This window comes from Astatotilapia calliptera, chromosome 1 (assembly GCF_964374335.1).
Source record: "Astatotilapia calliptera chromosome 1, fAstCal68.1, whole genome shotgun sequence".
Classification (NCBI taxonomy): Eukaryota; Metazoa; Chordata; class Actinopteri; order Cichliformes; family Cichlidae; genus Astatotilapia; species Astatotilapia calliptera.
In genome coordinates this window covers 37,303,247-37,431,172 of record NC_137422.1, presented here as the reverse complement: position 1 = coordinate 37,431,172, position 127,926 = coordinate 37,303,247, and the positions used below count along the sequence as shown (strand labels likewise).

The 127,926-nt window shown below is 39.0% G+C and overlaps 4 protein-coding genes, 1 long non-coding RNA gene and 1 pseudogene across 5 annotated transcripts; 5 read left to right on the top strand and 1 right to left on the bottom strand.

Annotated features, from left to right (window-relative positions):
• Positions 1–14,668: 14,668 nt before the first annotated feature.
• LOC145429819 (uncharacterized) lies at positions 14,669–19,369 on the top strand. The gene is made up of 4 exons (XR_013910151.1): positions 14,669–14,814; positions 18,305–18,374; positions 18,591–18,732; positions 19,250–19,369. It is a non-coding gene; the product is annotated as an uncharacterized LOC145429819 (long non-coding RNA).
• Positions 19,370–20,119: 750 nt separating this feature from the next.
• Positions 20,120–33,540, top strand: LOC113026698 (adhesion G-protein coupled receptor G2-like). The gene is made up of 10 exons (XM_080300536.1): positions 20,120–21,011; positions 25,513–25,638; positions 25,781–25,826; positions 25,994–26,088; positions 28,099–28,214; positions 28,526–28,794; positions 28,942–29,032; positions 29,305–29,434; positions 31,895–32,051; positions 32,810–33,540. The coding sequence occupies exons 1-10, from the start codon at positions 20,856–20,858 to the stop codon at positions 32,890–32,892; spliced, it is 1,269 nt and encodes a 422-aa protein (XP_080156662.1). The 5' UTR covers positions 20,120–20,855; the 3' UTR covers positions 32,893–33,540.
• Positions 33,541–52,903: 19,363 nt separating this feature from the next.
• LOC113013167 (adhesion G-protein coupled receptor G2-like) lies at positions 52,904–73,219 on the top strand. Its single transcript, XM_080300532.1, has 14 exons — positions 52,904–53,005; positions 58,896–59,029; positions 59,157–59,220; positions 60,016–60,160; positions 60,645–60,764; positions 62,191–62,298; positions 62,442–62,487; positions 62,660–62,754; positions 64,243–64,385; positions 64,655–64,923; positions 65,001–65,097; positions 65,627–65,756; positions 66,641–66,797; positions 72,618–73,219. The coding sequence occupies exons 1-14, from the start codon at positions 52,998–53,000 to the stop codon at positions 72,710–72,712; spliced, it is 1,611 nt and encodes a 536-aa protein (XP_080156658.1). The 5' UTR covers positions 52,904–52,997; the 3' UTR covers positions 72,713–73,219.
• A 7,898-nt stretch (positions 73,220–81,117) lies between these two features.
• Positions 81,118–98,074, top strand: LOC113025130 (adhesion G-protein coupled receptor G1-like). Its single transcript, XM_026172619.2, has 14 exons — positions 81,118–81,237; positions 82,480–82,598; positions 84,699–84,774; positions 84,934–85,075; positions 85,781–85,900; positions 86,591–86,716; positions 86,839–86,884; positions 89,313–89,407; positions 92,115–92,233; positions 92,458–92,726; positions 92,815–92,902; positions 93,192–93,321; positions 93,479–93,635; positions 96,703–98,074. The coding sequence occupies exons 1-14, from the start codon at positions 81,230–81,232 to the stop codon at positions 96,795–96,797; spliced, it is 1,590 nt and encodes a 529-aa protein (XP_026028404.2). The 5' UTR covers positions 81,118–81,229; the 3' UTR covers positions 96,798–98,074.
• A 5,352-nt stretch (positions 98,075–103,426) lies between these two features.
• LOC113028040 (5S ribosomal RNA) lies at positions 103,427–103,541 on the bottom strand (annotated as a pseudogene).
• Positions 103,542–106,648: 3,107 nt separating this feature from the next.
• On the top strand, positions 106,649–121,777 carry LOC113025067 (adhesion G-protein coupled receptor G2-like). The gene is made up of 14 exons (XM_026172494.2): positions 106,649–106,701; positions 107,129–107,247; positions 111,696–111,771; positions 111,921–112,062; positions 112,331–112,450; positions 113,201–113,326; positions 113,448–113,493; positions 113,826–113,920; positions 116,132–116,250; positions 116,592–116,860; positions 116,937–117,033; positions 117,311–117,437; positions 117,609–117,765; positions 120,439–121,777. Exons 1-14 carry the CDS (start codon positions 106,694–106,696, stop codon positions 120,531–120,533), a joined length of 1,596 nt encoding a protein of 531 aa, XP_026028279.2. The 5' UTR covers positions 106,649–106,693; the 3' UTR covers positions 120,534–121,777.
• Positions 121,778–127,926: the final 6,149 nt, after the last annotated feature.

Sequence of the window (127,926 nt, the reverse complement as noted above, 5' to 3'; positions counted from 1 at the left end):
GATCAAAGTTCAGGAGGTCAGGGTTCCTGCGAGGATCAGTGTCAGAAAGGTAGGCTGCTTTCATTTTGTCCGAAGGCTGTTGTTTCCATGCTTCAGGGTGAAATGTCGCACCTACACCTTTGTTCTTCTGTAACACAAGTAAATCAGAATGTACCAAAGTTTTCAGGTGGAAATGTGACAGATTCTGTAGGACTCAATCAACTTGAATTTAGTGAAAATGTGCATATATTTTAATTCTTTTATTTTACAGATGATTCCTGTTGCTGTATGAACCATGTAGACAACATTCTTAAAAAGGGAAGCCTTGATGACGCTATCAAGTAAACTCATTCGTTCCAAATCATAGCATCGTTTTTTTGATTGTTTTTACCCTTTTGGAGTTTAATACTTTTGAAAACTCTTTGATCAAATATGTATGTAAGAGTGAACGACAGAGAGTTGAGATTTTAAGGTATTTAAGACTGTTTGTGGTATGAAAATAATGAAAGTCTTTACAACAACCTAATATTTTCTTGTCCTTTTTCACAAGAGCAATTATGCAGCTGGAAGAGTTTCCACTAGAAGATCAAATAAAAGGAACTGTTTCATCAATGAGTTCTGACAATGTTGTTACCCTCGTGTATAAACCCAGTGGTTCCTTTGAAGGCCTCGACATTTATGCCAGCTATAATGAGGTATTTTTAAAAAATATGATTTCAGAGTAATTCAGAATTACTGTGACACTGATATTTTAACTTGCTAATCATTTTTAAGAAGCAGAACTGGAAATATCAGTTTTGTATACCATTTTGGTCCAGACTGAAATGTCTTGGCAACTACTGGATTGTCATGAATGTGGCTGTGTGCAGACAGGAAAAGGATCCAAATGCAGACTGAAAGGCAGGACGTGAATTCAAAAATCACAGCTTTATTGCTGGATGCAAAACAATACAAAACTAAACTGGAAAAATCTAATAATAATTTACACAGGGGAACACATAGAGAGGTACACAGCAATAAGGGAGTTCCTCATGGAACTGAGGAAGACACTGGAAGACACTGACATAAATACACAGAGGGATAACCAGGAAGTGAGAACACATGGGGAACACACCTGACACAAATAACCATAACGAGATGCGGGAAGCAAGACCGAACAGAATGAACATGGAAACACGAGACCTTCACAATAAGACAGGAAACAGAGGAACATGATGCAGAAGTGGAGGAGAGGCAGACGAGAGGGAGCGAGGGAACACGGGGGAGAGAGAGCCAAAATGACGGGCCGGGGAAACATAAACCCAGATGCACAGAGGGAGACAGAGGGCAACCACACAAGGAGGAATCTAAATCACAAAAGCTAAACAGAATATAAACTTTAAGAATAACAAGTGGACTTAAACATAATACAAAATGACAAAAAACACAAGAAAACTGAAAACACTGGGTCAAAAGACCATGACACTGGATGACTTGCTTTAAAATGACATCCATAGATTTGGTTAAAAAATGATGACATTTTTATTCTATCACTGTTAAGAAAACAAGATGGATTGTTAATGTACATGTATTTTGATTACCTTTGCTCTGATTTTCCCTAATCAACGCAAAATGTTGTATATTACTTACTCAACATTCCTTGTTTCCTTGTTTTAACCACAACATTTATGCATTAAAGTTGATGCTGTTTGACATTTAGGAATCTAAGAATCTTGATAACTTGTCATCTAATTCCACAAATTTGACATCGTTTTGATTAAAATGTCTAAACAGCAGTAATGGATTCCCATGTAATTCCCCAATAAATCTGCAGCTGTGGTTTGGAAAGGACCCATCCTGCCCTCTGTGTACAGTCCCAGCAACACTCAAGCACATCTTGGTTGGTTATAGGACTAGCCTTACTCAGGGCAGATACACATGGAGACACAACCAGGTCTGTCAGTTTTCATCAGCATTTGTCCGGGAAGGGGACAAGCTGAGGACTAGCTCTTCAACCCTGGAACTGGGCCCGCTGAAGGTTGCCAGGGATTGGCAGATGCAAGTGGACTTGGATCAGAGGCTAATTTTTCCCACAGAGATCATAACGACTACTCTGCGACTAGACCTTGTCCTTTGGGCTAACTCCCAAAAACTTGCATACATCACTGAGCTGACGGTACCATGGGATGATGCAATTGAGGAAGCATTTGAGCGTAAGAAGCTGCAGTATGCCAACTTAGCAGCTGAGGCAGAGGACAGAGGCTGGAAGATCAAGATGCGCTCGGTGGAAGTGGGGTCCAGGGGCTTTGTTGCCAGTACAACAGTGAAACTGCTTAGAGAGATTGGGATCAGAGGACAGGCACTATGGCAGGCTATAAGAGAATTAGCTAACAATGCTGAGAGGACCAGTCACTGGCTATGGATAAAAAGGGCTGACATCAACTGGGCAGCTAAGGCCGTTAACTAACCCAGAGATACACACACAGGATTGATCAACCTGTGGTGGGCTTGCCTCACCTGGCCCGGCTCTGGTGTATCACCAGCACTGGTGGCTGACTTCTGGCATGGTAAGTGGTATGTCATCCAGATTTGGGCCAGGTCTGGCATAGATGGCACTGTTTATGTGATGGCATGCTACATCTGGCCAGATTGTGGTTTGGTTTATGTGGCCCTGACTCATAGAAAACAGGTCTGGGCCAGATCCGGCATCAAGCCACTTCTGGCTGACTGGTGTCATGGCAGGGTGTATGTCAACCAGATGTAGGCCAGGTCTGGCAATGATGGCACTGTTTATGTTCCTATTTTCCTATTTTAGTTAGACGTATAGAGGGGGAAGAGGAAGGATGATATGACAGTACCCCGAGGCACCCCTGTGCTGCTCAGGATGTTATCCGAGCTCTTCAGCTGGACATGCTATGTTCTGCCATCTGCTCTCACTCAATGTTCATTGGTTCATTAACTTGTGCCCATATTAAATGTTCCATTTTAATCTACATCTGGTCTTTACATCGCTCGTGTTGCTCACTTGAAAATTTTTTACTCTTTTTTGATTTAAAGTTTCTGCTGCCAAAGATCAGCTGATGATCTGTAAAAAATATTAAACATGGAAAAACTGGAATATTTGACCAGTGCAGTGTTTCCTCAATCACCTGTCTGTCTCCTGCTTATTATGGTCTATTAAACTGGACTTTGCCATGCACTTCCTTTTTTGTTTTTAATTTAAACCACCGTTAATGGAAATGCTGCAAAATAAAATGAAAGTGTATTTTCTCCACAGGTGCCTGTTTCTGGCTCTGACACAAATGGCACTGAGTCCTTCTTCTCTACAGACCAGAAGATTTTAACATACATTTCTCTGATTGGCTGCAGTCGCTCTCTTTTTGCCCTCATCATCACTGTTTTGCTCTTCATCACAAATAGGTAATTATTATTATTTTTTGCTTGATGACATTCTTTAAACTTTAACCCTCCTTTCCTCCACATTTTTAGTAGCATCCTCCTGTCCTGGTCCCATGATTTCTCCAGCATCTGCTTCTGATGTTTTATCAGTTAATTATCCTTTTTTCCTTATCCCATCGTCTCTTTTCATCTTGCAAGAAATTTCAGATTTTCTTCTATATTTATATTATACATTCTTTCTTCTCTGACTGGATTTTGACCAAACAGGATATGACCAAATAATCTATGTGAAAGTTGTGACTTACCATGAATCACATCTCCTGTATTTGCCAGAAAAGTCAGAGAACGTGTCTCTATGAAGGTCCACATGGCTCTTGCTCTTCACTACTCCCTGCTGGCCACTTTCAGCTGGATGGCTTTGGAGGGATTCCACCTCTACCTTTACTTTGTCCAAATCTTTTACATCAGTGTCAGCAGATACCTGCTCAAACTCAGCGTGGTGGAATGGGGTGGAGTCGAGTACTCCAAACAGGAAGTTCTCTTTATCAGATTATCGTCTTTATCAGGCAGACCAATGAAAATGCAATGCAAGGAATGAATTTGCCAGCATGTAAAAACTCGTGAAATATTTTACATTCAGTTTTTGGCAGTATCTCCAGCTTCCATGAAACTGCAATCTAAGAAACAAATTTGGATGCAAAATCTTAACTAATTTTTATTTATTAACTTTTTTGTATGTGCATCAGAATTTCTGTTTACTTGCATTGTTAGAAGAAAAAAGAATACAATTTGTTTTGGTTGATACACTGACTCACCTACATATTTGTAACAGAATGCCTTAATTGCTTTTCAATGTGTAACATTTTTATCATCATCTATTTCCTTTCTTTGTAGGTGCTATATTACCCAAGGCATAGTGAAAATGGTGACTACAGTGGGACCGTTCGTCATTGTGTTTCTCTTTAACATGATTAAGTTTGCGGTGACAATCAGATGTGTTTTCACTGTTGGCCAAAGCAGAGAGGTAATTTTTTTCATCTTTTTAAAACGATCTTGAAGATAAGTCCGATATTATCAAGATGGTGTAGGAGTGAAGGCAGCCTTTAACCCATAATTTCCTTAGGGATTAATAACGTTCAATCAATCAATCAATCAATCAAGATCATTCACCTTTTTTAAATTTCTATCCTCTTTTTACTTGATAAAAATACTCTACAATGGGTTGTCTAATTTGGCTTTTTTAAATAAAATTTTATGTACTTGTAATATTTTACCATCACGACTTAAAATTTCGTTTCCATTACACACACACTGTATGAGTAAACAGCCGTCTGTTAAGAGAACGAAATTTCAAACAAACTGAAAGTTTTCTTTTCAAGGACTCTGCAGGTCATCTATAGCCTGCTGTATTATGTTTCTTTCTATATTTGTTAAATCATTTTTGGACAGACTGAATGCAATAGAGCCATGCACAGCATGTGTCCCCTTCTGGGAGTAGGCATTCTGCTTAACCTTCCCTGGGGCCTGGTCTCCTTCTCATTTGGACAGCTGTCCACTGCTGGCCTGTACCTCTTCTGCATCCTGAACTCACTGCAAGGTCTGTACAGTCTGCCACTATGTGTGTTTCTGTTGAAGGGACTTATGAGGATTAGCCTTTCAACAAAGTTAAGGTAAACTTCTGATCATATGCAACATGGGCAAACCATAATTTGCCCAAAAAGTCACTAGTTAACGTGCGCATGTTACACCCCTGAAAACAGGGGGAAAAGAATTACAAGAGTGATTTTGACATGCTTCTCTCATGCAGTTGTTTATTGCAATCAAAATGAACATAAATATTTCACATTCTGTACTGCTTAATGTCACATGGTGGAAGGAAAAGCTAAATAATAAACCAAAATGATAAAGTGCTTTCTATACATATACCTGAACAGGTTTCCTGACAAAATGGTTGTAGCTCCTGCCGTTAGCTTAATGGCCATTATACTGTATAAAACTGAGGCACAAAACTGCCGTGTCTATGTGCACAAAACAACTGTAATATAATGCTTCTAAAGCTTACAAAACAGTGAAGGGTTACCTATTACCTTCTACATGCATTTCTAAATCCTTTGCTAATTCATAAAAACTGCATAAAACCTAAAAAATTTGCTTTGTTTGTTGTTCAGATGTAATAATATTCCTGTTAACACAACTAGTTTAGAGCAGACTGATGCTAAAGTTAAAACAGTCATTATGCTGCCCCCATAAAGAATGTTTGTTTAAAAGAAATACCTCCCACGGACCACGCAGAATCACCTCTGTATTTTAAACATGGGGGGGCTATCCCAGCTACCATAGAGCGAGAGGTCAGGTACACCCTGGACAGGTCACCATCCTGACACAGGGCTTGAAGTAACAAACAAACAGTCAGTAAATCTATGGTTGGTCTATACATCTACATCTGATTTGACACAGTGGCTTGAATTCAAGTTTATATGATAACAGGCTCATACGAGGCTCATATATCTCACATATCTGTCTGTGTCTTGTTATTATTCATCATTTACAATGTAAAAAATAAAATAAAACAAAATATTTTTTCATACTTATCTTAAGAAAATCACAATACACACAAAACTGGAAATTTCATAGTTTATGTTCAGTTTGGTTTTTTGGCTGTTTTAGGAGGGGTGTGGGTCGCAGCAGTGAAATACAACACTTGGCCTCTTATGACAAATTGGTTCAAATTAAATCAAATTAAAATTATCATCTAAAAAGAAAACTTAGTGTTGAATGTTTCTAAAGAATGTAAATACAGTGTCCAGTACTAAGTGCAATTTGAAGTGCAAGTTTCACTAATTTAATGTAAGCCTGTATTTGCTCGACACTGCTGCATCTGTGGAAGAAGAGATGAATATATTTTTAGTTTTCTGTCAGCTGATGCTTCCTCTTTTTTATTCTAAAAGTAATTTACATGAAATGTCAGCAAGATCCAAACAATCTTTTCAGAGTTACTCATTTGTTTTTTCTCTGCTGGCACATCAGCTCTGCTCCTGATTCTGCTCAGATAAAACGGACTCTGCAACATGCAAAGGTAGGCTATGCTTTGGCTGTCTTTATGTTACAGATCTAATTCAGGTTTTCGTCCTTTTCTTGCAGAAAAAATTGGTAATATGAAGACATATAAATGTAAATACTGTAGCTCAGGAGGTAGAGGAGGCCATCTGCTAAGTTTGGTTGGTGGTTCAATCCCTGGCTGCTACGTCTGCATACTAAGTGTCCTTGGGCAAGATACTAATGCCATGTTGCTTTCTGAGGAATCCATCAGAGTTTGATTGTTCAATAGACAACACGCAGGCATATAAAAAGGGCTTGCATGAATGAGGCATGTTGTGTGTTTTCAGTGCTTTGTGAGAGTAGAAAAGTGTTATATAAGAACCAGTCCATTTATTGTGTTAATGTTTAACATCAGGTATTCCATTAATTAATATTCTAATCTTTAGTAGTGGTAGTGTAAGAGATGTAGCACAAGTGGACACAGTCTATAAAATTTGGCTTTTTTTAGGCCTTACTTTGAAGGTTAGCTTCCTGAGATGTCTTGTTGTAGTTGTATTTCCTGCTGTATCTATTCTTTGGAACTAATATTTCTTCATGTGTTTCCACTAAGACAAGAACTCTCGACCCTATTACTATTTAGAAATGTTTTTTGAATGATTATTAACAGCAATGAGGTCGATATTATAGAGAGGCAGGTCTGCTGATTCCCATAATGCTCTTTCTAGGAACATTATGCAAATAATATGTAAATAACATATAACATCCTGTTGTGTGTCACCCATGGTTGACTCACAGCAGGTTGTTTGTGCATGTGCTTGGATGTGACCATGGAAGAATGTCCCCAGTTAATGTGGGAATTATTATAAATTTACTCCAATAATAAAACAAATAAATTAATTTAGTATAAACAGTGGGCATATAGGATTCTTTGTCTGTTGTCACTGTATGAGGTCAGATTCTAAAAGCTGAAAAGCTGAAATAAAGTCTAGACTTTAATTTTTTTTAATGGAGAGATGCAAAGATCACATAAAATTTGTTAGGTTACCAGTTTTGGTTCAGTCATGATGAATCATGGACGATGAAGCATATGGAGATAATATCAGCAGTGCTCTGATCAGCTGCTTCAGCATTCAACAACATATTAAGGCTTCATATTATTTCTTTCAAATGATGTAAAATGTGCAGACTTGTGTAAGCAATTTTGTGACCCAAAACTCATTCAGAATAATTCAAACTTCTTTTTAACCCAGCTATTTGACACAAACTCTCAGTTAGAAAATATATAAACTAGAGATGGCACGATACCACTTTTTTATGTCCGATACCGATATCATAAATTTGGATATCTGCCGATACCAATATGAATCCGATATAGTGTGTTTTGTAATCAATAAAAATGTTTTTTATAAATATCTTGCTGCATTTTATATAAGTTCATACTCCAGTTTTAAAAAACAAAACACTAAAGCTACTTTGTTATACCTGTATGCAAAAAATACCCTACACCCAAAATATTTTATAGTTCAGCAACACTGATCAATCTAATAAACTTAAACCTGCACCATCCTCCCTATTCTGGTATTTTAAAGAGTACTTAGCAGAAATATTAAGCAACCTAACTAATAAGGTTGCCAACTCCCAGCAGAAATATTAGGGAACCACCCCCCACCCTCACGATGCTTAACGTAATCAACTTTAATTTAATGCACGTGTAAAACTAATGCCCAGAAATCAATTATTTTTCTACAATAATTAAATAGACTCTCTATTCAACAGAATTGCAGACTGTACAGATGGTGCCTTCCCAAAGGAAAAAGTAGTATAGCTTACTGGGTTATATGTTAGACTTCATAGTTACCAGATACAATAATGGATTTCTATACATTTAGTCAGATGACCACTTTAGTTGTAAGATTCAGATAACTATTAAAAGTTAGTCATTTTAAATGAAATAACAAAGTAAAGTATTTTTTGTGCCCCCCCTTTCTCTGCTAATGCCCTGCGTGGCCCCCTGGCAACACTTTGCTAGACCCGCCCCTGCACAGTTACCAGCTGTCAGCTACTTAAAAAAGGATCCTGGTGTTATTTGTCTCTCAGAAACAGTTCACAACTTCCCTTCAACTCACTCATGTCACCTAAAAGGTAAACCTGTTTCTCCATCACCTGTTCAGCTCTGATGATTCAGTAAGGACATCTCCTGGTTTCATCTTCATGTTTCCCTCTCACCACATATCCAAACCGATATCATGACCAGCAGCTTTTACAGCTGTGGCTCCAACAAACATCAACTGCTACTAGAAAGTAATATTAAATCAATTCTAACAACAGCTGATCAAGCTTAAACGTGCTGCTGTTGTTTATCCGCTGGTCTCCTCTTTCTAGTATTGATGTGTCGGTCGCGAACGAAACTGCTCTTAGAGCCGACTCTTTCAAATCAAATCAAATCAAATCAAAATTTATTTATATAGCACATATTAAAACAACAGTGTTGACCATAGTGCTTCACAGTCAATAAAAACATGAGACAGTTAAAACAAACAATAAAAGGACAACAAACAATAGGTAACAACGCAACAAGCTAAAACAGCCAACTAGACAGAATCAAAAGCCAAAGTAAAAAAATAAGTTTTAAGACGTAATTTAAAAGACTGGATAGACTCAGCAGTGTGAATATGAACAGGGAGGTTATTCCAGAGTCTGGGTGCCACGGATGCAAAGGCCCGGTCGCCTCTCGACTTCATTCGAGTCCTAGGTTGTGCTAGGAGCCTGTGGTTGGACGATCTAAGTGCTCTGTTGGGATTGTATGAATGGAGTAAATCAGAAAGATAACTGGGCGCTAAATTATTCAAAATATTAAAAGTGAACAAAAGAATTTTAAAATCTATATGATATTTAACAGGGAGCCAATGTAATTTGGCTAAAACTCTCTTTGAAGTGAACAATGCGAGCCGTGGGGGGGGAGGGGCGGTAGTTACACTCGCAGTAGCATAGGAACAGAGCAGGAGGGAGAGAGAGAGAGAGAGAGAGAGAGAAAGAGAGCCAGGGACAACAACGTCACATTAGAAAGGTATAGTAATCATCCACAACTATTTTCAGTTGCGGTGTTGTGTGGCGGCTGTGTGCAGACAGGAATAGGACCCAAGGTGTAGACTCCAGAGACAAACGTAAACTGAAATAGCTTTAATGCTGAACTCAAACGTAACATAACATAACTGGAAGAAATCAAAATAAACTTAAACCAGAGGACTGACAGAACACACACAGCTAAATAAACGGTAGATCACGACACAGACACAGAGAAACACAGGGCTTAAATACACAGAGGGAGCAATCAGGGAATGGGTAACAGGAGGGAAACACAGCTGGGGCAAATCAGGCCTAACGAGACAAGGGGAAGCGAAACATGGACAGACATCAGACATGGACTTTCAAAGTAAAACAGGAAACCCATAACACAGACTGAACAAAAGACACAGACTCACATGCAGGCACTACAACAGAGGGAACAGAGACGTGGGACCAGGGCAGACACAGACACTGACTGGACACGGGGATATAGCAACTAAGGATACACAGAGACGTGAACTAGACAAGGGGATACAGCTGACAGGGGAGACAGAGCAACTAGAGAAGACAGAGACATAAACCATAAGACAGAACCAAGAAACCAAAGACTGGAAATAATAAATAATATAATAAACTCAAAAACCCTGGGTCAACGACCCAGGCATCCTAACATGTGGTTGTTAAAGGATTTAGAAAGTTTATTCATGCAGGCCCATATGACAGAGAATGTGCATTTTTCATATTTCTATTTAATTGTGTTGTGGTTTGCAGTGTTTAGTGTTGTTTCACTTTAAATTTGTTTAAAAGGAAAAAGCAAAAAATGTAAATAGTTAAAAGTTGAATGTAAATAGTTGGTTTTTGTATTATATGATTTATTTTATGTGGAGTGAATAAATAAAAATATATATACGGTGGCCCCTAGAGAGAAAGCACGTACAAACTCCAAAACATGTACGAACTCCAAAACACGTACAAACGGTTTGCTTATATTTGTGGCACTTATATTTGTGCCACAAAACCAACCAATCACAGGCTTGGATGCAAAAAATTTTGATTGGCTGTTTTGGTCTCCAGTCAGCTCGAAATGACGAAATTCAATATCCCAGAATGAATTTCGTCCAAAACTCAAACGAGGCAGTGTTGGAGGAACGCAGAGTGGCGGAGTTTGAAATATTACTCTTTTTGGATCACAAAATAAACTTTTAAGATATTTTCAGGCGAGAATGGTGCTGTGTAAACTTCAAATATCTGCTCGATTAATCAAGACATCACATATTTGCAAAAGTGCTCTAACGTTCTTGGAGATGCCTGTTACCCACCAGCTGACCGGGTGGTGAAAGCGCGGCTCCCGGCACATCGTTTTCAAACCCCCGTGGTCTTTCACTACTCGGGTTAAACATATAATATATAAGCCACTCAGATCAGCGGTCCCCAACCTTTTTGCGCCACAGAACGGTTTAATGTCAGACAATATTTTCACAGAACGGCCTTAACGTTCCGCGGATTAATACAACAAAATAGAATGATACGGCCGAAACAAAAACTAATTCAATAATTTTTTAATATTTTATGGTTTAGTTTCAGTATCCTGGTACTATAGCTTTCATATACTGCAACAGTGCGCCACATGTGAAATCAGACTTCTGCACTGTGTGTTAGTGGAGGCCCTCAGTTTACACACTATGTCTTGTAGACTATAGTGATACTCAGCATGAGTGTCATGGGTTTAAGCCTGTGACACACTCTGAATAAATGTTTGTGTTTTTTTTTTAAGCTACAAAACAGACTTTTGTGGTTTATTTCAACTACAATAGAGACATGTGTAGTCCTGACTACCAGTGTGAGAGGGAGACAGGTGTAACAGTGAAGATGAGGTAGTGAAGGTAATACCTTCAACCTTTCAAAGCAATGGACAATTCACTACAGAGGTGAAAAAGAGACTGTACCTGTGATGGAGTAGGAAGAGCTGAGGGTCATGGTGATATGTTCCAGAAAGATAAATTCAAATTCAAATTCAAATTTTATTTGTCACACACACACAACCATACACAGTATGACATGGGGGTGAAATGCTTGTAGCTGTACAATGCCCGACCATTAAATGACAGAAGTAAAGTTCTACAATATTTACAATTTACTACAAAAATTTACAAATTAACTTAGGAATTTACAGTAAAGAATGTGCAAATAGCAGAAGAGATTATAAAGATAAGGATTATAAATTATAGGAATTATAGGATTATAGGAAATGTGTGGTGGTGCGTGTGGTGACGTGTGTGAGAGTCCAGTCTTATAGTGACGTGTTTGGGAGAGTCCAGTCCTACACCTGGTTCAGGCCCCGAATAGCCTGGGGGAAGAAGCTCCTCTTCATTCTCTCTGTTTTGGCCTTAAGGGAGCGGAAGCGCTTCCCAGACCTCAACAGTGAGAAGAGTCCATTGTTGGGATGGGAGAGGTCCATCATAATCTTCCTAGCTTTGGACTTGCACCGCTTGGTGTAGATGGACAGCAGGTCAGGGAGCTCTGATTGAATGATGCGTTCTGCCGAGCGCACCACCCTTTGCAGATCTCGTCTGTCCTGCTTGGTGCTGTTCCCAAACCAGGTGCAGATGTTTGCCGTCAGGACGCTCTCGATGGTGCAGGAGTAGAAGTTCTTGAGCACCTTCAGTGGCAGATGGAAGTCTCTAAGTCTTCTGAGGAAGAAGAGACGCTGACGGGCTTTCTTAACCAGGGTGTTGATGTGACAGGACCATGACAGGTCCTGAGTGATGTGGACACCCAGGTATCGGAAACTGTCCACTCTCTCCACTGGCGTGCCACTGATGATGAGGGGTTTGTAATTCCTCGCCTGCTTTGTAGTGAAGTCCACGATCAGCTCCTTAGTCTTGCTGATGTTTAGGAGGAGGTTATTCTCCTGGCACCAGGTCTCCAGGTTCCTAATCTCCTCCAGGTAGGCCGTCTCGATGTTGTCGGAGATCAGGCCCACAACAGCAGTGTCGTCAGCAAACTTGACAATGGAGGTGGTGTCGGATGTGGCTACACAGTCATAAGTGTACAGTGAGTACAGCAGGGGGCTTAAAACACAGCCCTGAGGCACTCCAGTGCTGAGTGAGATGGAGGGGGAGACTTGTTTTCCCACCCTCACTGATTGGGGTCTGTCTGTGAGGAAGTTGAGGATCCACTGACACAGTGATGAGCTGAGTCCTAGATCCGTCAACTTGGTGAAAAGCTTAGAGGGAATTATTGTGTTGAATGCTGAACTGTAGTCCACGAACAGCATCCTAACATAATTCCCTCTGCCAGTGTCCAGGTGACTCAGGGATGTGTGGAGCAGGTGAGATATGGCATCGTCTGTGGAACGATTAGTCCGGTAAGCAAACTGAAGTGAGTCGATGGTGGGAGGAAGTGAAGAAGTGATGTGATCTCTCATCAGTCTTTCAAAACACTTCATCACAATTGAAGTCAGTGCTACTGGACGGTAGTCATTGTGGCAAGCGGGCTGTTGTTTCTTTGGAACAGGGACAATAATGGACCGTTTGAAGCACGTGGGAACCACAGCTTGGGCCAGGGAGAGGTTGAAGATCTCCGTGAACACCGGTGCTAGTTGATCAGCGCAGGCTCTAAGGACCCGGCCAGGGATTGCATCTGGTCCTGCTGCCTTCCTGGTGTTCACCCTCCTGAAGGTGTTCCTCACGGCATGCTCTGTGATGATGAATGCATTTTCTTCACTGGTGCACTCCGAGCGCGCGCAGCCGTTTGTTGTTTTAATTGCTGCGGCGTCGAAGCGAGCATAAAACGTGTTCAGCTCATCAGCCAGTGAAGCATCGGCATTCATCATTGAAGAAGCTGGTCGTTTATAGTCCGTTATAGTCCGCAGTCCTTTCCACAGGCTCCTAGAGTCGCACTGTCGTAGCTGTGACTCTAGTTTTTCCCCGTAGCTCCGCTTTGCCTTTCGGACCGCGCTGCGCACGTTGTAGGACGCAGCCTTGTATAGGTCCATATTACCGGAGACAAGCCCTTCATTGTAGGCAGCGGTGCGTGATCTCAGAGCGTCGCGGATGTTTTTATCCACCCACGGCTTCTGGTTGGGAAACGTTCGGATGATAGTTCTTTCTGCTGTGTCGTCCGCTAGTTTCCCGATAAATCCCACAACCGCTTCCGTAAACATGTTGATGTCATCAGAGCTGCGCTGAAACATGTCCCAGTCTGCGTCATCCAGTGCGTCCTGCAGCGCGGCCACCGATTGGTCCGTCCAGCGAGCGACCTCCCTCCTGATTGGTGGTTGCTGCTTTAGCCTTTGTTTGTAAGCAGGTATGAGGAAGATGGCGGAATGGTCCGATTTTCCAAATGCCGGCAGGGGTTGAGCCTTGTAACAGTTCTTGAACGGGGTGGGGAGATGTTTGTGCTGTCGCACCATCTGTTGTTCACCATCAAACACACTCCACCACCTCTTTTCTTCCCCGACTCCATTGTCCTGTCCATGCGGTAAACCGAAAAGAACCCCGTCGGCTGCACAGCGTGGTCTGGTATCGCTGGGTTCAGCCAAGTCTCGGTGAAGCAGAGGAGGTTGCAGTCCCGAATGTCTCTCTGGAACTTGATTCTGGCTCTGGGGTCATCAAGCTTGTTCTCGATGGATTGAACATTGGCTAGCAGGATACTGGGCATGTGTGCGCGGTGTGCGCGAGCCCGTAGCCTGTTCCTGATGCCGGCTCTTTTACCTCGAGGCCGTCGCTTAGGGTCGCGTCCTTTGTTCTCTCTCAGATGGTAGTATAAGGGAAGATTTACAAGACGGTAGTATGGTATGCAGATTGTTAGTATGACAAAGGAGGATGCTACAGATTGGGTGAGCTAAAGGAAGATGATCCACTGTGGTGACCCTCAAAGGGAGCAGCTGACAGAAAAAGAGTTATTTATCGATTATTTTTGTTGGTGTTGCCACATCAGTATTGATGAGGATAAAGAGTTTTTTCCTCAAAGAAAGTCTACCGGTATTAGTATCTGCATCCTTCATAGACTTAAAAGCTCTAAGAACCCACAGACTTCAGACAAATTTCACTCTTGAATCCAAAAGTCTTATGTTCCACTATATCTTAATAAAAGTTATAAAAATTCAAAGTTGCTTTGATGAAGGGTGAACTTCTTCCATGACATAGCTTATGATTGGTTGTAAAGCACAGATACTTTCAAATGAATTCTCTCTACTTCACAGGATGAAGTGGTGGCTTCTCTGGTCGCTGGTGTTTTTTCTGTCACAACAAACTTCTACGCATTCTCCTCCAAAAACACCCTGCAACACAGCGCAATATGAAAATTCATTAGGTCAGGGTTCCTGCAAGGATCGGTGTCACAATATAGGTAGGATGTTTTAATCAATATCAATATCATTTATATTTCTGCGGCACATTTAAAAGCAACAAAATTGACCAAAGTGCTTCACAATTAGTGAAGAACAATAGAAAAACATATACAGAAAAAGACAATATATTTAACATAAGAAAAAACAAACAAATATAAAAATATAAAACAAGTTTGATGGTACTCAAACTTAAATTGAATTAAAAGCCAACATAAAAAAGTGAGTTTTAAGACGGGATCTGAAAGGCTGTATAGACTCTGAATATGAATATTGACTGGAAACTTAATCCAGAGTCTAAATGCTGCACCTACGAAGGCCCGATCTCCTCTATGATTCAGTCGAGACATCAGCTGTACTAAGAGCATCTGGATAGATGATCTCAGTGCTCTTTTGGGGTTATATATGTTGAGGAGTTTGCTTAAATAACTGCGTGCCATGCCATTTAAATGTTTAAAAGAATCTTAAAATCAATACGAATACAGAGAAGGAGCCAGTGTCAAGTTGCTCACTGGAGCAATGTGTTCATACAATCTAACAACTGTTAAAAGACATGCAGCAGCATTTTGGAATAACTGCAAGCAATGGACAGGTGAGTGTTGAAGACCCAAATAGAGAGAACTGCAGTAATCCAGTCTAGAGGTGATGAAGGCATGAATAGGGTCCTTAGGAGAAAGATAAGGCTTCGCTTGGCAATTTCACGTAACTTGTAAAAACTGTTTTCCACAACTGTGGACACTTGCTTCTCTAATTTAAAAGAGCCATCTAAAAACACTCTGAGATTTCTTACAGTGTGAGAATGATGGACCAAGAGGACCAAGGGTATCAGTTAACTTATCCAAAGGGACATAACTTCCAAAAACAATAACTGCTGTCTTATTGTTTTACTGTGTTTTCGATCACTGAAAATGGAGATTTTTAAAAACTCCTCCCATGGTGGAGATTTGCGAAAACTCAGTTTTTGTGTTTAGGTGAGAGATTTGGGCTGTGTCTCAATTCAAGGGCTGCCTCCTTTGGAGGCTGGATTTGAAGGCCGATTATGTCACAGCGATGCAACGAAGGCTGTCCCAATTCAAAGGCTTCTCCAAATGCGACAACAAATGCGTCCTTCATTTCCCCAAATTTGAAGGATGCGTCGGGTGTATCCTTCGTGGCCCAAATTATTCCAGAATTCATAGCGCAGCCCAGCCAATTCCACTTTCTACAATGGCAGCAGCTACTTAGTTGTAATATTACTGGTATTACCCTTTTCAATAATTTATTATTTAAACTATTATTTATAATATTTGGACAATAATATAAAAATACTTTTCAAATGCGGCAATAGCGGAGGAGCGCAACTAAAAAGTTTGAAATATTACTCTTTCTGGGTCACAAAATAAACTTTGAACATCAGGCGAGAATGTAGCTGTGTAAACTTCAAATATCTGCTCTGTTTATCAAGACATCATATATTTGCAAAAGTACCCTGACGATTTTGGAGACATCTGTTACCCACCAGCTCGATAGCTGACCGGGAGGTCAAGGCTCACTAGAGTAGGCAAGAACCCCAGACTCCCGGCACATTGTTTTCAGACTACTCGCTACTCAGGTTAAACATGATATATAAGTCACTTAGATAACTTAAAAATGTTATTGTTTAGCTTTTTTCAGTATTTTATTTGTTCCTGAATAAACTGGTTTGGCTGAGATTAAAGTTATAGTTTTCAAACAGTTGAATAAACGTCAAACAGAAAACTGATTAAACAGAAGTGTGAGATGGTAGAGAATTTACTCCAGTGTCCTGTTATAGTTTACATAGCAAGGAGTAGATGGCTGAGTTTATTAAATTCTGCTGAGACAGCGGTGACGTAAATCTGAAGGCTACACTGTCCAATTTCACAGATTCGCACTTACGGCCTTGTTGGTCTTTGGAGGACCTGGCCCACGTGAAGACCACGAAGGCCAGGTCCTCTAAAGGATGCAGCCCCTGATTTGAGACACCGCTTTAGTCACGCAACATCAAAGGTGTTTGCCTTTTTTGACGTTATGCTGTGCGCCAGGTTATTGTTTACATGAGATTAATTTCTACAATGGCGGATATAGACAAATTGCTGTTGCTGTTAATCTAGTTTTTACATGCTTACATATACAAACACAGTAACTGTCCCTCCATTTAAAAAGACAGAGGCGTCAGAGTAAACTTCTCCATTCAACACAGACGCTCTCACAACCTAAATCTCAACGCAGATGTCGGATTTGAATAAATTACATTTTTTAAATTAAATTTATGTCTGCTGTATGCATTTTTTTTTTATTCCTGAGTTGTGAGTCTACGCAGCAGCCAAAATACTGTCTTTGATTATTAACACTTGAAATCATCAAGGTACTTGAAAAGTAACACAAAATTAGCTGCCTTTCTAGAAAAACACCAAAACTTTCAGAAGTAGCCTACTTGAGGTTTGTCTGTGAAGGTTCTCAGTCATCCAGGTCATTGTAGTCTGAGGAGCTTGGAAAGAAAAGCATCTGGAGCTTCTTCAATTCTAAGGTTAAATGGTGGAGAGTCCCATAGGGCTTTAATCTGGAACTCTCCACCATTTGACCTTAGAATTGAAGAAGCTTCTCGGATGTCATTTGAAACGTCTTCAAGCAACTTAAAGAAGTCCAGATGCTTTTCTTTCCAAGCTCCTTAGACTACTTGAGGTTTACTCTCTCGTTGTGCGTGTCGACAGTTAAAAGAAGATCATTAAAAATTCTTAAAAGTGCAATTTCAGTACTGTGATGAGAACCAGATTGGAACCCTTCCCAAATGCCATGATCATCTAAAAAGGTCTGAAGTTGCTAAAAAACTACCTTTTCCAAAATTCTGGACATAAAAGAGAGTTTAGAAACTGGCCTGTAGTTAAAAAAGAACATTTGGATTATGATTTTTCTTCTTAATAATGGGTTGCACAACAGCATGTTGAAAGCAGCTGGTACACAACCTAATGACAAGGAATTTAATAAGAGTAAAACATTAGGCCCAATAATGTGAAGAGCTTCCTCGAAAAGGCGAGAAGGAAGAATATCCTGAGGGGTATTAGAAGGTCTTAAATGATCAATTACTTCCGTTAAGACAGAAAAAGTCACAGGCTCAAACTGATGAAAATGAGCTGAGTGCTTAGAGAGAAGATCTAGGTCAAACACTGCCTGTGAATGTGGAGACCGTAAAGCGGATATTCTTTTAATAAAGTGCAGAGGAAGTCTCCATGGGAACAGTGGCACAGGGGTTAATCACAGAATTAAACATTTTAAAAAGAACTCGGGGCTTGTGACTGACCTGTGACTAAGATGCTTGTTTCTATGCTTTAGGTTTGAAGTGTCTCTCCCACGCATCTTTGTTCTTGGGTAATACAGTAAATAAAAATGTACCAGAGTTTACAGGTGAAAATGTGAGAACTCCTGTAGGACTTTTAGATATTAAATTAATATATTGAATGTAGTAAAAATGTGAAAATTGATGTTATTTTACAGATGATTCCTGCTGCTGTATGAACTATGTAGACAACATTTTGGAAACTGGAAGCATGGATGACACTATCAAGTAAACACTCTCATTCCAAATCACAGCACACTTTTTTATTTCAATTGTTTGGAGTTTTATGTACGTAGGAGTACAACACAGAGTTAAGATTTTAAGGTATATAGTATGTATATACCTTAAGTATATACCTTAAGTATACCTTATGTATGTAGTATAAGAATTAATGAGAGACAGCAAAATGAGTCACGCTAATATTTTCTTGTCCTTTTCCACAAGCGCAATTGAGGAACTAGAAGATTTCATAGCGAAAGGAAAAATAAACGGGAACCATTTATCAATGACTTCTGACCATGTTGTTGCTCTCCAGTATGAACCCAATGACATGTTCAACGGCTTCGATATTCATGCGAGTGATAAGGTATTTAAAAAAAAATCTGATTTCATATTAATTTAAAAATGATTGTGACAGTAACTAACTTGCTTTAAAAGGATGTGCATACATACATTCATTTTCTGGTTATGATTTTTTTTTTTTATATGAAAATATTTATTATCACTGTAAAGAAAAAAAGATGGAATGTTTGACATTGGGAAATCAATAGGATACAAACAGTGTACATGTATATTGCTTACATTTTTCATAAGCAACAAAACAGGTTGTATATTATTATTTTTGCTATGTAGCACCTCAACATTTACTTTATAGATTAAAATTTGGTGCTGCTTCAAAGAGTATGAATCTTAATGATGTGTTATGTAGTTCCATATTAGATGCTTAAATATATTTAATTATTTTCCTAATATTCATTGTCAGAACATTATTTTAGTTTTTTTGCAACAAAGAAATCATACCCATCAGTCTTAGTTGAGAGTTTCATTGTGTTATTACAGGCATTCACATGAATGAATGTTTCTCTTCTTGTTTGATAATATAGGAAATATCATATGATCATCTTCCAAGCAGAACAGTGAGCGTTCAGCTGCCGAAAGAACTGAATCCTGGACTGAACAACACGATTGTGTTCCTCAAGCTCAAGTGGCCTGAAAAGAAACAGGTCAGGGAGATGATTTTGTGTTATAAAATTTACATTTTGTGTATGTGCATAGATTTCACAATGCTAACTCAACTTCTTTGTTTGCAGACCATATGAACTAGACATATGCACCAGAAATGCTGACTTTGAGTGCACATTATCCTCAACATTACATTTTTATTTTACAATTTTCATGGGTCATGCTATACAACTATCTTAAATGCTGAACCACTAATAAAATAATTAAAGTAAAATTGCACTGCAGTAACTTATTGTCCACAAGTTTTCCATTACCACACAACATGAATCACAATAACTTACAGTTGAAATGTATCAGCTGAGGAGGCGCAGTGACTTTAATGTGTGGGCTTAGACCCCCAAGTGTCATGGTCTTGGGTCATGTGACCCAGTGTTTCTGAGTTTCATGTTATTTTGTTATTTCATCTGTATTCGAGTTTCTTTTCAGTTATCTAGTTATTCAGTCATACGTAGTTTGCAGTTTAGTTCATGGTTTATCAGGTTCCCCATGTGTCATGTTTACGTCTCCATGTTTCCTGTTCTATTTTGAAAGACTCCAGTGTTCTTTGTTCATTGTATTTAGTTTCACTTCCGCTGTCCTGTCATTGGGTTCATGTGTTTCAGCTGTGCTCCCATGTGTGGCCACTTCCCTTGATCATCCCTTGTGTGTATTTAGTCTTTGTTTTTCTTTCAGTCAGGGTTGAGTCATCTATTTAACTTCCCCATGTTATGTCAGGTTTCAGGACTCCGTGCTGGTCATGTTGCTTTCGTGTATATGTTTCATAGTTGTTTCATGTTCCAGCACAGAGTCCTGTTTATAGCTGACTCAGTCATATTCATTATTGTCACCTTGTCTTAGCCTTCCCTGTGTCAGTTTTTAGTTTTCCCATTTCAGCTTTTAGTTTTGTTTTGCCTGCTTTCTGTTGTTTGCCACGTTAATCAGCCAAAATCAAGGCTCACTTTTCATTTCAAGTTCAGTACTGTCTCCTCGTCTGTGTCTGCACCTGGATCCTCACACTCCCACGCCAGGCCCGCCTCCCGCAGACCGTGATAGTACGACTCGACCATGTCAGTTCCAGTAGACATTCCAAAGGAGGTCGGCGAGGAGCTGGGGAGGCTCCGCCACATCATGGATTCCATCTGCGGGTCCAGGGATGCTATGGCAGTGAGCATTGGATTGGTGGCTGCGGACGCCACCTCTCTAAAAGAGCCGCGCCTCAGCCAGATGACGCAACTTGTGGAAACTTTTGATTCTCTGGCCCCGCTAAAAGAGGGGCTCCGCGCCCACGTGCTAGCTTAAGCTGTCAGGGTCGCTGCCTTGACTCAGCGCTCAGCATCACTGCCTCACGGCCCCAAGGGGATTTGGGTCGACTTGCTGAGGCTACACTCCAACCCGGAGTCCTCTGAATCCACGTCTCCGCCAGGGGCCAGCCACTGGCCCTCACTGTCTCGGTCTGACCACCTGTCGCCTGCCTCGTTTCTGGCAAGGATGTGTTCAGATGCTGAGGACTCAGCCATCACTTCACCATCAGCTGCTGTGTCATCAGCTCCCCTTGAGCCCACTGCTAGGAGAAGGCGGCGTCTGCGCCGCAAACGCTGCCCGCCACGGTTAGAGTCACCATCTTCCCCGCAGCAACTGGCAGAGGTGAGTCAGAGTGGTGCTTGTTTTGCTCCCTCTGGGCAGGGAGGATTAAAGACAATCAATTTAGAAGGAACAGACTCATGCACTATGGACTGCAAAGCATTTTTGCCAGGTGCCTCTGAGCGAAGAATTGAAACTGCCGAAGCTGTGAAATCCAGCTCTAAGGAGTTTAAGACTGCTTTCATCTCTGTGCTCCCCGGACGGGAGATTGAGCGCTTGGCTCCCAAACTAACCGGGGACCCACAGGTTTTCTTCTGCTTTCCCTTTGAACGAAGAGACTGTTATTCCTTCTGTGGCCTGTAACTATCTTGATTTAGCTTGTGTTCCTAAAAATGATCAATACAATCCTGGTGAGTGCAAGAGAGGCAGTTTAGATTTACGTTTTTCTACACCTGTGTTAAATGTATTAAAGACCGAGGATAATGACTCTGAACACACCTGTGTGGTTGAAGTCAAAACTCTACATTCAGTGATCAATAATTTGGACTCAGGAGGAAACACCCCTCAGTCACATAACTGCCAGATTAATGTTTCCATGTCGGGAACTCACTTTGAGTGTAAAGGAAGCGAATATGTGTTCGGACCATGTGAATCTAATGACTGTTTTCCTCAGGGATACTTATTCTAAAGTTGTGGTACAAAAGACTGTTTTTCGTTAGCTCTTCCTGAACCTAGGATTTCTTCCTCACAGATTATTTTTCCAGAGGCTGAGTGTTTTAGCTCAATCATTTTTAAGAACTGTGTCACCACTCGTAAGTAAAATTTATTTATAGCACAATTCACAGATAAAAATCGCAAAGTGTTTCACAATAAAACCAAAAAATACAAATAAAATAATATAAAACAGTGAAAAAATTAATGTCTGGCTGCCTGTCTGGCCTCGACAGACACTCAACCCCTGGAGGCTTGGGGGCCAGTACAGTTTGTTCACCCTTTAGCGCAGTCCTTAGCACAGTTGCCAGCTCAGCCAGCAGTTTAGATCCTGTCACTAGTTCAGCCACATATTTTCTCACCAGCTCAGGCATCAATTCAGTCTCCAGTTCTGTTATCCTCACAGTTCCCTGTTCAACCACCACCTTTATCGCCTGAGAGCTCTACTGAATTCTCTCAGCCCACCTCAGCTGCTTCCTCTGGGAGCTCTGCTGGGCTGTCTCGTGCGTGCTTTCCCCACAGTCTGCAGCAACTTTCACCGAGGGCTCAGGCAAGCCCATCCAGCCCACAATAGACTATGTGTTGCTGGAGCCTGAAAGGCAACCCGAGCTGGCTGTCCGTTTCACAGAGATCCAGCTGACTTCGCCTCAGCCAGAGGTTTCCACACCGTCTGGCCTTGCATCTGCTCCAGCCAGAGAACCCAGCCAGCATCAGGTCAAGTCAGCTGGAGGTTCCAAGGGGCCTGTCCAGCCATCTGCCAATGCTGGAGGGTCTGTGGGGCTCGTTCAGCCCTCAGTGCCACCATCAACACCACCTGATCCGTCGCCATCTGGCCCACGTCCAGCACCGCACGGTTGGCGGCTGCGTACAAGCAACGCATGGTCGGTGGCAACTTTTCAGGCCATCTGTGGTGTCATAGACAGCCTCCTGAGCCTCCGTCGCCGCTGCTTTCTGCGCAGCCAGCCTCAGGAGCAGTTTTGCTTTGGACTCTTGTGTTGTCAGCCGTCGGGTCGACCTTTGGAATGGAAGCTTCATGGACTCTTGTCTTGCTGACCTCTGGGTCAACCTCCAGAACCATCTTGTTTTGAACTTTGTACCTTGGACCTTCAAAGTTATGCTTTCTTGACCTCTTTCTTTTTTTCTTTTTCTTTTTTTTTTGTCTCTAAAATTTTGTAAATCATGCAGATAGAGGACCCTCATGACATAATAAGTTTGTTTTCAACAACATACCTTATGACTCAATGAGCTAATGTTTAAGTAAACTGTGGTGAAAACATGGAATATGTCAATGTTTTCACCACAGGAACATTAATTTAATGTTTAATTTAGTGATATAATAGTGCAGTCATTTATTTATTTAAAAAATGCTGATAATGTGAGTAACAGTGCATTAGTTTGTAAACTTTTCTAATGCTGAGCTTTTAAATTTAAAGACCCCTTTGGGAGCTGCTCCAATTTTAGTGATAAGAAGAAACATACAACAGGGCCAGTGGCTGTAGCTCAGGAGGCAGAGCAGGGCCCTGTGCTTCGTACGTCGCTTACTACATCCAAGATCAAATGAAACATCCAAGACCAAACCATCGCGCTAACCGTGAGCGCGCTAATCCGGTTCCCCGAACACACCTGCTGTTGACGATTAGTACAGCTGGATGAAGTAATGTGCGATCACTGGGTGCCGTAAAAGGGGATACGCATCGATAGCAGAAACAGTGATCGGCAACCCTCTGATTGGTCGGCGAAAATGTCGAAGGAGTGCGCTCGGCTCGGTATTTTTCGGCAGCAGAGCAAGAACTCCTGAGTGAGGGATTTCAGGAGTTTCAGAGTTAAATCAGAACGCAAGGGAACACTGCAAAGGCTGCAAAAGCAAGGAGAGAGGGCTGGCAGAAAGTTGCTGACAAATTAAACTCGTAAGTAATTTAATAATAATAATAATAATATATTGGATTTATATAGCGCTTTTCAAGGCACCCAAAGCGCTTTACAATGCCACTATTCAGTCACTCTCACATTCACACACTGGTGGAGGCAGCTACGGTTGTAGCCACAGCTGCCCTGGGACAGACTGACAGAAGCCAGGCTGCCATATCGCGCCATCGGCCCCTCTGGCCAACACCAGTAGGCGGTAGGGTAGATTTATTATATTACACTATATTATCCAATATTATATTACATTATATTATATTGTTATATTATATCCTCTTTCACATTAGAGCCACAACAGGACCCACTAGAACATGGGAACAAGTAAAAGTGAAATATAAGAATATTCTATAGAATGGTAATATCTATCACTTATATTGCTTTTAGTCTCTTGGAATGAGACCCTGAAATAATCTGTTTGTTTGTTCATAACAGCAACCAAGAAAAGGGCAGAGCAAAAAAAAAAGACAGGTGGTGGTCCTGCACCCCCTCGTCAACAAGCTGGTTAAGTGAATAATACCCTCACGGGAATATCGATATCTCTCTATGAGCACACTGTCGCGCTGAGCTAAAGGATCCTGTCTATCCCGCAATATACGCTGAATTCTGAGGACTCTCCTTATCAATCTTGCACCTTCCGCAATGGGTGGCTCGCGTAAACGGACAGGACATGGCTGTGACAGACTTCCCAAATCCACCTTCGCTTTTATAGCCGTGGTCTCTCATCTTGATTACACGAAGTAATTTACAATTACTACTCTGAAATATGACTTACATCTGTAATAATCACATACATGTAATAGAATGTTAATAGTACATTTCCCTTTTTTAGGAAATGACCTGTATGTATCTGTGTGACATCAATAAAAGGATCAGGTGCTGCATTATATTTAGTTACATTGATGTTATTTATTTATGGTGAAACAGTGGTGGAATATCGCTGTTGCTTTCGTATAAATGAAGCGGACATACCTGCGTGGCCGCGATCTAATCCTGTTTACATAAAGTAAACCTGCTCCCGAGCAGGTTTACGCTTACGGCTCTGTTGCTATGACAGCAAGTCCCGGATGAGCTTCGGGGAACCGAACGATCCAGGATCACGCGAAATCGTCAACAATCTAATCCAGCTAACTTACTTAGCGAGGTACGAAGAACAGGCCCCAGGTCACCTCCTAACCCATATGGAAAAGAAATAGTAAAAACATATATGATTTACTCATGAAAGTGGCCACTTTCTCATTACTTTCATATATTTTTTAGTAAGTATACAAAACATACAAGTTTCATTATATAATTTTTCAAGGGATCTTATATGTGTTTTCACTCTTGTATGCTTTTCATACAAGTTTCATACAAGACAGATTTAAAAACTTTATAAGATTTATATATATCTTTTCCATGTGGGAAGGTTGGCGGTTTGATCCCTGTCTGCTCCAGTCTGTGAGCCAAATATCGTTGGGCACATAGTAACCACAAGTTGCTCTCTGATGTATCCATCAGAGTATTAATGAGTGTAAATGAAACTGATTATTAATGAAAGTGTGAATATAAAGCACGTTGAGTATTCAGAGTAAAAAATTGCTAAATAAGAACGAATCCATTTACCATTATTTTTTACATTTTGTTTTTAAATATGGAGATATTAAGAGTTCAGCTTTCACACAGGCTGTAATATTTTACAAAACAGGATGTGGCACATTCAACCAACTGTGCAGAAATAGATGCTCTTTAGCTCTTTGCAATAATGCATAAAATGTGATTACAGTAAATACAATTTAATATGCAGGTTTATGTAAGAAGGTTTATGCCTAAGGGAAAAATCAACAACACCTTTAAATATGATGCAAATAATAGTAGATGTATTTCAGAATAGACAAAGCTTAGATTAATCTTTCTTGTGAAAACCAACTGATGAATTTGTGTTTTATTGTAGAGGATTTTAGGATCCCAATATGAAGTGTATGATCGATTACTGGTTGGCCTGAGTGTGGAGGGCAAGAACATATCAGGACTACAGCAGCGTGTCAATATCACCATCAACCTTACCAGGGAAATAAATGTAACTGCTTCTGAATTTTATCATTTACTCTATTTTGGCCTGTTAACATTATATTATTAAATACATTTTATATTCAACAAATTCACATAAATTAGGTACATGTAATAAAAACATGTTAACATGTAATATTTCTGTGACATAGGAAACCCAAAACGCCTTGTGCCACTTCTTTAACTTGTCAAGAAAAAGTGAGTAACCAAGCTTCACATTATCATTAGTGTCTAACATGAATATTTATTTTATAAACCGGAGTCATTGTTGTTTGTGGTTTTTCTCAAAATCACAAAGATGCGCTGATATGACCTGGATGTAATAGCATCTTATGCATAACTGATCTCTTTGTTTGACTTATCAGATTTCAGTCAGGATGGCTGCATTACCCTATGGACACGTGGTGAAAATCATCTCACCTGTTCCTGTGACCATCTCACATACTTTGCTGTGCTCCTGGTAGGAGTCAACATATTCATTATAAAAAGTCTAATTCAAGAATTATGTGTCTTTAGACTAAATGATACTTCATCAACAAAATATTGACAAACACCTCAGTAATAAAATGTGAAATCTCTCTTCATTTATCTTAACAACCATTTTCTGATCTTCTTCAGTTGGCAGGTGTGTTACTAATAATCCAGCACGTTCATGCTGAGTTTGATATAGTTTAACTATATGTTTCTCATGCTTCGGTAAAAAGTTGTTCTGTGTTACTTTTTCCCCAGTAGTGACACTGTGTGTGTGGAGAGGCAAACATAAAAACACAGATGTGTTTCTCTGTCTTTGTGAAGACGTCAGTGATGGGAATAACGGCATTACAAGTAACGGCGTTACTAACAGCCTAATATATACGCTTGGTTTTTTTCATCAATAGTTTTGTTACATTTACTGTCTAAGGACAGAGCTAGCAAGCACTCTCTGCTTATTACCAAAAAAAAAAAAAAAACCTGCCCTTTCGTGTTGGTGTAAAATGCACCATGTGTCGACCAATCAAAAATGATATAGGTAGAAAACAGGAGTGATATACCTGCTGCTGTCAGACCTGCAGGTATCAGGCTGTGATGTTCTCCTTTGTAGTGGACAGAAATATTTGGAGTGGCACAAATAATTTGTGTGGCATCTTATTCAATGCAGAACACCTGATTGTTATGTTAATAGTTTGAAATGGTTATAAAAAAATCAAGGTAAAAGGTAAATGGCTGCAAATAACTTTGTTGTTTGCAAAACTTGTGCATAGGATTTTAAAATTGACCATTTATATTTGCATTTAAATTTATGAAATACGATTCATTAAACATGTTTGTGGTTGTTACAGTAAAAAATTTAACTTTTTCTATTCGGATTTTGTTTTTTGTCTGATTGTAGATCAGTTGTGTTAATACAGTATGTCGAAATGAAAACATAACTTTAAATTCAGACACGTGAGGTTGTGCTGAAAAGGATGATACCAAACAAGGCAAAGTAAATAGTTTTTCAAGGCAAACTGTAACTCAGTTACTTTTTTGAAGAAGTAACTATAATTAATTACTTTTTCAAAGTAACTTGCCCAACACTGGAAGACATTCACTGAATTTAATCTGTTCCTAAGTCCTTTAATTCAAAGTTTAACCATCATAAGAAATCATGTCCTAAATTAAACTAACTTTGATTATTTTAATGATTTATAGAGCATTTACTGAAAAACTTGGAAATTCAACATTTCAACCCTGGAGTGTTTTTAACGATATTACTGTACTTTTCTTCCTTTACTTCTGTTACCCATCCTAATCTCTTTTTTCCTTTTCATTTGTATGTTGTAGATCAAGGTCACAGAACTATATGGTTTGGGACCCATAGGAAAAAACATAAATTGAAAGTTAGATTAACTTTAGGAACATGAATAGTGTATTTGCTAAAAGCTTGTTTGGAATCAGTTTGTTGGTGCAAATATATTATTCAATGCCCTTAAACCTGTGCTACTTTTGCCATTTTTCATAGGATGAACTGAAGAAATGGGAAAAAAAACCTGTTGTTTTCCAACAAACTGCTAGTAACAATGATACAAACTAGTTTAAAATAAAATTATAAGAAGAATCCTTAGAAGCTAAATACAAAGAAATGAGGGGTGACTTTCATGATACTAACATTACTGCATGCTTAAAATGATACTCTGTCAAAATAGAAAGATGCCCTTGATCTGTATCATTCCTGATACTACCACTAGATGCCAAAACAAAAATCTCCACATAGTCATCTTTTCCTGCTACAAATGCTCACTTTACAACTCATGACTGTAATCTTTATTCCTCTGTTAGTGCCATCTGTACTCATCCAATGTTCATTGTTTAATTGATTTGTCCCCATCTTATCTGTGTAATTTTTCTCTAATATACATCAGCTCTTTATACTTTGTGTGTCTTTTTGTTTTGAATTTTAACTCACAATGGAGATGCTGCAAAACAATGTGAAAGTGCATTTTCTCCACAGGTCACTGCTTCCCCATCACCTAAAGACCAGGAGATTTTAACATACATCACTCTGATTGGCTGCAGTCTGTCTCTTTTTACCCTCGTCATCACTGTTTTTCTCTTCATCACAAATAGGTAATTATCTGTTTTCTGATTGATGACATCCTTCAAAACTTAATCCTCCCTATTTCTAATAGCATCCTCCTCTCCTGCTCCCATCAACTCTTCAGCATTTTCTCACTTATTGTCAATTATCCTTTTGTCTTTTTTTTGCATTATTTTAATCTTTTTCCTCTAATCCCATCGTTTCTCATCTGTATTGTCTTTATTCTCTTTCCTTCTTTCTTCCTTACTGGATTTTCCATTTTTTTCCCAAACAAAATATGACCAAATAATCTGCTTGAAAGTTGTCACGTACCATGAATCACAACTCCTGTATTTGCCAGAAAAGTCAGAGAAGATGTTTCTATGAGGGTCCACATCAACCTCGTGATTGCACTTATCCTCCTCAACCTACACTTCCTGCCCAATCAAGCAGCGGCAGCAGTGTCCTCCTCTGGGCTCTGTTTATACATGGCTCTTGCCCTTCACTACTCTCTGCTGGCCACTTTCATCTGGATGGCCTTGGAGGGATTCCACCTCTACCTTCTCTTAGTCAAAGTCTTCAACATCTACATCAAGAGATACCTGCTCAAACTCAGTGTGGTGGGATGGGGTGAGTGGAATAATTTAGGCATGAAGCTGTTTATCATCATCATCATCAGAATAATTCAATTCAATTTTATTCATATAGCGCTAAATCACAACAACAGTCACCTCAAGATGCTTTATATTGTATAACTGTTCAGTTCTTGTGTTTCAGGTGTTCCTACAGTCATTGTGTCAGTGGTGGTGATCATTGACAGAGGCTTTTATGGCCAAGTCCCTCTGGACAGCTCCAACAAAACTGCAATGTAATTCATATTTATTCATAAAATAAATATGCATCATACTTTCTGTATCTTGGCATGTTCACACTGTAGTCCTTTGTCATAAATGTAACATAAACATTAGGCAGCAAACCCAGTTTCACCAAAATTAAAATACTGAGAAGTTTCTGGTATATTTAACCACATGTATCTAAATCATCTGCAATAACACCTCTATGAAGTACAAAATGTACTTTTTAATTTCACAGAGTAAGAGACTAAAACACGGATCACCTACACTCCCTTTTTTTTTTTAGATGCTATATAACCAATAACTATGTAAAGATGGGAACTACAGTGGGACTGTTCAGCTTGGTGTTCCTCTTTAACATGTTTATGTTTGGAGCGACAATCAGACGTGTCTTGATTCTACGCAAAAGCACAGAGGTACAGGCAGTTTTATGTTGCTATTGAAATTGATGTTTTCTATGTCAATATGTTCTGTGAAATCTCAAGACGCAACAAGAAATTAGTCTATTTAACAACAAAAATGAAGACCATCCCTCGTCACCACCATTAATTTTTATTTAATATGCATAGCTTCCTTTTAAAGGTTAGACTGTAGGATGGGCTGTCTGTTAGCGTTTAAGTCAAAGTAAATTCTATGAAAATATTGATCTGATCATTTAAGTAGGAAAGGAAATTATTAAATGTTCTTAATCAGTTTCAACTGCTTTGATACAGACGTCGACAAAATTGTTGGTACCCTTCGGACAATGAAAGAAAAACTCACAATGGTCACAGAAATAACTTTAATTTGCCAAAAGTAATTATCAATAAAAAAAAAATCTATAAATCTTAACCAATGAAAGCCAAACATTGCTTTTCAACCATGCTTCAACTGAGTTATTTAACATATAAATGCATGAAACAGGCCTGGATAAAAATGATGGTACTCCTAGGAAAGAATAAAAATGATGTGACCAAAGGGACATGTTAATCCAAGGTGTGTCCACTAATCACCATCGCAGGTGTCTACAATCTTGTAATCAGTCAGTGTGCCTATGACTCCAGGTTGTCACTGTGTTGTTTGGTGACATGGTGTGTACCACACTCAACATGGACCAGAGGAAGTAAAAGAAAGAGTTGTCTCAGGAGATTAGAAAGTAAATCATAGACAAGCATGTTAAAGGTAAAGACTATAAGACCATCTCCAAGCAGCTAGATGTTCCTGTGACTACAGTTGCCCATGTCATTCAGAAATTTAAGATCCATGCGACTGTAGCCAACCTCCCTTGACGTGGCCGCAGGAGGAAATTTTATGACAAGTCCAAGAGACGGATAACCTGAATGGTAAAAGAGCCCAGAAAGACTTCTAAAGAGAACCAAGCTGAACTTCATGCTCAAAGAACATCAGTGTCAGATCGCACTGTCGTTTGAGCCAAAGTGGGCTACATGGGAGACAACCAAGGAGGACACAATTGTTGAAAACAAATCATAAAAAAGTCAGGCTGGAATATGCCAAACTACATGTTGACAAGCCACAAAGGTTGGCTTCTGGAGATAAATGTGCTGGCCAGTGTCAGAAAGCTTGGTCTCAGTCGCAGGTCATGGGTCTTACAACGGGACAACACACACAGCTAGAAACACCCAAGGATGGCTAAGAGGGAAACTTTGGACTATTTTAAAGTGGCCTTCTATGAGCCCTGACCTCATTCCTATTGATCATCTTTGGAAGGAGCTGAAACATGCAATCTGGAAAAGGTGCCCTTCAAACTGGAAACAACTGGAGCAGTTTGCTCATGAGGAGTGGGACAAAATACCTGTTGAGAGGTGCAGAAGTCTCATTGACAGTTACAGGAATCATTTGATTGCAGTGATTGCCTCAAAAGGTTGTGGAACAAAATATAAAGTTGTGGGTACCATCATTTTTGTCCAGGCCTGTTTCATCCATTTATTTTTGAAATAACTCAGTTGAAGCATGGTTGTAAAGCAATAACTGACATTCATTGGTTAAGATTTATAGATTTTTTTAAAATTGATTATTACTTTTGGCAGATTAGTTATTTCTGTGACCATTGTGAGTTTTTCTTTCATTGACCGAAGGGTACCAACAATTTTGTCGACGTCTGTATTAATGAAATTAACAACAGGAACCCTGACTGCCATTAGGTGTACACACACACTACAGGAATGAGAGATCTCTATCTGTCGCTGAGGGACTGTCTGCTGCTTGTCAAATACATTTTATTATTAAAATGTTGACCCAATGTTGACCCTGTGCTAACTTGCATATGACAAATAAAACTGAAATCCTTGGCCCCATTGTCAACCCTAAACTGGAGCATTGGGCCCTTGGATCCTCCTGGCACATGACAATTTTGGCCTCATGTGATGAGAGTGTGCAAACAGTTACTGTCGGATGAAGGAACTGATAATATTCACTGCCCCCACACACATCTGACCTAAATTCAACAGAACACCTCTGGGACATTGTGTTTTTGGTCCATCCGATGCTGCCAATTTGCAGCTCAACTGTCCAATGAAGTTGAAATGAAATGAAGTTTCAGCAAAACTAATAAGCCTGTTGCATCATTTTTCCATTTATTGTTTGGGCTTACTGTGAATTTAGACCTGTGTAGGTTGATAATATTATTTTTATTCAAATAGCATGGCATCCTTTCGCGTCTAACACATTAACCAGTCCATTTCAGCATTGATTTTTTTCCCAATGAGATGTTCTTTTGCCATTGTTGCTGTTATGTTGTTCCTCTAATTATTTTGAGCAATGCATTATATTTGTAGTCATTTATTTACAAAGGAAAAGCAACACATACCTTGATAAGTAAAAATGTTTCTTCAAACACATTTATCTATCTGTGTGTAATTGTATATTTGGCCAATCAGTTTGGGCAGAGTAACCGTGACAGAGCAAAGAAAGACATTTGTACCCTGCTGGGAGTCATGACTCTGCTCGGCATTACCTGGGGCCTGGTCTTCTTCTCTTTTGGCTACCTGACCACTGTTGGCCTCTACCTCTTCTGTATCCTGAACTCATTTCAAGGTCCGTATAACTATTTTATGTGTTAGGCTCAGTTCTGGGCTCATATTAGTGCTATTCTACCTGCCAGGATTATGTGATAGGTTTCTCCCTCTTAAAAGGGAGTTTTCCCTTCCCACTGTTGCTAAAGTGCTTGGTCATAGGGGGATCATATGATTGGAGTTTTCTCTGTTTTCTTTCTATTACAGTATGCTAGGGTCTTTGCCTTATAATATAAAGCACTTCGAGGCAACTGTCTTTGTGATTAAAGATTGTTTAATATTAACATATGTGTAAAATATTAAATGACAAGTTAAAATTGTGTCAATAATGAGCAGCAATGTTATTAAAGTGTGTTATTATAATGTGTCATTTATGGTAATCCTGCATTTTGAACCCTACTAGTTTTACTATATAGTTCTGTTCCTGGTTATAGTCCTGGGTGCTTTCCTTCTTTAGTTTTTTTTAAGCCTCTTGTTAGTTTCTATCACCCTCTGTGTACCCTTCCTTGTGTGTCGAGCACCTTGTATTTATTTCATTCTTGTTTTTGTGGTGTTTGTTTGTTGTCATGAGTTCTTCTTCCTTTCTTGTCTGTTATGATTCTTTTCTCAGCCATGTTTTGTTCTCCCCAGCTATCTCCATTCCTCTAATCACGTCTCCATCCTGCAGATCCTGACTGAGCATTGATTTACTGCTTTTATTTTCAAATGTGCATACTCATTGTATCTCCTGTACAAAGTCTAAACATTTGCTTATCTCTCTCTCTTTCTTGTTCCATGCAGGTTTCTTCATCTTCCTGTGGTTTATGATGTCACTGAGAAAGGCTAAAACCTCAGTTACTAATACAAGCAGTGAAACAACGTAGCACCAGCACCTAGCTCACACACAACTACCAGTAACCCAAGAAGTGCCTATGTGTTTCCTTTTAAAATGTGTAAAGTAATATAAATCTAGAAACATTCTTTCTTCTTAAGTTCATGTATAAAACAATGTATCAGATAAGACAGTGACTGAGACTAAAAAATGTACATGAATGTATTAAGTGGGAAGATTTTAACAGCTCCACTTTATTTTGAAGTTTTCTTGTTATTAGAATAGACAGAGTCTTTGCGGCAAGGGGTTTAACGTTCCACCGGATCATGTAACATATGATGATAACGCATTTGAGCCTTTTTCATTTTTGGAGCACTTCTGAGAGTAAAAATTGAAATAGCGAAGCAGGAAAGAAAGGCCAGAATAAGACAGATGATAGATGAAGTGTCTCTTCTGCACCCACTTTCAGAGATCAGAGGTATAACAATAGAAAATTGCTCTTTTTATTTTTCTGTCTTAAGTCACACATTCACATTTCTATATACCAGCTCAAATCTAGGTTTTAAATGAAACTCACCTGCCATTAGTTTAGTGTTTTAGGAGGCTGTTATGTTAATTGCATGAACAGCATTCTAATGTTCTATTGTAATTGGACTGTTTCGAGGTTTATTTTATATTAAAAACATTGTGAATCACTGAAGGCTGTGGTGTCAATAATAATTGTAATAGCTGCCTTTCAAAGTTTAATCATAAAGACGTTATTGCAAACAATTTTTTTCTTGCTAACCCAGTTTATGACTGAAAAAATAGCTGTCACTCCAGGAAAAAAAGAACCTTTGGGTTGATATTTTTGTAGAATAGTTACTGGCAATCTAAAGCCCAGATCTCAGTTTTGTTCAGTATCATTATTAAATTGTATATCATAGTTCAAATAGCAAAACTGTACATGTTTCGGTTTTTAATTCTATTTAATTTCATGTCTATTACACAGAGTAAAAGATTAAATTACTGGCATCCTGTGTATCTGACAAGTAGAGAAGGGCCAGTTGGCCCTTCACTTTCAGTGGCTGTGCTGCTGCAGGCTGTGTTCCCCTGGCCTATTGCCCGCGGTTCGCCAGTTTACTCACCAGTTGGATCTCGCTGTGTCTGATATGTCAGCCGGCTAGTGAGTTCTCGAGCCTGCAGCAATGGCTCCCTGTCTGGGGTATTACCAGCATGTCGGGTTTCTGCGGCCACTGGGTTGGGCTTTCTGGCTGTTTCCAGTGTCACTGTCGCTACTTCCCTGTCTATGGACAGCACCAGATGTCACCAGAGAGGACTGTGTTGAAAAGCTTCGAGTAATGAACCGTTTTTCAATACAAGCTTCAGTGCTTCAGAAAGCTTCATTTGGCCATCACTACTAAAGGGCAATACTAATGAGCAGCTTTCTTCAGGAGATCTGCAGTGCTTAGCTGCCTAACGCTCTCAGCCACCTTGGATGGGAAAAGACTGCCAAATGCCTCCATGTGATAGTGAAGCGCAGCTGTTTCTTATAAGGCTGCTAATTATCAGCTGGGAAGGCGTTGATGTTAGTGCTGCATTTGCGGACATCACGTAAAATCCTACCCCAAAATCTACTTCACTACACACAGCATGTCTTCTATCCTGTCTTCCTTCTCTCACCCCAACCGGTCCCAGCAGATGGCCCCGCCCCTCCCTGAGCCTGGTTCTGCCGGAGGTTTCTTCCTTTTAAAAGGGAGTTTTTCCTTCCCACTGTCGCCAAAGTGCTTTCTCATTGGGGGTCATATAATTGTTGGCTTTTCCTCTGTATGTATTATTGTAGGATCTACTGTACAATATAAAGCACCTTGAGGCGACTGTTGTTGTGATTTGGCGCTATATAAATAAAATTGAATTGAAATTGAATTTGTTGATTAAATATGAAATACCTACTGTATATAGATTCACAAAGTGGTGTGAGAAGAAAATACTGCAAAAGAGTAACTTACAATAAAATGTACATAAAATAAAAGTTGTATAAAGTTATGATAGCATTTTGTATTTTTATGTTCCCTTTCTCTTGTCCCATGAAAAATAAGTTCCAGTACCCCTACAGCCCCAAGCTGAATAAGAAAATGGATAGATAAAAATTGATTTAGAAATGACCAGAAAATGTTAATAAGTAAAATTGAAGATTTTGTACATTTTAGATAACATAAAGGACATCATTTTAGTCCTACGTGTTGGTCATTAAAAATTTCAGTGAGCTGCAACACTGCTGTTAAGAGGACATTTTGAAGCTGGGATGGATCACACTGTAAAAAAGATCCGTATATTTAACAGTGAAAGACAGTAAAAATACGACAGGAAAAACCTGTTAACTATAAAACAGTTTAAAACTGTTGATTTGATGTGAAATTGCCGTAAATAAAGAAATGTAGAAAAACCGTAATATGTACATTTTTTCTCTGAAAAAAATACATAAACCTACTGTAAATCACTCTTTCATAGTTTTTTTAACAGAAGATTCCAATAAACTTTAGAACAGGCAAACACAATTTTTTTTTACATTTATTTATTGAAAAAAATACAGGTTTTAATTGCTGAATGTAAGCATGGTTGTGCTAGTAATGGATACATGCTGTAATATGACTTTGTGATTTTTGCATTAATTTCACATAATAATAATAATGGATTAGATAGCGGTTTTCAAGAAGCCCAAAGCACTTTACATTAAATCCATTCTTGATTCATTGCACATTTAATACAGCATATTCATATGTCCCAAGATCTTTGTACTAGAAATGTATTAGGGCGATTTTTGGATGTAGTTTTTGTAAAGAATATGGGATGTAGCTGTTAAATCTACATTCTGTTGAACTCAATAAACCATGAGTTTAAAATGTAAAAGCTAACAACAACTTGAGAGACCTACAGCTAATGATAGACATACTATATTATTGAGTGAATTCATATAATCCCAAAAGTGTTAAAACAATAATCTGTTGTCTGTTCTATTTATTCATAGTTAATTATCATATGAAGAAAAAAGATTTTAAAAGCACCTCCTCCCAAAACTAGGCGTTTTCCCCTGATGTTTAGAGCACCGTTTCACATCAAGGTGCCTGATTTCAAACCGGCCAATCAGCGCACTGCATCAGGCTCCACCGCAGATAACGTCTGTACAGCTCCACACAAGTTTTGCTTTGGACTACGGCAGCACGCTATCTTCATTTTCGTGGACTTGTTTCTCATTTTTTAAATTTAACGTCTGCCACAGCTCATCTTCAGTTACTACGGTAAGAAAATAATCCAACTTGGTAGTGATGGCCAAATGAAGCTTTCCGAAGCACTGAAGCTTGTATTGAAAAACGGTTCATTACTCGAAGCTTTTCAACACAGTCCTCTCCGGTGACATCTGGTGGTGAAAATTTTGAAGAGCAGCTTGAATCTGCAAAATAAAACGGACTGCTCAATTATCACTGCTCACTCAAGAGTGGAGTTCTCTCTGATATTGGGCCACCGTTCCGTTGCTTTGAACATGTAATTGGTTTTGTTTTCTCGATTGGGGGGCTGAAAAAAATGTAATGCGTATCTGTGTAATACATTTTGATCAATAAACTTTCCCTATTTAAACATGCACTATGGTGTGGCCTTTCTTTGCTCATAACTCCTTGATGTTGGTAAATACAATAAGTGAGCAATATATATAATATACATATGAGAATGCACAGCACATTATGGAGTATGCCCCTGCTGTGAAGTCCTGCCTCCATCTACTTGTCGTTTAATCACTGGACAGCTGGACAGGTTCATACAAAATATTAGATGAGGCCAATTGTCCTATACATATTTTTGACCTAGGGGTGGGATTGATTGTGAACTGGAAAGGGAAAATGCTTAGGGAGCTGAGTACGGCTGCATCGTTACTGATTTGTAGAATCATTTTTGATTCGATACAGGATCCGATTCAATTTGATTGGAATCTGGAAAGTTTTGCCTCAGTCAGAAATATTACAATTCTGATCATTTAACAGTATATATCCATAATTTCGTATCTATTAAAAGAAAGCTGACACATGTGAGACTTAATTAGAGATGTAAACAGAGAGTTATGAAACCTGCAGCTGCAGAAGCCAGCGGGAAAAAAAAGAGGCAAACACAGCGCGGACCCGACGACGCACCAAAATCTGACTCTGACGCGTCGGGTCCGCGCTCTGTGTTCACGTTTGTATGCAGAATCCGTAAACCTGCTCCCAGTTACTGTTTTAGCTGCATGGTGTTTGACGACATGTTGTGAGGTTTAACCTGAGATGCTGGCGTTTCAGGCATAATAACGTTAATTTACAAATCGACACGGGATTTTAATGAATCAATATCACTTTATTCAATTTAGCATGGATTGTAATCAGAAAGGCGATAATCAAAACCCACCCCTAATCAAGAACTTGCAAAGTAAAAACATGCTCTATGTCAGGTAGCCCTTTTGTTATTTACATTTAAAAAGAGGATTAGTGTTACTGTGCGCTGGCTGAGTCTGTTTCTTTTCTTAGAAATAGTTTCTCCTGCCCTGGAGAAAATCCACTTGCATGGAACAGAAGAGGCTGTGGAGTGCAGGAACCACACTGCAAGCTGGTAGATATGCAGGTATTCCTGGGTCCTGCAGACTATCACCTAAAAACAATAAACAAAATGATTTTCTAAACTGTAGCAATGTAATGTACGTATAGTGTCAAATACATTGTTGTAGTCTTCATTAGCTTTAATTCACATGGAAGTGTTCCTAAAGTCATATGCTGTAATGATATTTACATTATGAAAACATGATTTTGGACATTTCAAGTTTTTCACTTCGGCAGATAAAATGAATTGAGCAAAATCAACTCAAAATATTCCCACACGCCAGAATGTCCTCTCTTCCTCGCTGGCTCCATATCTGTCAGTGGAATGATCACCTCTTCGCTCTCTGTCACCATCAACACACTCCAGGAATCCCGTGGATGATTCACTTCCTTATATCCGTTTGAATCAGGTACCGAAGCAGTTACGTGCGTAATGAAGCTTCGGACGTCACTGGTCACGTGACTTTTGCCAAACGAAGCAAGCCTCGACACAGTGCTTCTGAACCAGTGTGTTGTTTTTTCGACACACGCTCCGGAGCGTCAGCTTCAAGCGGGCCATCACTACAACTTGGTTTATTTATCGACAGCATTGTGTTGCAGGCAGTGAAGGCGCAAATGATAAATTTACGTTAGCTTTAGCTAATTTCTAGCATTAGTGTTAGCTACATCAGGCTGAAAAGAGCCTTGCAAAACCAGCAGTGCGCGTTTTGAGACGTGTTTTGGAGACGGGTGTATTAATGGAAACCGTCTAATTAGTATAGCTATATTTGAATGCTTTGTCTAAATGCGGCCTGGATTTTCCCGCCTTGTTTAACATCCGGCTGAAGCTTTAAGTTAGCTAGCCTCGCAGCTGTGTCATATTGACTATGTATTTTTGCAGCATATGTGGAGAATCGGTTCAGTCCGTGAAAGCTTATGTTTTGCATTGCAGACTGCATCGTAATGAACCCCGGTGTATTTTTAAATGTGTTGAAGTAAGTTGTAAGCAGGTGTTTTCTGGATATGCTGCTTTAAAGTCTCACTTCTACCGCCACCACACTGGTACTGCAACTGTTTCTCAGAATGCTACCTTAATGGGTTTGAATTGCACTGTCTCACTTTGTGAACGCCAATGTGAGGGAACTAAAGCTTTGATTGCTCACTTAAAGGAACACATAGAAGAGGGACGGCATGTAACTTGTCCAGTGAGAGGATGCCAAAGTGTGTTCTCTGTAAAATCTACATTTACCTCCCATATGTCTAGAAAACACAAACGTTTGGAAAATGTGATTTGTGGTTTAAACAAAGATACTCAGTCAGAGAGTCCATCTACAAGTGCCACCATACAGGAAGGTGCCAGTGTATCAGATATAGAAGACCCTGGAATGGATGGGTCTAATTTCAGTGACCTGTATCTCAGAAATGTATGTATGTTTTACATTAAACTACAGGGACAACATCTTCTGCCAGCATCTACCATTCAAACCATTGTTGAAGAAATACAAAATATACATGAATTGGGACAGATGTATACACTGAATAGACTAAGGTCACTTCTAAAAGGTATGTCAGTTTCAGATGAAGACATTATAAAAATCTGTGACACAGTAAAACAATCTGACTTGTTCTCAGCTTGTCACACAGGGCCCATGAGAACTGCTTATTCAAGAGTTCAGTGCTTTAAAGATGTGTTCAAGTATGTTGAACCCAGAAAAGTGTTTTTGGGCAGGGACGAGAACAGGATGGAGAGATTTGCCTATTATGTTCCTCTGCTAAATACTTTGAAGGGTATGCTGGAATCAAGTTTTTGGCAAGGTCTCGTATCAGTGGATCCTAATAATGTTTCAAGACCAGGGCCCTATTTCAGGAAGCCGGTTTAGAAAACTCAGAGTGAAAAACGATACTCAGGGTTGAGTAACCCCGAACTGTCCAACTTGGAATATCCGGTTTCAGAATAGCTGATAACAAGTAGTTCAATCAACGCGGAGTTGCTTTAACCCCAAGTTAAGCGCGCGCACGAGGATACATAAAGCCCTGATTAGTGGAGCACAGATTAAGCGAGTCACCATGGAGACGGAGGGAAAGAAGGCGCGGTCAATGTATGTTACAGCGCTTGAGGCCGAAATTCTGATGGCAGCATATGCCGATAACATGCAAATTTTGCGGGAAAAAAGTAACACAGCCTCAGTTGCAAAAGAAAGGGAGCATGCATGGCAAAACATAGCCGACAGAGTCAATGCGTGAGTGTTAATCTAAACATTGATCTAGGGATTTCCACCCATTTAACACGTTATTTATTATATTTCATTTTTTATTTTATACATTTTATTTTGTGACGTGATGTGAGCGCAGGTGCAACCCAACAGGCCCCAAACGTTCCTGGCAGCAAGTAAAAATGAAATATAAAAATATAGTCCAAACAGGTAAGGTGTAATTGTATTATGAGCCATAGTGCTTGTTCTGTTTGTCCTATGTAAATCAATTGCAGTTAGAGGCTACATTAATTTTCTTTCTGTAAGCACTTATTGAAATTATCTGAGCACATTACAAGTAAATATTTGCTTACTCTGTATGCTCAAATGTGACCCGTTATAGCCAACAGAAAAAAAGCGGAGGCCCGAAAAACAGGTGGGAGTCCTCCACCACCACCACTCACAGAGCCTGGCCACTTGGCTTCCACATTTGTGATAATGTTGGCAGCATCACATATGATCTTCACAGTGCAGAGAACACAAATTAGCATCCATTACTATAATGAAATAATTTGTTAGTTTGAAATGCTACAGGGAACTATGTACCTGTACATTAATGCTGTGGAAAGACTTCCTGTTCACATAGTCTCCTTCATTTACTGAAGGAGCAATGATTGGAATGTGAGTGCCATCTATACAGCCAATCACGCCTGGGAACCGTGAAAATAAATGTAAAATTTAAGTAGTAGTTCAAGTATCACCACATCATGAATTGAGTTTTGTTCATCCTGATACCTGCAATTTTGTGGAATCCCTCTTTGATAAATCTTGTGGGTCTATGACCGGGGAACACCACAGACGAGTACAGGAGACGTTTCAGTGCAACTGTAACATTCCTGACTGCCCGACAGACGGTAGCCTTGGAAACGTGCTCAGCGTCATCAATATTATACAGAAAGCTCCCGTTTGCAAAAAACCGAAGTGCAATACAAATAATATGTACAGAACTGAGAGAATGTCCACGATGTGTCACATGAGCAATATTAGGCCTGAGGATGTTATTCAAATAAATTATAGATTGTGCTGAAAAACGGTAACGTTCACACAGAAAATCATCAGGAAATGATAAAATGTCCAAACGCGCTCTAATCACTCTCTCCCGGCGGAGAGCTCTGCGGAGAATTTGGGCTTCAACATCTACTGGCTCTTCAAGGAAGGGGCACGCCATGTCTGACACTTCCTACAGTCAGGTTTCTGACAAAGAGGTGGAGAACGTCAGGGTTAGTTGAAGTAAACCTGCTAGGGAGCAGGTTAGCTTCACGGAGTGTGTCGTCATAGTGACTCACTCAGGATTAATCTAAACTCGCTTTGTGAAACCGAAAACCCAGAGTTTTCGTTAACTCAGGGTATACTTAGTCAGACTTTGCACTAAACCGGCTTCCTGAAATAGGGCCCAGATGTTCTCAGCGACTGTTGTGATGGTAACGTGTTTGTGTCAAACAAATTTTTTCAGGAAAATCCACATTGCCTCAAGCTGGTTCTATACCAGGATGCATTTGAAGTAGTGAACCCACTTGGTTCTGCCAAAAAGAAGCACAAGGTTTTGGCTGTGTACTTCTCTCTACTCAACATCCACCGTCTTACTGTGTAGGGAGAAGGATTTCAAAGAATTTGGCCATGAAAATGTTTTTTCAGAACTCCTGACTGATTTGAAGGTACTGAAACTCTGATTGTGGGTGACTCTGCCGTAAAGGATGTACAAAGGATGTGCGGTAAGAACACTAAAGTCCTCTGCTTTTCTAAGGATATGGTCAACAACCTGAAGGAGAGAATTCTTCAAATTGCAGATGAATATCCAACTGTGACAAACATTGTTCTGCATACAGGGTCAAACGATGTGTCCAAACAACAGTCGGAGGTTCTGAAGCGGGACTTTACTGGATTATTAAATACTGTAAACTCTCTGAATGCAGCTGTATTCATCAGTGGACCTGTACTGCCGGTCAGAGGAGGAGACGAGAGATTCAGCAGGTTGTTTACACTGAATAAATGGCTTATATCAGCATGTGCCGACCACTCAGTGCATTTTATCGACAACTTTAATATTTTTTGGGAACGCAGGCATCTGTTTAAAGCAAATGGATTTAATTTTAACAAATCAGGGGTGAAACTGTTCACCTCCAACTTGTTTTATTCCATACGTCATCCATCTGTGCTTGGTGCCAAGGCTGAGATAAACGAGGAGTTATCTCATAAAGAGGAACAAACAGTACTCCAAGAACAGACAAAGCCCAGCAGAAACCTTGAGGAGGAGCTCCATTTGCCCCCATCCGGGAAGAGCCTCAGAAAGGAGAGACATCTAAGGCAAGAAGAGGGGTCCCTATTTGCCTCCAACTCTCTCAACAACACCAACGACCAGGACAAGGGACCAGTCCCCAAAACCCCTGACAGGCCATCACCCTCCTCCCCCTCCCTTTCTCCCTCCTCCCCACACCTGAAATTCACTGAGGAGATGATGGAGCGGGTCAATGCTGGGCTCAGATCTACCCCCCGTCCCAATCCCTTTTTGTCCCCCATAAACCCCCCACCAGAGCGGCCAAAGGTTCGCCATCGAGCCCCACCCTCAACAGAGCAATCGAAGTCACATTGCCCAGCCTCGCCCCCCTTAGTTCCTCCTTACCACCTTCATGCTCTGTCTCCGCAGTCTGATGTGTGATGTGTGAAGGGTCCGGGCTGTGAGGATTATGGCAGTGGTGACTTTTCCCAGGAGAAGCTGGGACCCTGTTTACTAGAAGGTTTTAAAATCTCTGTACTTTTAGGTGACAGAAGGAGACATGTGGCCTGGTCAAAACACAGAGAGCTGCGCTCTAAAAGATCTTTAAATATAGTAAACATACCTTGTGTGCCACAGACTGCTCCCAAACACGAGGGGACAAGTAATACCTCTAAAACACTTAAGTTGGCTTTATTAAACGTTAGATCTTTAGCTGGGAAAACATTTTTAATTAATGATTTAATCACTGAGCACAGCCTTGATTTTATGTTTTTAACTGAAACTTGGTTGGACCAAAGTAACAGTGGAGCTGTTCTCATCGAGACGACCCCTCCTAACTACAGTTTTATCAGTGAGGCCAGGGTGAGCAGGAGAGGAGGGGGGGTTGCTGTCTTATTTAATGAATCATTTCAATGTAAGCAGCTATCTCCTGGAAGTTTTCAGTCTTTTGAATATGTGGCTTTGCAGCTGAAGGCCCCATCCAAAGTTGTGTTTCTTAATGTTTACAGGCCTCCCAAATACTGCACAGACTTTTTTAATGACCTCAGTGAACTGTTGTCTGTGATCTGTGTTGATTTTGACTGTGTAATTATTGCTGGGGATTTTAACATCCATGTGGACAACCCTCAGGACAAAGGGACTAAAGACCTAAGTAACACTCTGGGCAACTTTGGGCTGACTCAGCATGTAACAGAGGCCACACATAATAGAGGACACACTCTTGACCTACTGATCTCCAAAGGCCTGAGCATTTCAAAGGTTACTGTGTCTGATGTGGGCCTGTCTGATCATTACTGTGTTTTCTTTGAAAGTAAAATCTCAGCCCACACAAATATATCAACAACAGTGATCACAAAACGGTGTATAACTGAACACAGTAGTGCAATTTTTAACCAGGTCTTCCCATTAACACCTGACCTGTCCAGAGGATCAGTCAATGAGCTCGTCAATAGCTTCAATGCTAACATGTTAAAAGTAATGGACACTATTGCTCCCATTAAGGTGAAGGTTATCTCTGGAAGGAAAAAGTCTCCATGGAGAAACTCCACACTGGTGAAAAATGAAAAAAGAGAGTGCAGGAAAGCTGAGCGCAGATGGAGAAAAACAAACCTCCAGGTTCATTATGACATCTATAAAGAGAAACTTCACAATTATAATTTACAACTGAGGAGTGCAAGGAGGTCCTACTTCTCTGACATAATCACTAAAAACAGCCATAATGCTCGGGTCTTATTTTCTACAGTTGACAGGCTAACAAACCCTCCTGTGTCAGTGGCAGCTGAACTTCATTCGACCATGGCCTGCAATGACTTTGCCAAATTCTTCACAGAAAAAATCCAAAAAATTAGACAAGCAATTGGTACATCAACAGCAGATCCAGGATATATACTGTGTCCACCAAAAAACTGCTTAAATACCATGAAACAGTTTAAACCTATTAACAGCAAAGACCTGGAGGACATCTTAGGTCAACTGAACTCCTCCTCCTGCTGTTTAGATGTCCTGCCAACAAGTTTTTTCAAAAAGGTCTCAAAGACTTTGGAGTCAGACCTGTTACAGATCGTCAACTTTTCTTTATTATCAGGTGTGTTTCCAGAATCACTAAAAACTGCTGTAATAAAACCTATACTGAAAAAGGACAATCTTGACAAGACACAAATGAACAACTACAGGCCGATCTCAAATCTCCCATTTTTAAGTAAGATCATTGAAAAAGCAGTTTCTCAACAGCTCAATTACTTCTTAAAACAGAATAATTGCTACGATGCCTTCCAGTCTGGTTTTAGACAGAACCACAGCACTGAAACCGCTCTGACCAAAGTGTTTAATGACATATGTCTGAATACAGACAGTGGAAAAATGTCAGTCTTAGTTTTACTGGATCTCAGTGCAGCATTTGATACAGTTGACCACAACATATTACTCAAACGACTGGAGAACTGGACAGGTCTTTCAGGAACTGTACTAAACTGGTTCAAAACATACTTAGAAAACAGGAAATACTTTGTATCAATAGGTAACTTCACATCTGAGCAGACAAGTATCACATGTGGAGTTCCCCAAGGTTCCATCTTGGGACCCCTTCTGTTTAACATTTACATGCTCCCACTGGCACAGATTATAAACAACAACAAAATAAACTATCACAGCTATGCAGATGACACACAAATATATATCACAATGTCACCAGGAGACCAAGGCCCTGTGCAGGCTCTTGGTAAATGCATTGAGGAAATCAATGACTGGTTGTGCCACAATTTTCTCCAGCTAAACAAAAACAAAACTGAGGTAATAGTCTTTGGCGCCAAAGAAAAACGATTACAGGTCACCAGAGAACTTCAATCTATACATCTAAAAACCACAAACCAGGCGAGAAATTTGGGTGTAGTGATGGATGCAGACCTAAACTTAGAAAAACACATTAAGACAATAACAAAGTCAGCTTACTATCACCTCAAGAATATATCAAGGATAAAAGATCTGATGTCTCAACAGGACCTGGAAAAACTAGTCCATGCATTCATCTTTAGTAGGCTTGATTACTGTAACAGCATCTTTACAGGTCTACCGAAAAAATCAGTCAGACAACTACAGCTCATTCAGAACTCTGCTGCTCGAGTCCTCACTAAGACCAAAAAAGTGGACCACATCAGTCCAGCTCTGAGGTCTTTACACTGGCTGCCTGTCCGTCAGAGGATAGACTTTAAAGTTCTGATGCTGGTCTATAAAGCTCTGAATGGTTTAGGACCAAAATACATCAATAACCTCCTGACCCAGTATGAACCTTCCAGATCCCTCAGGTCATCTGGATCCGGTCTTTTATCAGTTCCCAGAGTCAGAACCAGACACGGAGAAGCTGCATTCAGCTTTTATGCTCCTTATATCTGGAACAAACTCCCAGAAAGCCTCAGATCAGCTGAAACACTCAGTTTATTTAAATCCAGGTTGAAGACTCACCTGTTCTCAGCTGCATTTGAATAAAGCACCAAATCCACACTTTTAAGCTTAAATTTCAAAACTTACATTTAACTACTGATTTTATCTACTGTTCTGATTTTATCTGTTTTGATTTTATATACTGTTTTGTTTGTTTGTTTGTTAATTAGTTAGTTAGTTAGTTTATTTGCTTGTTTTAATCAATTTTAAATCATGCTTTTTATTTGTTTTTGTTTCTAATGTCTCTGTAAAGCACTTTGAATCACCTTGTTGTTGAATTGTGCTATACAAATAAACTTGCCTTGCCTTGCCTTGCCTAGAGGAGAATGGGATAACAATGGCAGACAAAACTGTTGTGAAAGGAGCGCTCTACTGCATTGCTGGAGACAACCTGGGCTCTCATTGTATTGGGGGTTTTACAGAAAATTTCAGTTCATCAGTGTACTTATGCAGATATTGTCTGTTAACTCGAACTGAATTTCAGGGTGCTGATCCAGCAGTGTGTGGACCTCAGCGGACCCCAGAAACATATAGATCTGCCACTGAACAACTGGAAAGAGAAGACGTGTCAGAAGTTCAGGGGATAAAGTTCAGGTCTGTATTTAATTCTTTACGTAGACATTGAGGGCTAGCAGGAGGGACTATGCGCTTACCTGCTGCTCTCTGGCAGGTAGCTCCATGCCCTTCTGGGTTTTAATTGCACCTTAGAACACACATGCATCAACACTACAATGAGCGGGTGGAGGGAGGTTTGGAGTCTTCTCTCACCCCCGTTCTCTGCGGCCTGCTGGAGCGGGGGGGCTAGGAGGAGTTGGCCGTCCGACTGCGGTCTGGGGTGTGGGGCCTCCCTGCTGCTGCGGAGTCGGGGCGGTCTGCCTCTCCCCACTGCAGGGAAAAGTGTAACACCACCTGGGTCCGGGTGCAGTTCCCCCCTCCAGGGGCAAGGGTACCTAGACCCGGTTGGTAGAGTACGCGTGGGGAGTGTGATCGTGTATACAGCGTCTCTTTATGTCTGTCTCCACGTCGGTTGAGTGTGGTGTAAGTGCATATGAGAGCATGAGGGTGGGAATGGATGTTTGTGTCTGTGTGTACCTGTATGTCTGTGTCTATATGTCAGGTTGGGTATCAGACGCCACCTCTCTGGGGACATCTCAGGCCTCCAAACCTTGGAGGGCCTATCTCCACCCACCACCACTTCCCCTGCCGGTGGCGGACTCCCTAAGGTGTCGGTGCGTTGGTGGTTCTTTGTGTCTGGGGGTGGGCGTCCGGGTACACACCGGCTCACTCCTTGGCGGCCGCTTATTGGGGCTCGCTCGGGCCATTTCGGAGGTGGGGTGCCCCCGGCCTCTCGGCCTGGGGCTCGGTCACTCAGGCACAGCTGGCTGCCGGCGGAGCTCACGGGCAGGTCACTGCAGCAACTTCAGGCAAGAGTTGAAAATGTCAAGCGACCTGACACACCAAAGGTAAAAAAACGCAAAGCAATATCAGATGACGACAACGACACAGATGAAATACCAGCTGAACAAAAAGCAAGGGTTCAAGACACATATGGCTGTATTAGCTGGGAGCCAAAGCATTTGCCACTCTCTGAGACTGTGGAGTCAGCTTGAAAAAAAAGAAGAAATGAAGAAGCTGTTTAAAAAGAATAACTACAGTACAGATGTTGTGAAAGAACTAGTCAAGTGCACCTATTACACGCAGCGTAAAGACATCAACAAAGGGGCAAGCATCCAGAAACTATGCCAGGAATGGCCCTTTCTCTTCAATGAAGTTGGTATGACCGCACATTTCCAAGAACTGACTGGTGTGAATCTGATGGAGACCTTCCTTGCCAATGTAGACAAAAAGGGTGCACGTCTGTTAAAGTTCCTCAAATATGTTGATGCACAAAAGCACAAGCAAGTCCTGAATGCTGTTCTCAAACTTCAGACTGAAAGAGGGCAGTCCAGTGGTTGCTTGCAAGAAGTCATTGAGATGATGCTTCTTTTACTGGCTCATTTTGACGAGAAGGGAGAGCTTCTGTTTCACTGCGTTGAGATGACAAGCCTTGCAGAAGATGTTCAGATGGAGAAAGTGCCACCAACACCCGTCATCATTGTTTGCGGTAAGCCGAAAGTGCAAAATTCAACTTTTTTTTTCTGTTGTAACTGCCACGTTCTTGTAGTCTTGACTTGTTTAGTTTCATGTTCTGTTGCTTCCACACTAATACACTGGATAACACAACCATATACTGTAAGTTCAACTAGTAACATAACTCATCCTATGATCCATGTAACAAGTATCTCTGTATTTGTATATATGACTGACATTAAAGCTCTTGTTATTTAAGTTTTTGATTTGTTGTTGTTGTTTTAATTCTCAGGTTCCTCCTGCTTCGCTGCTGAGACATTCATGTTGAGCATTGACAAGAAGATTGTCAACGACCGCATCACAACCTTCACCTCTGCTATCTGCCTAATGTTTGGCAGTTACTACTGCTTTAACATACACTACCCTGTGGAACTACAATCAACACTGGAGTTCCTTCAACGGTAAAATTTCTTTTATTATGGATTTATTTTTGTGCTTATCAAACTTGGCCATTTGATATCCCACCTCAGGTTGTTAATTTCCTCAATCTCTCTTGCCCTTTTTTCATGAAGGTGTTTCTTTTCCATAAATCCTGAGAGAGGCACCAAGGTTGAATCCAAGAAGAAAAAAGTGTTCTCAGTCAATCCCAGAGTCCTCACTCTCATCTCAGACATTGCTGACCATGAGTGGATCTAGTCCTACCCCTCTTGTTTGAGACGAAGTGATAAAGGTATACCATGTTACATACTCTACAGATGTTATGTTTTTGAAACGATTGTTACATTTCTGATTGTGAGTGGGAAGTTTTTAACAATGTGAAGTTTTACTAGACACAATTTGTAAAAGTACATGTTCTACTTTTGATTCACTGTTTTATATCTGAAAAATGTATCTGGTGAAAATGTGGTAAACCCGCGATTTTGTTTCTTGGATTTTAATTTCCCCAGTTTTAAAGATATTTGTATTACAATAGTGTAAAAGTATGCTGCATGTACATTGCTGGCATTTTGTAGTTATCCAAAAATTTGCAGTTGACGTTCTCAAAACAAGTGTAAAGTTTTCGTTTGTTACCTGATGCAGTTTTAAGATGTACATTTTCAGCTTTACTACTCAGTTCTGTGTGCAAAATATGTGGGTGTAAACTTGTTCCTGTAATTTCTTCAATTCAGACTTTCTTTCAATTATAGAAAAAAATTTTAATTCTCTATATTTGTATTTGGATAATTTGAAAAGTCAAGATTTTACGTGTACTGACATTTATGTAGTGAGAACAGCACCAACACACTTAATGGCGTCTGAATTGTCTGCAAAAGGTAATGTGAAGTATAATGTGTGCTCAACTTACAGCACTGGTTTTGCACAGTTTGAACAGAACTTGTAAGAATTCTGTGATTCCTCACTGTTACTGTCATGGAGATAACCAGTAACTATTTGTGATTTGTTGAGTAAAAATATAAATGTTTGATGTTCAAAGCATCAAAGATGTTAAATAAAATACTTTTTTCGAAATTTAAGGTGGACATTTTTGTGTTACATTTAGTAATTTGAATAAAATCATGGTTTGTGTATTAAACTTAAAGAGTAGAAGACTTAAAAGCACTCTAGTCTAAAAACGGTTACAGAATAAAATTGTATTTTTTCTATATTTAGATAGTTAATTTTACAGGGAAAGAATGTTGTGTTTTCTGGCACAAACTTTATTTTATATGTTATTTTCATGTTAATTCTAGGGAAAAACATTTGTTCTTCAAGTTAAAACATTTTCTTCTACGGTAAAATACTGACCCTAGCACTATTTTTAACCGTAAAATAAACAATAACAATACCTTCTTACCGTTAAAGAAGAAAATGTTCCACCCGTAATTTTACGGTAGATTTCTGGCAACCACAGCTGCCAGCGTTTTACCGTAAAATCTACAGTTTGTTTTTTTACAGTGCACCTCTGCCTCCACTTTTTGTTAATTGATTTGAATCTTGTTCAGGTGTGTTGTCAGGCAGGCTGGTTTTACTGCTTTTATGTGAGGACTGATTGATTCTGATATAGTGCTTTCCTACTCTCCCAGAGTACTCAAATTCCTCTATACAACTTGCCAAATTCACCCAGTCACACCCATTCTCAAAAGCACTTTCTCTAAACATAGAGACCACATTGACACACACATTCATACTCTGATGGATGCATTGGAGAGCAACTTGGGGTTAATATCTTGCCCAAGGATACTTGGCATGCAGACTGGAGGAGCCAGGGATCGAACCACCAACCTTCCAATTAGTAGGTAGTGTTACGTAGTGATGGGCAGATGAAGCTTCATGAAGCACTGAAGCTTTTCATCCAATTGGTTCACCCCAGCGCCAAGCTTCTTGAAGCTTCATTTGCTCTAGCAGGACACCTACTGGACGTAAAAATATTAGTTGGCAAGAATTTGAAGTGTGACCTTTTGCACACAGCCTGTAAATGTCAACAACAAAAGGAGTGTGTAAAACATGTATATTGTAGCGATGGCAGTCTACTTTGTATATTTATACTGGCAGTATGGAAAATGATTATTTGGAAATGCTTAAAATGGAAATGATCATTTACTGTGAGGTGAGGTGTGGTTGGGGTGTGGACAGTGGTTGTGCTTTTGTAACGTTGAGGTATGGACAGCTACACACTGCCTGTTCACATTTTATTCTGTAAAAACTAAATTTTCACTGCTTTTATGGCCTTTTTAGTGGGGAGAACATAGCTAGGATTTAATGATTTAACAAATCTTTTAAATCCTTTGTCCTCCACAATGCTAAATGGCTGGGAGTCCTCAATCACCATGGTAACCAGGTCTTCATCTATTTGAGATTGTTCTCCTGAGGAAAGACAATAAAGACAAAGCACAAATATAAATGTCATACACGTAACTTATTACAGTTGTATAATATTGTTATATCATTTAGTAACATTACTGCATGCTATATTATCATGGCATTTGATGGCTCACCTGGTCTTGCTCAACAATCGGTGTTCCCCTTATTCTCATGCAAAGCTCTGTAGTGCCTAAGCATGGATGAGGTGTTGTTGTTATATCCCAGCTCCCTGGCACATAGCAAACACTTCACCTTGTACAAAAGTAAAGACAGCTTAACATGAATTGTATTGCACCATCAGTATTATGAAAATACATCTTCTGTAGAAATTTACATACCTTTTTGGGAGATATAAGATCAAAATGTTCCCACACAGGGGAGGACATCCTCCTCTTCTTAGCTGGCTCCATTCTCTCCTGACTTTCTCTCCTCACTCTCATAAACCTCCAAACTCTCACTAACCGCAACTCTCCATCAAAAACCCACATTTTGAATGAAGTCTGAGGGGTTTATATCGCTGTCATATCTCGCGGCAAAGTTCGAACCACTTCATGAACATCATGATCACATCTTTACGCACCCTGTCACTTTTTTACACCATGACATATATTTGGAAACATATTTGTTCTTTTACATTTATATGTATATTTATAACTACAGTATATCTCTATATTTAACTATTTATTCTAATATTTATGAATGAATGAATATTTCTGTACCATGCACTACTGATAGGGTACACTGTTGCTGCTCCTGCTGCTGATAGTGCTGGAGTGCAGGGCTGTGTTGATCTGAAACTGTGGACATTGAAAAGTCCATGGAAGAGATGGCAGCTTATTAACCCCTTAAAGCCGGTCGGAGTGGGCACGCTCCGTTTTGCGTAACTATTTTTAAATCCCTCTAGAACCGGAACCACGTAAGCTAGCACAATATTTTTTTTGCATATGAAACCGGAGGAGTTGTACTTACATCTTATGCCATCAGCTTGTCCTAGGTCACGGTTTCCTTCCACATATAGCTTTGCGAATATTGCATAAAAAGCGCTTGCAGCAACAAAAACATAATATTCAAGAAACACGCTTTGCTGATCCGATCAGCTGTTCGTAACACTTCCCACATTGAAACACATCAGCGCCAACGATCGCATGTCCGCCATTACCTGCCCGAAACCGGAAGTGACGTCATTTTCGCAGAAATGTAGTTTTTTACTTGTAGGCCTTAAAAGTCCATACTGGTGTTTTTATAAGTGATGTTTGACTTTATGCTTTTCTGAATAGTTGCTGGGATGCTTAGAACTCAAATTGCACTGCTTAAAATAGTTTATTTTCATGCACATGCTGTTTTCTTTGCAAATTTGCATCATGCATCAAACAAAAACGATTTTCAATTCTTTTGTAGTTTATTGCACTTTTTTGCAATTTATGTCGTTACTATGGACTTAATGCATACATATTATTAAAATATGGGCTATAACAGTTGTATTGCTGTGTAGCAACTTGAAATGCTCCCAAAAATGGCACTACAGCATGTAAAGATATAAAGTAAGCTCTGGCGGCCTTGGTTCTATAGTAGGTCTTAAAGGGTTAAAGTGTTATGAGATAACAATAAAATGCAAAGATTGATGTCAGCACTTGGAAACAGATTAGGCAACAGATTAAAAAAACTGTGAGACATAAACTAGGCTCTACCTGTGACTCACTCTTTGCATCTCTTTCTCCTTCTATCTATCATTCTCCACTTGCTATCCATCTAAGAACAAGGCACAATTTGCTATTGCGTCAATCTATTATTTAATTATCCACACTTAACAACTCTTACACCTAATCCAAAATTAAATAATGATGGAAAAATGACACAGAACCAAAACATTGTGATTAATAGTTAAATGAGATAGGCAGGCACAGGCAGGACTCCTTAAAAAAACACACATAAAAAAAATGCCTCAAGAAAAGGGCACTTGGCGCATCCCAGAGAAAAGTGCTCAAGCCCCTTCTATCTGTTGGTCATAGCAGTGACATACCACAATTTAGCCTCTAATGACAAATTTCTTTAAAATTCAGGATAAACTAGTTTATAAAAGGATAACTTAGTGCTTAATGTGTGAACAGAACAGTGTCTAGAACTCAGTGTAATATTTTTCAGTAGTTTAATGTTAGCCTGTATTTGCTGTACACCCAGTGGAAGATGTTAGAGTTTGTATTGTTGATTGTTATTTATGCTTAGAAATGTTTGACCCTTTGATCAGCAACACACACACACACACACACACACACACACACACACACACACACACACACACACACACACACACACACACACACACAGGCAAGGTACTCTTTGTTTGTATGTAGACGTCGTATGTTAATGAACCTATGCATATTCATGTAACCTCAATAAAAGGACAGTGTATGGGAGGACGGACGAGAGCAAATGGGGTCAAGCGAAGGGACGGCGCTCTGTCCGGTCTCTCCCGTGCACGAGTAACATGAAGAACTTTACCTATTTGTGTCTTGCTTAGCAGTGTAATTATATTGTCTTCAACGTTCCAGCGGATGGGTTCAAGCTACAAACCTATCAGAAGAAGATATATATGTATTTTTAGGTTTATGTCAGCTTATGCTTCCTCTTTTTTATTCAAAAAATAATTTACATGTCAACAACTTCCTATAAACCTCTTCAGGGTTACTCATTTGCCTTTTTGTCACATCAGGTGGGCTCCGAATTCTCATTTCGCATAAAATCATTTTAACAGGGACTGAGCAACATGCAAAGGTAGGCTGTTTGGCTGTATTTATGTTAGAGATTTACTTCGTCTCTCTGAATAAATGCTAATATTACAGCTATAATATTGTAGATTTTTGAAACTCTGAATAAAAAATTATTATTCTAATGTGTAAAGATTTAAATTTTGTGAATGCCTATCTCTGTGGTTTTTGGAGGGGTTTAAGCCATGTGTACTTTTTTAAACAAACTGTTCCTTGTGCGTAAATGTTGTGTTATTTATTTTATTACACATATATTGCTGTAAGATAATTAGAATAATATATTTTGAACATGTAAATATAACTCAAATAAGAAGAGAAAACTGTCTACGAAATGTTTATCCTCAAAAAAGAGTAGGATGAAGTATACACTTTTTCTGTTCCTGCCCCCTTATTTCAAATTCCATTATTTACAAGTCAGTATTCAGAATTTGACATAATATAGTCGATACATCAAAATGAGGACAAGTCTTCAATAGAATACAATGAGACAGCTCAATCCCTGAGAGGAAAATTTCTTATATTCTTGCAATTTATTGTTTTTAAATATTCGTGCAAATTTTTGTATTGATGATCATTAACTTCATCTGTACAGGTGTTCCACACACTAAGTCTGTGATATTTTACATTTGTCCTTACCACTGGCTTGCTGAACATAAAGATTCCTCTTGGGTTATTAGTATTTGGCCTTATTTGGAACAAGTTCTGAATATTGTGAGGCAAAGATTTTTTTTCTGCTTTGTACATTGATTGTGCAGTTCTGAGTTTAGCCAAATTCTTAAATTTAAGAATATTACATTTAATAAAAAGTGGATTTGATAGTTTTTTTTTAAGTGGTTTTATTTAAGCGTTACTTCACATCAGGCATCCCATTGCTAATATTATCATTATTAGTGGTGTAGCAGTTGTAGTATAAGGTGTAGAATTAGTATTAATATAATTGGCCTAACGGCCTTTGCCCTAGATGGGTTCAGTCTTGGACACCCCGCCTTTTCTAATCTTTGAAGCTAATATGGCCTCGTGTGTTTCCAATAAAATTAATTTGAACTCTGTTACAATATAGAAATTTGTTTTTGATTACCAATTAATAACAGTAACTTTGATAACTCGTGTCTGCTGTTAAACATGGTCATATAGCAATATGTATATAAAGCAGCAAATAATGTAAATATAAATACAAATATAAATACAATTTAATATGTAAATATTATAACACATCTCACACCTTTGAATGTGACCCATTTCCTCGCTTTTTGTGGAAACGGGAAGTATAGATCAGTGGCGTCAAACTCATTTGATGGGTCAGACCAGTAACACTCCCTTTTCTGTCAGTGTAAGGAAGTTACATACTTAATAATTTGAAATCTGTCAGCATGACTCTACCAGAAAAAGCTCTCGCAGCTCATTGCCCAGACTGTCCCGTTTTTTTGTTGTTGTTTTCTTCCTTTTTTTCACATTCAGGCCTGAGAGATTCAGTTACAATAGAATAGAATAGCATAGAAAACCTTTATTATCCTACTAATGAGAAATTTGGGTGTTACACAGCTCTTATAGCAAGAGGAATATGAAATATAGAAGGAAGACACAAAGTGGTCCTATATACATAAACAACCATTCATGCCAGCAACAGCTGCTGGTAAGAATGACCTGCAGTAGCACTCCTTCCTACGCTGTAGGCAGTGTAGGGACTAACGCGTTATTAACGAACGCGTTACAGTAACTACATTATTATTGTGGTAACGAGCACGGTAACTAGTTATTATGCCAAAATCAGCAACGCGTTTACGCTACAATATTAAAATAAAAGTCTATTCAGCATGAAGAGTGGGTATATACGATTATTTGTCTGTTGTCACTGGGTGGTGCTGAGGTCATATTCTGGGGTCAGCTTGTGTAAAGGAAGAAATACATGAGAAGTTTAATTCTCAAAGCTGAAATAAAATCTAATCCTTCCCCTCCTGACCGGTGCTTCAGGTTCTGAAGTTCTGCTTTTACATTTTTTCAGTCAACAGTTCTGCTGATGCCTGACATGCAATATACAAAAAGACAAAGCTGTCTAGACTAACAGGTTATCCAGGATAATATTTCACCTTTGATATTCAAATCAAAATTATAAAGAAGGAGACTCCTTAAATCCAAATCATTGTAATAAAAAGTGGCAGGAAACATCTTTGGGGTGGCTGTAGCTCAGGAGGTAGAGCAGGTCAGCTGCTGGTTGGTTGGCGGTTCTATCCCTGGCTACCCCTGTTTGCATGCCAAATATCCTTGGGCAAGATACTAACCCCAACTTGCTCTCTGATGCATCCATTGGAGTATGAATGCGGATGAATGATAGTTAGAAAGCACTCACCATAAAACAGTGCTTGTGTGAATGGGTGTGTATGGGGTGAATGTGGCGTGTTGTATAGAGCACTTTGAGTACTCCGGGAGAGTAAAAAAGCGCTATACAAGAACCAGTCCAAACTAGTTCACGCATTTTTTACTTCCAGGCTGGACTACTGTTTTTCATTATTATCAGGATGTCCTAAAAACTTTCTGAAAAGCCTTCAGTTAATCCAAAATGCTGCAGCAAGAGTGCTGACAGGGACTAGAAAGAGAGAGCAGATTTCTCCTGTTTTGGCTTCCCTTCATTGGCTTCCTGTTAAATCCAGAATTGAATTCAAAATCCTGCTCCTCACATACAAGGTCTTAAATAATCAGGCCCCATCTTATCTTAATGACCTTGTAGTACCATATCACCCTATTAGAGCACTTCGCTCTCACACTGCAGGCTTACTTGTTGTTCCTTCCTGTTGAGCCTTCAGTTTTCAGGCCCCTCTTCTGTGGAACCAGCTTCCAGTTTGGATTCGGGAGACAGACACTATCTCTACTTTCAAGATTAGGCTTCAAACTTTCCTTTTTGCTAAAGCATATAGTTAGGGCTGGATCAGGTGACCCTGAATCCTCCCTTAGTCATGCTGCAATAGACGTAGGCTGCCGGGGATTCCCATGATGCATTGAGTTTTTCCTTTCCAGTCACCTTTCTCACTCACTATGTATTAACAGACCTCTCTGCATTGAATCATATCTGTTATTAACCTCTGTCTCTCTTTATCCTGTCTTCCTTCTCCGGTCCCAGCAGATGGCCCCGCCCCTCCCTGAGCCTGGTTCTGCCGGAGGTTTCTTCCTGTTAAAAGGGAGTTTTTCCTTCCCACTGTTGCCAAAGTGCTTGCTCATAGGGGGTCATATGATTGTTGGGTTTTTCTCTGTATCTATTATTATAGGACATACTGAACAATATAAAGCGCCTTGAGGCGACTTTTGTTGTGATTTGGCGCTGTATATATATTTTTTTTATTCCTATTTATTCTATTTATCCCCTTCGTATATTTTATTTATATTTGTCTCTGTATTTATATATATGTGTGTGTGTGTGTGTGTGTGTGTGTATATATATATATATATATATATATAACATTCTGTAACTGTAACTTCTGTCGGTGCAGTGCTTTTGGAAACCGAATTTCCCAGAGGAACCCACCCGAGGGATTAATAAAGTTCTATCTTATCTTATCTCTTAATCTCTATAAATAGAATTGAATTGAATTGACCATATTTGGGAAAACTTTATCAAGGGTTAATCTAACAAAGGTTAGTTTGTCAATTTTCTACTACTTTACCCATATTTTGATTTGACTAGTGTATATTTTGGTAATAATTTTTCATTTGAATTATTATGGACAGGCGAAATGTAACCCGCTCTTGAGTAAGTACACCTCACTCTAGGTTCAGTAGTCAAGTATGAGTGCATGTGATGATAACACACATGTTTTGAGTTAACTCTAAACAATCTTAATGCAACAACAGATAACAATTGCAAGACAGAAATTACAACTGAGGCCTTCACTAAAAAGAAGAGGAACAAGAGAAAACTGTTCTTAATCTCTTGAAATGATGTTTAAAGGGTATTTGGTTAGTTGCAACTCCACCTTTCACTGGTCCTGCCCACCCACTTAAGATCAATGTAAATTAAGTTTGACACCACTGCTCTCTAGCGTTTATACTCGGGAGTTAAAGTGGGCTGGAAGGAGTTCAGGTGTCCGCAAGTTTTGGTTGTGGTACTTAAGAATCTAGCTGGAGATACAGAAGAAGATTCTGTTACACAGTGTGTTGCTAGCTAAAGGTAAAGCTGCTGTATTTCATGGAGAGAGAAAAGAGTGCGAGTTTAATTCATTCAGAGATCCAGAAAGTTGTAGAAAGACAGGACAGGAGAGGGAAAAGACAGGTCAGATTTAAAGATAAGCACTGCTCAGTGACGCTTGATAAACTGCAGGTTGCTGTCAATTGTAAAGACAGTATAAACAGTATAGTGTCAGTGTATAGGGGATGGACATCAACCATGATAGCTTGTGAAACTGCTGACATCCTGCACAAAGAAAAGCTGCTGGCAGATTCTTTGTCCAGGAAAATGCTGTGTAATTATATGACAGATTTTTGGAAAGAGGTGAAAGCTCTCAATAACTGTAAACCATCTCTACCATCAACTGTTGAAGGTGTTTCGGGGGGCAGATAACATTGCAGCATTATGGAGACAGCATTACAGTGCGTTGTTTAACTGTATAAAAAGTGAACCATACGAGGACAATTTTGACATGAGTAATGACACAATAAGTGTAAGGACACATGAAGTATATGAAGCCATTCATAGGTTATCTGATAACAAAGCTTCTGATTTGGATCACATCACTGCAGAACATTTAAAACATGCTAGTTTAAGGCTAGCTCCTCTTCTAGCACTCTGTTTCACTGGGTTTATGATTCATGGCATATTACCAGACTTAATGCTGTGTATTTTACTGGTACCAGTTATGAAGGACAAAGCTGCAAAAGTGAGCTGTTTGGATAATTATAGGCCGATACTTGCCAGTATTTTATCTAAGGTGTTAGAAAGAATCTTGTTTGACAGAATTAGTGTGTTCATCTCTTCTCTGTTTAATCTGTTTGGCTTCAAACCAAAGCACGACACTGACATGTGCATATATGCACTCAAGGAAATAGTCAGTTTGTATAGGGCTAAAAATTCATCTGTCCTCATGTGTTTCATTGATGCCTCTAAGGCTTTTGATCGAGTGAACCACAGAAAACCTTTTGATAAACTGAAGAGATGGGGAGTTCCTCAATACATCGTGAGGATTCTCTCTTACTTGTACGCTCATCAGAACATGCAGGTTAAATGGGGAAGCAGTATTTCTGCCCCCTTTGGTGTCAGCAATGGTGTTAGACAGGGTGGGATTTTATCCCCAATTTATTTATTCTATATGTTGATGATTTGTCCATACAGCTGAGAGCCTGTAACACTGGGTGTATATTAGGTAAAACATTGATAAATCATCTTATGTATGCAGATGACCTGGTTGTTTTTAGTCCAAGCAGTGCTGGGTTACAGGATCTTCTCAATGTCTGTACTGAATATGGTGTGCAATATGACATAAAGTACAATGCTGTTAAAAGTGCTGTTTTGATATGTAGAACTATGTAGTACAGGAGGACATGCAGACGGTTGGTGTGAGAAAGGAGAATGCAGTGTGCCAAACCCTAAAGCAAGCAGTCAAATAATAATAATAATAATAATAATAATAATAATAATTGTTGGTGATGTTTCTCCATCAGTGCTGTTAAGTATTTTTCCAAAGAAAATTATCTGTGTCCTCGTAGACTTTAGACAGTTGTTAGAACCCACAGATTTCACAAAAATGTGTCTCTTAAATTCAAAAGTCTTATGTTTTAGTGCTTCTTAATAACACCTTAATCTCATCAGGCAGTATTTGCTTTGACGGAGGGTGAACTTCTTCCATAACCTAAGCCTATTATTGTTTGTAAAGCACAGATACTGTTTTAAATTAATTCTCTGCACTTCGCAGCATGAAGTGGTGGCTTCTCTTTTGGCTGGTGTTTTTCCTGTCACACCAACCTCCTGCATGTCGTAGTTCACCACCAGTCTGTAGAAACAGACCAGGTTCATCAGGTCAGTTTTCCTGCAGGGGCCAGTGCAACGGTAAGATGCTTTACTATTAATATTTAAGGCTCATGTTTCCATGTGAAACATTCTGTAGAACCTTTAATTAACTCAATGTTGTAAAAATGTGTATATGATTAATTAATTAATTAATTTATTATTACAGGCAGATGCTGTAAGGAAGTTTTAGCCAACATTTTTAAAACCGGAAGCTGTGATGACGCTGTCAAGTAAACACTTTCCTTCTAAATAACTTTTTTTGAGTTTTCTATTTTGAAAAACTGTTAGATTAAATATGTATATAGGAGCAAAATCAAAAGGGTTGAGATGGTAATGTGTTTCAGATGGTTTATGGCAGGGGTGTCAAACTCAATCAGACAAGGGGCCAAAACCCAAAGCACACTTTAGTTCGCAGGCAAACAGGATTTACTGAAGAGATTAAAACTGAAAGTTTTTTCTAACATAAATATGAACAAAAACAGGACAGGATACAATATTCTTTCTTAGAAAATGACTGAAATAACTAAAAAATACATCCTGTCAAATGTATAAAAATTTAAAATATGAAGGTGCTCCAAAAATGAAAATAAAAACAGGTCACTATTGTCCCGTTATACTGCCACTGTATCAGCTCCATTTGAACCTGTAAAAATGCAGTTCCGTCGTCAGCAGCAAATGGGTTGTGATGCAGCTTGAAATTTATTTTCTTTTTCTGGTTTACTTTCCAAAGCACAGTGTGCACTCATAAGTGCAGCTTTACTTGAAACTCCTTCACTGCATCAGCACATCAGTGATCATGCAAGTCTGCAATTGGCAGATTTCCTCATTCTGCTCACAAACTCTTTTCTCTGACTTAGTTTCTGCACCTTTGTAAAATACACCATGTTGCCAAACTTTAAATCTATTTTCCGGGATTTGACCTGCTGGCCTTGACTTTGACACCTTTGGTCTGTGGTGTGTAATTAATGTAAGATTTTTAATCAGAATGTGGCATTCTGATTTTTTTTCTTATCCTTTTCAACAAGTGCCATTAAGGAGCTGCAAGAGATTCTAGAGGAAGAAGAAATAAGCGGGGCCAGTTCATCAATTATTTCTGACACTGTTGTTGCCCTACAGTATAAACCCAATCGTACCTTTAGAGGCCTCGACATTTATGCCAGCGATAATCAGGTGTTTAAAAAATTATTTCATAGTGTAATGTGACAATGATATTTTAAGCTGTTCACAGTTTTTAGCAGCAAAACTGGCAATATCTGTTTTGTTTAAAGTTTTGGTCTTGAAAACTGCTGGGAATGGTTGAGATTGTTTATATCCTATTGATGTCCAAATGTGCATGTATTTTTAGTTACTTTTGTCCTTATTTTCCCTAAGCCACAAAACAGCTTGTTTGATATTGCTTTAGCTATGAAATATCTGAACATGTTCTTTATACTGTAGATTAAACTTTCCTGCTGCTTTGCATTTCGGAGTCTGTGAACCTTAATGACTTTCCTCAAGTTCCAGCAATTTGAGATCATTTGGACTAAAATGGCTGAAGAGTAGTTTTGGATTTCCATTAAATTTATAATGCATGTTTAGATATATGCTAAGTTGAGAATAATGTTACTCTTATTCACATCATCTTCCTGTTTTTGGCACGTTGATGCATATGCAGGTACAACCAGGCCAGTCTCCTCCCAGCAGCAGAGTGAGAGTTCAGCTGCCGAGTGAACTGCAAGCTGGACCAAACAACAAGATTGTGTTCTGCATGATTAAGTGGCCAGAAACATACCAGGTCAGAAATTAAACTCTGTTATACAAAATCTTGAATTTTATACAGACATAGATTTTACACTGTAAATTAAACTACAATCGTTTGTTGATTTAGCTTGTTTTAGCCAAGTATCATTACTAAAAAAAATCTTTTTACATAAGCAAACATTTGGTCCATATTTATTTTATCTTCCAGTCATTTAACATTATTTATTATTAAGAAACTTTTGTCTCACTATCTTGATAACAGACCTTCATCTGAGCACTCAAACCTGCCACCATTCAGCTCAAGTCACATTATTTAAAAACAAACAAACAAAAATATAAGCATATATACATAATTGACCCTTGACTTTAGAGAAGTAAAGCAGGAGACAAATAATAGATTTTTTACTTAGTGCAGACCTCTAGGAAACTAGAATAGCTAAAGTAACATCCACATAAAGGCCCCAAGGTCTCATAGTTTTTTGTAGTAAAACACTGCATTGTAATAAAATCAATTCTACACACATTACATGTCAATTGTTTAAAATTAGCTGCTTATACACCAAAAGTGCTTCAGCCTCAGCTTCATTTGGAAATATATGATAATTATCGGATAGAGTTGCTGGCAGAACAGTAAAGTGATTGCTTTTATGTTCATGTCAGGAAGACAGATGTGTAGATTTTATAAAGATTTATTTGGAACCTGCCGTGCCTCTGCACATCAAACTAGTGACAAAAATATAGCAATTTATTTTGAGTTAACTCGCACAGATATCTTCATGTGGAGAAACAGTTTTAAAACTGCAATGATTATTTACCCTGCTGTGTATTCAAAATACCTTTATGCCATATAATAGCATTTCTCCCAAGCTACAAATATTAATTCATATATGCAGTACATGAAAGCTCCAACACATGTAACAATGTACAAATAACTTTGTGTCCAGTACGTTATTGCCTCCATGATTTAATAAATGGATTGGATGTGTCTCATGAAGGAGCAATAAGTTTGGACTTAACATTGTTCTTTATGGTTTAATGTCTTCATATTTTAAACATAAAAGAATGTTTTGCCACAGGAACAATAAGTGAAATATTGTTAGTCATTTATTTATTTACATTAAATTAGTTTAATTTTATACATTAAAAGACAGCTATGGGAACTGCTCTAATCAGTAAGAGTTAATCAATTTGTTCAACTTTCAAACAGGAAGAGGATGAGTTATATATTTAAACGCAAATGTGCTGAAGGTCTTTAGCAATAATGCACAAAATATAAATGTGGTATATATTAAAGACACTTCTATGTATATTTTTATGTAGAAAAGTTGGTACACCAGGGAAAAATCACTACAACCTTTTAATAAAATGTAAATTACATTAAAATTATTTCATAATAGACAACAAATCTTAAATAAATATTTTCTCAAAAAACAAACTGAGGAATGTGTGTTTTATTGTAGACTGACGTTTATGACAGAAGACTGTTTGGCCTGAGTGTGCAGCGCAAGAGGATATCAGGACTACAGCAGCGTGTCAACATCACCATAAACCTAACCAAGGAAATAAATGTACTTAATGTTGTCATTTACTGCAGATGTGCCTTTTACAATATTATATTATTAAATATATTTTATCTTTTGTTTAGCAAAAGTTAATAAAAAAAAAGTTAGGCATATATAGTATTTAAACATGCAATATTTCTGTGTCACAGGACACCCAAAAACCCTCGTGTCAGTTCATTAACTTCTCACCAAACAGTGAGTAACCAAGCATCACATCTGCCAAGAATAATGTAAAACATTAATATTTTTTTAAATAACCTTCAGTCATTGTTGTTTGTGTTTTGTCTTAAGATCACAAAGCTGATCTGATCTGACTTGGATATAAAAACATCTTATGTATCACTGATCTCTATTTTTGATGTATCAGCTTTTAGTGAGGATGGATGCATTACTCTATGGACTCGTGGTCAGAATAATGTCACCTGTTCCTGTGACCATCTCACATACTTTGCTGTGCTTCTGGTAGGACGGACAATTTTTCATTCTAAAAAAGTGGAATTTCAGGACTTACATGTCTTTAGACTTGAGGGAAACTCGATCAACAAAATATAGACAAACACCTCAGTAATAAAATGGGAAATCTCTTTTAGCAGGTGTGTTGCTAACAATCCAACAAGTTCATGCTGAGTTGGACACAGTTTAGCTATCTGGTTCTGATGCTTTGGTAAAAAGTTGTTGTGTGTAATGGCCAACTTCAGCCTTAACTCACATAGTCAAACTTTCTATTGTAATTCCTTTAAGCAGTTGTCAAATTTTTGAAGAATAACTTCTTGAAGGACATTCAAAGCTCTTTTTGGATGTTGTCTGCCTCTTGCTCCACTCTCTGTCAGGATGATTGGATAATAACGCTTCAATAATGTTGTGGTTTTTTCTTCTCTTCTACTCTTTAACTGTAGTAATAGTATCTTTGGAATCATTTTAATGCTGAAACTGTCAACACATAGTATTGCATGGACAAACAAAATCTGACAGTACCTTTACTGTGTTCATAATTACATCAACTTTGATAAGATTTTCAACACCACTGTGTAAACATAACAGAGCCCCCGCTGTGTTCTACAGACAGCTGCAGACACTCACTGTTGTATCTCTCTCCTGACCTACTCCATATAAAAAAATGTGAACCAAAAAATGTCATTCCTCCATCAGGCATGTTACCAGTGATTTTCAGTACAGTTCTTATGTAATTTAATGTGCATCAGCCTTTTCTGAAGAATTAGAAGCTAAATATAAAGACATGAGGTGTGACTCAAGACTTTCATAGTACTTACTTTACAGTATGTTTAATATATGTTAAAACAAAAAAGATTCATTTATACTGTACAACGTACAACACTCATCTCTTGCCAAAATGTTTCCTCAACTATAGTGTGTTATTAAGAGTGTAGCTGCACTGGGTGTGCCCTGCCTACGTCGTGTGATTCCTGATACTATCACTAGATGCCCCAATGTGAACAAAAGTAATCTTTTTCTGTTACAAATGCTCCCTTTACACCATGACTACAATCTTCATTCTTTTGTTAGTGTCATCTGTTCTCACGCACAGTTCATTGGCTCATTGATTTGTCATTGATTATCTTATCTGTGACTTACTTTTCCTCATCTACATCTTTGTTTTACAACACCTAATTTACTGAAAACTTTCTGAAATAAAAACCGTGTTCAGGGTGTTGTGATTTTAATTTGATATAGCCAAAGACTTGAATGATGAAGAAAAGAAATACTAAAACTGGACAAACAAGACTGTATTTCCCCAATCACGTGTCTGTCTCCTGCTTATTTTATTGTATAGAACTGTACTCTTGCATACACCTCCTCTATTCCTGTTGCTTATTTTTTATTGACTTTACTGCTTCACTGTTTGCGTGTCTTATGTTTAATTTCTACTCACTGACTACTTCTCACAATCAAAATGCTGCAAAATAAAGTGAGTGTGTATTTTCTGCACAGCTGCCTGTTTCTGGCTCTGATACAAATGGCACTGGGTCCCTCTCACCTAAAGACCAGGAGATTTTAACATACATCACTCTGATTGGCTGCAGTCTCTCTCTTTTTGCCCTGGTCATCACTGTTTTGCTCTTCATCACAAATAGGTAATTAATTTAATGACATTCTTCATCCTTTCTGTCTCTGCTTTTGTTATTAGACTCCTCCTATCCCATTGACTATTCAGCATGTACTATCGCCTTCCAGTCCTGACTTTTTTAACACCACAGTCAATTAATAACCTTTTTGTCTTTTTTCTTTGTTTTAATCTTTGTTCCTTATCACATCATACATGTAGATTTGGTCTAATTGTATTCCAAACAGAATAATACTAAAAAAGATGTGACTTACCATGAATCACATCTGCATTTGCCAGAAAGGTCAGAGAAGATGTTTCTATGAAGGTCCACATCAACCTTGTGATTGCCCTGATCCTCCTCAACCTGCACTTCCTGCTAAGTTCCAGGGTGGCAGCAGTGTCCTCCACTGGGGTCTGTTTATACATGGCTCTTGCCCTTCACTACTCCCTGCTGACTACTTTCAGCTGGATGGCTTTGGAGGGATTTCATCTCTACCTTCTCTTAGTCAAAGTCTTCAACATCTACATCAAGAGATACCTGCTCAAACTCAGTGTGGTGGGATGGGGTGAGTGGAATAATTTAGGCATGAAGCTGTTTATCATCATCATCATCATCATCTAAATAACAGTTCTTGTTTTTCAGGTGTTCCTGCAGTCATTGTGTCAGTGGTGGTGATCATAGACAGAGGCTTTTACAGTCCTGTCTCTCTGGACGCATCTAAATCCAACAACACTGATATGTAAGGAAAATATCTCCAAGCATCTAAAATTGAATAAAGAAAATTTAAAATAACAATTCATATTTATTTATTAACTGTTGGTGTACGCATGTACAGTGTAGAGGGAAAAGTGTCATACAAAGGATAGGAATTAAACTCAATTTTACCAAACACTTATTTGCCTATATGGAGAAGTCTCTGGTATATTTCACCACATGCATCTAAATTATCCGTTATACCCACCCCCAAAAAAGTTAATTCTGTTCATCTGAATGTAATGTTTTCAGTAGGAGAAACGTTTCATCACTCATTCAAATGTGGGAAAGGCTGGGGAAACCTGCAGTCAGCTGAGACTGAAGAAGTCACTTGGATGAGTGACGAAAAGTTTCTTGCAATGAAAACACTACGTCCATATGAACAGAATCAAGCTTTTGGGGCGATTTCCCATCCTGGATGATTGGGCATGCATCAATACGCCTGCAATAAGATTTCTATTACAGAAAGTACTTCTTAACTGAAACATGGGTCATCTGAACTCCCTTTCTTTTAGATGCTATATAACCAATGACAAGGTCAAGATGGGGACTACACTGGGACCATTCATCTTGGTGTTCCTCTTTAACATGATCATGTTTGCGGTGACAATCAGACGAGTTTGGACTCTACGCAAAACCACAGAGGTACTGGGCAGTTTTGTGTTGCTATTGTCAACATGTCCTATGAAAGCTTACAAATAACAATAATGAATTAGTCTTATAAACAACTGGTAGTTTTATATAACAAGAAAAATAAAGGCTAACTCTAGTCATCACTATTGTTAATTTTTATTTTACATTAGTCGTTCCTTTTAAAGGATGAACTGTGGGATGGGTTGTCTGTTAGCTTTTAAGACCAAGTAAATTCTCAGAAAAAAATAAAGGAACACTTTTTATTCAGAGTGTAGCATTAAGCCAACTTGATGAAGTAAACTTCTGGGATACTGATCTGGTCAGTTAAGTAGCAGAGGGAGTGTTAATCAGCCTCAGCTGATTTGACGTTAATGAAATAAACAGCGAGAGGTATGGATGCCATTAGATATCAGGATATCCTTGATCCATTGTCAGACCCTAAATTGGATCAGTGGTTTCTTGGTTCCTCCTGGTGCATGACAATTCAAAGACTCATTTGGCAGCTCCTGAAGGAAGAAAGACCTGATACCATTAACTGCCCCCACACCTATCTGACCTAAATTCAATAGAACACCTCTGGGACATTATGTTTTGGTCCATCCGATGGTGCCAGGTTACAGCTTAACTGTCCAGAAGCTCAGTGATGCACTGGTCCAGATCTGTGAGGAGATCCTTAAAGACACCATCCAACATCTCATTTTTTTGCAATGAGATCTGTTGTGTTTTTAAAGTGTTCCTTTAAATCTTTTCAGCACTGTATTGTATTTTGTAGTCATTTATCTAAAAACAAACAAACAAAAAAAAAACATACTTTAGTATTGACTATTTAAACACATTTGTCTTACTGTGTGAGATTGTATATAATCTCCTGTGTCATTCTATATTTGGCAAATCAGTTTGGGCAGAGTAACCGTGACAGAGCCAAGAATGACATTTGTACCCTGCTGGGAGTCATGACTCTGCTCGGCATTACCTGGGGCCTGGTCTTCTTCTCTTTTGGATACCTGACCACTCCTGGCATCTACCTCTTCTGCATCCTGAACTCACTGCAAGGTCTGTATAACCATTTTTATGTTAAGGCAAGGCAAGTTTATTTATATAGCACAATTCAACAACAAGGTGATTCAAAGTGCTTTACAGAGACATTAAATATTCTTGAGGTGGTAGTAAGCTGACTTTGTTATTGTCTTAATGTGTTTTTCTAAGTTTAGGTCTGCATCCATCACTACACCTAAATTTCTTGCCTGGTTTGTGGTTTTTAGATGTATAGATTGAAGTTCTCTGGTGACCTGTAATTGTTTTTCTTTGGCACCAAAGATTATTACTTCAGTTTTATTTTTGTTTAGCTGGAGAAAATTGTGGCACAACCAGACATTAATTTCCTCAATGCATTTACCAAGAGCCTGTACAGGGCCTCGGTCTCCTGGTGACATTGTGATATATAGTTGTGTGTCATCTGCATAGCTATGATAGTTTATTTTGTTGTTCTTTATAATCTGTGCCAGTGGGAGCATGTACATGTTAAACAGAAGGGGTCCCAAGATGGAACCTTGGGGAACTCCACATGTGATACTTGTCTGCTCAGATATGAAGTTACCTATTGATACAAAGTATTTCCTGTTTTGCAAGTATATTTTGAACCAGTTTAGTACAGTCCTGAAAGACCTGCCCAGTTCTCCAGTCGTTTGAGTAATATGTTGTGGTCAACAGTATCAAATGCTGCACTGAGATCCAGCAAAACAAAGACTGACATTTTCCCACTGTCTGTATTCAGACATATGTCATTAAACACTTTGGTCAGAGCGGTTTCAGTGCTGTGGTTCTGTCTAAAACATGACTGGAAGGCATCATATCAGTTATTCTGTGTCAAGAAGTAATTGAGCTTTTGAGAAACTCCTTTTTCAATGATCTTACTTAAAAATGGGAGATTTGAGATCGGCCTGTAGTTGTTCATTCATGTCTTGTCAAGATTGTCCGTTTTCAGTTTACCTGACACCTGACATTAAAGAAAGGTGGACGAGCTGTAACAGGTCTGACTCCAAAGCCTTTGAGACCTTTTTGAAAGAAACGTGTTGGCAGGACATCTAAACAGCAAGAGGAGTTCAGTTGACCTAAGATGTCCTCCAGGTCTTTGCTGTTAATAGGGTGAAACTGTTTCATGGTGTTTAAACAGTTTTTCGGTGGGCACAGTACACATCCTGAATCTGCTGTTGATGAACCAATTGCTTGTCTAATCTTTTGGATTTTGTCTGTGAAGAATTTGGCAAGGTCATTGCAGGCCATGGTCGAATGAAATTCAGCTGCCACTCACACAGGAGGGTTTGTTGGCCTGTCAACTGTAGCAGATAAGACCCGCGCATTATGACTGTTTTTGGTAATGATGTCAGAGAAGTAAAATCAATTAAGATCAATTCTGTCATGATTTTAGAGCTATTGTATGTCACAAGTTTCTGTGTGGCCCCCGCATGGGAAATGAAGTAATGCAGGTGGCCAGGTCATTTACAATAATTAAAAAATATATTATTTCATAGTGATTCGAGGTTTTGGAAAGTCACAGAATATTTTCAAATTTTAAAAATAGACTAAAGAATTCATAGGCTTCTAAATGTCTACTGTATAATATTGTTTGCACTGCATTTCTGAGAGAAGCATATTACGTTTAAGGGAAAGCACTTTCTATTATACATGGAAAATAAATCCATTTAGCTCTCTCATGGTGAAAAACCCATGCTTCTGTTTATAGTTGCTAGTGTTGTATTCATCATGGTTATCTTGTGTCCCCTGTGTTTACTGTGTTAATTTCTGCCACCCTCTGTGTACTCATCCTTTTATTTCAGGAACCCTGTATTTAGTTTAGTCATGTTTCTGTATTTTCCATGGTTAGTTATCTCACTTCCTGTTTTATTTTAGAGTTTGTGTTCCTTGTTTGTAGTCATGAGTTTTACTTCCCTTGTGTTGTCTGATCATCCTGTTCAGCCATGTCTTGTTCTCCCCACCTCTCTTCGCTCCTCAAATCAACCTTCGGTATATATATTGTCACTGTCTACATGGATCCTTTTCAAAAAGCACCTGTTTCTGTTACTTGCTTCCCAGTGTTTTTGTTCTTCCTTTCTTTGCTCCTGCATCTCTCCTTGGCTTTATGTTCTAGTTAGTGTGTTTTTAAATCTGTAGACTTCAGTTTCCCTTTGTACTCATGTTAGTCAGCCTGTGGTGTTTTTGCATTGTACATGTACAATGACAATGAAGGTATATTCTATTCTATTCTATTCTATTCTATTCTATTCTATTCTACAACAACAACAACAACAACAATCTTTATTTATAGAGCACATTTAAAAGCCTTGGGCATACCAAAGTGCTTTACATAGAACAATAAAAAGGTTCAAACATTAATAACGAAAAAATAAAAATAACGAGTTATGTTCACAGATAAAAGCCACCAATAAGAATGACTACAGCACATGGGTAATAGCAAGATAAAAGCTGTAGCACCATAATAAAAGACACCAATAGAAAGATAGGAGGGAATAAATACATGAGGTCAATAGGTCACAGCAACCAAGCAAACAAACCAAACCAAACCAAACAAACAAACAAACCAGCAATTAAAAGGTGGAGAAGGCAAGTCTAAAAAAATATGTTTTAAGCTGTGATTTAAAAGAATGAATAGAATCAGATGCCCGGATGCCAATCGGGAGATTGTTCCACAGCACAGGTGCGACAAAAGCAAACGATCGATCACCTCTAGTCTTAAGTCGAGATCTGGGCTGAGCCAGCAGTAACTGTGACGATGACCTTAAAGCCCTAGCAGGAGCATAAGGGTTTAAAAGATCTTTAAGATAGCTGGGTGCAGTGTTGTTAGTAATTTTAAAAGTAAACAACAAAATTTTAAATTGAATACGATATTTGACAGGCAACCAGTGCAAATCGGCAAGGACAGGGGTAATGTGGGCAAACTTGCTGGTTTTAGTTAGAATGCGAGCTGCAGCATTCTGAACTGTCTGTAGTCTATGTAAAAGGGAAGAGTGGAGACCACAATAGAGTGAATTACAATAGTCTAGCCTCGACGTTACAAAGGCGTGGATGAGCTTTTCTAGATCTTTATACGGGATATAGCGCCTAGCCTTAGAGATAAGGCGAAGCTGGTAAAAGCTAGATCTGACAACAGCAGACACTTGTTTGTCAAGTGAAAAAGAGCTGTCAAAAAAGACACCCAGATTCCTGACAGTATCAGAGAGAGAGCTACTAAGAAAACCAAAGGCATCCCGGAGTTTGGCACGAAGGGCATTACTACCAAAAATCATAATCTCAGTTTTCTTATCATTAAGGATAAGAGTATTCGCCAACAACCACTTCCTGACCTCAGTCATGCAATCTCGGAGGTTATTCAGAGACAGAGCCAGATCGCCGTTTAGCTCAAAATAGCTGGATATCATCTGCATAATAGTGATAAGCAATATGGTATTTCTCAAAGATGGCACTTAAAGGAAGCATGTATAATGAGAAGAGGGTAGGGCCCAGCACAGATCCCTGGGGGACACCACAGCAAACAGGTACAGCCGAAGAAGAGGATGTAGCCAGATGTACCGTAGAGAGCCGATTGGAGAGATAGGATTTAAACCAGTCCAGGGCAGCGCCCTTAATGCCTACAGTGTGCTCTAGTCTCGCTAATAGGATATTATGATCAACCATGTCATTTATATTATTCTCATCAAGGTAGGTCTGCAGTTGGAGCAGAACCACCTTCTCAAGTATTTTAGCCAGAAAGGGAAGCTTAGAAATTGGTCTAAAATTGGCAAAATCACTAAGCTCAAGGTTACTTTTTTTTAGAACAGGTTGGATTATGGCATGCTTGAGAGCTGAAGGTACATAGCCAGAGAGCAAGGAGAAGTTCAATATGGACAATAAACAAGGTCCAATTACACTGAAACAATCCTTGACAATACGGGATGGGAGAGCATCATGTACACAGTTAGTATTGTTCAACTTATCAATTAGACGCTTCAGAGTGGAGAGGGAAACGGGTTCAAATTGATAAAAAGTGGCCGAAAAATCAGGGGTAGACATACAATCAGTCACCAGAGGAAGAGTAGATCTAAGGGATAAAACTTTATCTAAAAAATAGTTTGAGAATTTTCCACAAAGACCCGGGGAAGACAGCAGTGGCATAGAGGGACGGGGGTTCACCACAGAGTTAAAGATTTTAAATAGAATACGTGGATTATCACCATTAGTTGAAATAATTTTAGAGAGAAACGCCGCTTTAGCCGTTCTGGCAGCAGTTTGGAACTTCGAGCGGCTAATACGCAAAATATCATAAGAAGACTGAAGTCTATCACTCCTCCATTTCCTCTCATCACGCCGACATATACGTCGTAGAGCGCGAACAGAATCATTTAACCAGCATTGTGAGTAAGTACGAGGGCGTTTCATTTTGATAGGTGCAACAATGTTAAGAATCGAGGAACAGGTGTTTAAAAGAGTATTTGTAGAGTTCTCAAGTGTGAGTGGGGTAGAACAATCCAGCATACTAAGCGGGGAGTTAACAAAAGACGTAGTAAAATTGACCACAGTATCGGCATTAATAGTACGCGTAGGATAAAAAGGAGAGTTTAGGTATTGTCCAGTATCACCCAGGTCTACATCGAAGATGACCGGGGAATGATCAGAGAGACCAGTATTCCTAATTTCCTTAATGCAAATGGTATTTAGGCGGACGATAAACCACGACACACAAAGTGGTCCGAGAGCCAGTCAGTTCCAATAGCTGAACTTCAAAACTGGAATAGGTTGGAGAGGATAGCAGGCGTGCATCATGTTTATTTTTGAAAACCAAGGCTAAGCCACCACCTCTACCAGTTAGCCTAGGTGAGCTAAAGAAGGCACAGTCAGGAGGTAGAAGCTCAGAGAAGGAGATAAACTCACCCGGAGAAGTCCAGGTCTCCGTTAGGAATAGGACATCCAGTCCCGAGGTGAGAAAAAAGTCATTTAGGAGGAAGGCCTTATTTGAAAGAGACCTAACATTAAATAAGGCCAACCGAGTCCGGGGGGCCAGGACCTTAGAAGTAGCCCGTCGCAAGGAACACAGGTTCTTATGTTGAACACCGCGGCCAGACGGTGTTATCCAAGGTCGGGCAGAGTGGTAAGCCACTGGGCGAGCAGAGTAGGTTTGAGAGCCGACTGAGCAAATCCAACGGTGGGTTAGCAATCTAGCCGCAAAGCGGCTGCTGAGATAGTGGAAGAAACGGGATAGCTCACGGCTTGTAGAAGGGTAGTCCACAGCCATGGCTCTGAGATAAGCCTTAACGCGGACACGGACGCCACTCCTCCTACCCCGTTTCCTGAGGCGTTTCCTACGGAGCATGGAGAGAGGAGGATAGGTCACATAGGTAGGGAAGACAGGCATCAGGGGGATAGCGGCACCGGCGGTCCCAGGGCAGTCAGGTCGTTGAGAACAGGAAAACCGAAGATTCAGGAGCGTGTCTCTGTCATAAGTTAATAGTGTACAATCACCTAGAGAACATAAAACCAAAGATAAAACAACGAGAAGTACAACGCCAAGGCGGAGACGTGGTCGAAGACGGTCAGCCATGCACACCGGCGCCATCTTGCTTTTGATGTAATGACGTTTAATAGAATTCTATTCTATTCTATTAAACTATTCTATTAAATGAATGACTTACTTTAAGTTTCAATCAATCTGTCTCCAAGCGTCTGCGTTTTGGTCCTTCACAACTTACAATCTGCACATCCTGCAGATTCTGACACACAGATGAATTACTACTTTCATTTTCAAATGTGCGTACTCATTGCATCTCCTGTACACAGTCTAAACATTTACTTCTCTCCCTCTCTCATGCTTGTTCCATGCAGGTTTCTTCATCTTCCTGTGGTTTATGATGTCACTGAGAAAGGCTAAAACTGCAGTTACTAAGACAAGCAATGAAACACGAAGCACCAGCACCTAGCTTACACACAACTACCAATACCCCGAGAAGTTCCTTTGTGTGTGCTGTTGGAATGTTTAATGCTATATTAACTTGGAAACATTGTTGTATACATGAGTTCAAGAAGAAATTGTATCAGATAAGAGATCAGCTGACACTAAAAAAATGTATGTGAATGTATTAAGTGTGAAGATTTTAACAGCTCAAATTTAGTTTGAAGTTTTCTTTTTATTGCAATAGACAGAGTTTTTGTGGCAAGCAGTTTATCTTATTGTTAGAGGATAGATCACCTGTCTCTTTTTACACTCGCTTTCAGAGATCAGAGGCAAAACAACATAAAATTGATATTTTGTCGCATTTTCACCAGTCTGCACATTAGATCTTAGTTTTAAATGAAACTCACCTGGCATTAGTTTAGTATTTTAAGAGGCTGTTATGTTGATTTATTGCACACACAGTATTTTGCTTTATTGTAATTGAACTGGTCTGAAAATTATTTTATATTAAAGCACATTGTGAATCACTAAAGGCTGTGGTGTTAGTAATAACAGTAATAGCTGTCTTATTACCTTCACCCTATGGACATTTACGAGTTACGGGAATTCTAAAGTGAAAATCTCAGTTTTGTTCAGTATCATTATCATATGGTAACTCATAGTTTAAAAATAAAAAGTGTACTAATTTAATGTTTACAACAAAGAATGTCAGAAAAAAACAGCGGTACCCTGCATATAGGTAGAGAACCCTTTAAAAAGTGTATTTTGGGTAAACAGTGGTCATATCACCACGTGGAACCGGTGGCTGCTCAGAGACACTTACAACATGAAAGGTTTCTTATTTACCCACACTTTGATAGCGTACGGTTACTGTACGTTAGTGAAAGACTATCTCTCCACACCATCACATATTCCATATGTACGGGGTACGACTCCCCTTGGTCGTGGCACAAGGATATTTACTTAAGACACTCCGGCACGCCCGGCTACACCCCACAGCTCATGTATAAAACAGCTGTGCAGACTTGACACCGGTGATAGTTTGATCAGAGGGCGTGTTCGAGCAGCCTGACAGTGGAGAGATAGTTTCTCACTAAAAGAACCAAAGCTACACAGTAATCGTATGTTCTCTAGCATATCAAGACTATCTCTCCACACCGTTACATATGTACGGGGTAACTCTGTAAGACACCCCGCGATGAGACAGTACAACCGAACCGCCGAGAGTGAAGGGTGCAATAAACTATTGACAAAGTACCCATAAGCAGACCACCCCGGTCAGGGATTCGCCAGACGCGAAGGCCAAGCAGGGGGATTGGAGGCAGCAGTCTGCAGATGCTAGACTGGCCCGAACTGGTTGTGCAGGATGCAGGACCTCAAGTGATCAGCCGCTCAAGGTCAGCCCGGGAACCACGAGGCAGACCACCAGGGAGCGCAGCACACCGGGCTGCCAAGTACGATCCTGCAACATGCAGGCAATGCCAGACAAAGAGTTGGCGCTACAGGCTGAAGAACTCTTACTCACCACAGCGAGTGTAAGCCGCAAAGCGGGCAGCAGGCCAGGGGGGCACAGCCTATAGTAGCAGGTCAAGCTAGGGATGAGACCTGTCCATCCACAGAGCCGAAGCCGCCCAGTGCTGTTGACAGACAAGGAGGGGACCTGCTGAAGTGGAGGGCTGAGCAAGGCAATGACCCAAAGGTCCACCCCCAGCACTGTCACTACGTGCTGTCCGCAGACAGATGAGCCTCAAGAGTGAACTCGAACAAGATACTCAAGCTCAGTCACAAAGTCCCAGCTCCCTGAGTGGGCCTGTGCTGGACGGTAAGGCCGTGACACAAAGGCAATGCACCAAACAGGGAGCCAGCGTTGCAGGCTGGAGAGCTCTCACTCACTAGCTGAAGTGTCAGACACAGCGCGGTCTGACAAGCGTGTAAACCCGCAGAATCGGTTAGCATGCCAGAAAACAGGGGCGGTCGGCTAGGACAAGCCCTTGTGCACGCTCTCCAAAGGATCTCAAGCTGGAGCCTGGGGTGCCCAGGGTCCAAACCTTGAATCCCAGGAGCGCAGTGAGGAGGAAGGTAACTCACCGAGCCACTGAGTGGGGACCCTACTGGCTTCGCAACCCTGCAAGAAGCGATCAAATGCTTTCAGGAAACCAAGCACGGTCTCCCCCAGTTCCAAGCATCAGCTTCTCTAGCCAGCACAGCATGCTCTGGGTATGTGGTACTTTGTTAATAGTCTTTTATTTATTGTCTTAATTTTCCTGTTTTTATTGTAAAGCACTTTGGTGTACCGCTGATCTTTTAAACATGCTATACAAATACAGTTGTAATGTATTGTAAAGTTGTATGCCCCTTTGGACACGTCTAACCCCAACAACACTGCAATGTAAGGAAAGCATTTGCAATCATGTAAAATGTAAAATAATAATTCACATGTATTTATTAACTGTTGGTATATGAATGAGAGGTTCTCTACATTTGCATTTTTCAACTGAAAAAGTATCATAAAAGGGACAAGTAGGAAACCCCATTTCACCAAGCATCTAATTTGCTAAAATTGAGACACTGAGCAGTTTCTGGTATATTTTACTACATGTACCTTAATCATCTGCAATAACATTTCTGTTACAGAATGAACTTTTTAATTTCACAGTGTGAGAGACTGAAACATGTATTATGTGCACTCCCTTTCTTTTAGATGCTATATAACCAATAACAATGGGGACTACAGTGGGACTGTTCAGCTTGGTGTTCCTCTTTAATATGATCATGTTTGGGGTGACAATCAGACGTGTTTGGATTCTACACAAAAGTACAGAGGTACTGAGCAGTTTTGTGTTGCTATTGTCAACATGTCCTATGAAAGCTAAAAAAAACCCCCAAAAAAACCCAATAAGAAATTATTCTTATTAACAGCTGGTAGTTTTATATAACAGGAAATATTAAGACTGTCTCTAGTCACCCTTACTGTTTATTATTATTTAATATTTATAGCTTCTTTTTAAAGAAACGACTGTATGATGGGTTGTCTGTTAGCTTTTCTGACTAAATAAAGGATTAAAGGAACCCTCCTTATCACAATGTAGCATCAAGCCAACTTGATTTAAATGAACCTCTGGGATATCGAGCTGGTCAGTTAACTACTAGAGAGAGTGGTTAACCACTTTCAGCTGCTTTCATGTTAATGAAATTAACAACAAATTGACTGCTATTAGTTATCAGGATGAAATCCTAGTCTCCATTGTCAGACCCTAAACTGGATCAGTGTGTCCTGAGTTCCTTGTGGTGCATGACAATGTCTGGCATCATGTAGGGAGAAAATGCAAGCAGTACCTGAAGGATGCAGAATTTGATACCACTGACTGGCCCATACTTGTCTGACCTAAAAATTAAAGGAACAACAATCTGATGCTCCCAGGAGCTCAGTAATGCCCTGGTCAAGATCTGGGAGGAGATCCCCCCCAGGAAAGTATCCATCATCTGATTAGTATTAGGCCCCAACATTGTCAGGCATACATGCAAGCAGATGGGGGCCTAAAAACTACTAAGAACCATTTAAAGTTAGTGCAATTAAATTTTTGCAAAATGGACTACCCTCTGACATAATTTTTTTGCTTTCATCTTTGGGTTCTCTGTGAATTCAGACTTCGATAGTTTAATCATTTTAATTTCTTTCAAACTATGTCTCATGATTTCATTAATAACACATTAACCATTCCATATCAGTATTGCTTTTTTTTGCCATTGACATCTGTTGTGTTCCTTTAATTCTTTTGAGCAGTGTATTATATTGTATTGTCATTTACTAAAAGCATATACTTAAATTCATAGACAAACACATTTCTCTAACTGTGCTAGTTTGTATCTAATCATATTTGTTATTTTACATTTGACAAATCAGTTTGGGCAGAGTAACCGTGATAGAGCCAAGAAAGACATTTGTACCCTGCTGGGAGTCATGACTCTGCTCGGTATTACCTGGGGCCTGGTCTTCTTCTCTTTTGGATACCTGAGCACTGCTGGTCTCTACCTCTTCTGCATCCTGAACTCACTGCAAGGTCTGTTGGCCTCTCTGGGTTTTTATTACTGGATTTTTAGTAACACTGTTTATCTGCATCTGAAACTCAGTTTTTAAAGCCTTACGATGTAACTACAGTCCAATGGCTCATGGTTTGCCAGACACAAAATATTTGAACTGGTCAAAAAGGAATCACTCCGAGGCTAACAAACATATGAATGGGTACATGAAGGTGAAAATCATACATTTTTCATAGCAAGTAATCCAAACCATCCAGCAGTGTATTAATGACTAACCTCGTGTTTGAGACGAATCATCTCAGGTGTTCTCCTGACTAATGTTTGGTCTTTTTTCAGCATCTTGTTCCTGCCATTCGATTGTATTTGTCTTTGCCCTCTCTTAGCGTTCTCTTAGTTAGCATTCATCCTCCTGCTTCACTGTGTTTATATTATCCTAACCATAGCTCTGTAGCTAGCCATCACGTAGCACACCATGATATACCAGCTAGCTCAACTTCATTAACCCTACAAATGTTGCTGCTGTTTAGTTTCTTTCCTTCATTTATGTCCAAAGTGACATCAGAGCTGTACGTTTTAATTTTTCAGAAATCTCTCAGTCAGAACAGTCTATATCATCTTTAAATGGAAACTAGAGAGCTAACTTTCTGCTAACTTCCAACTCCATTAAACTTTATAAATCCTGTTTTTTATACACATCTCAGAGTTAAATGACATTGTTAAAACAGCCACACTTATCATTTCATTAAAGATAAATAGACAGTTTTTAACTCTCAGTGATGCTGCAGTGTTTTTTGAGTTTGGAAACTCAAAAGGAGTTTGGACCCGGAAACAGATAATAAAGATTAGATAAGATAACCTTTATTAGTCCCACACGTGGGAAATTTGTTTTGTGACACCAGGAAGTGGACAGTGCAAAAGTTATATAGCAAAAATTAGATTACAATAAAAATAAAATACTGTACACAACTGTACAGAATAGAATAAAATAAAATACTATATGCAGTAGAATAATAGAATAAAATATACAATATGATAAAAATAGAATACAAATGCTGTATACATCCATCCATTCACTTCCGCTTATCCTTTTCAGGGTCGCGGGGGGCGCTGGAGCCTATCCCAGCTGTCATAGGGCGAGAGGCAGGGTACACCCCGGACAGGTCGCCAGTCTGTCGCAGGGCCAACACATAGGGACAGACAACCATTCACACTCACATTCACTCGCACATTCACACCTAGTGACAATTTGGATTATCCAATTAACCTATCCCCACAAGCTGCATGTCTTTGGACGGTGGGAGGAAGCCGGAGTACCCGGAGAGAACCCACGCAAACACGGGGAGAACATGCAAACTCCATACAGAAAGACCCCGGCCTGATGGTGGCATTGAACTCAGGACCTTCTTGCTGTGCGGCAACAGTGCTAACCACCGTGCCACCGTGCTGTATACAACTGAGTAAAAATATAACTTTTTCAGAAAAAGAGTATTGCACTTAGTGTTATTGCACATGTGTGGATGTGTGTGTTTGATCAGTTGGAGTCTTTGTTGTGGAGTCTGACAGCAGTGAGGAGGAAAGACCTGTGAAATCTCTCTGTCCCACACCGTGGGTGCCGCAGCCACTGAAGGAGCTGCTCAGTGATGTCAGAGTCTCCTGCATGGGGTGGGAGATGTTGTCCATCAGGGATGACAGCTTCCACCATTCTCCTGTCACTCACCACCTCCACTGGGTCCAGAGGGCATCCTAGAACAGAGCTGGCCCTTCTGATCAGCCTCGAACTTAGGAGGGGGATAATATTGTTTCCAATGCATTTCTGTTTAAGGGAAAGAACTTTCTATTATACATGGTGCTTGAGTTTTTTATGAGAGAGAAAACAAATATGCTCAAATGATAAGTTTTCACAATTTATTATTAACCGGTTAGACCGGTTCAAATTAGTTTGACATGGCACCATGGAGTATGTCAAATGTTCCCCACTGTGTACCCTTCCTTCTATTTCAGGCATCTTGTATTTAGTTCATTCATATGTCTCTGTTTTCTCTAGTTAGTTATCTCACTTTCTGTGTTATTTTAGAGTTTGTGTTCCTTGTTTGTTGTCTTGATTCTTCTTCCCTCGTCAAAGTAGATGCTTCTGTTCCTCTCTTCTCAGTGTTTTTTTTGTTTGTTTGCTCCTCCCTAGTCTTGCGTCTCTCTTCAGCTTCATGCTTAGCTAGTGTGTGTTTTTAAATTCTAGATTTTTAGACTTCACTTTCCTTTTGTACTCACTCAAAAAATGACTCACTTTAGGTTTAACGCACTCTGTCTCCACATGCTTGTATTTTGGTCCTTCACAACCTACAATCTGCACATTCTGCAGATTCTGACACACAGATGAATTACTACTTTCATTTTCAAGTGTGCGTACTCATTGCATCTCCTGTATACAGTCTAAACTGTTTTTTCTCTTGCTCTTTCTTGTGCCATGCAGGTTTCTTCATCTTCCTGTGGTTTATGATGTCACTGAAAAAGGCTAAAACTGCAGTTACTAAGACAAGCAATGAAACACGAAGCACCAGCACCTAGCTTACACACAACTATGTGCTTCTGACATATTTTTTGTCCTTGTCTCAGTTCAATATCTCAATATAGGGTGGAGAGCCACCCTATCCCTAACATCACAACAACCCGCTACAAGTCCTCGTTCTCAAGCATCCATGAATCTTGTCTTCCTCTTTTCCTCTTACCTGGCAGCTTCATATTCAGCCTCTTTTTTCCAACATATCCACTACCTCTCCTCTGCACATGTCAAAACCATCTCAACCTTGCCTTTCTAACTTTGTCTCCAAACTGGTTAACCTGAGTTGTCCCTCTGATCTACTTCTTTGTTATACTCATGGTGAAGTCAGTCCACCCTGGTCACTCCCAAAATGGTAATGGTAAATGGCCTGTATTTGTATAGCGCTTTTCTAGTCCCTAAGGACCCCAAAGCGCTTTACACAACCTGTCATCCACCCATTCACACACACATTCACACACTGGTGATGGCAAGCTACATTGTAGCCACAGCCACCCTGGGGCGCACTGACAGAGGCGAGGCTGCCGAACACTGCCGCCACCGGGCCCTCTGACCACCACCAGTAGGCAACGGGTGAAGTGTCTTGCCCAAGGACACAACGACCGAGACTGTCCGAGCCGGGGCTCGAACCGGCAACCTTCCGATTACGAGGCGAACTCCCAACTCTTGAGCCACGATCGCCCCCAAAAAAATCTCCCTGTCTACTTCTGGCTACTGTCTTTTTTTCAGAGCTGCTGCATCCAAACCATACATCACAGCAGGTGTCACGACCATCTTGTAACCTTCCCTTTCACCCTTTTCACTCTTGCTGCTGTCCTTATTTCACAAATCACCTGTGACACTCTCCACCCACTTCAGCCTGCCTTCGCACTCCTCTTCAATTTTCTTGTGTGTTGTTTGTTGCTTTGGATGATTGACCAAGTTATTCAAACTCATCTAGTTTTGCTATGTCTGCTCCTTACAGCTTTACTGTAACTGTGTGGGCACATCCACTTGAGATACATGTGGGATAAGTCTGGGTTTGTGCGGCCCACACAGCTTCAGAGTTCATCTGGACCGACCCACTTTGGGCCTGCACAACCTTTTTTGATGGAACATATTATTAAATAGGAAAAGGTCACCTAACTGTGACCAGCTTGTTACTGCATCTGCTTTTAATGAGTCTTAAATGCAAAATATTTCAATGAAATTACCAGGAAACTATTTATTTTTCCTTGTCCCTAGTCATCCTATTTTTACTCTAAATAGATGAAATGACACAAACACACAGTCATTAAAGGCATGCAGAGTAGACACACTTCAGATGTGTCCACTAGCCTTTAGCACGAAGCTTTAATTTAGGGTAATGACAATGTCAAGTTTCATCACTATGACTTTGTTGTTCATGCTTTGCAATGCAAATCAAGGTTTTTATTCAAAATGCAAAACTTTAACATGAAGAGATTAGATACAGCTAGTTTCTCACAGACTTTAACTTTGAATTTCATTCTTGTAACAACGGGAGGAAAATTCCAATATACATAAATTGTTCAGCTTAATCTCTTTTTGAAATCAGAATTTGGATCAGTTTTATTACCAATTTTATACACAAATAAGGTATTTGTCACAATTTCATGGTACTTCATGGTACTTTCTGTTCAATTTGACCTGCTTTAAGGGAAGAAGTAGCTTGAAAAGAATGTGTTTTAGTGCTGAAAATGTGAACAGTGTTCAGTATTATATTTTAATAACGTCATCCTGTATTTGCTGCATGCTCAGTAGTGACAAGGAAGGGAAGACGTGTATTTTTAGCTTTCTAGCAAGTTGATACTTCCGCTTTCTTACTTAGAATGTCATTTACATTTGTTTCATCAACTTCCTTTACACCTCTTCCTATTCAGCTCTTTTCCCCCCCTGCTGTCACTTCTGCTGTGTTCTCGGTCCTGATGAACTGATTTCCACAGCAACATGCAAAGGTAGGCTACGCTTTGGTTCACTTTAAAGTACATTACACTTTTTGTGTTGATGCTAATAACAAGGATTAAAAAAATATACATTTTATTTCAATGTATTTATTAGGATTATTGGTAATATTACTAATAGTAGAAGTAGGAGGAGAAGAAGTTGTATAAGTTTTATTTCTTAATCTGTGTTTTTTTTTTTAAATAAGTTGGTCCAGTCTCTAAAACTGGACATCTTTATATAGAAAACATCTTGTGGAGTAGCACTTTGACTGACGAGTCTTCAGGGTGATGGTGTGAGAGCTTTGGTGGCTGTCTCAATATCTCTACATTGACTAAAGGTCTTACTTTGTCAAATAGACCACAATGATAATTTAGCTTTAAATATCTTTGTAGTATTTGAATTTCAAATTGTTTAACAGTATAACATTAAATCGATTAGTGTGCTACAGTACAATGAAAGATGCTATGACATGGAACCCATACCATCTCACATGTGTCCAGTTAGAGGAATTTGAACATCTGAACCTGTTACTCATTTACAATCAGTTTGCTGAATGGTTATAAACAGTGTTGATACTGATAACATGTAATAAGTTCTGGTCTGTTACATTACCACTGCATTCATTACTCATGCTGCATTCCAATCTGCAGTAATAGGTGGTTTGCCCCTGTCTTTTGAATATAAGATGTGGGAACATTCCTTGAATTATTACACCTACTTTTAGTGGAAATGCAAAAGTATTACTAATATTTAAGAATGAAAACAATAAAGAATTAAGAATAAACATGTAGTTAAGGGTATGGGATGGCCATACATCAAAGGAACATTGACTTTCAGTTTGAAACAGGAGCGAGGGCAGTTTCCAAAGGTTTGATGACCCCTCCATCCACCGAGACCTCCTCTTGTGGCTCAGTTATATGGTTATATGGCTCAGTACCAACTTAAATCCCTTTATCCAATCATACATTCTGTAAGACAGTAAAACATAACACTTTTTCATTCCCCGTACTGTACAATCAAATTACCGTTTTTAATCAATTAGAAACCTTAACTGCAGTGGGAATGATTTTCTGTCTACCTTCATCATAATGGCAACAAAATAAAAAAAGACAAATAACATAATGCTTGAATAGCTTTGTAAAATAATGCTAATCTAAATGAATCAACTAATTTAAATCTGAAAGGAACTTTGACAACATTTGACGGAAAAGCATAGATTTTATTTTTCATTCTAAATGTGAGTCTCTTCACAGGAAGAAGAGCTGGATATTCTGGTGGCTGATGTCTTTTGTGTCTTATGAAATGCTTTATGAGAATTGGGTGTCAGGACAGGGTTCCTGTGAGACTATGTGCAATATAACATCTAACATAGGTAAGTTGTTAACTGCTGTAATAAAATAATTACTTAAATCTGGGGACAGCAGACAATTCAGCTTCTAACCCAAGAAACAAGGGGTGTGAGTTATTTACTTTTCCTTTTGCCTTTTATGAGTTTATATAAACTCGGCTTGTTTTCTGTCAGTCTTTTAGCTACATGTGTTTATTTCTCTCCTACTCCTACTCCTCCTCTTCTATTCTACCACAGCCCTAAAATGTCAGACATAAAATGCTATGTCCCTTTAAATCACTTTACTACACTTTAGAAGAAAGGATTCAATCCTCATTTAAATGTTCTTTAAATTTCTTTAAGTTTAAATTTCTTTAAGTGTTTTAGTTTAATAAATAAACTAAAACACTTTCAAATCACATGAGCCAATATTTTATTCAGAACAGAACAGAAATAACACAATAGATGTTTAAAATGAGACATTTTTCAGTTTTAAGCACAAAATTAGCTCATTTTAAATTTGATGATTGCTACAGGACATGTTTACAATAGTGTAGCATCTGCTCTTCTTTTCAAAACATTTTGAAGACGTCTGGGCATCAAGGTTTTGAGTTTCTAGGGTTTTGGTGTGGGAATTTGTTTGATGTAGTTTTCATTTAATGATGCACCTCTATAGGTGAAAGATTTGGAAAGCAAGCATAGCAATTCAGCACCCAGACTCTTCTCCGATGAAGCAATGCTGTTGTAATAGTGGCAGTATGTGGTTTTGCAATTTCCTGCTGAAATACAAAAGGCCTTCCCTGAAACAGATGTACTCTGGAAGGGATCATATGTTGCTCTAAAACCTTTATGTATTTTAGTTTATAAATCTTTTTATGAGGATTTTGTTTATATACAGAAAAAAGAACATATTGCAGATGACAGTTCCAGTGTCACTGGTGATGCCCTCCACTCCCGCCACCCAACAAGTGGCTCCAAAGCTAACCCGAATAGAAGGTGGTCCAAAACCTTTCAACATTCACTGTTTCTTCCAAAACACGCAAGTTGCCCATACTGAATGCATTTATTCCAACACATATCATCAAAGATGCTGACTTTTGAATTGAAAGCTGATAACACGCTGGAATGTCTCCCACTCTTTAGGCTGGAGGATGAGACGTCTGTGATTACCAACTATGTCAAATCTGGACTCATCTGGCCATAGAAAATGTTTCCATTTTGAAACAGTACATTTCACAGATATGACGCCGCCTCTCGATCATGTTCAAACATGGCTTCCTTTTTGCATGACAGAGCTTTAGTTAGTATCTGCAGATATCATATCAGATTGTGCTCATCGACAGTGGTTTCCTGGGCCCCTTAGTAATGTCAGTGACACAATCATGCCGATGAATGATGCAGTGTTGTCTGAGGGCCCGAAGACCATGGGCATTTAATAAAAATTTTCAGCCTTGTCCTTTATGCACAGAGACTGTAGCACCTTCAGTGTAAATGGTTACAGACGCATCTCCAGTTTCTCTGAATCTTTTGATGATGTCATGCATTGCAGATGATGATGTTGAGGAACATTTGAAGTATTCCACAATCTTTTAAGGTACTCTTTCACCTACTGAAGAGCCGCTGCCCATCTTTTCTTCTGAGAGACTCTGGCTCTCTGTAAGACATCCGTTTTATAGCTTATCGTGTTACTTGCTAGATGTTCTCCCAGCTGAAACGTTTTGATCTTTCTTGCTATTTCAGCCATTGTTTGTGACCTGTATCAAGCATCAAGTTTGAAATGTAAAATTTCTCAGTTCAGACATCTATTATTTATGTTTTGTTGTAAATAAAATATTAGCTTGTGTGATTTGAAAGTCTTTTGGTTCTCATCTTTGTCAAAATTTAACGAACATCCCTACTTTTCTGGAATTCATGTTTTATATACTATAACTGGTTTTGAACAGCCATTTTTCTTACATGGTGATATTGCATTTAAAAATGAACCTTTCAACTCTGCTTCTCACATCTCCATTCCCCTATAAATGTCTTCATAACGAAATATGAAATTGTATAATGTTTTAAGATTAAACTTTCATACATTCTAGGGACATGTGGGTGGTTTAATTGTACAAGGGTAAAATGTGTGTTCTTACATTTTCTCTACAGGTCGTAATCATACAGAGTGTTGTATGGATTATACAGACAAGGTTTTGAGAACTGGAAACCGCACTGACGCTATGACGTAAACATTTTAATTATTACACAAAATTTTCAGTATTTAAAACAAGATTTCAAATTTGTGTGTTTTTTTGTGTTTATTAATTATTTTGAAAAAAAATTACATTAATTAAAGGATGTAAATCATTAATATTGTTAATATTTTCCTATCCTCCTCCCCAAGAGCCATTAGGACTCTAGAAAGTGTTCTAGAGAGAACAGAGGTGAATGTGAGCATGCAAGTGTGTGTCAAAACTTTTGTGGCGCTTCTGCACAAACCCAATGATACCTTTGGAGGCCTTAAAATTTATGCTGATGACACACAGGTAAAAAAAAAAGAACATCACATGATCCTATTGAACAATGGTTTGTAGTCAGACTCAAAGTGTAGCCAGAAATACCTACCAACTACTGAGCTGATATTTGGATCCAATTTTGAGGTTGGGTCAGATATTGGTTAGGACCTGCTTTTTTAAGGTCTGATACATTGTAATAAGTCTAATGTTCTGTTCAAGGTAATTATGGGGAACTTAATTACATCGAACAGGTAATTAACTCTTTGTAAAAAAGGAAATAATGGAAATAAACATCAAACTAGGAAAGCTTTTATTAAATTTATGACAACGTCTTGGCATTACCTTGAGTGTTTTACTCCATTTCTATTTGTCAGCTCAAATCTGTGTGCAAGGAAGTGAAGAAAAATTCAGCCCACTTTTCTTTACACATTGTTTATTTCACTGAAGTCTGTGGGCATTAGTTTATGTGCAGATTAAGGTCTGGATAGTTATCAACATTATATTTTTATATTATAATTATTATATTTCTTATAAAATATTATATTTTACATTTTATTATACTTTTTGTGAAAAAGTTGGGAAAGTGAACTTTTAAATTCAGTTCACTTTCCAAACAGCAACACCATGACATCAATGTATTTTATTTACAATGTCAGTAGCAAGGGTTGCATTATGTTACTGCTATTCACATGCAATTTTTTTCTTTCTGTTCTTGGCATGTTGATGCTGATACAGGTAACACCAGATGTGCCTCTTCTCAACAGTAAAGTCCTTGTCCAGCTGCCAAGAGAACTGGATGCTGGACCGAATAACAAGATTGTGTTCTGCATGTTTAAATGGCCTAAAATGAACGAGGTCATAAACTACATTTTCTTATATAACAATATGTAGGAAAAGGATTTGGTGAGCTATAGAACAATAGGATTTTTTTGCCAATTTTGTATTTACACATTAAATTTAAACTACCGCGAGGTTTTGCTTGTTTTAGTCTAATGAAATAACATTTGGATTTCAGGTTATATTTTTTTCTTATTTTTACCACTTGTTAGGAAATATGTATTTCTAGCTAATTTAGTAATTCTTTAGTGTTTTTGGTGATTTTAGTCTTTAGGTTTTGTTACTGTGCCTCCTTTGTCTCCCTTGTGTGTGTCTAGTCATCCTTGTTTCTATTTTTGTGTATTTCCTGGTTTATTTTGACAGTCCTGTGTCCCGGGTTAGAGTATTCTGTTTTGCTTCCTCCCCGTCTTGTTTGTCAGATTAGGTTCAACTGTTTCTCCCTTCTGTTATGTATTCCCTTTTTAGCCTCTGTATTTATTGTGTGTTGACCTTTTATTGATTAATAAAATGTAAATTAGTACACATATTTTTGAAGGAAGCTGGGTACACAAGGAAAGAAAAATCTCATTTTTAACTAAATGTAAATTATTTGAATATCAAACAGTGCATCTAGATCATTGAGTAGTGTGTTTTTTCCCCCCGAAACTAATATTAAAACTGTCTTTGCAAAATTGTTAAACCAGCTGACAAATTTGCATTTTATTGTAGAGCATTTTTGAAAGCCCACATGAAGTATATGATCAAAGACTGGTTGGTCTGAGTGTGCAGAACAAGGAGATATCAGGACTGCAGGAGCGCATCAACATCACGATGGAGTTTACCAAGAAAATCGACGTAACTATGCTTTTTTTGATCATTTATTTCATTTCTACCTCTTGTTACTTTATTGCATAATTAATTGATACATATAATATGCTGTACATTTTGTACAAACATGAAATATGTTTGTGTCATAGGAAACTCAAAAACCCTCGTGTCATTTCCTTAATTATTCAACATGCAGTAAGTAACAAGCATCACATCTGTCATGAACAGTAATGTACACTGCTCAAAAAATAAGTAAAGGAACACTTTTTAATCAGAGTACAGCATCAAGTCAGTTAAACCTATGGGCTATAGGTGTGGTCAGCTAAGTAGCAGAGGGGGTAGATAATTTGGCGTTAATAAAATTAATACCAGGTGTACTAGATGGATAATAATGAGACAAACTCCCAAAAAAGAATGGTTTTACAGTTGGTGGACACCGATATCTTTCCATCTTCATCTATTCTGTTTTTTCACTAGTTTTGCATTTGACTGGGATCATTCTCATTACTGTTAACATGAGGACATACATGAACCCTACAAAGGTTGCAGAGGCAGTCAAACTCCTTCAAGATGGCGCATCAAGACATGTCATTGCCAGAAAATCTGCTATGTCTCCCATCACACTTTGCAAGAGCATAGAAGAGATTCTAGGAGGCAGGAGGTTACTTTAAGAGAGCTGGACAAGACTGTTAAAGGTCCTTAATCCATAAGTACCACATGTGCCCTTTGTGTAAGGAAGAACAGGAAGAGCACAGATAGAGGCCTACAAAACGACTTCCAGCAGACCCGACATCCTCAAGTAGGCTCATTGATGCCTTTGTCCAAATCTGGGAGGAGATCGCCAGGGACACCATCCAGTCTCATTAGGAGCATGCCCCAGCTTTGTCAGGCAAGCACAGAAGCATGTGGGGGACATATGAACTACCAGTGATGGGAATAACGGCGTTACAAGTAACGGCGTTACTAATGGCGTTACTTTTTTCAGTAACGAGTAATCAAACTAATTACTATTCCTATCGTTACAATGCTGTTACAGTTACTAACAAGAAAATGCGGTCCGTTACTATTTTTCAACAAACAGACGGTTGAAGCTGTGTTCAGCTTACCACATCTTGTATCAGTTGCATGGAAGTAGCTGACTACATAAGTAATCTGGACGCTACAGCTTTAAGCAGCTGCGCGCGCTCCCGCGGACGGTGATCACGATCACTGTCTAGCACAACACCTGGAGCTAAGGGGGCAAAACAATCGCATGAGTGCTGCTGTTTGACTGAGGAAGAGTAAAGTAGCTGTGGTAAGCCAATCACATGACCACTTAAAGACAAAGCAACAAGGTGATTCATACCAGTTTATAAATTGCGTTGATAGGCCACATAAAACCAGAGTCATGATAAACAATAGATACGCGGTGTTTTTCCTCAATAGTTTCGCAGCGAGACCTCTGAGCAACCCCCCCCCCCCCCAAAACACCCCCCCCCCCCAAAAAAAAAAAAAAAAAAAACCAGGATAAGTTTTAGGAGTGACAGTGAGAGAGAGAGTAAGACAGCAGAAAAAGAGGGAGAGAGAGTTTTGAGATGTGAGAGAATTGTGACGTTTAGCGTCTTTGGAGTGTGTAGTTAATATGTTGTCTTGTGTAGTTAGTGTGTAGTGATGTGGATAGTTTTGTGTTGTGTGTCAGAACAATGAGGCGACTGCTGTCTCCAAATAGAAAAAGGAGTGATACACCTGCTGCTGTCAGGCCTGCAGGTATCAGGCTGTGATGTTCTCCTTTATAGTGGACATAAATTGTGTTTTTGGAGTGGAACAAATAACTTGTGTGGCATCTTATTGAATGCAGAACAGCTGGTTGTTCTGTAATTGAAATGGTTATTTAAAAAAAATCAAGGTAAAAGGTAAATTGATGAATTTGTTGTTTGCAAAACTTTTGCATAGGATTTTAAAATTGATCATTTATATTTGCATTTAAAGTTCTGAAATATGATTCATTAAACATGTTTGTGGTTGTTAAAATATAACTTTTTCTACTCTGATTTTACATTTTTTGTCTGATTTTAGATCAATTGTGTTAATACAGTATGTCAAAATGAAAAGATAACTGTAAATTCAGACACGTGAGGTTGTGCTTAAAAGGATGATACCAAACAAGGCAAAGTAAATAGTTTTTAAAGGTGAAATGTGGAGGGAAAATCAAAAGTAGTTTGAGTAGTTAAAAATGTTAACTAACTAACAGTTACTAACTTTTTTGGAGAAGTAACTAGTAACTATAATTAATTACTTTTTCAAAGTAACTTCCCCAACACTGCGAACTACTGAGTACCATTTTGAATTGGTATTCAACCCACTGTAGGTTTATATTTCCCTTTCTATCAAAAAATGTGGGATCTGTTCATTCTTAACACATTACCCAGTTGATATCATTATAGATAACCAGCGTGATTCTTTTCCCCCTCAAAATCTGATGTGTTTTTAAAGTGTTCCTTTAATCTTTTTCTGAGCAGCAAGACACCTATTTCTTTCATAAGTTGGACTCATTGGGGTTTGTGTTTTCACTCAGGGCCCCGACACTGAGTTGATGTTCAGAAATTTAATCTTTTGCATAATGGATGTTTGTTTTGTTTACCAGATTTTAGTGAGGATGGCTGCCTCACACACTGGACACGTGGTCAGACTACCATCACCTGTTCCTGTAACCACCTCACATACTTTGGCGTCCTCATAGTAAGATTGGACTCATTCATTATATAAAGAGGGATTCAGTGAACTGCAAAACAAAGTATAAATACAACATCTTGTAAAGAATTTGAGAGCTCTCTTGTCCTTCTGTCTGTCCATCTCTTCTCACCTATGTCACCAAACATTTATCTGAACTGCTTCAAACTTTGCAGCTGAATTTCTTGGGTCTCGAGTTAATGTGTTACTGAGTTGATGTTCATCAGATGAGTGGTTCTCATATAAGTCTGTTAAAAAAAAAGAAGAAGCCATTCTCCGTCAATTGGTTTTCCCCATGTATTTCTGGCACAGCATGCTTGGGAGGGGCACATTAACATATAGACATGTTTGTTTGGCTAGCTTCACAAGGACATGCCAGACCATTAATCAATCTACCTTAATTTTACCTCAAACCTTCAAACAGGCTTGTTGATCTAGCATTTAAGGCAAATTAGGGTATTTTACATCTGGCTCTGTATTTAGATTATGTAATTATCTTATATTTTATATATTTGTAATTTATATTTTATTGTGATTTTATTTGTACTGCGATTTTAATGGAAAGCACTTTGGTGTACTTCGGTCTTAAAAATGTGCTATATAAATAAATTTTGATTTGATTTGATTTGATTGTCAAGTGATGTGGGGCAAAAGACAGCAAGCTTAAAAAACCCCCCAGCAAAATTTAGTCATAGTGGTGACTGAAAGACGCACAGCTTCTCAGAAAGATAAGTGTTTTAGATTTCTTCTTTAGATCTTCGGTTTCCTCAGTTTCCTTTATCAGAAATGGTGATGAAGTATTAATAAACCCATAAACTTGCACAGCTACACACACATACAAACACCCACCCCCACACACACCCACACACACAACAATTCAGGAAATCCGCATGTGATATAAATTTATAAATTAAAGTGACTAAAACATGGGTAACTGTGCGCTCATTGTATTAGTACAACTAATGAAAGAAAAAGCCAAAAACATCTTTTATATGTTAGCAAATCTCTTTATCCGGTGTGTGAAAGTAAACAATGTAGTTTGCTCTCTGCATGCAAAGAAAAGAAACATTTTGCCATGTTACTGCACATGTATGTAATAAATGTGCAGTTTATATAACCTACACATTCATTGAATGTAAAAATTATGCATGAAAATATAGTAACAAATATGATTTGTTATAAATGTAGATACGTTAGTTGTGCATTTCCTTCTTTTCTTCTTTTCAGTTTGGTTTCATTTTTGATGGTGCCACCAGATGACACCAAACTGAAATGATTTCTTGTACAGAATGTGTTCTCCCTTCACCTGCTCTGCTCAACTTGTTTTCAATCAAATTACTATCCTGCCCTGGTCAGAGCATGGCAATGTTACATGCAACTGCTAAGGGCACAGTCTGGCTTGCGGCATAGCCCATCATTGCACCTTTATTCCTCTGACCGCACTTGAAAACACTGCAGCCAAAACTATCCACACTCACACAGAGAAAGTGTTTGCACTGTAATCACACACACAGGAAGTGTGCAGTGCTGTCTGTTATTGCATGCCGTTCCTGTATTGCTGCTATGTTGTATTGCTTTTCATGTTAATTGTTTGTGTGTGTTGCTCGTGCTTGCTTACCTATCGTTTGCCTCCGTTTGCCTCTGTTGTTATGATTGTATGTAGCATATTTATTTAATGCTTTATTTTATTTTTCAGATGTATTCAGCTGTTCTTTTAACTTTCTTTTTAGCCCTGCCCCCATTGTCTTCAAGGGACTTGTACCATTAGGAATAACAAGCATACTTATTAACTTAATGGGTTAAAGTTAAAGTTACAGTGTAAAAATAATAAGTAAGAAAGTATTTGCTTCTGGAATGTGACTAATTGTTATAATTAGGGTTGCACCGATACCCATACCGGTATCGGGTATCGGCCTCGATACCCCATTTTCTAAAGTACTCGTACTCGTTAAAAGTCCCCCGATATTGGGGACCGATACCATGGTCTGAGACCTGTCTATGTTTGAGCGGCATGTAAGGGGTTAATCACAGGCGCCGAGTAAATACCGAGTAAATACCTCTCAGCCCCATGTAGGAGTGTGGAAAGTGAAAGTCTTTGTAGCTCAGTGTCACACATTATAGATGAAAACAGAAACAGTCTGACTGAGATAATGCAGAAAAGCTACTTTTCTTAAAAAAAAAACTGCCACTCACTTATTCTCTCCATTAAGTGAGTTATCTTAGACATGATGTTAATACCTACCTCAGTTGCACTGACTGCCACAGTTCTATGTTGGTGGATGTTGTTAGTTTATTCAAATATTGTGCACTAAATAGCAAAGATGTTTATTATTGCCCCTTGTGTTGTCCAAAGCGGCAGAGTTTACAATAAACTGAAAACAATACTTGAGTTGCACTGTCACTGTTTAATTTTTTTTTCATAATTATTTATTCTGTAATATGCTGCATACAACATGCTTTTCATTTTAAATAAATGCTCTTAATTCCAAACCAGTCCCTTGTTTGTTTGTTTTTGTTTGTTTTGGTTTTTTTTGTTAAATTATAGGACTAAAGCTGTTACCTGTAAATTTAAATCATGTTTTTATTAAGTACTCTGTATCGGTATCGGCGAGTACTGAAATGCAAGTACTCGTACTCGTTTCCAAAAAGTGGTATCGGTGCATCCCTAGTTATAATACAAATAGTGAAAGATGATATAAACGTGTTTTCTCCACAGATACCTGATCCTTCCATCACAAAGAAAGACCAAGAGATTTTAACACACATTACTGTGATCGGCTGTAGTATTTCCCTTTTTGCTTTGGTCATAGCCATTTTGCTCTTTATTACAAACAGGTAATAAATTCATTTTTCATATTCTTCCCATCTTCATCAGTTCTTCCACTCGTTTTTAATACCTCCTGTAATCTCATTTGCTTCAGTTCCTGTCCTCTTTTTCTGAATCATCTCTTACAGCAAATGCTCTCTTTATTCTGTACTTATCACTTCATCTTTTCTTTCTTCTCTTTTTACGGCCTACTATTTCTCCAGTTGTGATACAGTATGTTTCTGTTTGACAGAAAACTCAGACAAGATGTCTCTATGAAGGTCCACATCAACCTTGTAATTGCTCTGATGCTCCTCAACCTGCACTTCCTGCCCAGTCAGGCAGCGGCAGCAGGGTCTTCCTCTGGACTTTGCTTATACATGGCTCTTTTACTTCATTATTCCCTGCTGGCCACTTTCAGCTGGATGGCCTTGGAAGGTTTCCACTTATATCTTCTCCTGGTCAAAGTCTTCAACATCTATGTCAAGAAATACCTGCTCAAACTCAGCGTGGTGGGATGGGGTGAGTGGAATAATTTTAATCAGGAACCTGTCATTATCAATCTGGAAATGGTATGGTGAATAATCTTTTTTTTTTTTTTTGGCTCCAGGCGTCCCTGCAGTGATTGTGTCAGTGGTGGTGATCATAGACAGAAAGTTTTATGGTCAGGTTGCTCTGGAAACATCTAACTCTACAATGTAAGATTTGCTAGCATGTAAATTCAGGAATAGTAGTTTACATTTACTTATTTACTTATTAATTGTTTTACACATGGGTTTTTGTATACATGCATGTTTATTTTTTTAAGGGAGAATCAGAAAGCTTCATTTCACCAAGCATCTAACTTGCTAAAATTGAAACATTATTTCCTTTGTAGCCCTGGGGATGCTTTTACTACATAGATCTGCATTAATGTGTCTTTTACAGAGCACATTGTTAATTTTTCAGTTTGTGAGGTTAAAACATGATCTGCTCTTTTTTTAATAGATGCTATATAACCAATTCCTACGTGAAAATATGGACTACAGTGGTACTGTTCAGCTTGGTGTTCCTTTTTAATGTAATCATGTTTGGGGTGACAATCAGACGTGTTTTGATTCTCCACCACACCAGAGAGGTAATTCTGTAGTCTTAAAAGAAATATTTAATCCATCAGTGTATCCATTTGAAACCCAAAACCAGCAATGAATGAAGTATTTTTTTTATGACAATTCAAGGTCTCAAACTTAAGATTGTGTGTAACCTGGTATGTCATTTTATATTTGGCAAATCAGTTTGGGCAGAATAACCTTGAGAAAGCAAAGAAAGACATTTGCTCCCTGGCTGGAGTCATGACTCTCCTCGGCATTACCTGGGGCCTGGTCTTTTTCTCATTTGGCCTCCTGACCACTCCTGTCCTCTACCTCTTCTGCATCTTGAACTCACTGCAAGGTCTGTAAACACACACAATCATAGTGGCAGAGTTGACAATGTGGATTGCGCCCACAGAAAAACTGTGATTAAAGTTTCTAGAAACTAGACATATTGCCATTTTCACAGTTTATTAATTCAACAAACAGGGTTCTCAGTCATATGTGCTAAATCTCGCTTTGTGGAAGTGCATGTTGGAGGATAGAGTTCTGGCCCAGACTGTGGAGATATGGGACTGCCACTGGTTGCAGAATCTCATCTCAATATCTCTGTTCCTTGACATGGATGAAACTGATGACAAGGCTTGCTTTTCTAGTAAGGGAGCTGCTGCCTCACAACATCACACTGATTTCACCAAACGCTGTCACCCATGGTGCAGCAATCAGCACATCATTCTCTGTGTTTGCTCCACACTTTCACTCCATGCCTTAGGCAGATTCAGGACACATTGCTGAACATAACATTCCTCTACATGATTACCGCCCAGTAGCACTCACCCCCCATCATCACTAAGTGCTTAGAGCGACTGGTCCTAGCACACTTCAAATCCTGTCTCCCCCCCACCCTGGACCCCCACCAATTCGCATACCGCCGGAACAGGAGCACAGAGGATGCAGTCTCCATCACAATGCACTCTGTCCTCTCACACCTGGACAACAACAACACCTACGCCAGAATGCTGTTTATAGACTTCAGTTCAGCATTCAATACAATCCACCCCTCACAACTCATCAGGAAACTGACAGACCTGGGTATCAGTTCCCTCATCTGCAAATGGTTACTGGACTTCCTGACCAACCGCCCCCAACATGTCCGGCTGGATAACCGCTGCTCATCTACCATCACAATGAACACCGGTGTACCACAAGGCTGTGTGATGAGCCCTTTCCTCTACTCCCTCTTCACCCACGACTGCAGACCTGCTGATGGTTCCAACACCATCATTAAGTTTGCAGATGACACCACGGTGATTGGCCTCATCAGTGACAACGATGAGGCCGCCTACAGGGAGGAGGTGGATCGTCTGGCTGAGTGGTGCGACAGAAACAACCTGCTGCTTAACACCGAGAAGACCAAGGAGCTCATCGTGGACTACAGGAGGAATGCTGACCCACATCCACCCATCCACATTAAGGGGACGGCTGTGGAGCGTGTGAGCAGCTTCAAGTTCCTGGGAGTCCACATCTCCGAGGATCTCACCTGGACGACCAACTGCTCCAAGCTGGTCAAGAAGGCTCACCAGCGCCTCTTCTTCTTGAGGACTCTGAGGAAGAACCACCTGTCCTCAGACATCCTGGTGAACTTCTATCGCTGCACCATCGAGAGCATCCTGACCAACTGTATAACAGTCTGGTACGGGAACTGCTCTGCCTCGGACCGGAAGGCGTTGCAGAGGGTCGTGAAAACTGCCCAGCGCATCGCCGGAGCACCACTTCCTGCCATAAAAGACATCTACAGGAAGCGGTGTCTGAAAAGGGCTGGGAAAATCATCAAAGACCCCAGTCACCCATCACATGGACTCTTCACCCTCCTGCCCTCTGGGAGGCGCCACAGGAGCCTCCGGACTAAGACCACCAGGTACCGGAACAGCTTCTTCCCCACAGCTGTCAGACTCCTGAACTCTGCCTCCTGACATCTGACCCACGTTAAACTCATGGACTGAACATACACACACCCACAATGGACAACTGTACCCTCAAACACAATAATAACATGGACTGAACCACCACTCACAACCACTAGCACTTTATATAGCCTCTGTAGAAACTATCTACACCCTCACTTATCTTAACTGCACTACTGTATAGCTCTGTGTAAATAATCATTCTGTACATTCGATAATCTTTAATCCTACAACTGTTTACAACTTGCATAGTTCCCATTTCTGTATAGCTGTATATCCCAGATTCTGTAAAGTTATTTATTTCATATTCTGTATAGTTTTTCATATTTATATCCTGTTCATAGCCTGTACATAGCTTGTACTCACTACAGCCTGTACATACTTATAGTTATAGAATATTCACAACATACTTCATACCGTGTACATTATAACATACCATAATAGACCCATTTCTGTAATATACTCACATATCTATATTATTGCTAATATATATTGTAATATATCTATATCACTAAAGCACTTCTGGATGGATGCAAACTGCATTTCGTTGCCCTGTACCTGTGCATGTGCAATGACAATAAAGTTGAATTCTATTCTATTCTATTCTATTCTATTCCAGTGCAGATGTTGCTGACACCAGCTTAAACAGGCTGGACTGTGAAGTTCAGTCATGTTAAGCCCTGTGAGTCTGGGATAGGCGGCTTTCAGCCTATTCAGGATTGTCTGAGGACAGAGTTGTCAGCCATATTGTCCTGCAAACTTTGCCTTGAAAGTCTGTCTGCAGTTCCCAAGTGCTGACAGAATGAGGACACAGTCTTTTTGTGGTGTCGTCTTCTTTGGACGCCCACTTTGTTGGTATTGACAAGTTTTTTTATGGGTGGACACACATACTCAACTCTGCTGCTTAATACACAAATGCATTTTCCTTATAGATACCATTTAAGGGGAAGTAATAGTATAAGACTTGTGAAGTTTAGGGCGCACATAGCTCAGTAGGTAGAGTGGCCGCCCCCATGATCGGAAGGGTGGGGGTTCGAATCCACTGAGGTATGCTTGCTCAGAGGTATGCATTTGACCCATACCTCTGGGCAAGGTATGGGTCAAATGGAGAGAGAGTGCTTTCCCCATGGGAATCAATAAAATCCACATTATTGTTAAATGTCTGCCGTGTAATAATAGACTGTAAATGTGATGTTACTTTCCATTATAGGGGAGACATGAACTCTCTCTTCTGCCTAATGAGGACCAATGAACTATTTAAGATTTTTGTTAAAAATCTGTTTATGTTGACTAAAAGATAGGTAAGATTTTGTGTTGGATATGGATACACAGTGACTTGACAGAGATTTGACACAGATGCATTACTAGAGCCAATTTCATGAACTCATCCTTTTCCCATCTAAACCTGAACATCTCTCTCTCTCTCTCTCTCTCTCTCTCTCTCTCTCTCCTTTGTGACTGCAGGTTTCTTCATCTTCCTTTGGTTTGTGATGTCACTGAGAAAGGCTAAAACCTCGGCTACTAAGATGAGCAGTGAAACACGCAGCACTAATAGCTAGTAGCAACACCTCCATAAGAGTCTGTGTGTGTTGGTATAATTCATATTGTGATACAGTGTCAACATGATCATTTCTTTTTTAAATCATGATGTTTATTTATAGAACAGCACAGCAGAAAAGGCAGCTGAGCAAGTGTGAACATTAATGTTATGTTTGAAGTTTTATTGATGAAATACATGGAGTAAAACATTTGTGGTAAGGAATTAATCTCTCGTAAGAGCAACTTAGAGGATGGTTTCCCTATGCATTGTAAGCTTTTCCATATTTGAGCAGTTTTCTGCCTAAAGTCAGTCATTTACATACATGCATTTATAGAATGTTTTATAATTATCTCAGTTATAATTTCTTATTATTTTAATGTATATTAAACAGCAAATTTGTATCTGAACATATATTCTTGCATACCTTGAGTGCCAGTATTAAAAGCATAATCATGTTACTGCATGCTTGTTTAGCCCTTGACAGGAAAACAATTATGGTTTACCGAGTTTATGACTAAAACTGTAGATATCAATCCACGTTAAACCAATCAGATCTGAAAAGTTCCAACTTGACTCCTTAAGAATCAACTGATATTTATTAATTTGTAGAATACAATTCTAACGTAATGCAATATGGTCAGAAAGATTTTTACGTTCATCAACTGATAAAATTTAGAGTTAAAGCCATCTAATGCCAAAATCTTGTTTTATTGTCAGTGGCTGGGTCTGTGACCCAGCATTCTCAGTTTATGTTTTTAATTTCTTTTGTTATATTTTGAGATAATGTTGAGTTCTAGGGTTATTATTAGTTTGCCTTGAGTTTTAGTCTAGGTTATGTTTCACCTAGTTCTTCTTTGTTAGTCAGTCATGTATTTCTTGTCTGCGTGTTTCATATCGTCAAACCTGTGTTATCATGTCTACGTCTCTCCATGTTTGGTTTTTTATTTTGACAGTCTTGTGTTTCCATGTTCAATGTATATGCTTATTTTTACTTTTGTCCTGTGGTGTCATTATGTTCATTCCAGTCAGCTGCTTCCCCATATGTGTATTTCCACCTCCTCTGATCACCTCCTGTGTGTATTTAGTCTGTTTTTTAATTCAGTCTTTGTCATGTCGTCTGTGTTCCTTCCTCCCATGTGACGTCAGGTTAAAGATTTCATGATTCTGTTCATGTCACTTTTTTAATAGTTAGTTTTCTCAGTCTAGGTTTCAGTTTAGCTTTTCCCTCGCTTTGCCTTTTTTTGTATTTCATGTTTAATCAGCCATAATAAACGGCGCTCCTTTTGTCTAAACTCAGGTCCGTCTCCTTCCATGTCTGCACTTGAGTCCCCCTTCTCACTTCCTCTTCTCACTTTGTCCAAAAGACAAAACTCCTAAACACAAACTTAACAATGTAGTGTATGCTGTACAGCAGGGGTGCTCAATACGTCGATCGCGATCGACCAGTCGATCGCAAAGGTAGTATTGGTAGATCGCATGGCATTAAAAAAAAATAGATGCCAGCCTATCATCCATCCCGTCCCTTGATTGATACAGGGAAGCCAGTCAGATGACATCGGATTTTTTCTGACGCTTAGGTCGCTGCGCATGCGCAAACAGCGGCGCGAAGTGTAGTAAAACTGACAAGCTAGCCAGCGAGTTAACTCCAATTTTTAGCTCTCGGTTTTTTCTCTTAAACCTAAGAAAAAGTTAAAAATGAGTGAGGGAGCTGGACCAAGTAAGAAGACAAAAACGTATCACTTTCATACGGAATGGGAGGAGGACTTTTTTTCACAATGTCATTTTCGAAGTGCGTTTGCCTCATCTGCCAGGCTGCCATCGCAATGCCAAAGAAGGGAAATGTGGAGCGCCATTTTCGAACTGTTCACGGAAAATACGACACTACATTCCCGCCGAAAAGCGAGCTAAGAAAGAAAAAGGTGAAGGAACTAAAATCCCAGTTGTCCGGACAGCAGTCATTTTTCACACAACAAACTTCAAAAGCAAAAGCCGCCACCGAAGCATCGTTCCGGGTGAGTCACATCATCGTTAAAAACAAGAAGTCTTTTCAAGATGGAGAGATGGTAAAAGAGGCATTCGTTGAAGCAGCTGACTCATTGTTCCGAGACTTTAAAAATAAGGCAGAAATAACATCTTCGATCAAAGCTCTCCAGCTGTCAAGAAGTACAGTTACACGGCGCTGTGAAGCCATGGCGGAGGATTTAACCCAGCAACTTTGGAAGGACATCGGAGATTGCCAGTGTTTCTCACTGCAGTTGGACGAATCTACGGACGTGAGTGACACAGCCCAGGTGTGCATTTTCATTCGTATGGTGTTTACTGATATCACTGCAAAAGAAGAGCTATTAACAGTCCTGCCCATGAAAGAACAGACGCGAGGAGAGGACATATTTCAGTCGTTCAAAAACTTTATCGAGAAAACCCAGCTCCCAGTGTACAAATTGGTGTCTATTACCACAGATGGAGCACCCGCAATGGTTGGCCGCGTGAATGGATTTATTGCCAAGTGCAGGCAGGACGATGCTTTCCCGGACTTCCTAAATTACCATTGCATAATCCACCAACAAGCGTTATGCGCTAAAATGCTCAACATGAAGGAGATCATGAATGTTGCAACGAAGATCGCCTGTTCTATTCGCGCCAGATCTCTTCAAAGACGGTTATTTCGTGCACATCTGGAGAAGGCTGACTGCGACCACTCTGAGTTGTTGCTACACACTGACGTGAGGTGGCTTAGTCGAGGGAAATTCCTGCAAAGATTTTGAGAGCTCTGTCCGGAGATTAAGGAGTTTTTCCGTGTAGCTGGACAAGCAGAATACATGCAACTTAATGACGGTCAGTGGCTGTTAGACTTGGCATTTTTAACTGATCTGACAAACATGTTGAATGACCTTAATCTACAGCTGCAAGGAAAAGACAAAACAGTGATCAACATGATCAGCTCAGTTAATGCTTTCAAACGAAAGATGCAACATCTCTCTTTAAAGCTGCAGCGCCATGATTTGATTAACTTTCAAAACCTGGCGTCAGAGCTGGAGATGCAAGGGATGGCCTGTTTGCAACTTGACAGTGCACGCTACACAGAGCAGATTGACAATTGTCTGTCAGAGTTTGACAAACGCTTTCAAGACTTTTCTTTGCTCGAGCCAGTCGCTACCTTCATGTGCTATCCTTTTCGGGATAGATGCTGATGTCGATTCACTCGCATCAAAAATTGCAAAACTATTTCACCTGAACTCTTCTGGAGTGGAAGATGAGATTTTGACACTACAAGCCGACATTGAGCTGAAGTCCAGAGATCATGGACAGTTCTGGAACTTACTCACAGAAGTAAAGTACCCCAACATGAGGAAATGTGCTGCCTCTTTGACTGCATTATTCAGCTCCACTTATTTATGTGAGTCTTCATTTTCCCACATGAACATCATTAAGTCCAAATACCGTTCCACCATGACTGATGAACATTTGGAAGTGTGTTTGAGGCTGGCCGTCAGCAGCTACTGTCCGGACTATGCATCCCTGGCTGATTCAATTCAGTGCAAGTCATCAGAGTAAACTCAGGTAATGACAAAAAATTTACATTGTTAATTGTGTTGTGAAATATTGGATATTGCGGTTATGCATGTATATACATTGTAGATATAAAGAATCCTCAATATATTTATAAATAAGTATATGTTTTGGATTTTTGTAGTGGGTAGATCATTTTGACTTGGTCATTTTATAAGTAGCTCACATGCGGAAAAAGTGTGAGCACCCCTGCTGTACAGTGTAGCGAGGAATGCCCAGGCCTCTACATTAGAGAGACCAAACAGCATAAATGTTTAACTATATACAAGTGTACACTCATACAATACACACATAAAACAATTTAAACCAAAACAACTGCAAGCACCCTATGGTTAAGACCCGATAAATGATAGTATAAGCTAAATGCTCAGCTTATATTATATCTGTGTGACAAATACCTTAACAGCGGCCTCCCATGGACGAACATGACAGAGCCTGCCTGAAACTAGGAGGAAAAACTGAAACGGGAGTGGCATTCAGGGAGGGAAACGTGGGTGTACGGGGCGCGGGAGCCAACCCTGATGCGCGGCCTGTGAAATGCTACCCAAGGGTACTCTGGGACACCCGGGGTCCGGAGCTGCCCCGACGGGGAGCACGAGGGTTAATACCTTACTCTTGCCTTAATCTATAAAAATGAGAACAAGGCTTCAATGTTCATGTTGTGCATTTTCCATTGTTATACCCCTCCGACTTGTCTTCCCCATGTGATGTTTGTGTAATGTATGTATGGTTGGAAGGGTAAGATGGCGCTGGCACGGCTGGCTGCCTTAACCCAATTTCCCTCGGGATGAATAAAGTATTATCAATTAATCAATCAATAGAACACAATGAGATAGTTCAATCACTGAGAGGAACATTTACTATATTCATGCAATTAATTGTTTTTAAAAAATTGTGTTAATTTTTGTATTGATGTATTTTTCTTAACTTCATCTGTAAAGGTGTTCCACTTAGGGCTGGGGATCAATTTTGATTCCTATAATCAATTTGATTCCGATTCACAAGGTCCCGATTAAATTCAATTCACTTTTGAATCAGACATTCAGAAATATTATAATTCTAATCATTTATCAGTACATGTTCATATTTTTATATCTATGTATAAAAACAAAGCTGACACTTTGATTCAAAGTAACTGAGGATAAAACACAGAAAAACATGAAGGAGACCTCGCCTGGCTTTTTATAGATGCCAGTCAGGCTTGAAAAACACCATTTTCAAGCCTGACTGGCATCGTGTTCAGTAGCATGGATTGAATCCATCGCCATCTAAGTATATTTGGTAAGGACAACAATTTAAGGATGATAATATCAATCAATCAATCAGTCTTTATTTATAAAGCACTTTTCATACAAAAAATGTAGCACAAAGTGCTTTACATAGTTAAAAGCAGCCCACCCCACCCTCCAACTCACTCCCCACACTCTCATTAACATAAATGATAAATGATGTGAATACACACATATCCCCCCTCCCCCCCACACACACACAATAAATCAAATATATAGTACAAACAAGAAAAACTTAAATTGCATTGTTGTTCAGTGTAATTCTGTGACTTCAACCTTTAGCTAATGTATAATGTTTGACATTTTATATAAATGTGACTATAAAATATAGTCAATAATATTAAAAAGGTGCTGTTACTGAGTGAAACTTCCAAAGATTTCAGGTCTGGATTTAGCCCCAGTGCTATGCTGGACATAAGCAACTGTGTTAGTGTGACGCCCTGCATATTTAAAGGATTGGAATAAACTTCTGTTCTTACTGAATCTGTAACATTGCCTTGATCTGCCTACATCATTTTTTAAATAGTTTATGTTGTTAAATGAGTTTTGTGTCACTGTGCACAGAGAAAAACTCACCTGATGTAGTGGTAATGCGTTATTCACCACTAGATGGAGACAACCTGGCACAGGTATTTTCCCTACACACTAAATTTCACACTGAAAAGCATTGGTGGGAATTTTTGTTTACATAGTAAGCAAAAGAAAAAAATGTCTTGAGGTCTTTCCAGTGTTTTCAAAATGGTGTTTTTCAGATGCACGTCAAAATTTCATACAGACAAACGCACACACAAAACAACAAAATATGTCAAATTACATGCACGTCTCATTCATTTTTTGAGAATTTCACCACTTTTCGATTTCATGGAAAATAACTTGTGTTATTCATGACATGATATCATTTAAAATAACTTTGTCAGGCCAGTGAATAGCTGCCACATAAGTATAAATCTAAATCATGCAAGTGTAATATAGAAAAAAACACAAACAGTTTTGCTGTTTGTTCATAATAAATGGGTAGGGGTTAGTGAGTCTTGCGCAAAGAGCTCTTCCACTGATGTAGTAATGTCAAATTCTTCAAGCGTTACATCAATATCACTGTACATGCACAGAGCACCTGTAGATGTTTTTGTGCAAACACTCACAATTGTTTATGACGTGACTATTGCAGCATTAAGTATGCATTATAACTGTGCTGTCATGTGCAGCTATTAAAAAAAGTAGAAACTAATCAATATCCTTCACTCTAAATTGTTTTTTAAAACCCAATAAATGGGTTACAGTATCTACCCCGTTTTCGAGGAAGCCTCTCACTTACGGCCACATCAGCCTGTTCTCATCTGATCTCTGAAGCTAAGCAGCCCCCTGCAGGTCCTGCATAGTCGCGTCACCTTCACCTCGCTCCATGTTAGAAACTCCATGATATCGTGTTCCCTGCTCAGGGTAGCACACTGATGCGCATTTATTCAGTATTCCTCGGGACCGCAGTCGGCAGCCAATAAGAGTTAAAACTCGTTGCACAAGAGTGTCAGGTTGACACTGTGCCCGGTGCACACTACAAGGTTAACAAGTTCCTCTCTACTGAGCCCAGACGGACTAGCCACAGACATTTTCTACATTTACAGAATAAATAAGTTTGTGTATTTCCTAAATATTTCGTTCTTGTTGTTTTTTTGTTTTGTTTTGCACAAAAGCGAAATGCAATCAGGAGCGTTGTCATGAAGCTTTTCCTGAATCTGCCTCCACTGAGTGAGCAGCGGCGCCCTCTGCAGTTTGAGTGTGGAAGTGCAAAAGCTTGCAGCACCTGGTATTCCCAGGCGGTCTCCCATCCAAGTACTGACCAGGCCCGACCCAGCTTAGCTTCTGAGATCAGATGATCAGATGTTCAGGGTGGTATGGCCATAAGCAAGGGAAGCCCGCTATAAAAGACCATTTATAGGGCGTGTTCAGGGTCAAAATGTCAGGTTTGCGGATACCGGACACACCAGCGCATACTGGGGATGGCATAGGCACCAATCGGTTTTCTATCGCCCATTTGCTGGGAGTAAGGGCGCCCTCCGTTTGCGAGGTGCGCAAGAAGAAAATAAATATACAATTTAGGACTCGGGGTAAAGGGATCAATAAAAATTTATATTTTATAGTTTGATGATTTAAAGTCTCACACACAACACGTCGAAAGGGGAGGGAGACCTGCTGCTTCCAAATAGATCACATTTCATTTATAATGTTGTAAATCCAAGCCCATTATGTATTCATGATTTGAGTCCTGGGTTGTGCAAAATCCCAGAAATAAACCCTAGACAAAGTGAATCTGTGAACTAAGGTGTAGGTCTATTAGGTTATGTTGTGGTGATTTTCGAGTTGGGGAATGGGTGTTCATACTGGAGTGCAAAATTAAAACCAAGATGGACAAGAAAAGTTCAAATCCATCAGGTGCTCAGGGCGCCAAACAGGCTAGGACCGTGGCTCAGGGGGTTGGGAAGCGTATCTGTAACCGGAAGGTCGCCGGTTCGATCCCGGGGCTCTCTGTCCTGGTCGTTGTGTCCTTGGGCAAGACACTTTACCCTACTTGCGTACTGGTGTTGGCCAGCCTCGCTTCTGTCAGTCTGCCCCAGGGCAGCTGTGGCTACAACCGTAGCTTGCCTCCACCAGTGTGTGAATGTGAGAGTGAATGAATAGTGGCATTGTAAAGCGCTTTGGGTGCCTTGAAAAGCGCTATATAAATCCAATCCATTATTATTATTATTATTATAGGACCGCCACTGGATAAATGTATGGATCAGAGTCTCTGGGTGGCATCCAGGCAAGATGGGCTTAATTTTTTAGAGCCACGTCAACTGAAAGAAAGAGGACTTGACTACAGTATTCCTTAAAGCTTTACTGTGACTCTTTGGGCACATGCATTTGAGACTAATGTGGGATAAGTCTGGGTTTTCCCTGCCCATACAGCTTTAGAGTTCATCCCACCCACTTTGGGCCTGTGCAGCCATTTTTGATAAAACATATTTATTAAATAGGAAATGGTCACCTAACTGCGACCACCTTGTTGCTGCATTTGCTTTTAATCAGTCTCCAACAGCAAAATAATTTGATACAATTACCAGAAAACCATTTATTTTTCCTAGTCACAAGGACATGTCATCCTATTTTAACTCAAAATAGATGAAACAACACAAACACACACAGTCATTAAATGCAGATAAACCTCAGATAGTATCAGGTTCCATCGCCTTACAGCACCAACTTTTTTGTTCATAATTTGCAATGCAAATCAAGGGGTTTTTTTTATGCAAATGAAAAACTTTAACACCAAGCTGTAAGATTAGATATAGCTGTTTTCCCATTGGCTTTAACTTTTGACTTTTAACAACTGGAGGAAAATCACACTGTGCATAAACTGGAAATTTGTGTTCATTTTAATTTTGTTTCTCAAAATCAGAATCAGTTTTATTTTCAATTTTATACACACAAAACTTAATATAGTACTGTGTTCTGCTGTCCATAGTCATAATGCAATTTTCCTGATATTGATCAATGACTTGCTTTGAGGGGAAAAAAAGTAGCTTTAGTAGTTTTATTGCTGAACATGTGAACAGGGTAAAGCATGGCGATTCAACTACGAAGTTAGTTGGGCCAGATTTTCAAACCGAGGAATTTATCTGGGCCAGATTTTTTTTTTTGAAGCCAGTAAGCAGCAGATCATGATCAATTTCAAACCCACACAACTGTATTGAAAAACAAGTAATTTTTTTATTCCTATTCCCCTGTAAATCTGGTGACCTCTCACAAATGCACACCAAAAGGTCCATTTAAAAAAAAGGGAGCTATAACTAAACTATTTTTTGCACATTTGAAATAATAATAATATTAACAAAAAAACATTTTGATAATTCCCTTTCAAATTAAAATAAATATTTCGCTGACCACTCACTTTTCCTGCCATGGATGGAGCCCCATCCGTCACAAGTATACAGACATGCTTCATATCCAGACCATTTTCCTCAAAAAGAGCTGAAATCTTCTCAAACATTATTTCGCCAGCTGTGTGTCCCTCTAACGGTAGCAAGCCGAGCAATTTCCCATCCAAAAAACGGACATATACGCAAAACTGTGCATTATCAGTTCTGTCTGTGATCTCCTGCTATAGACATTACATCAGTTTTCTTCAAGTCATCTAACAGCATTTCAAACTCGTCTGACGCCAGAACTTCAACTCTACGAATATTTGAACTGTCTGACAGGGGTACGTTTTTAATAGCACATGTCACACTTACTTTCATTTTTTCATCACTTTTCACCGCATCCACCACGGCCAGCATGCAGTATTTCACTGTTTCAGAATCTGTGAAAGGCCTTTTCTTCTTCGCCAAGAAGCAAACATGAAGGAAAGCTGCTGCAGCTCTCTCTTGGGCTGTACAGGACCCTCACCATGGTAGCACAACTCCGGTTGCAAGATTATTAAACTCGGTAAAATGAATAAGTATTTGTCAGTCCAGGCAGGGTTAAACCGACAGTTTTCATTGTCAATTTTGCGCTTTTGGACTGAGAAAGACATGCTGTTGTCGCATCATATATTACGATGATTGTTTAATATGTTTACATCACGGTGCATTGTGGGTTAAATATTGCTAGGCTACTAGGAGTGTTGCATTCACAGTCTACACTACGCTGTAGGAATTTTTAATTTTTTTTTAAAATTAATTATATTTTTGCGTTTTCTCTGTGTTTCTGCCAGGACCACAGGCAGGGCCACTCGCAGGTTGCTTCTGGGCCGCATTTGGCCCGCGGGCCGCCATTTGAATAGGCTTGGGGTAAAGTATAATATTTCAATGACGTCATCCTGTATTTGATGCATACGGAGTAGTAACAAGGAAGATTAGAAATGTATTTTTTGTCAGTGATACTTCCTCTTTTTTACTTGCTCAGAATAGCATTTACATTTGTTTCATCAACTTCCTTTGCAGCTCGTCAAATTCACCCCCCCCCCCCCCCCCACCCCCACCCCCGCTGTCACTTCTGCTTTGCTCTGTGTCCTCTATTAACTTAGTTCCACAGCAACATGGAAAGGTAGGGTATGCTTTGGTTCACTTTAAAATACATTTTAATTTCTGTGTTGATGCTAATAACAAGGGTTGTTAGTGTTATTAGTGTCATTCGACTTCATACTTTTTTTGTGATTTGTGATTTTGTTTCAGTGTATTTCTTAGGATTACTGGTAGTAGAAATAGGAGGAGTAGAAGTTGAATTCGTTTTATTTTTATACCTGTGTTTTTTATAACTTGGTACAGTCTCTAAAACTCAAAATCTTTATGTAGAAAACATATTTTGCATTGTTCTGATGATGAGTCTTCAGGGTGATGATGATCTACCTTCAGCATAATAGCAACAAAATAAATTTTGTGCTAATCTAAAAAATTAAGACATTTTAATCAGAAAAGAGCTTTGACTGAAAAGCATTGCCTTTTTTCCATTCTAAATGAGAGTCTCTTCACAGGAAGAAGAGCTGGATATTCTGGTGGTTGATGCCTTTTATGTCTTATTACATGCTTTATCAGAATTGTCTGTCGGAACAGTATTTCTGTAGGACTGCATGCAATATATCAGCTACAATAAGTAAGTTGTTATATTAACTACTGTAACAAAAGAATGACTTTATTACTGGAACAGCCAGACAATTTAGATTCTAACCTAAGAAACAAGGCTTATTCACTTTTTCTTTTTGCCTTTTATGAGTTTGAATAAAGTAAACTCAGCTTGTTTTCTGTCAATTTTAGCTACATGTGTTTCTTTCTTTTATACTATATAAAAAGTCTGTACACACTATATTCTACCACAGCCCTAAAATGTCACGTCCCTTTAAATTACATTAAATTACGTTACTACACTTTAGAAGAACACATCCTATCCTCAGTGTACTGCCTGCAACTACTGTAGACACTACGTCATCCTTTAAATTTGAAAAACATTATTACTGAAAGACTCATGTGAAGTCACATGAGCAAATATTTTATTTACCACAGAACATAAATAACATAAAAGATGCTTAAACTGAGAAATTTTACAATTTTAAGCACAAAATTAGCTCATTTTAAAATTGATGTTTGCTACAGGTGCATGTTTACCATGGTCTTCTTTTCAAAGCAGTTTGAAGACCTCTGGGAATGGAGGTTCTGAGTTTTTGTAGTTTTGGTGTTTGAATTTGGTCTCCTTTTTGCCTGCTGAAGAGTTTGTAGTCATCTTTGACATTGTTTTCATTTAATGAGGCAGCAAATGTTCTGTATAGGTGAAAGATCTGGACTGCAGGAGAGGCAATTCAGTACCCGGAGTCTTCTCTGACAAAGCCGTGTTGTTGTAGCATTATGCAGTTTTGCAATGTCCTGCTTTTTATTAGGATTTTTTTCATATACAGAAAACGGAACATTGCAGATGACAGTTCAGATTAGAAGTCCATTGACAATGGTAATACAATTTCTGGTGATGCCCTTCACTCCCACCACCCAATGAAAACAGACAACCAGTGGCTCCACTGCTAACCTGAACAGGAGAGGGTCTAAATCTTTATATATACCTTTATATGTTTTCCAAAACATGCAAGTTGCCCAGACTTAACACATTTGTTCAACACCATAATAAGACCAGCAGTCTTAACTAAGTATAGGTCAAACTCCAACCTTCCTTTCATATCAGAAATTCTTGAAAGAGTAGTTGTCAAACAGCTAACAGATCATCTGCAGAGGAATAGGTTATTTGAAGAGTTTCAGTCAGTTTTCAGAGCTCATCGCAACACAGAAACAGCTTTAGTGAAGGTTACAAGTGATCATGTTGTGGCCTCTGACAGTGGACTCATCTCTGTGGTTATCCTGCCAGACCTCAGTGTGGTGTTCGATACTTTTTTTTCCCCTGCCTGTCCTGTTTGGTTCTTTTGCCATCAGAATTATTGTCTAAAGGTAAAGAAAGCTTTTTATTTTCACTTGCTTAACACGGGACAGACTTGACTGGGGGAAAGAAAGAGGGAAAGAAAAACAGCAGGGAGGAGGAACAGTGATAAAGGGCAAAAAACAAAAACCAACAAAACAAACAGACAAAAAAATACATCTATCAATCACCCAGATCTCCTGTTGAGAGAAAAAAGAGAACACAAGCAAAAAAAGAGAGCAATATAATAAACAACATTTATGTGAATATAACAGTAAATACTAAATATTTAATATTATTGTACAGCACGTGACATTGAAATCGCACAGTGTGCTTTGAGGTAGGAGCCAAAAAGGGTGTAGTTTGTGTGTGTGAGCACCCGTGTGTACACCTGTGAGCATGAGCGCGCTTGTTTTTAAAAGGTTCCTTCATGTAATGATCTGCTAGAGGGTGAAGGGAGCCACAGCCCCGTCCTCCAGGCCATGAAGCAGGTATGGAGGAGATCCTGTGGTGTTCGATACTGCAGACCATAATATCCTATTAGACCATTTACAGCATGCTCTAGGTATTACAGGTACTGCTTTGCAGTGCTTTTTGTATCATATCTATTTAATAGACTCCAATTTGTTCATGTAAATGGAGAGTCCTCTTCACACACTGAGGTTAATTATGGAGTTCCACAGGGTTCAGTGCTAGGACCAATTCTGTTTACATTGTACATGCTTCCCTTAGGCAGTATCATCAGAAGACATAGCATACATTTACACTGCTATGTAGATGACACTCAACTTTGTCTATGATCCATGAAGCCAAAGAACACACACCAATTAGTTAAACTTTTTGTGTCTTAAACACAAAAAGACCTGGATGGCCGCTAACTTTCTGCTTCTAAATTCGGATAACACTGAGGTTATTGTAGTCTGCCTTGAAAATATAGTATCTAACCAATATGTAGGACTGCTTTCTTCCTTTTGTGCATTATCTCTAAAATTAGAAATAGCCTGTCTCAGAGTGACACTGAAAAACTAGTTCACGTACTTTTCACTTCTAGGCTGGACTACTGTCAATATTATCAGGATGTCCTAAAAACTCCCTGAAAATATGAAAATTGTCATGACCTTTGATCAAAGGCCATGACAATTTGCATATTATTGATGAAGGAACTGCCCACACAGCCCATTGTTCATTCAGGTGGCTCGTTTCAATCACTGTGCAAATATACACAGGTTGGAGAAACTTGCAGTCAGCTAAGACTGAAGAAGTCACTTGAATGAGTGATGAAACGCTTCTCCCACTGAAAACATCCAGATAAACAGAACCATCCTTTTGGGGTAGTTCATGAATTTATTACTTCTAGCCTGGACTACTGTAATTCGTCATTATCAGGATGTCCTAAAAACCCCTGAAAAGCCATTAGTTAATCCAAAATGCTGCAGCAAGAGTACTGAGAAGGACTAGAAAGAGAGACCAGATTTCTCATACATTGGCTTCCCTTCATTGGCTTCCTGTTAAATCCAGGTATTTAATTTTGATTTCAATCCATAATTGAATTCAAAATGCTGTTCCTCACATACAAGGTCTTGAATAATCTCTCCCCATCTTAGAGCATTTCGCTCTCGCACTCCAGGCATACTTGCTGTTCCTAGAGTATTTAAAAGTAGAATGGGAGGCAAAGCCTTCAGTTTTCGGTTCCCGCTTTTATGGAACCAGTTTCCAGTTTGGATTCAAGAGACAGACACTTTCTCTTCTTTTAAGATTAGGCTTAAAACTTTCCTTTTTGCTAAAGCATATAGTTAGGGCTGGATCAGGTGACCCTGAATCTTCCCATAGTTATGCTGTAATAGGTGTAGCTGCTGGGAGATTCCCATGATGCACCGAGTAGTTCTTCTTCAGTCACCTTTCTCACTCACTATGTGTTAATAGACCTCTCTGTGTTAAATCATACGTGTTATTAATCTCTGGCTCTTCCACAGTATGTCTTTTATCCTGTCTTCCTTCTCTCACCCCAACCGGTCACAGCAGATGGCCCTGCCCCTCTCTGAACCTGTTTCTCCTGGAGGTTTCTTCCTGTTAAAAGGGAGACTTTCCTTCCGACTGTTAATTGCTAGGGGTGATATGACAGTTGGGTTTTACTCTATTTGTATTATTGTAGGGCCTACCTACAATATAAAGTGCCTTGAGGCAACTCTCTTTGTACTTTGGCGCTGTATAAATAAAATTGGATTGAACTGAACACTTTCCCACTTTGAGACAATCAATTTCAAATGAGTTTTGGCCATGACATCGCTTCTGAAACATGTTTAAATGTGGCTTCTTTGTTGCATGATAGAGGTTTAGTTGGCATCTGCAGATGGCAGATTGGACTGTGTTAATCGACAGTGGTTCCTGCAAACATTCCTTGGCCCACTAAGTAATGTCAGTGACACAATCATGCCAGTGAGTGATTAATAAACATTTTCAGCCTCGTCCTTTATGCACAAAGACATCTTCAGTTTCTCTGAATCTTTTGATTATGTTATGCACTGAAGATGATGAGATTTGCAAACCCTTTGCAATTTGATGTTGAGGAACATTTGAAGTATTGTACGATATTTTTACACACTCTTCCATAGATTAGAGAGCCTCAGCCCATTTTTACTTCTGAGAGACTGCCTCTCTAAGACATCTCTTTTATAGCTAATTATATTAAAGACCTGATATCAGTCAACTTAATTACTTGCTAAATGTTCTCTCAGATGAAACTTTTTCATCTTTCTTGCTTTTTCAGCCATTTGCTGCATCATGACATTTTTTGCTGAACTGTAGCAAACATCAGGTTTGATTTCATTTGAAAGTCTTTTGGTTTTCTTTTCTTTTCATTTTTTTTATTTTTTACCAAATTTAACAAACATTCCAACTCTTCTGGAATTCAGGTTTTATATATTACAACTTGTTTTAAACAGTCATTATTCTAACATGGTAAAATAGCATTTAAAAATGAACCTCTAATGCCTTCCTCTCACATCTCCATTTCCCAATAAATGTCTTCATAAAGAAATGTGAAATTGGTGTTTTGGGATTAAACCTTCATATATTCTGTGGACATGTGGGGTGCTTTAATTAAACTGTACAAGGGTTCAATGTGTGTTCTTACATTTTGTCTACAGGTCGTAATCAGACCGAGTGTTGTATGAATTATACAGATAATGTTATGAAAATGGGAAACCTCAATGACACTTTGAGGTAAACATTTATAATACATTGTGTGTGTGTGTGTGTGTGTGTGTGTGTGTGTGTGGGGGGGGGGGGTTAACACTTGACTGTTTTCTACATTAATAAAAGGATGTAAATTGTTAATATTGTGTTAATATTTTTGCATTCTACTCCCCAAGAGCCATTTGGACTCTAGAGAAGGTTCTAGAGGGAACAGAGGTGAATGGGAGCATGCAATTGTATGTAAAGACTTTTGTCGCTCTTCTGCACAAACCCAGTGGTCCCTTCGGAGGCCTTGAAATTTATGCCAATGACACAAAGGTAAAAAAATAAAAAATATTCACACAATCTTATTGAACAGTAGTTTGTAGTCAGACTCCACATGTAGTCAGAAATACCTTCCAAGTAGTGATGTACAGAGCTGATATTTAGATCCAATGTTGAGCATGAGTCAGGTATTGATAACGACCGGCTTATTTAAGATCTGATCCACTGTATTCAATCTAATGTTGTTCTGTTCGAGGTAATTTTAGTGAACGTAATCTAAACTAAATCTTTTTCTATTCTTGGCATGTTGATGCTGATACAGGTAACACCAGATGTGCCTCTTCTCAACAGTAAAGTCATTGTCCAGCTGCCAAGAGAACTGGGTGCTGGACCGAATAACACGTTTGTGTTCTGCATGTTTAAATGGCCTCAAACAAATAAGGTCATAAACTACACTTCTTATTTAAAAACATGTAGAAAAAGGATGTGGTGAGCTATAGAATAATACGATCTTTGTATTTACACATTAAATTTAAACTACTGCTCATGGAGCTTGTGGGTTTTGCTTGTTTTAGTCTAATAAAATAACATTTGGGTTTTTTTCTTTTTCTTTGTCAGGTTATATATTTCTTTTGTTTACCACTTGTTAGGAAATGTACTCCTGTTTATTTTCACATCATTATAAAGGTGTTTTAATCAAATTTACATGTCCTTAACAAAGGAGGGATGTATACACATGGCATACAGAAAAAACAATCAGATTTTAAAATCCCAGCTTAACAAGCCTATCAAGCTTACTTTCACCAGCTACACCTAACAGCCAATAAAATTAAACCCTGAATTTGAAGCTTCTGAATTTGCTGGATGCTTGAATTATTTGTCCAGCGGGGAATTTGTACTCTTTAGCATAGTGACATTATTTTATTAACACATGAAATGTAAAATTAGTACACATATTTTTGAAGGAAGTTGGGTACATCAGGAAAGAATCATCACCTTTTTTTCTTTTTTTCTTTTTTTTTTTTTTAAGTCACCTTTTTTTCTAACAAAATGTAAATGACTTGCATATCAAACAGTGTAAGTAGATCACTTAGTAGTGTTTTTCCATTTAACACAGAAGATTCAGAAAATAATATTAAAACTGTCTTTGCAAAACTGTTAAACCAGCTGACAAATTTGCATTTTATTGTAGAGCGTTTTTGAAAGCCCACATGAAGTATATGATCAAAGACTGGTTGGTCTGAGTGTGCAGGGCAAGAAGATATCAGGACTGCAGGAGCGCATCAACATCACGATGGAGTTTACCAAGGAAATCGACGTAACTATGCTTTTTTGAACATTTATTTCAGTCTTACCTCCTGTAATTTAATTGCACAATTAGTTGACACATATAATATTCTGTACGTTTTGTACAAACATGAAATATGTTTGTGTCATAGGAAACTCAAAAACCCTCGTGTCAGTTCTTTAATTATTCAACATACAGTAAGTATCACATCTGTCATGAACAGTAATGTACACTGCTCAAACATTAAATAACGGAACACCTTTTAATCAGAGTACAGCAACAAGTCAGTTAATCTTATGGGACACATTACCCATTCCACTTGATTATAGATATCCATCACAATTTATTCCCCCCTGAAAATCTAATGTTTCCAAAGTGTTCCTTTAATCTTTTTTGAGCAGTATAGCGCAACAATATTTTCACAAGTTAGACTCATTGTGGTTTGTGTTTTCACTCATGGCCACCTAACTGAGCTGATGTTCAGAAATGTGATCTTTTGCGTAATGGATCTGTTTGGTTTGCTTACCAGCTTTTAGTGAGGATGGCTGCGTCACACACTGGACACATCATCAGAATAACATCACCTGTTCCTGCAACCACCTCACATACTTTGGTATCCTCATAGTAAGACTGGGCTCATTTAAAGAGGCCATTGTTTGTCCATTGTTCTTCACTTCTATCAACAAACACTTATCTGAACTGCCTCAAACTTTGCAGCTTCACAAGGACATGCCAGACCATTACTCACTTTACCTTAATTCTGCCTTCAAACAGGCTTTTCAAGTGGTGTTAGGAAAGAGACCGCAAGCTAAAAATAAACTGCAAAGTTTAGTCATACCAATGGGTTTAAAAGTCACACAGCTTCTCAGAAAGATAACTTTTTACAATATCTTATTTAGATCTTCAGTATCCTTTAACCTCTCATCACCATTTAGAAATGGTGATGAAAGGTTGAGACCACAAACCACAAAATTGCACAGCTGCATTTGGTAGCCGTGCACGCTACCACACACACACACACACACACACACACACACACACACACACACACACACACACACACACACACACACACGTGCGGACACAGAGTAACTGACTGCTTGCATGTGAGGTCTTTAGAAGTAATAGTTATAGTAACTAATACACAGGTTACTTTGCATTCATTGAATTAGTACAACTAAAGTAGGAAAAAAGAAAAAGCATCTTTTATATGTTAACAAATCTCTTTTCTAAAAAAAACCGTCTAAATAGAGACATTCACTTAATTTCAACATTTTCCCTTTCTTTATAGTTCAAGAAGATCATTTCTTTATAACTCTTTTTGAACTGTTTTATCTTTGGTCATTGCTTTAATTCCATATTCAAACTGTTCTACAGTTTCACTCCATGAACAGAAACAAAAAGCTTTTTCTTGCAGTACATACCTTTCCTATATTGAAGTTACAAAAACCCCTTAAATTATAACTTCTTTCCAAAAAAACATACTCTGAATATTATTGCAAAAATAGTGAGTTTGTATGATCTCCCTAAGCTGCATTGTGGATGATTCGAACTACTCTTTTTTGAAGAGTACAAAGTGAATGTAATGTTTTTTAAGTTTTTCATCCATTATTTTCCCCAGTAATCAATTTTCACCGACTCTTTCAATATCAACACCAGTACTATTTCCAAATAATATAATTTTAGTTTTATTCAAATTTAATGATAATTTGTTTTTATCCAGCCAGAACTTTACTTTACTTATTTCATTAGTCATATGATCCATTAAATTCTGCTTCCATAGTGTTTCTTTTTTTTTATTTTGTTTTTTAAGTGCTTGACGCGCTCCGATGGCACATGCATGTGGGTTTGGTATACAGCCTTTTGAATCTTTCTCCTTTCATAAAATCACATTTGATTCCTCAGTAATCTGCAGTTTAATGTATTTTTAATTTTTCTGGAGGGAGTAGTGAATATCTATGTATCTATCAGAATCATTTATCATTTAGAATCATTTATTTGGCCAAGTTTGTGCGCGCAAACAAGGACGGTTCACTTTGCTCTCTGCATGCAAAGGAAAAACAACATTTTTGCCATGTTACGGCTCTTCTATATAATAAATACACCGTTTAACCTACACATTCACTGAGTGTCAAAATTATGCATACAAATAAAATAACAAATATAATTTGTTATAATTGTAGATACATTTGTTGTGCATTTTCTTCTTTTCCTTCTTTTCAGTTTGGTGTCATTCTTGATGGTGCCACTAGAAGACACCAAAATAAAAAGATTTCTTGTACAGAATTCTACCTTCACCTGCTCTGCTCAACTTGTTTTCATTCAAATTACTATCCTGCCATCTTTGAAAACAGTGCCAAACTGTAACAGTGCTGTCGGTTATTGTATGCCTTTCCTGTATTGCAGCTATGTTGTATTGGTTGCTCGTGCTTGATTACCTACACTTTGCCTACCTTAATTCTGTGTATTTCATTGCATGTTATTGTCTGTTGTTATGTTATGCTTGTTATGATTGTATAAAGCATATTTAGTTAATGCTTTATTTTATTTTTCAGATGTATTCAGCTGTTCTTTTAACTTTCTTTTTAGCCCTGCCCCCATTTTCTTCAAGGGACTTGTACCATCAGAAATAAGAAAGCATACTTAATAACCTAGCAGGTTAAATAAAGTTACATTTGCAGTGTAAAAAAATAATAAGTAAGACAAGTATTTGCTTCCAACATGTTGTACCTGTTGGTCTGTTGACCTGTCATCGAGCAGAAGGTGAAAAGGCTTCTGACTAATTGTTATAATACAAATAGTACAAGATGATATAAACATGTGTTTTCTCCACAGATAACTGATCCTTCCATCACAAAGAAAGACCAAGAGATTTTAACACACATTACTGTGATTGGCTGTAGTATTTCCCTTTTTACTTTGGTCATAGCCATTTTGCTCTTTATTACAAACAGGTAATAAATTCATTTTTTCATATTCTTCCCATCTTCATCAGTCCTTCCTCTTTCACACTTTTAGTACCTCCTGTAATCTGATTTGCCTCTGCTGTTGTCCCCTTTTCTCAAACATCCTCATACCTTTGACATATGAGTAGCCTGTTTTTATCTTTCAGTTGCCTTAAAACATACTGAAATCTTCCTCCATTCACTGGCATTCACTGATCTTCTTACATCAAATGCTATTCTTACTCTATAAATAACTCTTCATCATTTCTTTCTTCTCTTGTTATGGTCTACCATTCCTCCAGTTGTGATACAGTATGTTACTTAACACAGATCAATTCTCTGTGTGACAGAAAACTCAGACAAGATGTCTCTATGAAGGTCCACATCAACCTTGTAATTGCCCTGATGCTCCTCAACCTGCACTTCCTGCCCAGTCAGGCAGTGGCAGCAGGGTCTTCCTCTGGACTTTGCTTATACATGGCTCTTTTACTTCATTATTCTCTGCTAGCCACTTTCAGCTGGATGGCCTTGGAAGGTTTCCACTTATATCTTCTCTTAGTCAAAGTCTTCAACATCTATGTCAAGAAATACCTGCTCAAACTCGGCGTGGTGGGATGGGGTGAGTGGAATCAATTAGGGAGGGAGCTGTCATTATCAATGTGGATGTAGATATTAATTAATTAATTTTGATCAAGGTGTCCCTGCCATGATTGTGTCAGTGGTGGTGATCATAGACAGAACGTTTTATGGCCTTACCCCTCTGGATGCATCTAACTCCTCCAGTACTGCAATGTAAGATTTGCCAGCATGTAAAATCAAGAATAATGATTCACATTTTCACATTTACTTATTAACTGTTTTGCCAATCAGAGTTTCTGTAAACATGCATGTTGGAGAAGCAGAAAGCTCCTTTTCACCAAGCATCTAATTTGCTAAAATTGAAACATTAATTCCTTTTTAGCTCTGGTGATGCTTTTACTGCACTACCTGCATTAATGTTTCTTTTACAGAACGCATCATTGATTTTTCAATTTTGGAGGTTAAAACATGATCTGTTCTTTCTTTTTAGATGTTATATAACCAATGACAAGGTAAAGTGGACTACAGTGGGATTGTTCAGCTTGGTGTTCCTCTTTAATGTAATCATGTTTGGGGTGACAGTCAGACAAGTTTTTATTCTCCACCACACCAGAGAGGTAATTATCTAGTCTTAAAAATAATATATGAGTAGTAATCCATCAGTGTATTCATTGGAAACTATAAACTAGCAATGAAGTGTTTGTTGTTTTTTTAAATGACAATTTAAGGTCTCAAGTCAAATTTAAAACTGTCTGTAACCTGCTTCTATTCTATATTTGGCAAATCAGTTTGGGCAGAATAACCTTGACAAATTCAAGAAAGACATTTGCTCCCTGGCTGGAGTCATGACTCTGCTCGGTATTACCTGGGGCCTGGTCCTTTTTTCATTCGGTCCCCTGACCACTCCTGCCCTCTACCTCTTCTGCATCTTGAACTCCCTGCAAGGTCTGTAAACTCTCACACACACACACACACACACACACACACACACACACACACACACACACACACACACACACACACACACACACACACACACACACACACACACACACACAGTTGAGTATGTGGGTTCTGGCCGAGACTCAATATCTCATGTCAATATCCCTGTTCCTTGACACAGATGAAACTGATGACAAGGCTTGCTTTTCTAGTAAGGGAGCTGCTGCCTCACAGCATCACACTGATTCCACCAAACGTTGTCACCCATGGTGCAGCAATCAGCACATCATGCTCTGTGTTTGCTCCACGCCATGCCTTAGGCAGAATCAGGAGACATTGCTGAACATAATGTTCAGGATCCATTGCAGATGTTGCTGACTCCAGCTTAAACAGGCCTGACTGTGAAGTTCAGTCATGTTAAGCCCTGTGAGACTGGAGATTGACTGTTTGCAGCCTATTCAGGATTGCCTGGGTAGAGTTTTGTCAGCCATATTGTCCTGCAAACCTTGACTTCAAATCTGTGGAAGGCAGTGTTGGGTAAGTTACTTTAAATTAGTAACTTAGTTACATTACTAGTTACTTCTATCAAAAGTAACTCAGTTACTTCAAGTTACTCGTTACTTTCAGAGTAACTAGTTACTAGGGAAAGTAACTTTGGTTTTACTCAGAATTCTCTTGTTAATGTGTTGCTTCCGTAACTGGATACCCAGCAAGATTGCCAGTCTTCTAGCTTGCTTACTTGCCACAAGTGCACTGTGCCACCTACCAACAGAAAGGAAAACAATAATGTGCACATTTCCACGAGAGAAATCCCACGCCTGATTCTATCCTAGCCTGCTTTTTACATCCAACACAAAAACCGCAGTCGTGGTGCTTTCGATTGTACTCAGAACTCGGAAATGCTGCCTTCTGAATAGGAAGATGTAGGTAACACCAGACTGCAGATGAGCTGCATACAGGGCTGGACTGGGACAAAAAAATCATCCCGGGCATTTTGACTAGAGACCGGCCCACCATTATAGGAAAAATCATAAAGCCTTTGAATGAAAACAAACACTGTTGTGACAGTGATGTACACTGTTCTGATGGTATATATGTATCAATTTATCAATCGTTTGCTGTAAGATTCAGATAATTATTTTTTAAAAGCGAGACATTTTAAATGGGAATAAGAAAGAAAAGTATTTCTTTGTGCCCCCCTTTCCCTTTTAATGCCCTACATGGATCCCTGGCAACACTTTGCTAGACCTGCCCCTGCACAGTTACCAGCTGTCAGCTACTTAGAAAAGGATCTTGGTGTTATTTGTCTCTCAGAAACAGTTCATAACTTCCCTTCAACTCATTCATGTCACCTAAAAGGTAAACCTGTTTCTCCATCACAGCTCTGATGATTCAGTAAGGACATCTCCTGGTTTCATCTTCATGTTTCCCTCTCACCACATAACCAAACCGACATCATGACCAGCAGGTTTACAGCTGAGGCTCCAGCAAACATCAACTGATACTAGAAATTAATATTAAATAAATTCTAACAACAGCTGATCAAGCTTAAACGTGCTGCTGTTGTTTAGCGCGAAATCCGCTGGTTTCCTCTTTCTGGCGCAAAGTGGGCGATAAACAAACGAGAGAAAAGCCGATCAGCTGATCACTGATCAGTTTCATGACTGAAGTAGGGGAGGGTGAGAGGATGAGAGAAGAAGAGGCAGCTGTGCAGCGTAAACACAGAATAACTCCAGCTTTGTGTCTTTTTCATTGTAGCTGAAGTCCAGGACAAACTGTGTTTCTTTTCACCTCAATACGAAACGCATGACATTTTCTTTGAATACGAGACGATTCTGTTTTTTACTGGACGGTTGGCAACTCTAATAATTAACCTTATGAACAAAATAAAGTTCAACATCAGTAACATAGCACCACCCAGCTGTATAGAAACTCTGTCATGCTAGCTAGCACGCAGTACGAAAAAGTCAGCATAACGAAAATAAACTCCACATAAACTTGGTTCATATCTGACCCAGAGAGACTGCAGGTTATAACTTCTTACCTGAAGTTCAGTTCACCTGATACTCTCGGACCAGCGGCCGAGAGTATCAGGTGTCTCTCCTCTTGCCTCCCTTTTCTTTCATCCACCTGCTGGCCTCCACCACTTGCTAATGTTATTGAATCTGTGGAAGCTCCGCGATAGCCACCACACGAAGTAACGAATAACGAGCCTATCTAAATCCCAGTAACGAGTAACGCGTTCCCGGTTTTGGCATAATAACTAGTTACTCGCTCGTTACCACAATAATAACGTAGTTACTGTAACGCGTTACTTAATAACGAGTTAGTCCCAACACTGGTGGAAGGCTGCCTGCGGGTCCCAAGTGCTGACAGGGAGAGGAAACAGTCCTTTTGTGGTGTCCTCTTCTTTGGATGCCCACTTTGTTTGGTGTTTTTTTATGGGTGGACACACATACTCAACTCTGCTGCTTAATACAAAAATCCATTTTCATTATAGTTACCATTTAAGAGGAAACAATAGTATAAGATTTTTTTATTACATTTTACATAACATTAAAAAGGAAATCTCACTAGAGTTAAATTTGACACAGATGCATGATTTCATGAACTCATCCATTTCCCATCTGAACCTGTACATCTCTCTCTCTCTCTCTCTCTCCTTTGTGACTGCAGGTTTCTTCATCTTCCTTTGGTTTGTGATGTCACTGAGAAAGGCTAAAACCTCGACTACTAAGATGAGCAGTGAAACACGCAGCACTAACGGCTAGTTTAAACACTAGTAGCAACAACTTAATAAGAGTCTGTGTGTGTCGGTATAATTCATATTGTAATACAGTGACAACATGATTATGTCCTCTTTAAATCATGATGTTTATTTATACAACACCACATACAACAGTTTATTTATACAAGGCAGGTGAGCGAGAGTGAATATTAATGTTATGTTTGAAACTTTATTGATGAAATACCTAAAATCTTTGTGGTGAGGAATTAATCTCTCCTAAGAGCAACTTAGAGGATGTGTTCCCTTTGCATTGTAAGCTTTTCTATATAGCTTATAACTATATGGTTTATAATTTATGTCTCCCATATTTCCAACAACCATATCCATAGTCACATTCTGTGTATGCTACCATTGTATATAGTGTATTATCTTACTCATTTTATATTTTTTTATATTTTATTTGTATTTTTTATATTTTCCTTCAGCTATCTGTACCTGATAAAGCAAAAATTTTGCCACCGTGGGATCAATAAAGTCTTATCTTATATATATATGTACATTATAAGTTTGTATCTGAACATATATTCTTGTATAACTGTGTTCCCAATATTAAAAGCATAATGCTTGTTTTGCTGTTAGGAAAACTATTCTGTTTTACTGAGTTTATTACTAAACCAGAAGTAACATTAAATCTATCAGATCTAAAAACAGTTCCAACTTGATTCCTTAAAATCAGCTGATTTTTATTTATTTGTAGAATACATTTGTAATGTAATGTAGCCAGACAGAATTTTCCTTTCATAAACTAGTAAAATTTAGAGTTGTAGCCATCTAAAGCCAAAATCTTGTTTCATTCCCTCACATCCTTTTTGTCTAAACAACTTTGAGCATCAACATGGGATGTATCACAGTTTTAGTATAAAAACTGCACCATTTTAATGCCTGTAATACCATTAGTTAATATAAACAAACAAATATGTACGCTATTTGAACTTTAAGATAATTTATTGGAGAACCCTTCAAAAGGTACATTTTGGGTGCAGTCCCAAGAGTCACATCACCAATATCGTGACCGAAATTAATTATGACATTTTTTTTATTTTTTTACCTACTTTTGATATCATGCCAATATTTTCATTCTCTCTGTATCTAAACAGTTTTCTAATATACTTTTATATGTGAGTCCGTAGTGGCTGTCCAGCCTTCTGATACTGCCATTTCTTGATGAATTTTAAACAAATGGCAGAATTTTTTTTTTTGAAAAAAAAAAGAGAGAAAGAAAAGAGAGAAAGAAAAACACCTCGCTCCCTAACCTTTCTGTATTATTAGCTAACAATTCACAGTGTATTGATTCGACTAATTATCCACATCTGAGACATTCTGTTCAGACTCACTTGGCCCAGAAAAATTGTCCCCCTGACTTAATAACCAATTATGATGTGTAAGCATGTTTTCAAATTCCTCTGCCCCCAACATGTCAGTCTCAATAATTCAATTCAATCATAGTGCTGAATTGATGCTTTTGACCCTTTTTACATAAAGTGCCACTCTTTAATGAGCACAATTGAAAAGTGTACGTAAAAAAATAAAATAAAAAATAAAGACTTTTATTTAATCATTTTGTTCCTAACAATGTATACATCCTGGACAGGGAGGAGTGCTGGTTGGGAGGAAGGTGCCTTCATTTTGCTTCTTACAGTCCTGTGAACTATCTGTGAATGGCAGACAGAGGAGGAAAAAGGCTTATAGTGGGTTGTATGTGAGGCTGGACACTGGTCACAGACAGAGTGATTAAGCTGGAGAAGATGTACAGCAGATTAAGGTCGTTAAGGATAGAGATGGAAATATTTTAATGAACGAAAGAAGTGGAAATGTGGAAGAGAGCCCGGAGAGGTGGAATTATTCCTTGGAGACAGGAGGTATGCTCAGAGGTGGGAAGAGGAATATCAGTAGAAGAAAGATTAATTATTATACTGCACCGTTGTTATTATTAGGGATATATTATAACTTAAGTAGCAAATCTGTGTTTAAAAATTCAATAGTCAAGATCACTGAATATAAATATTTTGGGATTTGATTAGATAATCATTCATCCTTCTCCTCTCCACTAACCTTTGCACCTTTATCAAAGGTCACCACTGTAAATAAAAATATATTCTCAATGTCTGGTTAAATGAATAAGATATACTTATGTAATAAATAAGTATATAAAGGGTATAGAAAATTTGTATTTGTAGTTTTTAAAGATTACAGTTAGTAATGAAAAACAAACCATAAATTAGAACCTGTGGGTTTTAAACTAATGTAACACCATTGTGAAGATTTATTCACCCTTTATATAGGACACAATTTCGATTCGAAATATATAAACATATCAGATAAGTATGGCATGACAATATAAGTGCTACAAGTCATTGTGAATGTGTATTTTCTCTACAGGTGAGTGCTTCCCTCTCAGAAAACGACCTGAAGATATTAACAGACATTACTCTGATTGGCTGCAGTCTTTCGCTTTTTGCTCTGGCTGTCACCCTTTTGCTCTTCATTACAAATAGGTAAATTACTCGTCTTTCAATGATTTATTTCCAAGATAAATACTGTCCACTTACCATGTTGTCCTTGCTCCCAACAACTCTTCAGACTTTTTTACTGCTCTTTTCTAATGCCTTTGTCTTTCTCTCCTTCAATTCATTACTAAAAGGCAATGCAGGAGTGCTCTTCTGCTATTTTCCTCTTCTTTTTGCAGAAAATATAATGCCTTCATCTTTAATACTGTCATCTAGGCTTTCTTTCCTTACTTGATGATTGGCCTAATGTTCTTCAAACAATGACATCACCTGACAGGAAACTCAGACAAGATGTTTCTGTGAAAGTCCACATCAACCTTTTAATTGCTCTGGTGCTCCTCAACCTGCACTTCCTGCCTAAACATCCAGGAAGAATGTTCAAGAATGTAGGTAAATATGTGTGATTTGACATTTTAATAAAAAACAAAAATCCATTTGTTTTACAGCTTTTTTGTGAAACAGTAAGAAAATTAATGGATAGTAATTATAATTATAAGTTTTACTATTTTTTCTGAATTTTTGTAAAAATGGTAAATTAGAACATTCAACAATAATTTAATTTTAACATTAAAAATATTATTTTGATTAAAGAAATAGTGGTGGCTGTAGCTCAGGAGGTAAAACAGGTCAGTCTTCAAATCAGAAGGTTGGTGGTTGGTGGCTGCTCAAGTCTGGATGTCAAAAATCCTTGGGCAAGATACTGAACCCCAAGTTGCTCTGCAATGCATCCATCAGAGTGTGAATGTGTGTGGATGTTGGGTAGAAAGCATTTAGCATACAAAAAAAGTGCCTGCATGAATGAGTGTGAATGAACGAGGAATGTTGTATAAAGCACTTTGAGTACTCGGATAGAGTAGAAACAACAATAATTATATCATAGCATTAAAATATAGCTTCAATCAAAAAGCTTGCATCCACCTGGCTTAATAGTGGATTAAACACTATAGAAATAAAAAAAAAGATTTTGGTAATTACCAGTTCTGTTAATTTAGACCAGCTGTAGCATAAACCCTGCACTGGGTGTGGTCTGAATATGTTAAACACTGTTAAACAAACCAAATAAGAAATGTGATTTCCCTCATTTGGCAAGAATGTTGTCTCTGAATTTAAAATCACTTTTCAAAGTCTCCTTCTACCAGTTTCAGATATTCTGTAATCTCCTGTGTCACTGTATATTTGATAAATCAGTTTGGACAGGTCGACCTTGACAGAGCCAGAAAAGACCTGTGTACCCTGCTGGGAGTCATCACTTTGCTCTGCCTTACCTGGGGGGCCTGGTCTTCTTCTCTTTTGGCTATCTGACTACTCCTGGCCTCTACCTCTTCTGCATCCTGAACTCCCTCTGCAATGTCTGCAAAACCTGCTTCTTTGTTCAATTGGTGTTCTGATAGTAACTGAAATGACTGATGATGAGTCCACCTAATGGGACATGAGGGTACTGCAGATGCATAATGAATGCTTATTCACAATTAATCAAAAAACATTTTGTCTTCACATTTTTTGCTCATTTTAAAAAGGGAAAATGTTAAAATTTTCGTTTGCCATAAAAAAAGAACAACAACTACAAAACCAAAAATCTATTTCACTCCAATGTGTTGATCAGAGATACAGAATCGAAACGCAATATTCTGTCAGGACAATTCACTATTTATGCACAATAAACAAAGGAGCATAGAGCGACAATTTCTGTTCAGCGCCAGACAGAGCCGCGGACCTTCAGTAATAGTAATAAATCACATTCATGTAGTTGTAAAAAGCATGAAAATATATTAAGTAATCCAAAGTATTCAGAATACGTTACTCTCATTGAGTAATGTAACAGAACACGTTACAAAATACATTTTGGGGCATGTATTCTGTAATCTGTAGTGGAATACATTTAAAAAGTAACCTTCCCACTTCCCACTGTTTGTACTTGCTCCTACTACTGTATATCAACTCTTATCTCCACTCCTCACTCATGTGTCCACTCTTATCTTCCTTTCTTGCTTGAATTTTTTCGCTGCATATTCCTGATTGATTTGTGGATTTATGCATTTAGTAATTTTTTTATTTTATTTCAATGCTTTAACTCTTTCTTCATTTTCTCATTTTTACTTCTTATCAAAAATGTAAAACTTCTTCCCAAGAACGATATGACGCTCGACAACAACCCAGAACTTGTCACTTGCCAAAGACAGCTTCTGCCCATTCTGAGTGGACACACAGAGAAGATATACCCGTGAAGATTGACATCAATTTTGTAATCACCCTGACCTTGCTTAACCTGCATCTCCTGTTCAGGCACACAGTGGCAGCACTGTCCTCCAATTGGGCTTTTTGTTTTGCAAGGCTCTTGGCTGTCACTGCTCCCTGCTGGCCAATTTAAGTTGGATGGCCTTGTAGGGGTTCCACCTCTGCCTTCTCTTTATTAAAGTGTTCAACAAGTTTGTCAAACGATTCCGGCTCAAACTTAGAGTGGTGGTATGAGGTGAGTGGAACAATTTCGGCAGGACGGTGTTTGTAAACATCTGAATGACTGCTCAGTTCTTGTGTTTCAGCTGTCTCTGCAGTCATTGCATCAGTTTCAGTGACTGATAGAGAGGTTTTTATGGCTCTGTACAGTTCTATAAAAACAAAGCAATGCAAGGAATACATTTGCAAGCATGTAAAATCTTATACCTGTTTGCTGTTTTGCATTTACATCAGAGTTTCTGGATCTTTGCATGTTTAAATAAGGATGGTGCATGCACGCATGCATGAGTCACATGCATAATTAACATTTTCTATTAAGAATTCATTTTTCATTGTTTCAGTGTGAGGGATTATATCATCAGTCATCATTCCCTCTATTTCTTTGTAGATGCTAGATGCCTGTCATGAGGCTCAGATGGTGACTAAGGTAGTGTTCAGGTGGGTTGTTCTAGGTTGTTCTCTGTTTTGTGATCATCCTTGAGATGACACTTACATGGTAAATGCTAATGTTGTCATCTTTATGTATTGAAAAGTATAGTTATATGTAACATTTTCTCCATCAGTATACCCCTTTTTGCTCATTTTTATTATTGACCACATCTTCCAGGATACACACACTTGATGATAGGTTGTCGAATCTGTCAAAACAAAAAGTACCAAGAGCATCAAGCAGCAAGTTAAAAAGAACCGCTAAAAAATGTGACACTATTGATGTATTGTGATGTGCAGACAACAATATTTTCCTTGAATGGCAGTTTTAGCAGTCACTCTTGAAACACAATTTAATGTCTGTTAGTTTCATGTTGTAATCTGCTGTGGCATTTTCTGTTTGACAAATCAGTTTTTGTATGGAGCCAAGAAAGACATTTTTACCCCACTGGGGGTAGGGATGGGTATCGAAACCCGGTTCTTGTTGAGAACCGGTTCCCACTGTTTCAATTCCTTGGAATTGTTTGCTATTTTTGCAAACGATTCCCTTATCGATTCCAGTCGCCCCGAATGATGTCACCACATTGCGGAGCGTCGCTTACCTGGCAGGAAACATGGCTCAAATGCTCAAAAGTTTGGCTATACTTTACGAGAACCGATGACAACAGGGCAACTTGCAATACTTGCAAAGTAGATATTTCATTTATCTATCTATTTCATATTTCCACGAATATGCAAAAGTATTTGCTCACAAAACACACGATGACCTTAAATGAATGTCGTGTTTTTAATTCCGCTCCGGATTCGTGAATCTCAACCCAGCAGCAGCGCCAACGTTTGCACGTGCTCTCCCGTTAATGCGGCAGGTAAATAATCAACTAACAGTGCATATTATGCTAGCGCGATCTGCCTTATTACAAAATCTGCCATTACTGTGCATTTAGGTGACCATGATGAGAGAGACAGACAGAGTCTGGCTCAGATGCTGGCAGTTCTCGCTGCAGTCTACCGGTAGCGTCTCCTTTCAGGCCAGGATAGACGAATGTCACCGAGCAGTGACTAAGTTTGTGGTCAAAGATTTGGACCTATTTGCCACAGCAGATGCCCCCGATTTTCAGTAAGTGAATGTGTTTAATTGTAGGCAGGGACATTACTGGATATTCTTGTGTAGTTGCTACTGAATAATTTATGTTATACTTTGTTATTGCTACAGGAGAATATTTATTTTATTATTTTACATTTACAATTTTTTTCCCGGGGACCCTGTGACACCCCATTGAAGAGCCGTAGGCTGGATCTCTTAAGATCTCACTGCTGGGTTTGTAAGGCCATGTTACTCCTAAATTTCTATCTTGTTCAAAGAGAAGACATAAAACAAAGTTCTAAGCTATTCGACCTTAGTGTTCTCCTTTTTTAAAAATAAGAATTGATAAGAGAATCGATAAAGAATTGAATCGTTAAACAAAATCGAAAATGGAATTGGAATCGTGAAAATCTTATCAATACCCATCCCTAACTGGGGGTCATCACTCTGCTTGGCATTACCTGGGGTCTGATCGTCTTCGCTTTTGGCTACCTGACAGCTCCTGACCGATAAATCTTCAGCATCCTGAACTCTTTGCAAGGTCTGAAAAATGTTTGTCTTAGTGTTCAGCTCAGTTGTATGTAAATAATATTGCAAACTAAGCAAGTGCTGTGTGTGTGTGTGTGTGTGTGTGTGTGTGTGTGTGTGTGTGTGTGTGTGTGTATATATATATATATATATATATATATATATATATATATATATATATATATATATATATATATATATATATATAAAAAACACCCAGCACGCCCCTGCGGGCGGTTTATCCTTCAAGCTCGGGTCCTCTACCAGAGGCCTGGGAGCTTGAGGGTCCTGCGGAGTATCTTAGCTGTTCCCAGGACTGCGCTCTTCTGGACAGAGATCTCCGATGTTATTCCCGGGATCTACTGGAGCCACTC

Excerpts from the sequence above, each read along its gene's own strand:
- LOC113025130 (XM_026172619.2), top strand. Across the intron at positions 86,717-86,838 it reads AGTTTACCAAGAAAATCGAC|GAAACTCAAAAACCCTCGTG; the intron begins GTAACTATGCTT and ends TTTGTGTCATAG. Across the intron at positions 86,885-89,312 it reads CCTTAATTATTCAACATGCA|ATTTTAGTGAGGATGGCTGC; the intron begins GTAAGTAACAAG and ends TTTGTTTACCAG.
- LOC113026698 (XM_080300536.1), top strand. The coding sequence starts at position 20,856 with ATGTGTTCAGATGCTGAGGACTCAGCCATCACTTCACCATCAGCTGCT. Across the intron at positions 28,215-28,525 it reads TTTCTCTTCATCACAAATAG|AAAAGTCAGAGAAGATGTTT; the intron begins GTAATTATCTGT and ends TGTATTTGCCAG. Across the intron at positions 32,052-32,809 it reads TATCCTGAACTCATTTCAAG|GTTTCTTCATCTTCCTGTGG; the intron begins GTCCGTATAACT and ends TGTTCCATGCAG.
- LOC113025067 (XM_026172494.2), top strand. Across the intron at positions 113,494-113,825 it reads CTTTAATTATTCAACATACA|CTTTTAGTGAGGATGGCTGC; the intron begins GTAAGTATCACA and ends TTTGCTTACCAG. Across the intron at positions 116,251-116,591 it reads TTGCTCTTTATTACAAACAG|AAAACTCAGACAAGATGTCT; the intron begins GTAATAAATTCA and ends TCTGTGTGACAG.
- LOC113013167 (XM_080300532.1), top strand. Across the intron at positions 62,299-62,441 it reads ACCTAACCAAGGAAATAAAT|GACACCCAAAAACCCTCGTG; the intron begins GTACTTAATGTT and ends TCTGTGTCACAG. Across the intron at positions 62,755-64,242 it reads CATACTTTGCTGTGCTTCTG|CTGCCTGTTTCTGGCTCTGA; the intron begins GTAGGACGGACA and ends TTTTCTGCACAG.